The 124,128-nt window shown below is 40.6% G+C and overlaps 2 protein-coding genes across 5 annotated transcripts; both read right to left on the bottom strand.

The window, feature by feature from the left end:
• Positions 1-29,018: 29,018 nt before the first annotated feature.
• LSMEM1 (leucine-rich single-pass membrane protein 1) lies at positions 29,019-39,170 on the bottom strand. Of its 2 annotated transcripts, none has more exons than XM_011955932.1 (4): positions 39,045-39,170; positions 35,089-35,220; positions 33,046-33,174; positions 29,019-30,291 (listed from the first exon to the last, which is right to left on the bottom strand). In XM_011955932.1, exons 1-4 carry the CDS (start codon positions 39,103-39,105, stop codon positions 30,161-30,163), a joined length of 453 nt encoding a protein of 150 aa, XP_011811322.1. In that variant the 5' UTR covers positions 39,106-39,170; the 3' UTR covers positions 29,019-30,160. The 2 variants fall into 2 exon arrangements, with proteins under 2 accessions (XP_011811322.1, XP_011811324.1); XM_011955934.1 differs by lacking the exon at positions 39,045-39,170 and adding an exon at positions 38,689-39,036.
• A 3,644-nt stretch (positions 39,171-42,814) lies between these two features.
• Positions 42,815-98,242, bottom strand: IFRD1 (interferon-related developmental regulator 1). 3 transcript variants are annotated; one of them, XM_011955936.1, is made up of 13 exons: positions 97,498-98,242; positions 69,849-70,123; positions 64,824-64,928; positions 64,604-64,688; positions 63,678-63,802; positions 61,715-61,872; positions 58,866-58,916; positions 58,604-58,782; positions 58,405-58,513; positions 52,474-52,608; positions 47,692-47,820; positions 47,171-47,266; positions 42,815-44,572 (listed from the first exon to the last, which is right to left on the bottom strand). In XM_011955936.1, the coding sequence occupies exons 2-13, from the start codon at positions 69,940-69,942 to the stop codon at positions 44,483-44,485; spliced, it is 1,356 nt and encodes a 451-aa protein (XP_011811326.1). In that variant the 5' UTR covers positions 69,943-70,123; positions 97,498-98,242; the 3' UTR covers positions 42,815-44,482. The 3 variants fall into 3 exon arrangements, with proteins under 3 accessions (XP_011811326.1, XP_011811327.1, XP_011811325.1); XM_011955937.1 differs by lacking the exon at positions 69,849-70,123; XM_011955935.1 differs by lacking the exon at positions 97,498-98,242 and having other exon boundaries at positions 69,849-70,203.
• Between the last annotated feature and the right edge of the window lie 25,886 nt (positions 98,243-124,128).

The following is a 124,128-nucleotide window of genomic DNA, read 5'->3' as shown; positions in this document are numbered from 1 at the left end:
TGACTACTGCTCCAGGGAACAGAACAGCCCCACAGAACAGAATCACGCCCAACACATACATTCTTCTACACTTTTCTTTTCTGTTTTTTTTTTTTGCAGAAATAACACTATTGCTGATGGATTTGATGACAACCCAGATGGTAGGTGGTGATACCATTTCCTGAGTAGGGAAAACCGGGAGAGGAATCAGAGTGGGTCGGAGGAATTATTAACAAGAGTTCAGTTCAGGACTCATTCAGTTTGAGATGAAAATGCTAAGTACACAATGGATGCACTATGTGGGGTTCAGAGGAGAGACTGTAGGAGATGTCAAATGGAGCATCATCAGCATTTAAAGTCATGGCCCCAAATGAGCTCCCTATGAGGAGAGGGTAGATGGAAAACAGAAAGCAGCCTAGAACTGAGCCCATGGAACCCTAGTTTTGTGGCTGGACTGAGGAAGTGGAAGAATGAGGAAACTAAGCTTTATGTTGAATTCAGTTGAATTTCATAGAATTGTGTCTCTCCAATTATGGTCCTTGGTTTACCCTAAGGGAAAGGGTTTTATGATCAAATTATATGGGATATGTCTCATATACCGCTCCCTCTGGGAGTTTCAGAGGACCAGAGCAATACTTAACGATGAAAGATTCTGAGATGTCCTTAAAGGAAAAAGTTAAATTTTAAAAAAGCATTTCTTTAAGTCAGGGGTTCTTGGAATGCAATCCCCAAACCAGCGGTATGAGCATCACCTGAGAACTTGTGAGGAATGTTCATCCTCAGCTCCCCATAGACTTACAGAATCAGAAGCTCTAAAAGTGAGACCCTGAAATCTGTATTATAAGGACCTGCCACAGTGACTCTGATGTGTGATTCAAAGACCACAGTCCCAAACATTTGGCCATTTTTATTTTGCTGACAAATAAGCACTTTCCAAAATGTCCTAGTTGGAAAATATTGTTACTGCAAACCCCAGTTTTAAGATTTTTAGTTTAACAAACTTTAAAGTGCAGAATCACTACTAAGAATTAAGTTCACAGCTGGGCACAGTGGCTCACACCTATAATCCTAGCACTTTAGGAGGCTGAGTTGGGTGGGTCACCTGAGGTCAGGAGGAGTTTGGAACCAGCCTGGCCAACATGATGAAACCCCCATCTCTACTAAAGACATAAAAATTAGCTGGGTGTGGTGGCCCACACCTGCAGTCCCAGCTACTTGGGAGGCTGAGGTGGGAAGATCGCTTGAACCCAGGAGGCAGAGGTTGCAGAGAGCCAAGATTGCACCACTGCACTCAAGCCTGGGCAAAAAAGCAAGACTCCATCTAAAAAACAAACAAAAAAAGAATTAAATTTACTATCTCACCTTTTATATATTTGTTGCTAAATCATCATGCCCCAAAATATTTCTATCCATTAAAAAGTGGCTTTTTGCCAACAAACTACACTTGGTTATGTGCCAGTCTATGATATATTTTAAAATATGTTTTATTTTGTTGTTGTTTTTTTTGAGATGGAGCCTTGCTCTGTCACCCAGGCTAGAGTGCAGAGGTGTAATCTCAGCTAACTGCAACCTCTGCCTCCTGGGTTCAAGTGATTCTCATGCCTTAGCCTCTCCAGTAGTTGGAATTACAGGTGCAAATCACCATACCCAGTTAATTTTTGTATTTTTTAGTAGAGACGGGATTTCACCATGTTGCCCAGGCTGGTCTCAAACTCCTGACCTCTAGTGATCCTCTGGTCTCAGCCTCCCAAAGTGCTGGGATTATAGATGTGAGCCACCATGACCAGCTTCAAATACGTTTTTAAATTTTACAAATATAGTGATCTCTTTTGCCTTCCTAAACAGATCAAATTATCTACACCTGCACTATCTAATAAGTTAGCCCCTGACTATATGTGGCTATTTACATTTAAATTGCCTAAAAAATGTTAACAGTTTCTCAATCACACTATCCACATTTCAAGTGCTTGATAGCCACGTGTAGCTCACAGTTACCACATCAGCAGTGCATATCTAGAACGTTCGTTGAACAGCACTGATTTAGATTATGAAGAGTTCCTCGCTTTTGTTACCAACGAATACCTCATAGCCAGCATTTGTTAGAAGAAAGCAATTGTGATATGTGAGTGTGATCCTTGTTTTTCCAGAGGACATCAGTCTTGATGGAGAAGATTAGGGAAGGGCAATGAAAAACTCAGCTAAGAAAATCAATGGTCGGTTGGGTGTGGTGACTCACGGCTGTAATCCCAGCACTTTAGGAGGCTGAGGTGGGCAGATCACCTGAGGTCAGGAGTTTGAGACCAGCCTGCCAACATGGTAAAACCCCATCTCTACCCAAAATACAAAAATTAGCTGGGCGTGGTGGTGGGTGCCTGCAATCCCAGCTACTTGGGAGGCTGAGGCAGGAGAATCGCCTCAATCCAGAAGACAGAGGTTGCAGTGAACCAAGATTGTGCCACTGCACTCCAGTCTGGGCAACAGAGCAAGACTCCATCTTAAAAAAAAAAAAAAAAAAAGCAGGAAAAGAAAAGAAAGAAAGAAAATCAGTAGTCTGGAACTTTAAGCTCAAATGTCTCCCTTATTTTTCTACAGAGTCTTAGGTATCTCATGCTCCAACCCCATTGAAGATCCCCTCCTGTTGCCCTTGAAATCCGCTCCTCTCACCACGTAACAGCCTGGTCTAGCCATCACCCCTTTACCACCACTGCTGCTGCTGGTGTCAATTCTCACTGCCATTGTCATTCTCACCACATATTCTGGCCATTCAGCATCTTTGAAACCCCCTTTTCTGCACTTGGGCACTCCCACTTTATGAATCCATGCTTTCTTAAACTAGATGCCTTCCCCTTGCTAGTCTCCCTTGCAGTCTATGTAGAAGGCTTTGACCTAGGCTCCACCAGTCAGGTACATCCATGGGAGATTTCAATTTGGGAGAAAGCAATACAATTAAGGCACCACTCAGGCACTATGTGATAGCATGCCGGTGAGGATGGCAGAGGGTGACCACAGAGACATTCTGCTTTCAACAGGAGCAGCAGCAACAGTCTGGAGGTAGTGCCCCAGGCTTAATGTCAGCAAGGCAAATTCCTGTCCTGGCTCAGCATGGCAGGAGGGCTGCCACCAGAACAACCCACTGATGTGACTTGCATCTTATTCCTGGCTATAAAACATCCAAAGCCCCATTCTGTGGCTTCTTGGAAATTCTGTGAGCTATCTTTTAATATGTTCCTTTCAGCTCAAATTAGCAAGAGTGGGTTCTGTTGCTTGTAAATAGCATCCATAGCAGAAATTCCTACCCAAGTTGGAACGAGTTCTCTTTATAGCATTTACCCACACACATTGATTATATGGCTTGTGTCAGACTCTCTGCCAGAGACTGGAGATACAAACATATAGGGGAATTGTTCTCAAGGGGCTTAAAATTCAGGCAAAGAAACAGATCAGGACACCAATAAGGACTTTAAAATACTGTTGGTGGTCGTGACAGAAATACAAATGTGGCATCGTGGAGACCCGAAGGACAGGAAGGAGGAAAGCAAACTGGGGAAGTCTTTAAGGAGAAGATGGCTCTTGAACTGAGTTGTCCAAGATAAACAGGTGTTTGACAGGCAGACAATAGGACAAAGGAAAGGAAAAAGCACGCAACAGGGGGAGCAGGCTGCTTCAGTCTTCCTTATGGAAGCAATGGTCAAAGCGTGTGGTCAGATGGGGACAGATAGGAGTCTGGGCAGCAAACAACAAGGCCAGAGAAACCATGAAAACAATGGTGTCAGTTGAGTGCCTACTGCTTACATTGTTCTAACCATTTTACATTGTATTAACTCATTCATGCCTCATTACAACACTAGGAAGCAGATGACTCTATCAGCCTTACATTATAAAATACTAAGGCAGGCTGGGTGTGGTGGCTCATACCTGTAATCCCAGCACTTTGGGAAACTGAGGCGGGTGGATCACCTGAGGCCAGGAGTTTGAGACCAGCTTGGCCAACATGGTGAAACCCCATCTCTACTAAAAATACAAAAATCAGCCAGGTGTGGTGGCGGGTGCCTGTAGTCCCAGCTACTCTGGAAACTGAGGCAGGAGAATCTCTTGAACCCGGGAGGCAGAGGTTGCAATGAGCCGAGATTGTGCCACTGCACTCCAGTCTGGGCAACAGAGCGAGACTCCATCTCAGAAAACATAAAATAAAAAATAAAACACTAAGGCAGAAAAGAGACTTGACCGGGTTACACACACCTAGGGGGCAGCAAGAAGAAAAGTTTTACCCCACAATACAGCTCTAGAGTCCGTACTTTTAACCTACCCATGCCACTACAGCCAGCTGGGAGCCCGTGCAGGGCATCTTTATATTCCATTCTAAGGAGCTTGGACTTGACCTTCTAGCAGTGCTAAAAGGTTTTTTTGTTTGTTTGCCTGTTTAATTTTTATTTTAAGTTCAGAAATACATGTGCGAGTTTGTTATATAAATTGTATGCCACAGGGTTTTGGTGTGCAGACTATTTTGTCACCCAGGTAATAAGCATAGTACCCAACAGGCAGTTTTTCAATCCTCACCCTCTTCCCATCCTCCACCCTCAAACAGGCCCTGGTATCTGTTGTTCCCTTGTTTGTGTCCACGTGTACTCAATGTTTCGTTCCCACTTATAAGTAAGAACGTGTGGTATTTGGTTTTCTGATCCTGTGTTAGCTTGCTAAGGATAGTGGTCTCCAGCTCTGTCCGTGTTGCTGCAAAGGACATGATCTTGCTCTTTTGTATAGTTTCATAGTATTCCTTGGTGTATATGTACCACCTTTTCTGTGTCCAGTCTACCATTGATGGGCATTTAGGTTAATTCCTTGTCTTTGCTATTATGTATGGTACACTAAAAGCTTTTAAGTAGGTGAGTGGAATGATCAGACTTGTGTTTTAGGAAAAACAACGTATTTACGGAACAAGGCAGCCTGAGTATGGGTAGCTAAGCAAAAAGACCTGACTCCACTTCCCACAATGCACACACACACATCCCTCCTCCTGGAGCCTGCCACACAAACCAGGACAAAAAGGCAAGCTTTTGGGAAAGGGATTCAAAACCAAGGAAGAAACAGCAACTCTTAGCATAATATCTCACAACAGACTTGGGGCACAACCATGGTTCCTGACTTAGCAGCTTTGTGACCCTAGGCAAATTATTAGGTTGGTGCAAAAGTAACTGTGATTTTTGCCATTGAAAGTAATGGCAAAAAAAATGCAATTTTGCACCAACCTAATACTTCACTGATTTAAGCTTCATTTTTTTCTGTGAAAGTGGAGAAACAGAATGAAAATCCCTATTCCAAAACTCTGGGAGGAGGTCAGACGTGTTTTCAGAATTCAGATTTCTGGATGTTAGAACAGTAACATGTTGTATATACCACGTATTATGTAACACACCCAGCGAGCTCTGAAGCACTCCTCTGTAATCAAATTCATTAACATTTCTGCAGCAAAACATACATATTCACAAGTGGGATAAATCAAAACTAGAAAAAGTCTCACATAAGTTCTAGTTAAGTTTTTCTGTCAAAAGATTTCAGGTCAGGCTCATTTCACATTCAAATGAATTAGGAAAAGCTTGAGGCTTTCAAAGACTTTGAGTTTCCAAATTGTGAATAAGGGATTGTGCCCCTCTTTCTATACTATATTGCTTTAGAGCTGTTGTAAGAATTAGGTGAGATAATGCATATAAAGCACTTAGGTTCTGCTATCCCTCCCAACTGTCAACAAATGTGATCCAGGATCCCAGCTACAGAGCCCACGTGCCTCAACTCTGCCACTTTAAAAAGAGTTCAAACTGGAGCCGTTTTCATCCCCTCTTTTCACCGTGGGTTCTAATCTTTACTGCCTGCGAGCCCTACCACCAATCATAATGCTTTCTCCCTCATTTTTCTTGGAAATTCTAGCAAGTTTTCATGCAGTCGGGCCCCTCATGAAGTTCCCAAGTTCCTAAGGTGAGTGCTATAGACCAGCCCACCCCACGTGCCTCGATGCATTGGCCTGTCTGCAGGACCATTCCTGGGAGGTGTGGAGCTGTGGCAAATCACACTGTGAGGGAACTTCCTTGCATCCATGATATTTTTGAAAGAAAATGTTGTTAAAACCAGGAAAAGGGATCATTACTTTTTACTAAATATGGGAAAGACATAGCAGGGGAATCACACAGAACTTCAGCCAGGCAGTGGTCAGCAAGGAAACGTTTATTGACTGTTTCAGGCATGATGCTGCTAGGCCAGGTGTCCCACCCTTAAGGACAGCAAAATTTCTATCCCTTCTTCTCCAACCCTCCACTAGACTCCTTTATCTCTATCAGAGCTTTGCTGAAATCAGTATCACTCTCATCCTCATCATCCTTCCATGAATACAGTGCTTTAAAACTTACTTAGGACTCACACACACATCACCTTGTTCCTGCCTCACAGCTGCATGGGCTGTTATGATTAAACCTGTTTCACAGGTGAAAAAACTGGAGCTTTTGGAGTCTGAAAGTTGTTACCCATGTGTTTATCTTTCTCTTCTATGGGACACTGCCTCCTCAGCAGGCAATTTTCATAAAATGCTGCTTGCTCCAGCAGAGACCCTGGAGACAAAAACATCAAGCAATCCTGAGTAATGCATATCACACCCAGAGACCAAGCCATCAATGCCATTTCATGTGTTTGACTGGACCAGCTCAGGAGGCTTCCCTGGACTGGCCATTAGGCCTAGGGTGTAGAATGATCACAGTTCACCTGTCTGCAAAGAGAAGGAGAGCTCCTGAGTGTTGACATTTCCATCTTCATTACCAAGAACAGCACCTCCCACACCCTGATTGACCATCAGATTTACCCTGGGAAATGTTTTAAACTCATATTTCCAGGCCAGTCCCCAGAGATGCTGAGACCATCAATCTTAGGTAAAGGCTGGGAATGTGTTCTTTCTTATGTGCCCCCAGATGACTCTGTTACAAAGGCAGTGTGGGGAACCACTGACCTAGAAAAATCAAGAGACACATATTACAGACAAACCACTTTAAACATACCAGATCCTAATTTCTGGCCACTTAAAATGTGGCCACACCAGGGACAGAAAGGAAATGACTTGGGAATATTCATGCAAACAGCTGTAATAAATATTCACTTTGGATAACTTTTGTACAAATGACATAGAGATGTTGTGAAGGAAGTATTTAAAAAATTAGGTGGAATGACAAATGAGTATTGGGTATCAATAAGATGCTCTCAGGTAGATTTGTATGAGGGCTTGTTGCTCATTCTTCACCTCATTCTCTTTTTCCCCACTGCCTTCCCTTACCATCCCCAAGTAGCAGCTTATTTCAGTTGCAGGATAACACTTCAGAAATCAAATGGAAACCGAAAAATTACTTCTCTGGTTAGCATCTGTTTGGCAATATGTTTACTGCCTCTATTCAGCCCTGAGCAACTGCCAGGAAAGCCAAAAAGAGGGCAAGAGCTCTATTCATCTAATTATTTCAGCAGATGAAAAATGTGTTAATTAACTGACCTTAATAATTCATATATATTTGAACCAAGGGATCATTAGACTTGCACGCAGGGCCTGGCATCTGAATAAAGGATCACTGGAAAAACCTCACGGGCAGCCTCATTTTGGAGAGCTGATCTATTTTTGTTTTCTCAAGAACAGATCTACTGCCTCCAAAAATGATTGAAGAACTTTTCTGCAAATTACAGGTGTGCAGTAATACCTTGATTCCTCCAATTTCCTTAGCCCCTCAGGGGGATACGAAATATTTTTAGAATCACAACAGCCTAACATATTAATTGGATTTTGTTATGCTGGCTGCTGATTGGAACATTATACAGTAAAGGGGAATGTGACTGTGTGTGTCCTCTATAGACTTCCAAATAAGAATGAAGAGTGACAAGAATGAGGCTTGCTTTGCTGGGGAACTGACAGAATCATTCAAATCACAGTTCCCTACCAAATATGCTACTGTGTAGAAACCAGCCCGGGAAGTAGTGACAGGCCTCAGCTTTTGAAGACAGTCTAAGGAAGAGAAAGGATGGTGATAATTTTATTCTCAAACATAGTGGGACCCCTGGGCAGGTACGCTGTTTACATTTGCCTTCCTGGGGTTTTGGCAGGGGGAGTGCAGGCCCATTTTAAATCCACAGATAGAAAGGCAAAAGTGAATCATGGTGCATTTGCAATGGAAACAAATCATTTTCCAAAAAGCATTTATGAAACAATTACACAGGCATCGTAGATGGAAAAGCACATAGATGGAGGCTGTGAGTCTATTTCACAGAGGACAAACAAAAAATGACAAAGAGTGGCAGGAGGTTCTCCAGAGGGTCAGCAAGACATGGCAGTGATGACAAAGACACAGCTGCCATGGCGGCCGGGCCAGAGCACCTGCCCCCTGGCAATGACTCCAGCCCATCCGGCCAAGGCTGTCACTGCAGTGTGTTCACCACAGCTGAGCCCCAGAGCCAGCTGCAGAGCAGGGGGATGCCTGTCTTTGCCAGAGGCCCCAGAGGAGGTGGGAACAGGCTAGGAGCACTGCCAACATAGGACCCCAGGTGTCCTTGGGTTCCAGGGTGTTACAGGTTGGATTATGTCCCTCCTCGCAAATGCATGTGTTGAAGTCCTAATCCCCAGTGCCTCAGAATGTGAATTTATTTGGAAATAGGGTCGTTGCAGTTAAAATTAGTTAATGAAGTCATCCTGGGGTTGGATATGCCCCTCATCCAAAATTTATCCACTTATAGAAAGAATGCCATGTGAAGAGGCAGACATACACTGGGAGAATGCCATGTGAAGGTTGGAGTTACTGCTACAAGCCAAGAAACTACCAAAAGCTAGGAGAGAGCCCTGGAATAGATCCTTCTCTAGCACCTTCACAGGGAGCTTGGCTCTGCTGACACCTTGATTTCAGACTTCCAACCTCCGCAACTGAGAAACAATAAGTTTCTGTTGTTCCAAGCCATCCTGTTTGTGGTACTTTGATACAGCAGCCCTGTGAAACTAAAACACTGGGCCATCAAGCCTATTTCTCCATCTATAAAATAGGGTTGCTTAAATAGCACCTGTTCATAGGATTGTTATGAGCATGAAATGAGACAATGCTGGTAATGTGGTTAGCTCTATCCTTGGCATATAAAGGGCATTCAATAAAAGTGAGTTAGCTACTGTTTAAGGGGCTACAGAATCAAATTAGCAAAATAGTGGTGATGGTGGACATCCATCTGTAATCTTTACCCTCCTAGGTTTTGTTTGTACATCCCATGAATTGTGATACATATTTTCTATCACAATGGCTAAAATATTTATCTGCATGCCTGATTCACAAACACCGCAACTCTCAAATCCTTCTTTCCATATCACTGCTTCACTAAATCACTCCTGGCTTTCAACTCCTCCACCAGCCCCTCTCTCTGCACCTTCCTCACTCCCTGTATCTCCATCCATCTCCGCCCACATACTTTTCCTCTTTTCCCTTTCTGTTTGCTGTGCCCACCTCCAGCTATAAATCTCCTTTGCTCTCCAGCTGCTCTGCCTGGAGCAATCTCCCATTGTGGGCCCTCTCCTCCTTTCTCTAAGCCCCCTCTTTCATCCTACTGTCTGCTCAAAAAACCCATCCACATCCAATTATAGTGAATGAAAATGGGAGGCAGGTTCCCACTCATACCTAAACATCAACTACCTTCTAACCCTAACCCACTCACAACTGTTAAAAATAAACCTTTAAAACACAGAATGAGTCATATTAATGCAACCTCTCATTGCACCACAAGGAACTGTGTCTCCACATCCTGCACAGAAACGCTGCATGTGCATGGCAGGGAGGTGTGCGTGGATGCCAGTTCAGGAGAGAGAGCTGCTGGGGAGGTGGCCTGAGCCCCCTCACCTTCCCTGCCCTGCACTGGTGTCTACTAGACACCCCAGGGAAAGGCAGAAGTAGAGCACCCAATAATTCATCTGTAAACCCACAGAAAGAAAATCACACCACACAGGCAGTCCCTTCCTCCCTCACTACTCTAATCACCATGAGTCAACCTTTTGGGATTTTCCTCCCACCAATTTTAGAAGCAGCAGCCAAGATATGAGTTGAATCAAGTACAGCAGTGCACAAGTTTGTGGTGAGAGGAGCTCTTCTACTCTTTACCAACATCTTGTTATCAACAAGTAGATAGTAGATGCTTCTCATGTTTGCCTGCCAGCACCTCCCAGTCTCTTTTGAGGAACTGTTTCTTTCCTGTTCCATATGAGTCTCATGATGCAATTAAGCACAAACATGCACACAGACACAACTGACCCAGATTGGGTCAATCATCATACCTCATTGCCCTGACCACAGTGACTGCCTAGCTCAGGGCAATGAGGTATGCCTAGGAATAGGCATGAGCTATTATGACCCAATGGAGCCCTTCTCTATGTAGGCAGAGAGTGAGAGAAGTGCCTTTTCCCACTGGGGCTGGTTGCTAAACTGGAAGGATGTTTCCATGGGATTTTCATTAACTATCTTCCTCATTGCATTAGGAGAGCTTGCCTGCAGGAAGAGGACAACCCAAAGAGGGAGGGCAGAGGAGAGACTGACAGACGCCCACACAAAGCTGTAGCAGCAGCATTGGAGCCTCAGAATCCAGCCAAGCTTAAACCATAGCCACCCCCCATGCACCCTCAGTTCCAGAGTTGCAGGAGTCTTATTTAGCCTGACTGGAATCGGAGTCCTGGTACTTACAACCAGAGCTGATATTTAGCTTATTTACATCCATATGGTGGTAATGATACGGAAGGGCTGGGCTCTCGGCTAAATCTCACCCTTAAGCCTTGAACCACACCCTAAGTGAAAACAGCTGAGCCTGTTTTTCATCCAAATGTTGCCTTTTTGACCTGCCCCACCCCTATCCTGTGTCCATAAAAGACTTCAGCTGGCAGAGCAATACAAGTCGCTGAGTGTCAAGAATACTAAGTGGCTTGCAGTGAGTGGCTAAGCAGTGAGCAGAGAAGCAAGTGAGTGTCAGAGACTAAGACAGATGCAGCTAACCTCAGACAGCGTGGTTCTGGAAAGGGGCCCCAGCCGAAGACGGCCAGGTTTCAGGAACAATCACCTTCCCATCCCCTTTCCAGCCCCACTTTCTGCTGACAGCCACCCACCGCTCAACAAAGGCTTCTGCATTCATAGCCTTTTAAACAGTTCACTTGACCTGATTCTTCCTGGACACCAGACGAGAACCTGGGTGCTGAGAGGGCAGGGGCTACCACCCTGACCCTCCACTGAGCTGGTTGGCACTTGGCCATCCCTAGAGGGCAGAGCTGAAAGAGCGCTGGTTGTAATACACTTGGATGTTGCTGCAGGGCCTGCACAGAGCCTGATCGCGCCAGAGAGGAGCGACCAGCCAGTTTCAGTGTTCATTTGCTCCAGTTCTCACACTCACTCTCGCACGCTCCCGCGTGGAGTGGCCAGCAGCAGGCTGAGTGAAACAAGCCACTCCAGTTCCCACGTGCGAAGGGGGTCACGCGATCTTTCCCGTCTCGCCATCTACGGTTTATGGTCAGCAGCCATTTTGACTGTGTTATTGGTTGTTTAATATTTTGATAATCACCACAGCTTTCAGCAAAAAAGTCCTGACCCATTGGAGTAGGTGGTTAGCAGTGCTACCGGGCTGTGAGTGGGCAGCCTCCATTCCCTGCAGCCTATGGCTGCCTCTTTAGAATTTCTTCCTCCCCAAATCCCACCACAACAGGGGATGAGACCTGAAAACTCTCTTCCCATCCCTGAGATGTGAGGAGGAGTCCTGCAGGGGCAAAACTAAGCTTTTATTCCTTATCTTGACATAGTCCCTGGCTAGAGACATCCCAAAAGACAGGACACAAGACTCCACAGGTATGTTCCATAAGGAGGAGATCAGAGCAAAGTCAAGGAAGATGAAAAATGACTGTTCAGAGAGCAAAAGTTCAGAGAAACAGTGGGTTCTCCTCCTCCTGGGAAGATGGCGCTGCCCATAGAAGGATAAGTACAGTTTTCCCTTTATAGGAAGACTGAGCTATGAGTGGGAGGCTGGTGAGCATTCCACACGCTATGTACTGAATTATGTCCCTGCAAAATTCACATATTGAAGCCCAAACCCCCAATATGATGGTATTTAAAGATGAGGCCTTTGGGAGGTAATTAGGTTTAGATGAAATCTTGACTGTGGGGCCCTCGTGATGGGATTAGTGCCCTAATAAAAGGAGATACCAGAAAGTTCTCTCCCCCGTCTCCCCTGCCCCTCCTCCCCTCTCTTTTTGTCTCCCCACTATGTGAGGACACAGTGAGAGGGTAGACATCTACAAACCAGGAAAGGGGTCCCCACCAGAAACTCACCACACTGGCATCTTGATCTTGGACTTCTGGCCTCCATAACTGTGAGAAAATAAGTTTCTGTTGTTTAAACCACTCAGTCGATGGTATTTTGTCATGTTAACCCAAGCTGACTAAAACATCATGAAACCAAGAACCTGGAGGAGTATATGGCATTCTGAAAGCAATGGAGCAACCCAAAATGTTGAGAAAACAAGCCAAGAAGATGGTTCAGCCCTTCAGCCATGCAGGTGAGAGCAGGGGTACCCTCAGAATTTTGCTGAATGACCCCAGGCTGCCCCAGCTTTTGTCTACAATGATGTCCTGTTAATATTTAAGCTCAGTGTTTGCTGACTCCACCGCATCCTCCCAACCAGGCAGGAATTTCAGCCCCACAAAGATGCTCTACAAAGCCTCAAGAGGAGCCCTCAAAAGCTACCCCACAGGTTCTCACAGATTGGTAGGAGCAGAGCAGCTGTCCCTACACACCTGCCTATATGGCTCCACCTTCCCCATGGCTCCTGCATGGCCTCTCCACTGTCCTGCTGACTTCACTCCCCAAAGGGCCTCAGCAGTTCAGAGGCTGTTTATGTAAAGGACACAGGGCAAGAGTGGCATCTCTGTGTTATGCTCAGTTGTAGAGCCTCACCAGCCCCAAGGTGTGACAGGCCTTGGGCCTGGATTAGGGCCACTTAGGCTGACTCAAAACCAACACAAAACTCTAAATCTTAGGAAGAAGAGATGGGAGTCCCATTCCATGGCTTCTTGTGCAAACTGATCCATCTTCTCCCCAGATTTTAAACACCAATGCCACCATTCACCATAGCAAAAATATGGAATTAACCTAAATATGGAACTAACCTAACCCATTAAGTGTCCATCAATGGATGACTAGATAAAGAAAATGGGGTACACACACACAATGGAAAACGATTCAGCCATTTTTTTTAAAAAGAATGAAATCATGTCTCTTGCAGCAACATGGATGGAACCAGAGGCCATTGTCTTAAGAAAAAAAGTCAGATGCAGAAAGATATCACATGTTCTCACTCATAAGTGGGAGCTAAATAATGTGTACACATGGACATAGAGTGTGGAATGGTAAACACTGGAGACTTGGAAGGGTAGGGGGCTGGGCAGGGGTAGATGATGAGAAATTACTTAGTGAGTACATTAGGTAACATACATATGTATGTTATTTGGGTGATGGATTCCCTAAAAGCTCTGACTTTACCTGTATACAATCTATGCATGTAATAAAATTGCACTTTGGCTCTTCCAAGTCAGACATAAAGTCCCCTTACCTCTTTGCCCAGAGCAGACATGCTGATGCCTTACAGCAACACATTAAAAGGAACAACTCAACTCCTCTAACTCTTCAATTAAAGATCTAGTCCCATGTGACTCTACTTACTAAGCATACAGCTGTCAGTTTCTCTCAAAAGCAAGCAAAAAGGCTCAGGGAAAGTACTCTATCAGGGCACCTTGTTATACAAGTAAAGGCAAATAAATGCAGGAAGGGGAGTTGTCACTGACCCCCGTGGGCCAGATATAGCCACATCTCTGTTCTAGTCCAGGCCTTGTGACACAGGCACACCGTTACCAATTCAGTTACCATTCAGGTGCTTCTCAGAAAAGAGTTGAGGAAAGCCAGTGGTGCTTGGCAGAGCACAGAGCGTGGATGTTAACAGTGGCCAATTGCCTAAAGAGAGCATGCAAGAGAGAGACTGACTAGTGTAACATGGGAAAAAACAGCCAGTCCTGGGGAGGGAATTTGACCAAGCTGCCCGCCAAGATTAACAGCACAGTTCCTCATCACCCATCAGAGGGCTGTGCTTGATTTCCCAATACCCCTTCTCAATATGTTTCTCCCTCCATATAAGACTCTTACAAGGATATGGGAAGTTTCAAGAAACAAGACTTTTAGGGGACTCATCTCCTTTCCCCATTCCAGGAGACACTTGGCCAGCCCAAGCCTGCAAGGAAGGTAGACATTCAACAATGGGAGTAATTTGCCATCTTTCAGGAGAATGAAATACTGGGTGCATTGTTTCCTCCAGGCCCCACGAAGAAGAGGGGAACAGAGGCCCCTTATCTCATGCCTCAGCCCATCATACTACCTCCCTGAGAGTTCATGCATGTTTGTTTTTCTGGATTCTGGAACCTCTACTTGGAGCTTTGCAGAGTTCCATTTGTATCCCTGGCTTTGGCTCTTAATTTACAGTTTTGCTGCCATCATCAGGAAGACTATGGGCAAAAGCAATGGCAATTCACTGACTAGATAGACAAGAGGGCTCAGGGTCTTGGGAAATTTTGCTTGGTGGAGAGAAACACAGAATACAGATGCATACCCTGGAGAGGCATCTTAGCTCTGTTAATACTCAAAGCATCTTTACGAAAATACATTAAAGGTAAATTTAGACTAAAGTAAGGGCTATTACAAACAGAAAATTTTATGGGTCTGCTAGGAAAATGAACATTTGGAAGTTACTGAGAGAAGCCAGTCTGAGATATGTATTCTGTGGATACAGATAAAGACTGAATTGTCTGGCAGATACCACTGAGATAGAAGAGATTATAAATTAAAATAGGGGCAAAAATATCCTGAGTGATGCCAACCTCAATGATGATATTGACTTTATTGCTTAGAAAAGTATTAACACCGGCATGGTAAATAAGACTTTCTTACAGCATGAAGAAATGACCCCAACAGGGTGACACCCTTGTCACCTATGAAAAGTAGGTTTCCCAAAAGTGCCTGGTAGTGGGAGGTGGGCTGTTCAGAGGTTGTTTTCCTAATCCAAGACTTGCCAGGCAGGGTAAGTGGTGGTTCCTGGTGCCCTGCAAACTCCATCCACTGTCTCTTTTCAGGACCTCGTTTAACCCCGGCTGCCCCTCCTGCCTCTTCCACTGGCCTCACCACCTCCCATGCCACCTGTGCAGGTTTGCCTCCTCCACCACCACTGCCATTCTGAGATCAGCAAACATTCGGGATAGTAGATCATCATCTCAAACTCAGAAACTAGATCTATGATCATCCTCCCATCTTCTTGTCCTCCTATCTTTCAACTCAGATCTACCTCTTGGCTTCGTTTCTGACAACAGCACCTCTGTTCTGTTCTCTCAGTCACCCAGACTTTAAACCACCAAGTTACTTTTGACTTTTTCCTTCATTAGCCCTGCCCCTAAACCCACTGTGTAGGGGAGAATTAACCTTACCCAAGGGCTTTAAAATGGCTAATGAAAAGCATCCAGCACTCGCTTCCTCCACAAAGAACAACCAAAATAGCAAGTAGATAATCACACTGCAAATAGAACATCTAAAAGAACACTGAAATTCAACAGAGAAGTGACAGGAAATACCAGAGGCATAAAAGGAGAGAGAAGTGAGGTGGTCATCTGGGAGCCCAGAAAGGCTCCCCAGTGCAGGGAAAGGGTAAGTGAGGCATTCCCAGCAGTCCACATTCCTACCACGAACTCCAGCAATCTTAACTACAGGAGAGCCCCTCAATTCTTGGGTCCCTGAGACTAGCATAGGACGCCCTCTAGAGGCCATATGGCAGCAGTGCTCCAGAAAGGGAGCTCACACTGAATTCCACATGCCCGAGTGCTAAACAGCTGCAGCATGGTACCACTTTGAGAGCCCAGGACCCATCAGACTGAACACTGCCAAGTAGTCCCTGCATCTCCACATCCCTGCAGCCCCACCGACATCCCCTCATGTTGCCCAGGCTGCTCTCAAACTCCTGGCCTCAAGCAATCCTCCTGCCTCAGCCTCCCAAAGTGCTGGGATTGTAAGCGTGAGCCACCATGCCTGGCTAATTTCTTTTTAAGTTAATCAATTAGCCATGTGTCCAGCCAAGACCCCGTGGCAAGTGAAATATATAATTCAAATTTGCTATTTGATCCTAAAACTCAATAGAAGTATGCAAATTAACACTGTGATATTAGAAAATCCGGAAAAGAAAATTTACCACAGTGAAATTTAATAAAGACAGAACTTGGCTGGGTCCATGCTGGCTGGTTGACTTTATACTTTCTCATAATACCAGTTTCATATATGAGCTATCACATCAAGCATGGATTCAAAACATAGATTGGAAACTTTAGACCCATATATTCAACTGCCCACTGGACATCTGCTGTTCCTCTCAGAATTTGGTCAACCTCAGATTGGAATTTATCAGCTTCCTCACCCACAAAGCCTGCTTTTCAATATTCCCCCATCTCCGTGAACAGCACTCTCATCTACCCAGAGGCCCAAGCCAGAAAACTGAGAACCATGTGTGACTCCTCCTTCTCCCTCACCCACTTATCTAATTATCACCAAGCCCAGTTGAGCCTCTAAATATCTTCTCCTTTCCCAGTCCTCCTGCTCCAAGAGGTCATCACTATCTGACAACTGGCTTACACATTTCTGCTGGCTGATCTTCTGGCTTTCAACCTCCTGCCTGCTGATCTTACTGCCTCACCTCTTAGTCCTTCTAATTCTCCACGGTGCAGCCAGAGTGATTTTTTAAAAGCACAAGTATTACTTTATTATTCTCCCTTAAAGACTTTTAATAATTTCCCACTGTCCTGTGGGACCCGACTCCCACACACCATCAACACCTGGCTGTCTAGCCTGATCAGGCACCACTTCCTCCTCCTACTTGATGCCCCAATTATTCTGAACTTCATCCAGTTCCTCAAATGCACTACACTTTATTTCTTAACTCCACGTTCTTATTCTATTCCTTCTACCTGAAACACTGTTCCCTCCTCTTTGCCCAGCTAATTTCTGCACATTCATTAGGTCTGCTGACTGTTCGATTCTTCTGGGAAATATTCTGTACATATTGGGTTTTCCAAAGATGGCCATATCAATATCTCTCATTCCACATGCTCTTTGGAGCTCTGAGCTTCCCATGTAAGGAATCCAACCATTCCAAGGCTGTCATGTTGTGAGGAAATCCAGGTTTCATGAAGAGGTCATGTGTGGGTCCTACTCAGGGGCCAGATATGCAAATGAAGACGCCTCCCATGATGCTAGCTCCCAGTCATTCAAGTCTTCCTGGATGAGGTCCCAGGTGGTATAGAAGAGAAGAACTGCCCCACTATCCCCGTCCCAAATTCCTGACCCACAAATGCTGTAAGTGTAATCAATTGGTGGTATTATGCCACTAAGCTCTGGGGAAATTTGTTGCCTAGCACTAGTAACTGATATGCTTTCTCTTACCACCCAGGCCTGGATTAGACTCCCTTTCTCTGGATTCCCAGAGCATCCTGTACTTTTCCCATCCTAAATTTCCACACTGAATTATCATTGCTGCCTTGCTCATCTCTACCCCACACTAGATATGAAGCCTGTAAAGGCAGAGACCACATTTACCTTATGTACCTATATATCCCCAGCACTCTGCACAGGGCCTGGCACAAAATAGGCAATCAATAATAGTTGTCTAGCAAATTATCAGTAAGGGAGTGCCACAGGAGCATTAGAAGGATTGCCAAAAGCATTGCCACAACAGGAGAAAGCAGCCCAGAACATGCACCCTGTAGAATGGGTGTGTCATCTTCATGTAGGAAAGCACCCCAGGTCAGTGTGAGGGTTAACAAGAGCCTGAGCCCAGTTCCACTACAAAATCAGGTTTCAATTTGTGAAATTTTCATGAAAGGAAGACAAGCTGTGTACTGGAAGAAAGACCGAGATAGCAGAAAGGTTACAAGGTCAGGGCTATGGCTCTACATGGCAAAGTACACTGTGAGTTTAGACACAAAGGGACAGAGAGAGAAACAACGTCTGGCCGACCTTTATCTAAGGCCTGAAATTAAATATTAATCATAGAGCCTGACCCAAATCTATTGAGGCTACAGCTGAATCCTCTTTTCAACAGAGGCCTTTGTGGAGCTCAAAGGATGTAGGGAAAAGGGTCAGGGTGTCACATAGGGGAATGATAAAAGGATCAGGAAGATTCATTTATTGGATAAGGAAAAATTAAAGGAGGTTAGCATAGGAGTCAAGGTTTTATTCAGAGAAACTAGATGGAAATGTAAACACTTTAATTTCATAGTCAAAGTAAAAACCTAAAGAACAAGGAATATTTTCTAATCTTATTTCCTGGTTAGAACTATGGCAAATGAATTGAAGCATGTTTTATTATATGTAAAATAAGTATTACTAGCAACACAATCACGCTTAAATCAGCAAGGAAGGCTGAGCATTGGAATAAAAATGTCCTTAGAAGCAACTAGAAATTCAATAAATTGTTTTGACAATAAGGAAGACCTTTTGAGATTTTCCTCTTTTCAGTTCCAAGATTTTTTTTCCACAAAGGTACTAACATAAAAAAGAAGCTGTTAATTTAAAAAAAAAAAAAAAAAAAAAATGGCTGCATACAGTGGCTTACACCTATAATCCCAGCACTTTGGGAGGCCGAGGTAGGTGGATCATGAGATCAAGAGATCGAGATCATCTGGCCAACGTGGGGAAATTCCATCTCTACTAAATATACAAAAAGTAGCTGGGTGCAGTGGTGCATACCTGTAGTCCCAGCTACTCGGGAGGCTGAGGCAGGAGAATTGCTTGAACCCAGGAGGCAGAGGTTGCAGTGAGCCAAGATCGCACCACTGCACTCCAGCCTGGAGACAGAGCAAGACTCCATCTCAAAAAAAAAAAAAATTCTGAGAAATGCAGACATGATGTACTTGCTAGAAGCTACATTCTATAAGCAGAGAGAACTGGGGTCTCACAGAGGTTTCCAACTGATTTTTTGAATTTGCAAAGCTTGTATATGATAAAAAAGAAATCCAACAAGTATAAACGGATATAAAATACGAACTAAGTCTCTAAAAGTGTTCTTTTAATACCCAGTTTTTTCCGAAAATTAAAAATCCTTGAACTTATTTTGGGCCTACTTCAAGATACATTAGGAGTAAATTGCTGCATTTGTGCCAAGAAAAAAAATCTATTTGATCAATGTGTGGTGTTATTACAGTCACTTTCTATCTTAATTTTACTCTTATTAAGTTACTTTTCCTCCTCTCAACATTTTGAGACATGACCATGGCAAAATCCTACCACCTAGTGGAAAAACTCTCCACTCTTTACTCTAAATCCACTTTAGAATTTAGAATACATTAGCTATTAGCCATTAACTACATATGTAGATCACTTTTAAAACTTACTTTTAAGAGAATGAGCTGTTCAAACATCTTTAATCAATGAAAAAAAAAGTGTAAATTTCAGTACCAAAAACTTCAGCAATGTTACCATTTCCAGAAAGACAGTATACTTGAACTGCAGATCGTTATTAGGACTTTTTCCATTTTTATGTTCACTTAGTGTTGAGAACATTAAGATCTAGACACAAGTGGGTGACATCAGGCACAGTTTTAATTGTCCTGTTCATATTAAGCATGATAAACTAATATCCACACCTGTCTATGGCAGTCATTCAAACTGAGAAAAGATGTCTTTTCCAACAGGTCTGTGAAACAAGTCCCATTCTTTTAGTAGATTTTGAGGTTGCATTTTTTTTTTTTACAAGGAATAAACAACAATTCTGTTTCTTCATAGATACAGATTTTCCAATGCTTTGTTTAGTTTGATTACCCCATCCTACGCAATAGTCTTGAAGGCACAAAACCTGCTTTAGAAATTATGGACTGAGGCAGTAGAGAAGAGAAAGAGAGGGAAGTCAGAAAGTCAAAAATTAAAATACATAAACAGCTATGAGGAAGAATTTAATATCATATGCTGTAGATCCATAATGTGTTTTTAATTTCTAATCACTCAGAGGAACTATGGAAAACCACCATATTCACCCATAAAATATCCTTGACTGCCAAAAGAAGAATCCTGGGTTAAATATCTGACCCAATATGGGTGGACTTTCTTTTCTTAGGTCAAAAATTAAGACCAAAGAATAAGTTGATATGGAGTCAAAGAAAATCAAGAAATAGTCAAAAATCAATCAAGATTCAACTAAAGGTGAGTGCTAAAATAATTGGTAGTAAAAACTACACCTAGGAAACTGATACAACATGGATGTAGGAACAGCTTGAAAAAGGAAATGCCAAGTATACTGGGTCAGAAGGCAACCATGAGAAAAGAGTGGGTCTAATTTAGAGCATAACAGTTGCTGGGGGGTTAGCGAACCATCCACTTATAAGCTGGGTCTCCTAAGATCAATGCAGCCTAAGCTCTGCCTTCACATCCATGGCTCCTAGATCACCATACTCCATTTTAAACACTTTATTTGCTGAGGAAAAAATGAAAATTGGAAAGCATCCAAAGAAAACTAAAATGACCATAGAAGGACAGTTTTTTAACAAAGACAATCTAAATGAGTTAAAGATGGAAAATCTGGTTAAAGGACAACAAATGCAAAGAAGAAAGAATGTAGGAATCAAAGAATGTAGTGCACATTCAAATTTCTAACAGAAAGGATGAGAGCAGGCAGACAAAAGAACTAAACCCGGAGTGGTGGCACAGCCCGGTGGCGCAGTGGCTCACACCTGTAATCCCAGCACTTTAGGACGCTGAGGCAGGAGGATCACTTGAGCCCAGGAGTTCAAGACCAGCCTGGGCAACAAAAGCAAGACCCCATTCCTACAAAAAAATTTTTTTAAAATTAGCCGGGCATGGTGTCACACACCTGTAGTCTCAGCTACTTGGGAGATTGAGGCAGAAGTATTACTTGAGCCCAGGAGGTCAAGGTTGCAGTGAACTATGATAGCACCATTTCACTCCAGCCTGGGTGACAGGTTGAGACCCTATTTCAAAAAAACAAACAACAAGAAAAGAATTAAACCTGGAGAAACCATAATGTGAAGACGTTCAGGGTCTTGGGCAAAACAAACCAAAAAGACCAAGACAGTGTAAATTATAGGGAACATAGCAGAGCTTTATGAAGAAGTGAGGACTTACTGGCTGGGTATTTCTTTTTCTAAACTTCGTAAGTCAGGAATTGAGCTGAACACTGCAGAAAATGTCAGGAACACACAGACTTTCTTGTCTGCCAGTATTATTATAATCTGTAAACTAGAGCAGTTTCTTAGGTTGCCAACCTGTGCAGTTGCTGAGGACACTGTGCTTGGTTTAGTACTCTGCTACTGCCATCTTGAAGTTATTAAGAATTTATAAACATGGGGCCTGTACTGCATTTTCAGTTTGTACTGGGCTCCACAAATCACATAGCTGATCCTGCACTAAATTCAGACTGTAAAGAATTCCACCACAGGCCAGGCGCGGTGGTTCATGCCTGTAATTCCAGCACTTTGGGAGGCCGAGACGGGTAGATCACTTGAGGTTAGGAGTTCAAGGACCAGCCTGGCCAATGTGGTGAAACCCTGTCTCTACTAAAAATACAAAAAATTAGCCAGGCGTGGTGGCAGGTGTCTGTAATCCCAGCTACTGGGGAGGCTGAGGCAGAAGAATAGCTTGAACCCAGTAGAGAGATGTTCCCGTGAGCTGAGATCACACTACTGCACTCCAGCCTAGGCAAAAAAAAAAGAATTGCACCACTACCAGCAAAATGTCTCTTTTCTCCTACATCTGAAAACAAAACAAAATGCACAAAAACTAGACAAATATGAGTAGAGAGTAAAGCAAGAAAAAGGACAATCTATTCACCCCCTTTTCCTGCAAGACTCCTTTTCTGTTTCACCTGCTGACTGAGCTCCCCCTCATCATCCTTCTCCAGGACAGCAGCTGCAAGGTCAAGGAGAGTGGACCTTGACTGGATGAGCTGCATCATCAGAGTTCACTAAGCAATGGATTCCTCCATAAAGGTCACTACAAGTTAAGAAAAACTTTCCCTGGTCAACTTTCATCTCTAATCTTTCCAGGTTAAATCACTCTTCATGAAGAATCCACAATCCACCTTTGAGGATTAAAGAGATGCATTTGCAAGTAAGAGGGAGCCTAGGAAAATTAAAGGTTTCTTATTCCCAAGCAATTTTAATAAGGAGGAAACTGTAGGAAATACCTATGTATATAAATACATTCCTAAAAGCTACTGTTTCCTTATTCATTTATTCAACAAGCCTTCTGTCTGCCAGACCTGCTAGGCACTAAGGTTTCAAGGATGAAAAAGGGAGACATGGTCTCTTCCCTCGTGGTGGTTACAGCCCAGTGGAAGGCTATCTATAAACCAGGAGTACGCTAAGTGTTTCACAAACACGTGATCTCCTTTCAAACACTATAGAGTCAATGTTATCACCCTCATTTTCAGAGAGGAAGGAACTGAGAGAGAGGTTAAGTTTCCTTCCCAGGCCACAGAGCTTTTAAGAATCAGAACTAAGATTCTAATCCAGTTCACCTGACTCCAAAGTCCATCTGGTGCCTGAGAATATTGGGGTAGGACTCCTTGAGGAAGCAAAACCAAAAACATTTTAGAGGGTCTGTTTGAGAAGACTGGATACATACAGGAGGGATGTTGAAATGAAGGGATTAGAAAGAATATCCCAAACAGAAGGGACACTATGAACAAAGACATCGTGGAAATAGCATGCTATAAAGAACCTACAAAGCAGGATTTGAGAACTATTAAAGATTTTTGACTAGGGAGGGTATAGATTTACATTTTTAAGAAGATTATTCTAATGGCCTTGTGCAATAGGACTTGAAAGAGACAAACCCAGAGTCTACGAGACCAGTGGGAAGGCTGTTGTGATCATTTGGACAAAACGCAATTGTGGGCTTAAGTAGAGCACAGATGGTACGGATAGGGAGGAAGAGATGGATTTGAGAAATATTTTACAAGTTGGAAAGGGACAAATTGACTAGATAGAACATGGTCCCGGGTTAGGAATAGGACATTGAACTAAGGACAGAGGTCAGTTCTTAAAACAAGCAGTTTACCTCGATCTGAGTCTTGAGGAAAAGCTAAAAGTTAGGGTGAAGTTGTGGGCGGTTCTGTAGAGACATCCAGAGAAACTCCCGGGATGGCTCTGTTATTCTCTCTAAAGGCAGGATGACCAGCTGTCCCAGTCTGCATGGGGCTGAGGGCTTTCCTGGGATAGCAGTTAGCTTATTGTCTGCTCAAGGAGATGTCTGCCCTCCCCTGAACCATTCCAGCTCTTATTTTCTGGATCATACATTTGGGCGCTTAACCATGTCTTCTTTCTTATTTTGCCATTGTGTGGTAACCTTGCTTCCCCACTTAGAGATAAGATCCATGAGGGATGCACATCTACATGATGAAAGCATCAGGAGCTTAATAAATTCCTAGTGCTTCACGGGAAGATTCTTCCCAGAGGAGACCTGAAGATAAGATTACCTTGTGCAGACCTTCCTAAAAGGGGGATCAGAGAGCTCCCTTCTGAGAAAAATTCCTCAAATCCAAAAGAAACATCAGCCCCTTGCTAGAGCCAGCAGAAGGTCTTGTCTGGGCCTCAGACCCTGCTTTCCCCCTTCTTTCTGCAAATAAAAACATTAGCCCCTCTCATAAATCCAGTGCTTACCAAGTGCTAGATATCATTTTGTTCAATTGTCACAGCAAGTCTGTGCGATATTATTCCCATTTTATCGAGGAGCTGATCAAGGCCCAGGAAAGGTAAATAACTTAGCCAAAGTCACACCACTTGTGAGCAGCAGAGCCAGATTCAAAGGCAGGTCCTTCAATTCCAAAGTCCACAGTTTTCACCGCTGTCTACGCGGCCCTCTTAGCTTGCTCGTGGCCATTTCCTCCAGCTGCAGCTCCCAGTTGTTCTAGGTCAGTTGCCACCATTTGCTCTCCCTCCAATATCCCACACACACTCTATCCTCTCACTTGCCTTCTTTCTTTCAAATGGACCTCCTTCGCTTCAAGTACCCAACTGCCACCAGGTGTCCCTCCTCTCCTATTAGTGAACACCACTTTGCTCTAATTGCAAATCAGAGGCAAAGCAGGCAGCCTGGAAACTCCTCCTAGCTTAATCCATTTAAACAAATTCATGATAGTGAGCAATGTACTAACATGCTGGGGACGCCCAGACCAGAATCAAACAAAGGGTACAACACAAATACATAATTACAAGGCAAAATCTAAGAGGTTTGAATGAAGTTCTAGGCTCAAAAGAAGAGTGAATTGCATCAAGTTGGCGGGAAAACAATTATAAAAGATTCCTTTGTGACTTCTATCAAGTAATATGGCAAGAACCTGGGTTTTCTAGCATCTCCACGGAAGGTTTTCTTTAAAAGGTCCCAGACTGAATGTCAAAGGCTGCCTCATGTCTTTCATCAGTGTTTTTCTGAGTCTATTAAAAAACTGTTTTTGAGCCTCTATATAAGTTTACAGTAATTCAGAAGCTGACCCTGACTTATGAATATTAAAGAAATTTGCTAGGTTTGGGAAGGGGACACAGAGTAGAGTTCTAATTTAGTCTGATTCTGGCAATATTGAAATCATTTTAGGGAATAACAAATCAGACATTTTTAGCAGTGGAGAAGCCATAATTGAATTATTAACTGGTTTTCAATTGTTTGGTCTGCTCCATTTGTTCATTAAACAATAAATGCTCTGTGGCAGCAGCACTCCACATTCAGAAAGAATGTTTCTAATGAAATAAGCCTGTTACAACTCATTTCTTTAGGGATTCATGCATGAAAAATGAATCAAGTTTCAAAATTTAAAAGGGAACAGATAAGGCCAAGAAGTGAAGAATTAGGATCATGACTCTCTAAATTCAGGACTGCATTTTTCACAGATCATTCGTTCTTTATCCACTTGGGAAGACGTGAAATATCTCATGCCTGCCTCCATCTGAGAAGACTTCAAACACTGCCACCTTGCAGGTGGGCTCTATATTTCATGCCATGGCTGCTTTCTCTGTTCTTATCCACCTTCACATCCTACTCCCCACATTGCTAGCCAAAAAGCAAATGTCTACAGAAGAATTCCCAGTTATGTTAATGTTAATACTAATCTTGAAGGGAAAAAAAAAAGAGAGAAAACGAAGAAATGAAACAGAAGTAAATGTTTCCGTGAATTTCTTTCTGACCGATTATGTGACTTCTTTTGATTTCCCTGAAGTGGTGAGGGAAATTCAAGGGCAACACAAGTTTTGTCCAAATTGACTCTTTTGCAAAGACAGAAAACTCAGCTAAATTTAAGACAAATTTTATTCTTTGCCGTTTTAGGAGTTGCACTGTACTACATAACAGCCTATCACTGCTCACTTTAACATTTGGTTTTGCTCCTCAGCTCCTGAGGAATAAATCAATCACTTATCTCAGTTCACGGCACATGACTGTCATTGGTTCCAACTGATTATTGAATATTTTAATATTGGTTGATTACATTTTTAATCCCACTAAATCTGAAGAGTAGAGTTGTTTCTAAGTCACTTATACGGCTAGATCAAATAAGGGACATCTGCCCATCCCCAGAACGGAATGTCAATCTTCTCCTATCACAGGGTCTAGAAAATGTCTTCTGAAGAAGACTCAAGAGTGGAAGTTCCCACTCAAAATGATGGGACTTGGTGGATCCTGATGTAATTGATGTGGGTGGGATCAGGCGGGGGTGAGTCTAATGTGTAGCTACTCCCTTAGGCAGAGAGCCGAGCAGCACTACTTTTCTCAACCAGATCTTCCCAGGCTCTCTTGGGGCAGTATGTAGAGCAAGCCCCTTGCCTGGACTCTCCTCTGGTCCCTCACCCTTTAGGGTTCCCAGGTGCTTGCTCACACCAGCTATCAAAATAGCCTTCAACAGCCCCATAAACTGGAACCTAAGCTCTGTGCAGTTGAGGAGGTCAAGGCAAGTGGGACCGGAGGTACAGGAATGGGATGGAAATAAAGAGAAAATAAAAATGAGTGAGGGAGGAAATGACACAGGCATGTTCTTCTGAACACATTTGGGGGTTCTTGGACAAGAGAATACTAGTGTTGCCTAAACATTGAAAATAATATCTACAGAATGGATCCCCTCTTTAATATACAATTTAAGTTCACTTAATTTTTTAGTGACTTATAAACAACACAGAGACTGAAGGGCTTTGTGCCAACTCCCTTATTCTCACCAATAGCAACACCCTCCCATGATACAGAAGAAAATGCTGAAAGTCAGGGGAATTCAGGAATATGATCAAGGCCACACTGTTACTCCTGCATAGAACCAGAATCAGAACCCAAGCTTACTCTGAATCCATTATCAGTCCAGCCACCCAAACTGAGCACCAGAATCATCACAGCAGCATTTCATAACAGGAATTCCTAGTCCCACCCCACACCTGCTAAGTCAGAATAGCCGAGGTCACGGTCCAAGAATCAGGGTTTTTCCAGCCTCTCAAGTGATACTTGGATGGGCACACTGAGGAACTGCTATTTCTGATTCATGATTACAGATCATTACTGGTTGCCTGTACATGGCTTATTTGCACGACCAGATCAGAAACCTCTTTGAAGGGTCCATGCCTTCACCGCCTCTGAGACCCCTTGTAGTATCCAGCACAGGACAGCACAGCACGGCCCCACTGCTGGGCACAGTGTACATGCCTAGTACCCATTTATTAAATGGATTTTTGTTCTGTGTTGTTTTTTCATTGCTTTTTAAAAAATCATTTTCATCCTCATAAAAAGTAGAATTACATTTCAGTAATGTTTTCCCTATGTAAAAAAAAAAAATTACTGAGAAGTCTTCATCTTCACCAAATACATGGCTGCACGGATTCCAATAAGAACATTTTTATTTTTCCTTAAAAGAAAATACACTGCCTGACCACAGTTCTAAGGCTCTCTCTTTTCACAGCTTCTTGGGGGCAAACTCATTCACAGAGGGGATAGATTACCAGTCTTCTCTGATGATTGATCTCTTTTGTTTATCCTTCTCTCCTGAATATAAATAGGGTCATTATGTTAAGCTGGAATAAAATTATTTTTATGCCCTGACTCAAGGAGAACTTGTTTCCATCAATTTTTTTTCTAAGCAATAAAAATTTGTTATAAGATGATGGTTTGCACAATATATTACAAGATACCTCAGTTAGTCCAAATGACATGCGCATCAAGATTCTTCCCTTTTCCCCAGGCTATTTTTACCAAGAACAAAACAGTTGTTTTGTGTTATTTTCATATCTCCTTGTTGCTTTGTTCTTGCTTTGGGATTGGTGCTCATTGACAGAGTCCTGGCCAGATGATCCTGGTCTATTCCTGAGTGATAAGTACCCTGTATCCCTTAGGTTGCCGCTCAGTGGCCTTACTAGAAGCCAGGGCCTCCTAGTTCCAGGTAGCTCCAAGACCCAGCAGCCTCCATGTGTCACAGTAGTGCGTGGTATGTGGTATGCAGAGCTGGGCCAGCACCTATAGGTGGTTACCAAGACAGAAAAGTTTGTGGGGCTATAAGAAGATTCTTCCAGGGTCCTCATGGCAGAATACAAAGTACACAGCTTGGACCTAGAGTCAAAAGATATGTGTGATCCTCCCATAATGGCTAGCAACATCAGGAAGGGCGTGCAGATAAAATCTGTTAGTAGAACAATCATCTCTCTCTCAGCCTTTTGTGAACACAGCCAAAGTCCAAAGAATAGTGCAAAACTCTGTTATCTTTTCCTATCAGGACATGTCTTGGTTCAGCTGTCCCTTCTATTCCTTTTGCTTCTCCTGGGCCTTACCTTTAGTGTCCCAGTGCACCCTGTGGGTCCAGCCCTTAGCCTAGGGCAGACAGACAGGTTCCTGGCTCCAGCGCAGGTAGGTGAATGTGAATCCTTATGTTCTTCAGACTAGATCATTTGGAAAACAACAAACCCTCCTGCTTATACTGATCACCTGTTATACTGTAACTTAACAAGTGATTTTGCTAAAAGACTCTCACACCATCATCCGTGGTCAGAAGAGATCAGGGTGGCTATCATCTTAAACCATGCCACAAAAACAATTTTTGGTCCTTAGTCTCACCAATAGAGGTTTAAATGTAGCCGGTTATTTCCACTATGCCACACCTACTACTTTTAACAATATCATTATAATAACAACTAACATTTATTGAGTTAGTCCTTTATATTTTTAAGTCCTTTATATGTATAACCTTTTTAAAGCCTCATAATACTATGAAATCGATTATCTAATTATTCTATTTTACTGAAAACAAAATATTAAGTTAATTTCCCCAAAGTCACAATAAGTGGTGGCACCAGGATTCAAACCAGGATGTTGGATCCCCAAACCCATGTTCTTAACTGCTGTATTTAACTACCATAAGATTATCTGTAGCCAGCCAATACTTTTTAAACATGTTCAGTGGACACTGTTAATTTGTGAATCCAATACCCAATACCGGGAGTTGTGGTGACTGAAGTCTTCCAGACTGTGAGGGTCAGAGGCATCACCACACCTCTGTCTGTGTAATACAGGCAGGAGAGTACAGAAAAAAAAACATTGGCTCCAAAAAGAGGAATACAATGACTTATCTGACGCTATTTTATGTTGTAAAAACCATAAATTTCTCGGACTAAAGGTTATCACTGAGGATGAAATATATCCACTGTTTAGACAGAAAAGGGAGAAAAGTATAATAAGAGCATACAGAAAGGAAAGAAATAAGTGATTTTTTCAAAGAACTGTTGCATCAGATCATCAGTTTCTGAAACAACTTTACGACAAATCGTGATAACAATGATTTTTGCCATACTCCATCAATAGGTCAAAAAAGATTTTCCAGTAATTGCAAATTTCTCATTTTAACAATGTTCTGCATGATAGCTATCAATTTTAAGAAAAAGAGTATCAATACAAATGGTTTTTGAGTGCAAAACTGGATAAGCAAAATGTGTTGTGTTTATTTCATTAACTATTTAGTGTTGTAAAGTGAATGTTTAATATCCTAGTAAACCCAAATGTTTTTGATCAACCCAAAATGATAAAATCATAATACATTCTTCAATTGACTGGTAGAATATTTTTATATTAAATAAAAGATTTTCTAAGACTCATGCTTTTTAAGCTCATTTATTTCACACTGTATCTTCTGTCATATGCTGTGTGTCTTACTTTCGTTACTGGAACTAATGCAGGTTCCAAATATTCTAACTACATAATTTCCTAGTGTAATTTAGCAAAGGCCACAAACCTGCCAGATTTCTTCCAAATCAGTCAGCAGGGTACCAAAGGGGTTTTTTCAGGAGAAACAAAGTAAACGAAGCTTATATAATTACATATAACTGTCCATCTCCTTTCTTTATCCTGCACTCTTATGGAAGCTCCTCTAGAGTAGAGTGATTTGCACAGAGTAGGAGCTTACTAAACATTAGCTGAATTAATTAGGCTTTCCCTTTCAACCTCCAACCCCACATAACCAGGTCCAATGCCATAACTACTGCTCATGTTTTCACCAGCAAACACTAGATAGCAACTAGCTCTGGGGCCCACCCATTGCTGTCCCTGGGGAAATAGAGTTAAATTCTAATCACCTGAGCAGAATCCGTCTTATTGAAAAGAGTAATCACCTGGTTCCCTTCAACACATAAAACTCAATGAATTTCTCAGGCTTTCCCAGGCATCTGTAAAGGTGCAGGAGGTGTCATGAACTTCACTGACACAGTGAACTTGTTCTGGTAGCAAAGCTCCTTCGGTAAGAACCTGTATGTACATAGTCAAGTTCTCTTGCGTTGTTGATTTTCCTCCCTGCTAGCCACCCACCCTTAACCCCATTAAAGATGAAGTGTCCTACTATAAAAGGGGGCTGAGACAAGTTCACCCCTTTTTAGTTCCTATTCCCATACCCACTTGCCTTGGAGTTGATCCCATCTTGCTGCAGAAAGTGGGCCCCAGGGATGGGTTCCCTGACCAGATCATCTGTTGCCTGAAGAAGTGCAGTTTCTCAGTTCCTAACCCTGTACACTCCCAGGAAAGTAAGAAGCTCAAGGTGTTAGCAGTTGCTCTCAGAAAAATAATTTCTTTAGTTTTGTTCAGAGTCCAGTTGGTTGAGTCGCTTTACAATCATGTTGTTTATTCTCTTAAGATCATCTATGTCTTTTCCTTCAGCTGTTAGTCTTCTTGACACATCATCCATCTTGTTTCCAGTTTGAACTTCAAAACAGAAAACAGACTGTGTTACATTGGTTTCCACTGTGTTCCACTGAAATTCATCAGAGCCCCGCGCTGGTGCTCAGCTGATGCTGAAAGACACTCTTGGCAAATCCCCTGTTCCCGTATCCATGCATGCCAGAAGCCCAGGAGAGAAACCGGTGAAGACTGAAGTTGCCTAGCCAGTGAATTGTTTTTACAACCTCTTGGTGCTAGCCTAGGCTACCTTTGGCAACTTCACACCAATTATGGCTAAAAAGACCTTGCTGTGAGCAACCAAAGGAAACTGTCAGCATGTTTGATTGTCCTCCTAGACGTGATTGCTATGCTGCTTTATTTTGAGACCCATTCTCAGAAAAAGGTTTTCACTCCTTATTTGAGAAATTACATTCTTTGGGTTCCAGCCTATTTTGACCTAAGTCTGCTTGTTCTGAATTACCAGCCCAAAATGAATGTGTAATCATTCCCCCTCAGACCACCCATTAGCATGGAAAAACAATATTTTCCAAATACACAAGACCTTTGGCAATAAGATACAGAATGGAACACTTTGAGGTTGCTTATCAGAATTAAATTTTCTAAGATGGCTAGAGGAAGGATTTAAGATAATAAACTTAATGTATCTAACACAGGGCAATTGTCCAATAAAAAGACACTCTTCTTTATTCACCTGATCTTTCTGTTTCTCATTTAATATGACTTTGTCTTCAATAAAAAACACTCAAGGCAAATATAAAATAAACGTTATTCATACAAGTGGAACATAGTGATGTTGATAAAGTACATAGTCTCTGATGTCAAGTGGAGTGTCCTTGAGCCCCAATTTGCCACTTATTAGCAACATGACCTTGGGCACATTAATAGATCTCGCTAAACCTCAGTTTCAGCATTCATAAAACCAAAATAATAATGGAATTGGCCGGGTGTGGTGGCTCACACCTGTAATCCCAGCACTTTGGGAGGCCAAGGCGGTAGGATCACCTGAAGTCAGGAGTTTGAAACCAGCCTGGCCAACATGGTGAAACCCCATCTCTACTAAAAGTACAAAAATTAGCTGGGCATGGTGGCTCACACCTGTAGTCCCAGCTACTTGGGAGGCTGAGGCAGGAGAATCACTTGAACCTGGGAGGTGACATTGCAGTGAGCTGAGATCACACCACTGCACTCCAGCCTGGGCAACAGAGTAAGATTTCATCTTAAAATAATAATAATAATAATGGATTCTACACTACAGAGTTGTTACAAGGTTGTAAACAAAGAGGTATCAAGGGCTTAGCACAGTGTCTGGGACAGAGTAATGACTCAATATATAGCATTTGGTATTATTTCCCTCAATCTTGCTACTTATCTCACAGAAAAAAAGAATTTGGTGGGGGGAGGGGGGAGGTGTTTACATGTCTGTAGACATACCTAAAATTTCCTAACAGTTTAACTTGGTTATTACCCCCAGGCAGGTGTGGTAGAATAACATGCCCAGCATTAATTTATGTTGGAGTAACAGTTCAGAATACTAGCCCATGTGCTCTTTCTGGCATTGCTGGTTCAGTAGCCAAGCCTCCCCTAACTGATCATCAGATGCAAGTTTGCAACTATTTTAAAAACAGTTCACATGTTAGCTTCTAAATGCAAAAGGGCATCAGCGAGGTGCAAGAGAAGCAATTAAACATGACCCCTCCCTCCCAGTCCCTTTTTCTCCAGAGGCTAAAGACCTTCAAGCTGCAAGGAGGGAGGAATTTTCGGGGGAGGAAATGGGATTGGAAGTGGTGAAAGGGTCATCATGAACTCTGCCCACCTGTCTCCTCTCATCGTCATCACCACCTCTGCCTCCTCTAATCCTGAATAAGATTAAATTAGAGCCCTTCCAAAAGCTATAAAGCACTCAGGGGTGAAAGAAATGACAGTGCAGTACACCCAGGCAAAAAGGTATCAAAGATGACACCTTCCCTTAGGCTCCATCTACTCTTAAGTCATCTGGAAGAGAATCAAAATAATTCCAGATGAGAGGGGAAACTTGTGGGCTCCATGGGAAGAGGCAATGCTCAGAACGGGGCAACAGCACCACAGGTGGACAGCACCCCTCCCACATCCAAGGCAGAGAGGGTGGCGGCGCTGGAGGCTTGAAGGATCCTTGACTGAGAAGCTGAGGTGGGGAAGTCTGAGTCACCACTCAAGGTCACAACATGCATGGCCCAGGCTAGGAGCAGACAAAGCAGGTTATATTAGGAGCAGGTTGCCTGAACACGATCAAATTGGAAAGAAGCCACATTTATACATCTCCAACACTGTCTCTGGGGCCTTAAACAAGCCCTCAAGTGCTTCTCATTGATGTCTAGGATGATATGCAAGTGAGAAAACCTGGGAGCGAGTTTAGTTCAAAGCCTCAATGTGACTATGTGTTATAGATCTGAATTTAGTAGAGAAATCTAGGCATTGGATAAAGTAAAGCTAGAATCAACCAGAATAAGTTGCCTTCCATTGGGCAGCTAGAGGCTCCAAGTGAGAAATTAAAGTGCTATAGAATTATTCAACATACACATTCATGGACTTCTGGCACTGTGGGCTTCTGCAGTGGGTTTGTGCCCAAGGGACCCTGTCCTCAGCCAGCAGGGTTCACTCGAGGCATTCCTTCTTCTTTCAATGTAAGCATTGACCACCAGGAAGCATTGACTGGAGGGTGCAAACTCTGCAGGAGCAAAGTCAACCAGCTATGAATAAATGCATACAAGTAATAAAAAAGAAACCTGTGGTGGTACTTACCTATTAGAAATATCACGAAAAAAACCAGTGCCAGGCTGACGATCAGCACAATTAGCAGCCCCACAAAAAACAGACTCCGGCTTCCATTTCCTGAGTTTGTGCCAAGGACTGGGATTTTGTCCTCTAGAGCTAATACAAAACAAACAAAAAACAAGGACAAAAACTGCTCAGCATACAACTTGTCACAGAACTGAACAGTACCCCACTGTTAGACCATGAGTAATGGATACACCCAGTTTCTCTCTGACAAGCCTGGAAAGTGACTTCTGTTTTAGCAATGTCTTTGGGCAGAGAGAAATCTGTGAATTATTTACCTTCTTCTCTTGGTATTCAAGGAATAAGCAGGGTTAAGCTATCTCCTTAGATCTGTTTGGAAAGTTCTTTGAAGACTGTCTTAACACTGAAATAGCAGAACATGAATTTTTGTGTGTGGGGGGAGGGAATATAGAAGTTAAAGGCTAAGAGTGATAGAAGTTCTATTACCCTTTCCCAAAGTAACCCAGGAGTAAAACAGAACTGGGTGTGGGACACCTATGCCGGGTGGAAGACTCAGTTGAATGCTCTGGGATATCTCCCTAGAAACTTCTTTTATTATAGGAATAATCAGTTAAGCCTACATCCATTTAAACAAAAACGGCCCTGACCTATTTTAGTTTCTTTTTTTTAAATTTTATTTATTTGTTTATTTATTTTTATTATACTTTAAGTTCTAGGGTACATGTGCACAACGTGCAGGTTTGTTACGTATGTATACATGTGCCATGTTGGTCTGCTGCCCCCATTACGTTGTCGTTTACATTAGGTATATCTCCTAATGCTATCCCTCCCCTCTCCCTCCCCACAATAGGACCCGGTGTGTGATGTTCCCCTTCCTGTGTCCAAGTGATCTCATTGTTCTCTTAAAGCTGTCTTCTGGATGGATATGCTCTGGAAGCAAGGTTCTTTTAAATGCTTTGCAGTTGAACTAAGAATGCAGTTACATTTTATCAACAGCTTGGTTCACTCAAAGCAAGAATTGTCTGCATTTAATCACCATTTTTGCAAGGTCTACTTGCCTAATAACACCCAGATTAAATTGAATAAGCAACACAGAAACCTGGGGTAGTGGAGATCATTGGATTACTTTTTGCATACTCTCCTATGCTGAATTGGTTCCACTCACTGTGCCACGTGATTATGGACAGATGGGTGGCTAATGTCCCATGCCTTATAAGTACATCCTATGCCATACCCTTCAGTCACTTTTGCTTCCTAATCAAAGCAACAGTGTAGGCTGATACCCAAACTTCTACTTCTATTGAGACCGAATGCAATAAAAACAGTTGAAAATTTGAACTTATTAAAATGAAGAAAAAAGGAGGAACTTAGAAAGGATTTAGACAGAAAATGATAGGTATAACATTGGGACAATAAGTTTAGAGTGTATATGAAACAAATGGCAAGTGAGCAATTAACACTGGTGTTTGAATGTCAGCGTTTAAGCTAGAAAAAATGGCGCTCAGAGTGATCTGACAGAGCTCATTTATAATATTTAGGAGGCAAGATACACATTTAATATTTAGCAGATGTTATTTTGCTTCCCCTACCCCCTTTTTCCAACCCTTAATTGTGCAATTTGTAACTTGTAAGTAGAAAATGCTCTGGATTGCGCATTCTCTTGGCAAATATGCTATAAAACAACACTCTTGTGGGAAGCGGTCCCCATCAGTAACCGAGCCATGGTCACTGGGAGAGGGATGAGCGAGCCTCCAGGAGTCCAGCTTTGCAGGCTCCACCCCTTTCCAGAGATCTGAGGCCCCAGGATCTCAGAATATTTGAAGTCAAGAGTTCAAATCTTGTGTTGGAGCCAAGAAAGCCCATAATCCTGTCAAGTATTCAGAAAACAAAAGCAAAAATTCCCTGACAACAAATAACATTTCGAGTGCCAACCTCTTCCTAATGCCCATTCCACCCCCATCACATCCACACATCCAGTCAGCAGTGGCTATTTTTAGGTAGCCTAAAAGCTAAGAAGGATCGCTCTGCCTTCCCCAGCACACATACGGAACAGATGCTGCGATCCGGCTGGACAGAGGTTCAATTTGTTTAAGTCATTTATGGAATCCACCACATAAAGCTTTCCATCTTCCTGAATGCCACAGGTACCAGTGTCCTGGGAAGAATGAGTCATTGTCCCTGGAAGAAAACACTGATGTTAAAAACAAGAGGTTGGGCTTGTGAACTCAACTTCACAAGAAGCACAGCCATCAGGAAGCCAGACGGGCCTATGAAGAACCACCCACAAATACTATTTTCAGCTAAGGGTCTAGAGAACTTGGCTTATCCAGAAACAAAAATTTCCTTCTGTGGACCACTTTGTAATTGTTCTTTTTGCTTTGCTTGCCTGGAAGCTCACAGTCAAATGGGTGGCCCAATTTTAAGAATTGTACATCCGTGTACACCCTGCTTCTCTGCAAATGCTCTTTTCTCCTCCTCAGATTTCTCAGTTCTGCCTATACTTTCCCTGGATCTGTTTTTTGTTTTGTAACTGATTTTTAAATTTTTCTCTTTTATTACATTGTTCATATTCTGGTGAGATGCCTCAAATCCTTTATGCAAGAAGACTAGGTACATAAAATTAAGCTAGTCAGCAGTGGCCATAAAACATTCTGAAAGAAGAGAATATTACCATGAACCATTCTAATTGCAGGAGGCTTTAATAGAAAATTGCAATTTTTATAGCCTCCTTCCATATGGCATATAAGTCCTTCCCTTCACACATTTCCTTTAGCCATAAGATGCTGACTGTGAGTCCCCAGGACAACAATCTTAGCAAACTTAGATGCTATAGAGAGAAATCCTGCTAGACTTCAGGACCTCCAAGATCTCTTCCACCTGGGTTTCCCTTAGATTGAGGTCACTTATGTAACAAATAGTTTGAGGTTTATTAAATATTAAAACTAATGACAGCACAACTGCAAGCAACACTGAAAAGCCTGGTGAGTTTAAAAGGTTTACGTGGAGATGTATCTCTAGCACAACAGAGAACTTGTGGCCATTTAATTATGTGAAAAGAAGGCTCTAGGAAGACAAATTTCAATTACTATAAAAGCTTTTCCTTTCATGGTTATCGAGTCTAATCATGCTAGAGGACTTTTCGATCTAGAAATGGTGTTAGATGTGCTTTAGCCCCCATCCTTTCCGCAAATGAGGAAATGGAAGCTCAGCGAGGTAAATGCCCAGGATCACACGTTTACCTGGTAGCAGAGCTGGAATCAGGCCTTTTGTTCAGCATTCACTGAGTCTTGCTTTGTGCTACTTGTCTTGTCTATATCCCTTCCTAATCCTGCCTCAAGACTCAGCACAAACATCACTTCCCCTAAGAAGACAGAACAAACCTGTCTTTCCTTTTGCCTTTGTTGGATTCTTTACATTCTTCTATCAGAACATCTATAGTATTTTATTGCACTTATTTGCTTACATCTTTGATTTCCCCCGATAGACAGAAAACTCCTTAGAGTAGGGACCAATCCTATTCTTCAAATTCCCAGTGCCAGGTTTAGAAGTTGGTGACTTACGTTAAGAGAGAACACCTGAAATGTTTATTTAGGATTTAAATCTCACCATTTTCAAAAGAATTGGAGGCAGTGAATAAAAAGTACATGAACAGAAATAAGATTGAGGATAAAAATCCTCATGTAATGTCTATCTGGACTCTATAAAGTCAATGCGATAAATATGGTGCCTGTGCATATTTGACAACACACTGTACTTCCTGTTATTGCAAAAATTTCCTTTAAAACTCAACTACAGAATGAAGAGAAATATAGAGTTGGGAGAAACCAAATTCAGAAAAAAAAAAAAAGTATACACCTAAAGAAGATATGGGGGAAAAAGTACCAGACATTTACTAAGCAACTTAAACTATAGTCTAAAATATTAAACAAACAAACAAACAAAAAAAAAAACAGCAGTTTCCCAGTAATACCTAAAACTACTGGTACTTGTGAAAAATATGCTACCAGAACCCTAGCTAAGAAAGTGAGCTCAAAAAGTTGTGGACTAAAATATTTTTTAGAATTAAAGCTAAAAAATTATGTTTCACTTATCCTGAAATTTTAATTAATAAGAACAAACAATTCCCTGAGTTTTCAGATAAGATACTACCGTAGCACTTTATTGATATTACTGAATTCCAAATATACTTCATAGAGCATTCCTATGACTTGATATGACAATTTTAAAAAATTAAAAAGCAGCAGCAAATAGAGTAAAAGGGCCTTAGAATCTTATCCGTTTGCAGATAAATCCAAGGCCCCAAAATATTCACTCACGCATAGTCACAGATTTTAAAACAATTCTTTTAGACGTGTTTTATATTTTATCATTTATTTATACTAATATTTGATGAAACAGTAATATTTGACCAGGAAAAACAGTTTTATGTGCCACATCACAGGACCATTGTTCCACACACAGCTTCTATTTTAGGTGTGGTAACTGAAGCATGGTTCATTTTTGGATCTCTGACTTAATAGCCTTGAGCCTTAGCTTCCCCTTCAGGAATGTATCTGCTGTTGCTTAAGTTTCATACTGAGGCTTAATTAATGTTTACAAAATAGAGACCTAGCTAAAAAAATCACAGCCACAAAAACTGACTTTAAGAGTACAGCTAATAAAATCTCCAAATTACTGGCCTTGCTATCTACTCAAAAGGTGACTCCAAAAAAACTAAGACAGCAACCTAGTGAGCCATGATGTGCTCTGAAAGAAAATGTCTTCTTTAGAGTGAAGTCACAATGTAAATAAATATATGCTATTCCAATATTTTTTTTAATGAACCGCAACATGCAAGTGGAAAAATAAAGAACTAGCACAGAAAACTGAGCTGGGTGCTGTTCCAGGGCTCCAAGAGCCTGCAAATGACTTGCAAATGACTCATGAGTCTGCTAGTAAATGGATACAAGGTCACATGGCCCTAAAACCAGGCCCCACAGCTGTTTGACACCCAGTAGTTGCTATCTTTGGCATCTCCAAATGAGGGCATCTAGGAACAACCAGCAAGCCTGGAGAAGCCAGTGTTACTAGCTATTCTTCATCACACTAACTTGACCCTCCTTTTCAACTCCAGTGTGTAAATTTCTTATTCACCAAGATTGGCTAAAGCAGAATCCCTTTAACAGAACCCTTTCTTATACCTTGACTGGAAACATGTAAGTAATTTCATTTTCCTCTGGTTTAGATCACTGCTAACAGTTGATTTTTTTTGTCATTTAAGAATTATTTTGCTATTTACAAATAAATATTTCAACAAATAAAGATAATTGTCCATGAAAAATTGCCTTGTGCTTTATTTTTTAACCACAGGTGCTTGGTATCAAACCATAGAAATAACTCACACCAGTATTGCTTGCCACAAAATCAGAATAGTTATAATAGGGCATAATTCAAAGCTAATAAGCAGTTTTATTGAATAAGTCATGGTAATTTGTTCTTTAATTTCATTTCCGAGTCAATGCCTCTTCACGTTCAGGAAGTAATTTTTAAAATCAAGTCTAAATCATTTCTATCAAAATTGAAAAACACAGCACATGCAACAAAAACTTCCCAGACTCAATAATACTAATTCAGTCTCAGTAGAGTAATAGCATGCAAGTTACTTACAAAAATGTGAGCTTTGACTGCTAGGTTACCAGAAAAACAAAACAAACAAACAAAAACTAATTGTTCAGAAGCAACTACAACAAAACGTTTCTACAAATTCTGTAGTTCTCTCTTTGCCTTTCTTCAGCATACAGGTGCTCCTATGAGGCCCATAAGCCCCAGCATGAAACTGTTGGTCTATATTTAGTCTTAATTTAGCCAAGCAGTGTAAGATTCCAAATCCTGACTTTTTTCATAATGTCTAAGGTTTTTAGTAAACATATTACTAAAACTATGCTTTAAAAAGAAAACAACAAAAAAACACCATGCTCTGATTTAGTTGGTAACTGATGAGGTTTTTATTGAACTGAAGTTACCGTCCTTATTTGGCTGAAGCAACCGTGTAAGCTGACACCACCTTTCCAGCACTCCTGCCATGGTATGTTTCCATATATAAATATCCTGTAGCAGGCAGAAGCTGCCATTATGATGACTGACTTGCAAACACTCCAGACAAACCAGAGAACTGCAATAAACAGGGACAGAATATGATTATGACATCAATAACAAGGATGATGGCAGGTCAGAGGCCTAGTGCTTCCAGTAGCTACAAAAAGCAATTGTGAGTGGGCAATTTCATGGCTACAGACCCACCGCAGGTGAAGGAAGCACTCCATCTCATCAGCTGCCTTTCCTTTACAAAGGCTTTATTCTGTGAGTGTTTGCACATCCTCCTTTCTCAGGAATATCAGACTTCCATTTATGTGGTTCCCTCACATACATGCCAAGGAGCTTCTGCCCTCTGCTGTACCTAAAAGATGCTACAGTGATGAGGAGACCAACTATCCCAGGATACTAACAGTGAGGTTGTACACAGCTGTGCAATCCTTTATCATCCTCACTTTCATTGCCATGGCTTGACGGACATTATTCATCTTTGAAACACTTTTCATGTCAGTGAGAAAACGTGTTCCACACAATTTTCTTTGAGTTGGAGTCTTGCTCTGTCACCCAGGCGGAGTGCAGGGGCATGATCCCAGCTTACTGCGACCTCTGCCTCTGGATTCTCCTGCCTCAGCCTCCCGAGTAGCTGGGATTACAGGCATGTGTCACCATGCCCGGCTAATTTTTTTATTTTTAGTAGAGATGGGGTTTCACCATGTTGGTCAGGCTAGTCTTGAACTCCTGACTTCAAGTGATCCACCCACCTCAGCGTCCCAAAGTGCTGGGATTACAAGCATGAGCCACCACGCCCAGCCCAAAATTTTCTTTACACCTATATCCCATACGGACCTCACTCTGCTTTGGGGGAAGAGGAATGTCATTTTTTCCCCCCCCTTCACGCTACCTAGTCTAAGAGGGAATGTCATTTTCTCAAGCCTCATCTGTACCCAAAGACCAATTCTTGGAGGAAGACAATATAACTAGTAACTTTTCTCAGAAACATATTATACGTTAAAAAGCTATGTCGTATTTCTCTGAATAATCAAAATGTTCATGTTAGCTCTTATCATACTGATTTTAAGAAATCTCCCAACTACCTGATCTGCCTTAAGCCATGTATCCTTCGAAGATATAATAGAAGTAACTGCCTCATTTTGGGGCATTTACTACTTTTCCTTTCTCCTGTAATCTTCTAACTTTGTAGAATATTAACCTCCTCTGAAGGGGGAAGAAAATGGAGACTAAGGAATTGAACTGTTGAGGGATACACTGATTGTAAGTGGCAGAGATGAGATGTAAACTCAAAACTCACATTCAAGTTTGAATTCAACTATACACCAGTGAGGGGGATAAGGCTGCCTCTAGACCAGTTAGACTTCTGGAGAGCCACTTAAGAACAAAGCAAGACAACCTACTTCACTTTAACTATAATGTACCTGCAAGGCCACCTTTAAGAAGAGTTTTGGGGCCAAGCGCAGTGGCTCACGCCTGTAATCCCCGAACTTTGGGAGGCTGAGACAGGCAGATTACCTGAGGTCGGGAGTTAGAGACCAGCCTGAGCAACATGGAGAAACCCCGTCTCTACTAAAAATACAAAATTAGCTGGGTTTGGTGGCACTTGCCTGTAATCCCAGCTACTCAGGAGGCTGAGGCAGGAGATTATACCATTGGACTCCAGCTTGGGCAACAAGAATGAAACTTCATCTCAAAAAAAAAGTTTTGGGTCACAAAAAGAAATATTCTCACGTGAAGTGTCTAATCTAGGGACATTCTCAAGCATTTGCTTTTTCTTTCATATATTACATCTCAGGTATCTAAATTCACTCCCAGGAAATTTAGTACCCATCAAAGATGAGTCACAGACAATGAGTACTTCAAAATGCTTGAGCCTCAAAATAATGAAAGTAGGCAAAATTAATCAAGAATCAAGCAATGAACTAGTCTATTACACAGCATTTTTCTACTTTCAAAAAAACACAAGCATTCTTACACACTGAACACCCAGCCACCCTTGTTTAGCAGTTACCACAAGTTTCATAAAGTGACCTGCATATAAATTCAACATGCAGATTAACACTCTATACCTTCTTCCTCCCAAAAGCCCAGTAAAAAAGCAGGAGTACAAATTACAAAACCAGAAAAATTAAAATAGGATGAAACAATACGGAAGAGCTCAACAAATGTATTGAACATGGTAAGAAGAGTGGTATCTGCCTTAGCAGGGCTATCACAGATGAGTGGCAGTGGGACTGACTCTGCAGAATTCACGGAGGCCTAGGATTTAGAGGCAAGAGTGAAGTGTGGAGCTACAGAGACAAGTAATTTAATGCTAGCCAAAAATAAAATGCAGTACAAATTGGAAAATTGCCTTAGAGAAATATCCCAGACAGAAAAAAAAAAAAAAAAATACAGCCCAAGATTCAATTTGGGAGCTCCACTATGTCATTGTGTTCCAGAACAAAGAAAATGAGGAGGAAGGGGAGAGATCAAGAACTTAATATTTTCCAGGTTGCCAAGCCCATCAAAGAACAGTATCATGCAATTTTAGAACGCTAGATACAAAGACATTCTGAGAAAACAAAGAAACAAAAATAAAAACTGCATCAGATGTCCCAAGATTTTGCAAATTAGAATAGAGCAATGCCTTCAAAATTCTGGATTTGATTACACTTGTCAAAACTTCCAAAAATTCCAAATTTGATTTTCCACCTAGAATTTCTTATACCATGCAAACCATCTTTCAGAAATATGAAGTCACTAAATGACTGACTGATCTCTCACGCACTCATTCCCAAGTAACTACTGAAAGAAGTGTTCCATGTTAACAAAGAAGTAAATTAAGACATGGGATCCAGAAAATGAGGGATCCAGCTCAAGAGAAAGAAAAACAAATCCTCACCATAGTGCTGTCTCTGGAAAACTGCTGTACAACTGGATGAGAGAAATTAGTCTAGATTGAAACAAGTACAGAATCAAGAAAAGTTGTAACAAATTTATTTGGGACTGTTTGGGAAGAATCAAAGATGTGCATAAAAAGCCAAAAAATAAGACAATTAACTCCAAGACAAAATGTTGTATGAGAATGAAAATGTAAGCACATTAAACTAGTTCATGAGTGAACATACAAGTATGAGCACAGTTATGCAAACAAGTACATGATCTAATCAAAATAATATTAGAAGGATGTGAAAGGATAAAAGAAATTTTCACCTGTCTTAATAGTAAGTTGACAAATGCCTAAAAAATAAATGGCTGTATAATCATATTATTTAGAAAACTAAAACCAAAAACTGAAGGCTGAAAAAACCGAGCCAGAAAAAACTGAAGGCTGAATATCTCCTGGGATGGGACTGAGGAATGGGAAAGGATGGAGCAAGGGGCTTTCCGTATTAGCCTTGAAGTACCATTAAACTATGTTCAGGCTGGGTATGGTGGCTCATGCCTGTAATCCCAACACTTTGGGAGACCAAGACAGGTGGATCACTTGAGGTCAGGAGTTCGAGACTAGCCTGGCCAACATGGTGAAACCCCATCACGACTAAAAATATATTAGCCAGGTGTGGGGGAACACACCTGTAATCCCAGCAGCTCAGGAGGCAGAGGTTACAGTGAGCCAAGATTGCGCTACTGCACTCCAGCCTGGGCAACAGAGCGAGATTCTGTCTCAAAAACCAACAAAAACCTATGTTCATGTAACAGTTCGATAAAAATTCATTTTTATTTATAATTACATATACATACATATATGCAATTGAATATTTAGAAGAAACTATACCATTTGCAATCTCTTTTCCATGGTTCTAACCTACTTGGAATATAACCAAGTGACAGCATACAAACAAGTTCTAGATTCTAAACCTGTTTTCCACTGTACTGTAAATGGGGAATGGAACTCAGTAACAGTGACTCCATACGACAGCAAATGATTTTCACCTAGAGGGAGCACCAGACTTCCAAGAGTTGTTGGATGTTGGAGAGGAACATTAGTTTGGAAAAAAGACCTTAAATGATTTTGATACTTCTCCCTACAGTGTATATGCTTCCCTACCCCTCACTGTGACCTACAGCAAGAGTATCAAAGAAACAAGTCTATGGATTTGAAACGGCACGTTGCTCGCATTATGTATTTCAATCTAAAGTTTGTTAAATGTGAACGTGCTGTCAAAAACGCTTTTCACAAAATGAAAGAAATATACCTCATGGGCAAACAAGCAGCAATATTCTTTTACTGTCTTGCTTTTGAGACAAGGTCTCACTCTTGTCACCCGGGCTGGAGCGCAGTGGCACAATCGCAGCTCACTGCAGCTTTGACCTCCTGGGCTCAAGTTACCCTCTTGCCTCAGCACCCAAGTAGATAAAGAGTACAGGCACACACCACCACACTCATTTTTCAAATTTCTGGTAGAGACAAGGTCTCGCTGTTGCCCAGGCTGGTCTCAAACTGGACTCACGCCATCCTCCCGCCTCAGCCTCCGAGTGCTGATTACAGGCATGAGCCACTGCACGTTGCCAAGCAGCAAGATTCTCGAAAGTCAGAAACCTTAATCCCAATTACGTATTGCTACATTCTTTTCATCTACTTTAATGTTTGCAAATATATACATAAAGTTTTGTCTCCCTGCCCACCTGGCCTAGTCATTTTGGACTCTGTACCTCAAAGCCATAAATAATGTTTCTTCTATTAGAAGAGAAGCACTTTCGGTGTGAAAAAAATCTTTATTTCAAAGTAAAATGCACAAAGTCTCATACAGCAGATAAACTCAGTGTTACTGCTCTCAGACATTAAGGTTAGCAACCTTTCTGGCATATGCTAATTCATCGTGAACTCCCAATAGCTGAACTGAATGGCTTTTAAGTACAACTGTAAGGTCTCATGGCATAATTCCTTTTGTTGATGCCAGTGACAGGATTTGAAAAGCTACATTCCATTAAAAATTAAAAATACAGCAGCTTTTCCAGGGAACTAGATCCCAAAATTGTATCCAGAACTCTTGTCTTAAGACATTAATTTAAATATCTTGTATGTACATATCATTATAGTAAATCAGTATTTTTGACAACCACAGTGTAAGAAATTAAACTTTGGCTAATAGTTTTCCCCATCATGAAATCAAAGTTTTTTGCTGTCTTCGTAAATAAATTATGACCAATTATGACATTACAAACACTTTATACATGTTTACTGATTTACAGAGAATATTTAATAATCAGAACTCACCAGTTTCAATACTGTACATTAAATTATAAGCAATATAACTCCTACTACAAAAGTTATCTAAGTTAATCCAAGATAAAAACCGTCTCTAGAGTTTAAATACATTGAAATAGAAAAAAAATAGAAATTAGAAAATAGGCTTCAAGTTCTGAAAATCTAGAAGAATTCTCCAACATCCGCTCTCTTATCACGACATTTGCTTCTAGCTTTGGTTCGAGCTTTGAAGGCTGCAGAGTTATATAAATGCTGAAATGAAGAAAAAAAAAAAAACAGGCATCAGTAAGACTTAAGATATTTTTATAAAACTGAAAAAGGGTAAAAGTCACAAAGAAAAGAAATGAACTAATTTGAACCTATAAACCTTTAAATGTTTATAAAATACACACAAAGAATGAAGGAGAAAAACAAAGAGTTAATGGGGGCCAGGTGAGGTGGCTCACACCTGTAATCCCAGCACTCTGGGAGGCCAAGGTGGGTGGATCACGAGGTCAGGAGATCAAGACCATCCTGGCTAACATGGTGAATCCCCGTTTCTACTAAAAATACAAAAAATTAGCCGGGCGTGGTGGCACAAGCCTGTAGTCCCAACTACTCAGGAATCTGAGGCAGGAGAATTGTTTGAACCCAGGAGGCAAAGGTGGCAGTGAGCTGAGATCACACCACTGCACTCCAGCCTGGGCGACAGAACTACAGTTCGTCTCAAAAAAAAAAAAAAAAAGAGTTAATGGCTATTCCATATTCAGAAAAGCACTAATCAACTTGCAAAACACCAAGAAAATAAGACAATTTCAAAAAACAACAGTGAAATAAGCACATCAACATTTAGTTTCATCCAAGAAAAGACAAATCATGACTAATGGGGAAAATAGTCCTACTTGGCTGTCAATTAAAAAAAACAAGGAAAAAAAGTGATGAGGTGCCATTTTAATACCAATTAAATTTTTTAAATTATAAAACCTGAAGGTGTCAAATCTTTGTGTAACAACCACGTGCCTTCATTCATTGCTAGAGACAATTTAAATATTGTCTCCAATATTAGAGTAACTTTGGAAGGTAATTTGGCAATACATTATGCAGGGGATTTCTTCAAAAAAAATTATTCAAATGAGAAAAGTATGTAAAAATATAAATGTTTCTTACAAAACTTAAAATGCCATACAAGAAACAACTATGTGGATATAAAGCTGATAAAATATGCAGGTTCTATAAAATGTAATTAAATACTTCACACCCACCAGAATGGCTATAATTAAAATAACTATTAGGGAGGATGTGGAGAAACTGGCATCTTTCTCCACTGCTGATGGAAATGTAAACTGGTGTAGCAGCTATGGAAAAGACTTTGGTGGTTTCTGAGAAAGTTAAATGTAAAACTATCATCTGACCCAGCAGCACAATTCCACTCCTAGGTAATACCTCCCAAAATTGCAAACAGCCTTTCAAAAAAAAATTTTGTATGTGAATGTTCAGAGCAACACTATTCACAATGGCCAAAAGATGCAAACAGCCCAAATGTCCATCAACTGTTACAATGGATAAACAAAATGTGATATATATCCATACAATGGAATATTATTCTGCCACAAAAAAGAATAAAGCTCTGATTCATGCTACGACATGAACTTCCAAAGCATTATGATAAATGAAAAAAGTCAGACACAAAAGGTTGCATGCTATACAATTCCATTTATATGAAATCTCCAGAAAAAAGTAAATCCACAGAGACAGAGAGCAGATTAGTGGTTGCCAGTTGCGGCAGGTAGCAGAAAGGAAGTGACTGCTAATGAAGAGAGGGTTTTCTTTTGAGGTGATAATGTTTTGGAACTAGAGTTGCACAACATCATGAATGTAGTAAGTACCACTGAACTGTATACTTTAAAATAGTCTGTTATGTGAATTTCACCTCAACACAAAATAATATATACAAATTAAGGATTTCTGAAATGTAGGTTCGTCGTGGTGGCTCATGCCTGTAATCCCAGCACTTTGGGAGGCCAAAGTGGGTGGATCACCTGAGGTCAGGAGTTCGAGACTAGCCTAGCCAACATGGCAAAATCCTGTCTCTACGAAAAATACAAAAATTAGCTGGGTGTGGTAGTGCACACCTGTAATCCCAGCTATTCAGGAGGCTGAGGCAGGAGAATCGCTTGAACATAGGAGGCAGAGGTTGCAGTGAGCTGAGATTGCGACAAAGCAAGATTCTGTCTCAAAAAAAAAAAAAAAAACAAGAAATGTTAAGTAAAAATGATACTAATTACTATTTAATGCTACAAACCCTCTTAAGTTTCCTCATTTGTAAAATGAGTCTGGTACTTCACTTAGTAGGCTATTATCTGATATAAAAGGACTATGTAAATCCTTCTTCTTGAACATAAAAACTCCATAGAATAAAAAGAAACAAAATATGAACATCATTCCTATATTAAGATAGGATTATACGTAAAATATATATGTACATATTACATTTTAATGTGTTGTCAAAATATGTTTCATAAAATGAAAGAAATATACCTCACGGGCAAACAAGCTGCAATATTATTTTCTCTGTTTTCCTTTTGAGACAAGGTTTCACTCCTGTCACCCAGACTGACATATATATATGTGTGTGTACATACACAAGTGTATTATGTGTGTGTATATATTTATACACGTGTGTGTGCGTATATATATATATGCGCCCCCCCACTCTAAATGCTTTCTATATTTTTAGTACAGCTGTTCTATATGAAACATCACGAAAAACTAAGACTCCCAAGTATAGGCAGACACAGGTAACTTGGTGAAACCAGACAGAATCAAAGCTCTGGTGCACTTAGTTTTATTAAAAATAAAAACAAAACCTACCCTTTCAAAACGAGAAATCTTCATCGTTTTAAGTGTTGCAGCATCAAGCATCACTGGGGGTCCAAGTTCAAATACATTTCGAAGGAATTCATTTGACTTATGTGAAAGAAAAAGGTAGTACAGCTCAGTATTAAACATTATAGCTCTTTTTCACCAGACAGAGTGACTTTGATTCAAACAGAAGTTATGTGGAACCTACAGATATAAATTTAGATCACTCATTTTCTGTTTCTCAATATGAGAGCAAATTGTTTTCAATGCCTTGAATCCAAGAAAGCTATGTCAAGCTATTTGCTTTCATACAGACATCGGTAACAGTCCACCCAACTTTAACAATACAAAGAAAAAAAAAAAGGAACAGCTTCAGATTTATTCAAGTCTACTTTCAAAAATAAGTTTACTGTTTTCTAACATGTGGAAGCACTCTGGATACCTAATTCATTTCAAAAGCCAATTAAGTGAGCTACATTCAAGACTGCTCCCTACTTTAAAAGCAAATATGTAGAAAGGATGAGACTTACCTGTAAGTGGTACTGCATCCCTGATCCAAGAACCTCCTTAAAGGTGTCATAGGTGTGTTTTTTTACCCAGCAATCAATATACATGCGTTCAGGACCAAATTTAATGGTTTCTGTTGGAAAATCCCGTTCCTAACCAATGGAAGAACCAAAATTACCACAGGCACTAAAAAGGCCCAAAGGGATCTTATATAAACACAATTTCTAGGCCGGGCGCAGTGGCTCAAGCCTGTAATCCCAGCACTTTGGGAGGCCGAGGCGGGTGGATCACGAGGTCAGGAGATCAAGACCATCCTGGCTAACATGGTGAAACCCCGTCTCTACTAAAAATACAAAAAACTAGCCGGGCGTGGTGGTGGGCGCCTGTAGTCCCAGCTACTCGGAGGCTGAGGCGGGAGAATGGCTTGAACCCGGGAGGCGGAGCTTGCAGTGAGCCGAGATCGCACCACTGCACTCCAGCCTGGGCAACACAGCAAGACTCCATCTCAAAAAAAAAAACACACACAATTTCTAAACAGTCATATATGCTGAGATAAATGAACAATATGGCTTAAACTGATACTGTCATACCTGAGATGTGGACAAACTATTGCTATCCTGTATGTAAGGGTACAGAATTGGTCTAATTTTGATAAACTTGAAGGCTCAACTGAGTTTCAATAACTATTAAGGCAAAAAACCACATTGTTGAGAACACCTTTAAATTTCAACATGTCTCAATAAACTTAAAAAAAGGTCAGGTGTTTTTAATGGCCTAGGATGGGAGAGGGAAGAAAGTTGCAAACAGTCAGGAAAACACAATGGCACCACAAACAGGGGGTGGTGAAATGATGAGCAGCAGGGATCCAGGGAAGAAAGTGAGGGTAAATAGGGTTAACTGACCAAGCAAAAAGGAAAGGTCCAGCAACCAGAGGGCTCCAAGAGGTTCAGGCTAGGTTTATAAGAAAATAAGAGGTAACACTAGAATCTAAGATTTAGTAATGGAACAATTCTGTCAGAAGACCATTTCAAAGATATAACCAAGGGAGTGCAGCCCAAATGACACGGAAATAAAAGTTAGATGGATAAAGAAAAGTCAGCTGGAATAGTGGCAGAACTTGTTAAGAAAACTGGTTACTTAATTCTTTGGTAAATCATGACTATGTCAGAGCAACCAAGAAGAAGAAGCTGACTGCCACAGGGAGAGGAGAAAGGAGACAGAACTTGAAGGACAAAACCACTCCACCTGCCTTCCAGACATCTACCTCAGCCCCTTCTCACTCAGCAAAGTATATAATGTAATAGAAAAGACCATCAACTCTAGACAACACAGACAGGCAATTTGCGGGCTTGTGATTTCATCAAGTAACTTAACCTTGTTGAGTCTGTTCCCTTGCCCATAAAATGGGGCCATCTTTACCTACACTGCATGAGGGTTATTACAGGTGTAAAAGAGGACATGCCTGTGAGGCAAACACAGTGACCATCTGGTGCATAACATCAGCTCAAAAATAAATAAGTAACAGCAGAGTTATCTTATTTTAACCTTGTTTATTTCAGAAAACATTAAGGCACCAGGAAAGAACTATTTCCCACCAACCCTCTATAAAGTCATCAGCATCCTTACCTATTATCGTCTCTCCTGGTGGTAACAGAGATAGACTTCTGTCCCTCCACAATTCAAGGTTAATCCTAATCTTTTACATATATAGTCAATCCTCCATATCTGGTTGGTTCTGCATCATGGATTCAACCAACCATGGATTGAAAATATTCAGGGCCGGGCGCGGTGGCTCAAGCCTGTAATCCCAGCACTTTGGGAGGTCGAGACGGGCGGATCACGAGGTCAGGAGATCGAGGCCATCCTGGCTAACACAGTGAAACCCCATCTCTACTAAAAAATACAAAAAACTAGCCGGGCGGGGCGCCTGTAGGCCCAGCTACTCGGGAGGCTGAGGCAGGAGAATGGCGTGAACCCGGGAGGCGGAGCTTGCAGTGAGCTGAGATCCGGCCACTGCACTCCAGCCCAGGCAACAGAGCGAGACTCCATCTCAAAAAAAAAAGAAAATATTCAGAAAAAAATTGCAACTACACTGAACATGTACAGACTATTCTTTCTTTTCACTATTCCCTAAACAATAAAGTATAAGAACTATTTACACAGCACCTACATTGTATTAAGTATTATAAGTAATCTACAGATGATTTAAAGTATACTTGCATAGGTTATATGCAAATACTATACCATTTTATATCAGGGACTTGAATACTCAAATTTTGGTATCTGAGGGGGATCCTGGCACCAATGCCTCATGGATACTAAGAAACAGACTACATTTTCAGATGCTCCTTTCTCCACTGGTTCCTTCTCCATAAATTGTCTCTATTATCTAAAACAAAACAAAACAACAAACCTTCCCGCAATCCGCCACTACATTCCAACTATCAACTCTCTTCCCCTTCCCATTACAGCCCAAGGTTTTCAAAATAGCCAAGGCATACCATCTTCACTTAATCACTTCTCACTTTTCAATCCACTTCAATCTGGCTTTTCCCTCATCAGTCCACTGAAGCTGCTCTTATAAAGGTCACTAAGGACCTAATCGACAGACCTAAGTGAAACTGGTTACTCTCTCACTTGACCTATCTGTATACAGGATTGGGCCACGCTCAAAGAGCACAGAACAGTGGGTTCAAATTTCAGCTCTGCTACTTAACTATTCTTTATTCCTTTGGTTCCCATTTCTCCTTTAAAAGGAGACAATTCTATTGCTTAAGAGGTATAATGAAATGAAATAAGAAATCTATGGCAAAACACCTAAAATATTAAGTGCTCACTGATTTGAGGAATGCATGAGCCTCAAGAAAGGTTTTAAATGAAAAGAAATGGTGTGGCAGCCACTACGACACCTAAGATGTTTACTTCTCCTTTGTGGCAGTTGAGCAACTTTCATTTAAATGACCCATCTGAGAAGCTGGGTACTCCAGAAAAAGTTAAGTTCCAGAGAAAAGAAAAAGAGAAACAACCCTTAGCAAGGTTCTGAGGACAGGACTTTCTCAGGCAGGTGCATCGAAGCAGAGGCTGGAGAGACAAGGGAGATCCTGAGATGAAGAAAAGAAGGTGGGCAGGTAGATCACTATGGGATAGGAATGGCTTCCATTTAACAGTGTCTGAGGAATACGCAACAAGGGGCTGTTAATACTGGTGTAGGCTGAAATGTCACTTGTGTCTTCCTATGAATAATCAGTACTGAGTGCTACGGTTGGCCCAGTTTGAGGGCCAGTAGACTCTTACAATCTACTACTCAAAGGTGATGCATCAGGGCAGAAAACTTGAAATCTGGTCCATCCAGAAAATCTAGGACATGTCATCATATTTTTGAAGACTATAGTATCTCAAAAAAAAAAATCTAAATATAGGAATAGTTTGTAGTTACTTAAAGAAAATGGCTTACTTTAGAGATACTGCCACACTAACTATAAGACTAATTTTAATTCTTAATATGGATACTTGCTCTAGTTAGGTTTTTTGTTTTTTAGACTATAATATCCAGAGTAAATACAAAATACTACTATAATGTGATAAGTCAGCATTAACCAAAGTATTTAAATCCCAAAGGATCTAATTTGTATCCTAGATTTTACTTTTCTAAAAATAGATTAAAATTAAGAAAGTAGGGTACATGTAAGAATTCATTGGAACATATTAAAACTGGATCTGTTGTGGGGTCTCACTATCTCCAGTTTAAATTCTCATTTTAAATTTTCACACACACATCAAGTTGAATCACATTTTGAAGATACTCTTAAAATAACTGCTATATCAGATAGCAATAATCTAAGAAACACACCCTTTAAATCCAAAAAATATTTACCTGGGTTACCAAAAACAATTATTAAAGTTTTCAGTTTTCTCCAGTGAGACTATCTTTTGTCCTATAGTTCATTTTAGCCATGCATTCTAAACCAATTTATTTGCCATATAGATTGAAACAGGTTTGAGAATTATAAAAGAAATTCAAGCATCAGATAATGATTTTAAGTGGCCTTGTTAAAATGCTGGGTTTTGTTATTTCGGTTTTTAGCCTCCAGCTTTCCTAGAAAGATCATGAAGACCTCTGGCACGGTGGCTCACACCTGTAATCCCAGCAGTTCAGAAGGCCAAAGCGGGTGGATCACGAGGTCAGGAGTTCGAGACCAGCCTGGCCAAGATGGTGAAACCCTGTGTCTACTAAAAATACAAAAAATTAGCCGGGCGTGGTGGTGGGCACCTGTAATCCCAGCTACTCAGAAGGCTGAGGCAAAGAATTACTTGAACCTGGGAGGCGGAGGGTGCAGTGAGCCGAGATCGTGCCACTGCACTCTAGCCTGGGCAACAGAGCGAGACTCCATCTCAAATAAATAAATAAATAAACAAACAAAAGACAATGAAGCTGGGTTGGAGTCTAAGGGGTAGGCAATAACTTACTAAATTCACAAATAATACTGTACACTAAGAATGTATATGCTAAGCACTACTGTTTAAATGACAAATACACCAAGGTCAAATACATTTCTATCCCTACGAGTCTTCTGATTTAAAAGAAAAAAAAAAAACTAAAATAAAGTATCTTTACACATCAGCATTAATTTTCCTTTGAAAAAAACAAAAGTCTTCACTTACATTGTTAAAAATCTGCTAGGCTGTAAAATGAGATATTATTTTCAAAGGTGAAATTCAATCAACAAAACGGCCCAATTGTCAAGCTTAGCCTGAAACAATCCAATTTCAAAATGAGAAGCTATTACAGCAATTAAGAAGCCTACCTCCACTGCCCTCAGGACATCTCTGAAAACTGACCGCTGCTTTCTCTTGTCCACTTTGGCCCGATGTTTATTTCCATCTGTTGCCAAGGCCCTAAGCATCTGCGTCAAGGACTCCATGTCTTCATAAAAAAAGTCCTGGTCAAGAAAAGCAATTTTGTTTCCTTTATTGTTTTTCTTTTCTGACCTCATATAGAGCTAACAAAGAACAGTCTACCTTTGGAAAATATCCAGTTGCATAGGGCAATGTAAATCTTCATGGTGTTTAGGGACTAGGCACACATAAACACATATTTTCATGAAATAATCAAACCCAGAAATGCTGACTACAAGATGATGTACTGCAGCAAAACAATTAACATTTCCCTTCCAAGTACACGCATCCAACAAATACTTCTTGTGTTCCCACCATATATGAGACATTACTGGGATTTCGAAATCCAGTGAGAGACAGATATACCAATATAGCTTCCACCCTTGGCTTCCCAATCCCCAAACCAAACATTCACAGAATTCCAATTATTCTTATCCCAAAGGCATAAAGCTACTAGTAGTGCTTTTAAAGCACCTACTTTCTAATTTACTACCATATTTCAAATAAGCAATAAAGCACATAATTCAGGTGATTAAATTATTTAAGGCAAGAACAAGTTTTAATCCCTTTCTGGGGCACAGCTGAAAAATATATTGAAATTTGCTGTGACCTCAAGCAGATTACGGGCTTCCTTGTCACAGTTAACGTGGCTATGCATTGAAGAAGTCTCTTTTATTTGTGGTGTTTTTATTCCCTAACTCCATTTTACAACCACACTAAAAACTAAAAAATGAGTCAAACTTATTTAGCTGATCAAAACTAAACAGATACTTCTTACTAAGAAGCCAGGAGATGGGCAATCTCCAGTTCTAGTTTATTCATACATGTTTAACATTTATTGCATTAGAGGTTAAGAATCATTTAACTTATTCAATTAAAATAACAGCTCTTCTGGACCTTCTTGGTTTCTTTTAATGTCTAAAATGAAAAGGATTATTACACTGGTGAAAAATAAGCTTGAAATTAATGTGACAGATATTCTAGCTTTTAAGTACATAAATATCTTCTTGTCATATTTCCAATTACATATTCTTAACTATTCCAACAAATGTTTTCCTCTAATGTTCCAATTCAACCTCCTATATCTAAGTTAGAAACAATACCCATTAATAAGATGCAAAGTGGGTATTAAAATAGACCAAACTGTGTTTAAATTCCAAAGAATCAGCTTGCATCATAACAAGATGGGAATAATTTTATTTATAAAAAACAAGTACATTTCAGGGACTAGCAGTCTCCTACTCATTTTATTGGCTACTTGTTCTTTTACAGTATTCTAAATATATATGTGTGTGTATATCTGTATATGTAAAGGGTTTTTTAATTTGTATAGAATAAATCAAAATTTAAGAAAATTCTATACATTATTTTAATTTGTTCTAAGAAGTGAGAATCACTGCCAGTGATTATCAACTGGGGATGTTCTTATTTGCCACTGGACATTTGACTACATCCGAGACATTTTTGGTTGTCACAACTAGGAGAGGCGGGTGCTATCGGCACCTAGTGGGAGAGAGGCCAAGGATGCTGCAAAGTATCTTTCAACGCACAAGACAGCCCCCACCCCAACAACAACAAAATATAATCCAGCCCAAAATATCAATAGTGCATGCTGTGGCTGAAAAACTCCACTGTAATATAATCTTAGCAATGGATAAAACCCAATCAAGTTTAGTTTGTGAATCACCAAGTTCCATATCCTATTAAAACTTGAAAAATTAAATGCTAAGTATTTTAGAAAAAAGGCTCTAGAGAGTACTTGGGCATTAAAAAGAAAAAAAAAGGAAGGAAGGAAATAAAATGTAACATGTAGCTAAGAACAGGCCATAAACAGCTTTCAAAAGCCTATTAATTGGAGTTTAGGATAATTATATAATAGAGCTATACCACTCTGGGGCAAATAAAAAATGAGCTCCCAGAGAAATAAATAAATTATCTTAATATACTCTTATCAATAATAAAAAGAAAATAGCAGTCATTACTACACAACAGGGTCAAAAATCCTAGATTAGAATCTCAAATCTACTACTCTCCACACTAAGTTTTATAAACTATAAATCTATCTTATCATCTGAAAAAAAGATAATATCCACCCTCTCCAACAATGGTTGTAAGCATTAAAAAGACATAAAAATAAAATCCCCAATAAATTCTGAAGCATTAATCAATCTATTATATCAATATTCTAGATTTGGAGGCATATAGAACTCACATTTAAAAAAAATCTGTGTAGCAATCACAACTATATGCGGCAGTTTAATATCATACCTAAGACACAGGTTTTGCAGTCAGAACATCTAGGTTTGAATCACAAGCATCCGCCACGTAGATCTATACAACCTGACAGAACTACATTAACAATCTGTCTCAGGCTCCTCTTATGTAACAGTTATTACCACCCACATCTCATAGGTTTATTATAAGGAACTATTAGAAATATATAAAACATAGGACATAAACATCTATTAAGTTATAGATCTTACTGTTATAAATAGCCTGTTTGAATCTAACACAATATAAATACAACAAACTGGTCAGCTGAAGATAATTATTTCAAAGCAAAATAAGTTACCAATTAAATGGTTTCAAAAGTTGAATGGAATTAGGATGAAATGAAATCAAAGAAAATTTCTGGAAAAGTTCAGGCAGACAGGGTGAGATGCTTAAGGTCACAAAAACTAACCATTCCCCAAACTATTATTTCTATACACAAGTCACTGGAACACTCATTATAAACAAAATAAGCTGGGTCTTGGATAGCTAAGTATTAAGAAATCAAAATCATACAAAAGCCTAATATTAAAATAATACTTGAGGCCAGATAGTGGCTCTATATCTATAATCCCAACACTTTGGAAGGAGGAGGGAGGATTGCTTGAGGCCAGAAGTCTGAGGCTGCAGTGAGGTATGATCCTGCCACTGCACTCCAGCCTGGGCAACAGAGTGAGACCCTGTCTTTAAAGACTTATTTATTTCAATTCCTACTCATCAAGGCAGAATATCTTTGTCAAGGTATGGGGATATTTTTACACAGGGTCAGTTATTATACAAACAAGGGCAAAAAACAAGAAGAATGCTAAGTTGCTGCTTCCAAAGTATAAAATCTAGGTGATTTCAGATTTGGCTCCCAGGAGTATATTTGGTCTTTTATTATCTTTTTTTCTCTCTATGCTGTCGCACTTCCTCTGTCCGCCCAGCTGGGGAATGGAATGGGTGAGACTTGGAAAAGGTCTAACTAGATTTTGTTAAATTTTCCCAAGTTGGGATTGCACCAGCAATGGCTCCCAAGATCTTAATTCTGCCCACCAAATAATGTCTCTCTTATATTAAGTTACTCTAGAGTTCCCAAAAGGCCACTAGCAGACTACTGCCAAACGCAATACTCAATTCAACCAACATTCCAAGTAACAGCTACCACTTATACTGTACCTATCATGTGTTCTCAACAACTCTATGAGGTTGTGACTAATAATTTTTCCATTTAATGATAAGGACACTGAGGCATAGAGAAGTTGCCCAATATTATCCAACTAGTAAGAGAGAAAGAGATCTGAAGGTAGGCAGAACAGCTCCAGAGTCTACTATTATCTAATTGGTTATATGGCAAACATCCATTAACCTAGAACTCTCACAAAGGAGTAATAATTACTAATTTCAACTTTGAACAGTTTATTATTATTATTTAACTAACTCATTCATTAAAATCCAACCTAAAAGTTAGCTCTTCGGAAGTTTTTTTCTAAGTCTCTCAGGCAGAATTCGTCACATCACTAGATTTCAAAGTTAATAACATCAGAAAGTAAGTTAGCAAAAGGACTTGAATAATTCAAAACTCATTTGCTGTATGAACCCTATTTCAAATCTGTCCATGTTTTTCACTAACACCCTAGATTTCGTTTTTGAACACCCTATAACTATCCCCCAACCAGCACCCACATATAAAAAGCTTATTTAAAAAAAAAAAAAAGAGGGCCGGGCGCGGTGGCTCAAGCCTGTAATCCCAGCACTTTGGGAGGCTGAGACGGGCGGATCACGAGGTCAGGAGATCCAGACCATCCAGGCTAACACGGTGAAACCCCGTCTCTACTAAAAAATACAAAAAACTAGCTGGGCGAGGTGGCAGGCGCCTGTAGTCCCAGCTACTCGGGAGGCTGAGGCAGGAGAATGGCGTAAACTCGGGAGGCGGAGCTTGCAGTGAGCTGAGATCCGGCCACTGCACTCCAGCCTGGGCCACAGAGCAAGACTCCGTCTCAAAAAAAAAAAAGCAAATAAAAACACTAGGTTCTATTTTGTAACCCAGTTCATTTTTGCCCTTGGGCAAAAATTCAAGTCAAATGAAGTATGTCTGGATGAGTTCTCCTGGTTATCTTGTGCAATTTATTAAGTTAGAGAAAAGATATGTGGGTTTGTACGTGTGTGTATATACTTATGTATATGTCTATACATATAATGTTTATACAAACTTAAATTCAACACGTATAATTAAAACTGCATTATGAATTCATTTTAAAAATGCATTTCCAAGGAAACTGCCATTTCTGGCCAGTAGAAGAACGTAAGTTTAAAAATTGGGACATCTGGTTTCCATGCCTTGAGGTTAAGAAGGTATTAACTAGCTCAGTAAAATTAAATTGCTAAATTTGAGTCCAATTTCTCACATAAGGAGAATTATTACCTATTGACAACATTAACTTACTTTCCATTCCTACCTACTATCCCTCCAACAAAAGGAGTGTAGGGGAGAAGAGTCCCTTCACACACAAAAATTTTAAGACTGTAAACTTTCTTCAATACAGGCCTAGAATGGAATGTGAATGACTATACACGGCAGAACTGTATTAATCCTGTTTGGGACTGTTTACTGTTAAATAACTTCTTTAAATGCAAAAAAGTTTCATTCTGAAAATATACTCTTTCTCCTTAAATTAAAAAGCAGCTAGTAATTAATTCAAGGTTGGCAATAATATCTACTATTTAGTTACCCATTTCCCAAATGTTTAGTTTTCTTATTGGATCCTTCACAGATTCAGTGTGAAGGCAGTCAAACCTGCTCCTCATTTCTAAATATCAGCACAGTATCTGAATCACATACCTTAAGAATAAATTCTCCCTTCCAATGGTAAGATTTGAGGCATTCCTTTATCTTAGCAATCCTTAAAATAGAGATGACAAACTAGGGCTACCAAATGACCCAGTTTGCCCAAATTAAAGGATTTCCTGGAACATAAGATGGTAAGCACTAAACCAAAAATAGGTACAAATCAAACTGGGTCGGCTGATCAAACTATCACAAACTCAAATCCCTTTGAGAGCCAAGCCATGGTAACTAACATCCGTGAGTGAACAAGTGAATGGGTAACTGCAAAGCACATGTCCCAGTCTAATGAGCAGTGTTTCTTTCCATCTTTGGCTTAGAGAAGTTACTGAACCCATCTCATCCCAAACCTATGATGACTTAATATTTTATTCATTTGTTTGATATTAATTATTAAGTATCACACGCCTTCACTAGCTTGATATATCGGGTACCTGAGAAATCCAAGCATTTCCATACAGATTACACTAGAAAAAACTCTCTCCATGAGCATCCCTAAACTGCAGTTCTACAGACAGCAAAAATTAAGTATAATGAACCACAGTCAAACACTGCTCTACCAACCCCTACTGGTTTCCGCTCTCTAAAGTATTATACCACCACTGCCAAGAAGCAGGGAAATAAATCACTGGGTTCTCAAGCTGGCCACGTTCCAAAGTTATTGTCCAATTCTCAATTGCAAGGTAATGATGGAACAATGGGCCTTGTGACACAAGCTTTTTCCTCTGGCCAGTTAGATACTTACACTCTCTATTCCTCTGGCCAATTCAAACAGAAGTGCCAAAGATTCACCAGCAGCTATTCTCATGTTTACATCATCACAAGAGAGGAGGCTTGGAAGCTTATGGAAATGCCTAAAAAACAGTTAGTCATTACTATGTGAATACAACCAATTATGTCCACTAAATGTTGCTTTTATAAAACATGAAACTAAAAATACATACATCTCAAGCTTTTTCTTCACTTCATTGATGGGGCATATGGTCAGCAGTAGTGTCCATGCAAGAAGCGAGCTGATATGAAGCACTGTATTAGGGGTGCTGCAAATAACAGTAGTGTCTTTCTCTTTGAGATAGGACTTAGTGAAGACATTTTCAAAACATTCCAGAGTTGAGTATAGTTCCTAATGCATAATAATATGAAGTAAGATAACCACCTTAAATTAGAAATAACCACAGATAACTAGAATCAAAGGTTTTTACTTACAGTAATGTCATCTGTGGCAATAAAACAGCAAACACCAAAGCAAGTTGCACACTAAAAAAAATATATATATATAGACATTAATGATTTTATTTCTTATTAATTCTACATCTTCCTGCTTTTATAATTCAACGTGAAAATGTTCTCAGCAACGTGATATATTAGGTCCCAAGCATTATATATAAAAGAGGTGAGGAGAGAAAGAATACTGAACTAAGATCAAAGGAAGTGCATTTCAATTCAAGCTCTGCTACCAAATGCACAGCATGACTTTAACAAAGTGATTCTGTTCTTCTTCGGTCTTCTTTTATTGATCCATAAAATCAAAAGCATGCAAAAGAATTACATAATTTCTAAAACAATTGCAGCTCCATAATCTATGATTTAAATTACTGAATTAATTTTATGAGTCTATGTCAGTAAAGCATTCTGAAAGGGTGAACTATCCCCTCGTTTCCTTTCTGTATGCTTTACAGGTGCTTACTGGATCATTTCAAACTTCAACTATAATTCAAAGATAGAAAGCTCAGACATATGAGATAAAGAAGCCTGCCCTCTCTATTAAAAAGCCTTTAAAACACATTACAATTCCACTGGTTTTTTAGCTGTTAAAACTATCTATATTCTTTTGTTCTTATGAAGACTCTACTATGAAAACTTCTAAAAGAAATCAGCTTCCAAGAAATAAGCACACAGGAGCAAAAATTTCATGAAACGTAATTAATTACGTTTTTTATTACGTAATTAATTAATTAATCCCATTAATTCAAATTTCACTTATTCTGGATTACGCTGAAAAGAGGCTGGGAATCATATAATTGCCTTTTGTTTGTGGAGGGGAAGGGCTAAACAAAAGTGAGTACACTATATGATTAGAAAGGTAAAGCTTATCGAATAAAACACTTAGAACACAACACTTACACAAGCCATCTACCTGCAACATAAACAGAAGCCCTCAATTCTCAGAAAATTTGTTTTAACAAATTAATCCGTATAAAAACAGAATTTGTAATCTGAGATTTTATTATTCTCCATTTCCCCTTTCTCCACATTTTGTTACTAAAATTCCCACATGTTGTTCCAAGTATTATTAAAGCTTTAAGTCTTTAAAGTCACCATTGGCATCAGTTCTGTTCCGGTACTATGAGGATATCTGTGATATTAATCTGCTTGGTGTCACTATTTTATTTTCATTATATCATCCTGGTAAAAACTGAACACTGTTAAAATTTAAAAGTAGCCGAAGCATTAAAGGAAATTTTCAATCCATAATCCCTTCTGCTTAGTAAGCAGCAGAAGCAAGGCTACATGGTTCCTTTTGATGACTCTAAGAAAAACAGCCAATTAAAAATTAGAACTGGCTGGGTGCGGTGGCTCACACCCATAATCTCAACACTTTTGAGAGACTAAGGCAGGGGGATCATTCAAGCCCAGGAGCTCAAGGCCAGCCTGGGCAATACAGCAAGACCCATCTCTACAAAAAATTTAAAGTGAGCCAGACATGGTGGCACATGCCTATAGTCCCAGCTGCTCAGGAGGCTGAGGCAGGAGGATAACCTGAGCCCAGCAGGTGGAGGCTGCAGTGAGCCATGATTGTGCTACTGCACTCCAACCTGGGTAGGAGAGTGAGACCCTGTCAAAAAAACAAAACAAAACAAAAAAAACCCTAGGATTGCCTCAATTTAATAAGGATTCCATCTGCTAAACAGGGAGACTAACGTTTTTTAAAAATTCACAGCAACTCGGAAGTGTGAAAAAGAAAATGCCTTTAAATGAACAAAAAACTCGCATACAATCAAAATTAAGTGACTGCTCCAAAAATCTACCCAGCAAAGTGTCTTCTGTCATTCTAGTACGAAATTATACCCATAGTTCCACATGATTTAAAAGTTGCACATATTCACCCAAAAAGAAGAAAAGAAAAAGTTAAGTAGCAAAAGCTAATTAAATATTTCAGGATTACTAACTACTGGAGGGCATGGAGATTACTATGAAGTTGCCAAACTCCAATTTCTTTGCCTCCAGGGCAAACAGCTAGACTATTCCCAGCTTCCATATGGCTGGTAAGCCAAGGAACTAGATGCAAAAGTGACATGCTCTGTCTGAGTCTGTCACCTAGCTAACGTGGCTGCCATATGGAGAGAACCTAGAGGTGGGTAGAGCTGCAATGGAGGCCTGGGGTTCCAGCCAATTTGCATTGGGTGGTGATGATAAGAAGAAATACATTTTTACCAAGCTACTTAGACAAAGATTAATGTCACTTAAGTAATACTAATAAGGAAGCTGATTCGGATAATCAATATTAAAAGTATTAAAATGTTTCAAGCTTAACCTGATTCACTTGTTTAAAAAAACAGTTTAGGATCACATGTTATTTTTCCAAATCCACTAAGACCACATCAGATGTTTCTGTGACAAAGTAAAACATGTCCATATGATCATTTGTATCACTCATTGCCACACTAAAAACAAAATATAAAACCCCCAAAACCCAAAATCTAAAGTCAAGTGTTACAAGAGGTAAACATCCAACAATCAGAGAATGAAAGCTTTCTCAAACCCCAAAACTGGAAGACTATTTCGCAAGTCAGAATTTCAGAGTTTCCTATGTCTACCCAAATCCAGAAATATAAAATTAATTATTATTATTTTTTTAAGATGCAGTGTCTGGCTTTGTCTCCTAGGCTACAGTTCAGTGGCATGATCATAGCTCACTGCTGCCTCAAACTCCTGGACTTACAAGATCCTCTCTCTTGCCTCAGTCTCCTGAGTAGCTGGTATGGTACTATAGGCGCACCATGTCTGGTTATCATGAATAGACAGATCTATAAATGTAAATATCTTATACTTACAGTTTGCCTAGCCTGGATACTAGCCGACCCATCACAAATGATTTTCTTTAGGATTGGTCCAAGAGTTTTCAAAATCTCTTCACTTTCAATGCCAGGGCCCAGCTGAATACAAAGAACAGATGCTAACGCTGCAGCTGCGCGTTGCTCATCACTCTTACCTATAAAAGCAGCCAAGATGCAATCACGATAGTCTTTTCAGCAGACTCACTTACTAAGACAGTGATTTCCCAAATTTGATCAATGACAAAATAGCATTTACCATTTTTGAAACCCCATGCTCCAGGCTTTGATGCAAGTTACAAACTTAGGCTAAAGAGCTCAAACTATAGAGACAGACAGACCTCAGTCAAATCCTAGATTCCACTTACTAGCCAAACGATCATCGATTAATTACTCTTATTCTCTAGGGTTCCTCATCTGTAAAATGGAGATTAATATCTATCTTTAGGGAGTATTTTAACAGTTCAACTAAATGTGTTTCAAGCCAATTTCTGTCTTCAAACTCCTTAATGTACTCATATAAACAGTGCTCAAACTGCCCTTGAATTAATCTCCTAAGCATTTCAGGTGTACACAGTCCATCAGGTAAACCTTCAGGGTTTCCCCACCAACATTTTTTTAAATAAATACGGGATTAAAAATAACTCTTTAAGACCATAAAAAATACATTTATTAACTTTTTTTTTTTTTGAGACAGGGTCTCACTCTGTCACTCAAGCTGGAATGCAGTGGTGCAAAAAATACATTTATATAAAGGTAAATATAAATTAACTCTTGAGAACTGTATATACCACAGGTGAGGTGTGGGGCAAATACTAACCTTAAACTATTACCTGATAAATTAAAAATGTAAAAAATATGCAAGCTAAAATGGAATTTTTAAAGGTCATCTAGTCCAACAACCATTATAGCTACAGTTTGAATGTAAAACACCTTTAACAGAGCCATTGTGTAATCTTTAAAAAGTTGGGTCTGCTATCAACTACACCAATAACAAGATATATTATAAGCTTAGATCCATCTCAGTTTTCCTAGGCCTTTCTTTATTCTATTCAATGGAAGAGGTGAATTTGATCAAAGGTTTCACTTACAACAAAATTTTTTACTCTCAGGTAAAATGAGAAAAATAAGAATATAAAGCTTAGTTCATTCAATTTTTTAAAAGTGCATTTCTACATTTTTGGTGCTAGAATATTTTGCTAATAAAATAATGATAGTGGAAGAGAATTATTTTCATAATGTTCTTACTTGGCTAAGTTGGCAGACACCAAATCTTGTTTTGTTTTGTTTGTTATAATAGAAACCAAGTATTGCTTTGTTGCCCAGGTGGTCTCCAACTCCTGGCTTCCAGCGACCCTCCCACCTCCGTCTCCCAAAGTGCCAGAATTGCAGATGTGAACCACCATGCCTGGTCACAAGTCTTTTTAAATTTGGTGGTCCTAAATCTGATAAGTCTGGTAACACTGGACTTTAAGGTCTGACAACATTATCTTTAAGATCTCTCTTTGGTCTTAAAAGTTCTATCACTGTAACAACTTGAATTCCAGAATTTCTATTACAAAGTTCTAGAATTCAAGTATTCCAAGGGATATCCTGAAAATGATGTAATTTACAGGTATAATCAATGTTTTATATAAGTGCAAGGAAAAATGAGCTAGATGTCTGACATACACTTTCAAGTTTTTCTGGTAACAAGAGAATGACCATCACTTCTACTGATACAAAAAAGGATGATGACAATCTACCCCAATCCTTCTTAGTTTCAAGCTTTTTTTTTTTTTTTTAACGTAAAACAAAAAGTTCTAACTAGTCTCATTTTGAACTATAACAAGATGGTGTACTCGACTATTAGAAAATTTTAAGAGTAGACCAGTGTTACAGTGCTATTACTGAATGTTACCAAAAAGAAGATAACATACTTCTTATTAGTTCTATGTCTGTGACTCAAAAATAAGGGCATTACCTTTTTTCAGGCAGCGTTCAATGCTATCAGTTAAAGTCATTCTTCTTTCCAGAATAAATTCATACAGCATTTTTGAAGCCAGTGCATTTTTAATACCTTCAAGAGCTGCTTGCCTTGTCTTCGCACTATTTAACACCCAATGTAAGAGAAAGAAGATCCAGATGGAGTATATAATAAGTAACTTTTTAAAATCTTATTTCCTTCTAAACTTTATCTATGTATAGATTTTTTAAATCTAATTCTCATCAAGTTCTAACCATTTGTCAATAATATAATTTAATTTCCATCTATGACTCACCTTATTACACAAAACACTTAAGGCCGCTTTATATCATGGCATTTTTTTTAGTTTGATAGCCACAACTTTAAATGCCTACATAATATTTTATCGTTTCAATGTATGAGTATATATTTTCCTATATTACATATTTAAGTAAATTTACACTTTTTAAAAAACTATAAACGTCTAGAATTGCATCTTCAGGGCTTTTTAATTCTATTAAGGTCAGTTCTGAAGCTATAGTGAAGAAAAACAATCTAGCTTTGACATTTTTTCATATCATAACAACATTAGTGGACAAGCCACTTAAAGCAAGTTTTCATTATGTTTTAATTCAACAAATTCATTTATTTTATAATCAAATAGAGTTATGTATGTGCTGTTATGCTAGAACAATTACTAATCTGACTCAATCTAAACTCTAATGGCATGTTACCACACACATTAAAGTCCAATGGAACAAGAAACATGATCCAAAGTAAACAAATTAACCTTCTGGAAAAATAGATTGCTATTATCTGAGAGCTGCACAAATTATATATATGTAAGGTAGCTGATTAGAATCACACAGAATAATCATTTCTCTTAGCTTTTGACTAAGATCAAGTGTAGAATCACACAAAATGGAGTTTCCAGTATTGCCTACCTCTTATCCAGGGTCAGGTCAATTAATCCTTTCAACTTGTACTCTAGGTCTTCTTGAGTTCCTTCCTCATCAAGGACTTCTGGTCCTAAAAAATAATATAAACCAGCCATCATAATGTAAAAGAAAAAAAGACAGGGAACAATAGTATACCTTAGCTACAAGAATTCCTCCACCTGAAACATTTTACCTAAAGTCGCAAATTTAAATTTAAAACTCATACCATCTTCAGCAAAACTGGAAGGATCACTATAACCACTGCAATGGCTCATTGTTTCAATTGATGCATCTTCATCACTAAAAGGTTGAACATTTCGATGCTGGCCACCTATTAGGTAAAAGAGAAAAGAGATAAGTTATTTTATTTGCATATATCTAAATATTTAACTTTGGAATTTTTAAGTTTACTTAAGAGAAATCCAGTAATAAAACCACAGACTCATATAAAAAGAGATAATTTTATCACAAGTGAACATACTTAAATATTCTTAAACTAAGTCAGTTCACCTATTACGTATTTCAAAGCACCAATGATGTATCAACTATACGCATCAGTCCTCTAACAAGAGGCATTCTTTTTTTTTTTTCTGTCCCTGTAGCCCAGGCTGGAGTGCAGTGGCGCGATCTTGGTTCACTGCAACCTCCACCTCCCGGGTTCAGGCAATTCTCCTGCCCCAGCCTCCTAAGCAGCTGGGATTACAGGCAAATTTTTTGTGTATTTTTAGTAGAGACAGGGTTTCACCATGTTGGTCAGGCTGGTCTCGAACTCCTGACCTCGTGAACCACCCACGTGATCCACCCACCTCGGCCTCCAAAATGCTGAGATTACAGGTGTGAGTCACTGCGCCCCCACAGCTGAGGCACTCATTTTTTTATGACACCAAAACTGATAGGAAGGTGGGTGGTGGCTCCCGCCTGCAATCCTAGCACTTTGGGAGGCCTAGGAAGGTGGATCACCCGAGGTCAGGAATTTGAGACCTGCCTGGCCAACATGGTGAAACCCCGTCTCTACTAAGAATACAAAAATTAGCCCGGCGTGGTGGTGCACGCCTATAGTCCCAGCAACTCGAGAGGCTGAGGCAGAAGAATCGCTTGAGCCCGGGAGGCAGACGCTGCAGTAAGCCGAGATGGTGCCACTGCACTCCAGCCTGGGCAACAGGCCAAGACCTTGTCTCAAAAAAAACTGATATGAAGATGAAAAAATTATTTCCAGACCATGATTTCAAATCATGAAAACAATGAAAACAGATCCAGAAATAGAATGTTGTATCATAGATAATCATAAGAGTAAGACAAATACATTTTCCAATGAGAATGGCCGGGCTTAGCAAACATGAACTGGTGAATAGGTTTTTAGGTTACACATGTCTTATGTTAAGGGGAATTAAGGAGTTAAGACAGGGTAGTTTTAAAGACAACTTAAAGTGAGAGAAGAAAAAAAGGCTTAAAATAGAAGTTTTGGTATTTGATATAGTATAAAAGCCTATCAGATAAACTACCTTTAAGGGAAAGGTTCTATACAACGTGCAAGAGTTTAAAAGTACCAATGCTGACTGGGCGAGGTGGCTCACACATATAATCCCAGCACTTTGGGAGGCTTAGGCTGGCAGATCACCTGAGGTCAGGAGTTCGAGACCAGCCTGGCCAACATGGCAAAACCCAGTCTCTACTAAAAATACAAAAATTAGCTGAGCCTGGTAGCAGGCGCCTGTAATCCCAGCTATTTGGGAGGCTGAGGCAGGAGAATCGCTTGAATCCAGGCGGCACAGATTGCAGTGAGCCAAGATAGCACCATTGTACTCCCTGCCTGGGCAACAAGAGTGAAACTCTGTCTCAAAAAAAAAGAAAAAAAAAAAAAAAAAGTACCAATGCTGTTACTAAAAAAAATAAAATCTTTTTAAAAACTAGAATCTTTCTTTCAACTTCATTAACTTCAGGAATAAATACACAGTCGCTTAGGGATTTTGCATTAATAAAAGGCCTGCCAAGTCATGCACTACAATCAGCACTGAGTTAAGTCCCAAATTCTGCCCTAAAAGTGACAGTGAGTCACCTGATTAACCTCTGAACCTAATTCCCTTTCAGTAAAATCAAAGTTCCTATGTTCAAACGTCTCCACCCTAAGGGTTTTGTTTTTTTTTTTAATGCTCCAAATTTAAGCCTGTTACTGTTGGGCTGGATTTTTTTTTTAAAGGAGTTATCTTTTTTTAAAATCAAAACAGAGAATTTAGCAGATTTTTAAATTAACACAGCAAGCAAGTGGCCTTCAGATTTGCTTGCGTGGTGCCAAAGTAGTAAACCATAAAGATTAAGTAATGAAGCCAAAATCTCAAAATTTCTTAGAGTGCTTAGGACAGGAATAAACAAAGACCTATGACATCATACTCTATTTCTGGATCTATCTTCCTCGTGTTTATGACTGAAGTCATGGCAATAGATGAGTGTCATCTGATTAATTTTATTAACATTTATTCACAAGTCAATTCACAGTTTTTCTTTTTTATAGCCTATTTCTGAGAGTATTCCTCCTATGCAGCTCTTACTCTGGTCCCTTAACTCATCAGTATTAATGATTTCTAAGATTTGAGGGAAAGAAAAAAAATACACATATACAAATATCAAGAAAAAAAAACCCTGTATGAATGTCTGATATCTAGGTCAAACTCACCCACGCTGTGAGCCTAAGTACCGTGAAAGAGACAGCACTCTAGGTACATAAATTATTTCTAGAGGGCTTACTAACAAGGTTTTGTTCTTTCTTGAAAACATTCTCTTTAAATTAAGTGCTATGACATACCTGTATAAAAGAAGTCAATTTTATTACCTTCCTAAAACTCTCCACTAACATAAAAAATAGTTTAAATGGAAAAGTCATTAAAGTAATAATGACAATTTGGTTATATAGTGGAGACCTCATTTGAATCCCATTTCTTCTAGATGTCATTTAAAAATACCAATTAGGTAAGTGGCTTGTAAGTAAGCAAAAGTTTGTGTAATTTTCCATCTCTTCTACTCAACTATTATTTATTAATTGTTTATTAAAGACATAAAACATTCACATGGGACCAAGTTAAAGTTTCAAAAAGTAAATCTCACCCCATCCCTTTCCCCAGTTCCACTTCTGAGAGGCAACCACAGTTAACAAGTTCTAGCACATACTTCCAAAGATATTCAAAGCATGTATTGTGTTATAAATTAATTAAAGAATAATTTTCCATTTGTTTACATATGCTAAAATTCAGTGGTGAAACGGATCTTTTCTACTAAAATAGTGAAAAGGTAGCAGCAATAAAGTTGATGAAAGGTCACAAAAGAGCCCTGAGGCAAAATTTAAAAGGCAATCCCCGCACAGCCACCAGAGGCCTGTATAGGTACTGTAAGCACAAAAACGGAAGGAGGCTTGCCCAGAAACTTTAGACGGGAATAAAGGTTTGTGCGTGATCTAGGCCATTACTAATATCATTACAACTTTAGCTTTCAAACTTTTCCATTTCATCAACAAAAGGGTAAAAGAATAAAATAAATATCTTCCAGAAATGTTTGATTCAGATGAGGAAAAGCTGAAACACAGTGGTAAGAAATGTCCTCAGACCAGGCACTGTCCCAGCATCGTGGGAGGCTGAGGCAGGAGGATCCCTGGGGACGAGGGACTTGTGACCAGCCTGGCCAACACAGACCTTGTCTCTACAAAAAATATAAAAAATAGCCAGGAATGGTGTCACATGCCCATAGTCCTAGCTACAGAAGGCTGAGGTGGGAGAATTGCTTGAGACCAGGAGTTAAGACGTTGCAGTGAGCTATGATCACACCACACTGCACTCCAGTCTAGGCGACAAAGACAGACTCCCTTCCCCCTAAAAAAAAAAAAAAAGTATCCTCAATTCACGTAAAGCAATCAGAGGCCACAATAAACTAATTACATATTTTACATCTTGATAAAGAATGAATTTCATCAACATGGAGAGTATTCAAAATAAAGAGGCACCTAAAAAAATGGAAAAGATTACTGTTTTAAGAATCCCTCCCTATGGTCAAGTATTAAATGTTTAATACATGATCACGAGTTTTTGAGCTTTCCAAATGCCATTTTCCAATAACCTTTAACAACATAACCCGCATATTTACTTTTCTTGTGAACAAAGGCACATCGTTCTGAGTGGCAGCCGTGGCAGAGTGACAACTGTGTTCAAAAATACCTAATGGCTAATAGCTCCAGTGCGATAACGTCGGAGAATACTCCAATATTTAACTCCTGTTTAAATTTCTAAATAAAATATTACCCAGGTTATTTAATATTCGATTTGAGTTTATTGGGGTCTCTCCTAGAAGGGCCTTCCAATTCCAATTGGAATCCTTTTTCTTAACCATATGGTAAGTAGAAAACCATAAATTCAGTTAAGCACCTACCCATCCCACCCAGGAAAAACTTCAACTTCGTAGCGAGGGCCCAATAACCTCAACTTTTAGCCAACTGTAACCTAAGCTCCCCAACACCCTGCCTCTCTGGGGCTCACTGCAGAGAACATATAGAATGCAGCACAAAGGAGAACGCATTTCTTTCCCCCGTGAGCAGGACGTCGCCTCGGGTGACCGCAGAGGTGCTAGAGGTTCGAGGCTTCTGCAGGTGCCAGTTAGGGGCAGGAGCACAGCCTAGGGGGGAGAAAGTGGTCCCCCCGCCTCCGAGGCCTCCGCCTGGCCAGGTGGACAGGCGGGACGGAAAACTTCCCCGAAGCCTCTGCGTCACCCCGGGCCCACAGCGCAAGGCCCAGGCCGCGTGACGCAAGAGCCCGTCCAAACCCGCCGGACGTTTGGCATCCCAGGAGCTCCATACTGGAGCCGGGGGCTCAAAGGCGGCCAGTGACGGCATGGACCCAACTCCCTGTTCTTCCCCACCCGTGGTCAGGGAGAGATCGGGAGAGATCGCCGCAGAGAAAGGAACTCTGAGAATAGTTCCTTTCCCGCTCAGCTCCCGGTCAGCCCCTGTTCCCACACACTCTCAGGCCCATGGACCCCTTCCTCCCCGCCCCCACAGCCGGTGCCAAGAGTCCGGTTCGCACGCCAGATCTACATCGCGCGAGGAGCGGCGCCCAGGGCACGCTGGGAATTGTAGTTCAGTGGCCAAACCACGCACCCTGGAAACGCAAACGTGTAGAGCAGAGAAAGAACTACAACTCCCACCGTGCCCAAGAATGGGAGACTCGCCAGCCTGGCCGGCAACCGGGATGCCGGCGGCGGGGATACCCCTTACCTGCTGTCGCCGCCGTCGCTGCAGCTGCTCCTGAGCCGCCGCCGCCAGCACTGCCACCGCGGTGGGGAGTGTTCCGCTTCTTGTTCTTCGGCATCGTGGGACGCCCGGTGCCGCCTAGAGTCGGAGCTTAGCGAGGATCAGCCGATGGAGCTGCACTTTTTACTCGTGCGTCTGTGCGGCGGGCGGCTGAGAGGCGAGTCTTCGGCTAACAACAGAGGCGAGAAACGGCGGGGGTAAGAGTGGGCGGTGGCGGCAGCAGAAATCCCCGTGAAGAGCTGTGATCGGAAACGACACATGTTTCTCTCTAGCGCGGGAGCTAAGGCGGGGCAGGCGAGGCCTCGACGCCTTAAGTAGCAAGACCGCCGCCTGACGTCACCATGTGGGCGGGACTTGAGCTCTCCCCAGCCAATCCCTGCACACCTCCCCGCTGGAATCCTCCTTCGGGCGGGGCGCGGATCCTGCCTACAAATCCCATGCGGTCGGTCTTCCGTCCGCGCCCAGGGAGCCTGTCTTCGTGGCCTCACTGAATTCTGGGAAACGTAGTAAGGCTGGGGCCGGGGCCTCCTTCCAGCCCTTTCTTCCCTACGGGCTTTTCTGCCTACTTCTTTTTCTCCTGGTGACCCCACCCCTGCCTCCGCTCGGCCCCCGCCTTGGAACTGGGTGAGGTAGTCACCGGCGATGCGCAAGGGGGGCGAGTACGCCCGATGACCGGAGTCGACTTCTAGCTGGCAGCTATGCAATCACCTTTGCTTCTCTTTCTCCGGAGGCTGGTGTTCTCCTTCACCTTTCCCCTACTTCCCTGCGGCACCTGCCAGGCACACAGCCCTACCTCTCCTGGGGAACATTTCCATGGTTTTAGTTTTAACTAGTTCCATGAACTAGTTACGCCATCATCAGTACTGTACCTGTAATTGGACCATGGTTCAGGGTTATGTGCCCCCACCAACCCCCCAAAAAAGGGATGCTTTCGTCTACTTAGTTGTGGAGTTCGTGTATATCTCAGATTCTAGACTAGGAATATATGGCAATTCAGCGTTGTGAGTTTCTATACAAGAATGTGTCCCTTGACAATACTACCTGCCAGTTGGGAGGTCAATTGAGGATAAGAGTTTCTGCGAGCTTCACAGCTGGTAAAACAAACATAAGTTATGCATATCAATAATCGCAGTTTTGGTTTTTTTCTCAAGACTCTCCTAGATCTCTGACTTCCTTGTTAGGACATTTGTCAAGTATTTAGAGCCTGTTATTAGGTTCATATACTATGCTTATGACAGATCAAAGTCCCTGACTCACCTCAATGTAGGTGAGTCATCTGCCACTCCACCGCTCAGCTGAGCTGTATTCTTCTATTTTCAATTGCCTGTAGCACATTTCCACCAGAATGTTCCACTTGTACCTCAACCCCACATCTCTGAAACAAATACTGTATTTCCTTCTTCCTGTCTTCCCTTTGTTCACTGTACTATTTATTATCCTCCCGTGTGTTAAATTACAAAACTCAAATTCACAGTCTTTTTTCTCTTTGATACACCCCCCCCACACACACACAAAGCAATTAGTTTTAAAGTAACACTCTTAAATTCCTGTCCTATTCTGTGATCACATGTGACCTCAGTTCATGCCTGGGCATTTTAAGCGACCTCCCAGTCTTTTCTTCCATGTTTCATGCACAGTAATGCTGCCAGATTTATTTGTGTGTCCTCTGTTTTACTAATCCACCTGCTTTAATAGTTGCTCAAAAACATTCCATGGTTCCCGTGACTAATTTTTAAATGCCAACCCTCTTAGCCTGGCCCTGACTCCCTTTCTAGCCTCATCTTTCACTGCTTCCTCATACAGTCCTTATTCTTCAGCCAAACGGGATGCTTTTCATTTCCAATACACAGCTCTGTTCTCCTACCTCCATTTCCTCATTCATATTCTTTCCTCTTCTTGAAATGCCTTTCCTCCCATCTTCACCTTAAGAAATTTTATCCGTCTTTCAAGAGGTAGCTCATGCTGCCACCTTCCTGAAGCCTCCAGCCAGAATTGTTTCTTCCTCCTCACAACTCTTTAACACTCATCCTAATAATGCCCTAATGGCACTTACTACCTCCCCACACGGCCTACTCAAAGATGCTAAAATGGGCAACATTTCAGGGTTGCTTTTACGTTTTTTAATCCTGAAGCAGCCAGTAAACTGCACAGAGCACAGAAACCAGATACAGAGGCAGGTTGTCGGGGAGGAAGCAGCTCGCACTGACTCGTTGTATCTAGAGGCACGCTGCAACTCAGTGACGGGGTCTAGACAGAATGAGATGTCTCATAGAATTGTAGACTCAATAACTTTAATAACCCTAGGCTCTTCACCATCCAGAAACGACTTGTACTATACATAAGGCAACAGTTTTACCACTCTGGAGGCACATCACCTAGGCCTAAGGTCCAGGTTCGAGCCCTGGAAATGTGTGCTTTGCATTTGGGGCAGGGGCTTTTTTTCCAAATCCTTTCACATCCACTTAGTTTTTCTTGGGCAGGCCTGGCCATGGCCCACCACATCATATACATACTTGTTTTACATGTATTTGTGAACACATGTGTCATCTCATGAAATTATCAGCTTTCCAAGAACAAAAATCTTTTTTTATTTTAATTTGTTTTTTTTCTTTTTTCTTACTTTTCTTTCTTTTTTTTTTTAAATCTGTAGACCCAAGAACTTGAAAAAATCTTGGTTTCATCATTTCTGTATCCCTCATGGCACAAAAAGAAGTGTTACATTTAAAATTGAAATTATAGTCAGTGTATATATAGTTAAATGAACATTTAAGAAATAATTGTTGACTAGATTTTTCGGGATCAAGGAAAGGCAGAAATGTATCACTACATACATACATTCTGGATCAAGGAAAGGGAGAAACTACTTGTCACTACATACGTGAAGTATAGCCTTCAGTATAATGAATTCTGAGAGATATTGTACTTTTGATAAAATTACCTTACTATAGTTTTACTTCTACAGTTTAGCTCCAGACCAATGCAAATATCACAAAGATTTAGCCCAACTCCTCATGGGACAGTGGTCTTCAGCTCCACATACTGTTTTGCATCATGTTTAAAGAAATTAGGAGACTCCAAACATCAAGTCACTAAATGATTACAAATACCAGAAAGGAAGGGGAAGCACGAAAGGGAACAGGAAAAGGGGCTTTCTCCAGATTTTGCCTTTTTCTTCAGGAAAGATCATGCTCCCTAGAAACTTCCACCTACATGTTGACCAGAACTGTGTCACAAGATGATCCCTAGCTGCAAAGAAGTTTAAAACACAAGTCTTTTTGGTTGGGCTCATTGGCAAACAAAATTGAGGTTCTATTGTTAAGAATGAAGGAGAAACCATGGATATAAGGTAGACAAATAACAATGTCTGCCTCATGTACCAGTAGGCAAAATTCTCTCCTGCTCTAGTAAAAAAATATCACGTATTTGTTACCAGCATGACAACATGTGCTACCTCAACATTTAAGTCATTGTAAAATATATTCTCTTATAAAACAACTTAGTTTAACATTTCATCGAACAGAAATCACCATCACGGTAAGTATACTCAAATATTGCAAAAATAAATTTTACATTAATCAGAATTTAGGGGCACACTAGAGAAAAGTTCTAAGTTCTCATGGAGTCTGTGCGTTGATGACTTTGATTCAAGAACAAGTAATAGAGATAAGATTCATATTCATACCTTCCTTGAAGGCATAAACATGAAAGGTTTTCTTTGAATGACTTTAGTCATGGCCTCCTTGGGATTCTCTGCATGGCACTGAGCAGAAATAATGCCTCCCAGATCCTCCATGTAGGGCTTGTCAGAATCCATTTCTTGCCTATATCTCCCAAATCACTTCTCTCATCACCTAACAGTCCCTTTCCTAATGCCATATCAAACTCTTAGCAGGGCTCTGAGCTCACCACTCTCAAGCTTCCAGACCTCACCTAGGTTTGGCACCTGCCTCTCTCCATATTGCATCTCCTGCCCCTCTTTTCACCCACTGCACTTCAGCCACGCTGGTCTTTCCCAACTCAAAAACACAAAGTTCATTCCCTGCTTAAGACTTTTGCAACAGCTCCTCCCACTGCCTGAATGATCAACCGGAGCTTCCCACAGTTGCCATTCAGATCTGACCTTAAATGACACCTACCTGAAGAGGCCTTCCTACTCTCCCACTCTTCCACTCTCCATTCTAAGGTCACATCCTCACCCTACCTACCACCAGCACCTCCACCCTGCTTATATTCTCCCAAAGTACATCTCACTACTTAATATTTTTTTGGCCCAATCATTTTTGTCTCTCCTACTAGAATGTTAGAATTACAAGGAAGGAGATCCTGTCTGTTTTATTCACTGTTGTATCTTCAGTACTGGAACCGTACATGGCACTTAGATATTCAATTAGTATTTACTGAACGTTTATACCACTCCTGAGAAGGATAAGTGTAAGCAACAGAAGGCGAAGCTGGCCGTCCTGAAATACTGTAAGGTGGATGAGAATGGCAAAATAAGTCACCTTCATCTAGAGTGCTCTTCAGATGAATGTCGTGCTGGAGTGTTTATGGCCAGCCACTTTGGCAGACATTATTGTGACAAATGTCTCACTTATTGCTTCAGCAAACCGGAAGACAGTTACTTGTATATGAGTTAATAAAAGACATGAACTAACAAAACACATTTACTGAATGGATAAATGTATTAATAATTAAATGTCCCTCCTCTGCCTAGAACATCCTTCTCTACGATCTCCCCGTCATCCTTTAAGTGACTGATCCTGGGCGGCTAATCCTGGGCCCCCCAACTTGTCTGATTTAAATGTCTTTCTTTTTTGTGCCTGTAGTGCCTTCTTTAGACTAGCGTTAATTATATGTATTGTAGTGTTTTCTTTTACTTCTTTTTTTTCAATATGTATTGTAGTTCTTGATTACTTGTCTGTTTTCCCCTCAGACACAAGCTGCAAGCTACATGTGGCCAAAGCCCAGTTTTGTCACTTCTGAAACACACATGTAGCACCTTTGTGCAAATTAGAAGCAGAACACCAAGCCTGATGAGTGTTTATGGGCTGGAATCCAGTCACCAGTCTCCCTTCAGCAAGGAACAACCTATACATCTGTACATAGTGGCCCAGTAGACAATAAGTGTATATGTTTAATTGAATGAGAGAGTCAATTTCCTCTGTATTTTAGCAGTTTTCTTAAAAGCAAAGGAACTAATGTGGGGAAAAGGATGAGGCTAACATTTATTGGAAGTCCACACTGCCACTGTTCTAGACTGTTTTCACACCTCTCATGTAATTCTTACAGCAACCCTATACAGAAAAGATTAGTTTTACCATTTTGTGAATGAAGAAATGAGCTCAGAGAGGTTTTGCAACTTCCCCAAGGTCGTACCATTGGTAAACAGTGAGTCTGTGATGAAAACCTACTAACTGATTCCAAGTTTGCCCGTGGCTTGCTTTGGCCATATGGGAACCTGACTGCTTGTTCCCAGGAGTCATGGGTTTTCTTGTTTGCTTTTTTATAATTTCAACTTTTATCTTAGATTCAGGGTATACATGTATAGGTTTGTTACGTGGTTATATTGCATGATGTTGAGGTTTGGGATATGAATGATCCCGTCACCTAGGTAGTGAGCATAGTACCCAGTAGTTTCTCAACTCTTTCCCCCTCCATCCCTCCTGCCTCTGGTAGTCCCCAGTGTCACTGTTGCCATTTTAATGTCCAGAGTCATGGGTTTTATTTGCAATCCTGCGAAAAAGGCCCGTTGAAGCTAAATCTTGCCTTCTTCCCCCTTTTCTTAGAGTCTCTTCACCCCTAGTATCAGTATACTGGGGACATTCAATTGTTGACTGCCTGGTGATTATTTGCCAGTGTAAGTTTTTTCTGATATTTATAAAGCTTTAGCAGAACTTTATTATTAAATAGTAATGTTATTCCATCAAATAATTTTTTACATGGATTATCACTTGTTATGTTTTAGATTGCATTGTTTTCTTAATATGTTTGCAATTTTTGTGTTATTGCCAAGAATGGTGATAATACAGCATGCTAAATTTGAGATCCCTGTTTGCTAAGAAATGATACAGTGGGCAAATTTAGTTAGAACTCTTCAAGGCTGCAGATATATTTTGTTTGCTTTTTTCTTTTTGTTGTGTAGAAGACACTTCTACGTGGTTTTCAGTTTTGAAATTACATACACTTTCTCTAATGAAATTTCTGACAAAAGACAGTAAATGTTTAATTGTCTTCTAAAACAGGGATGTTGCTTATCTCACAATACTGCAGTATTATCAATAATAAAATATGAGACTGTGTTAGCAGGGTGCTGTGAGCCATAAGTACCATGATACACACAGCCAAACTAGGATAGTTATGACGCATTGTGTTGGAAGAACTTTTTATGGCAACAGCGTAAGTAGGAATTATCTTTTTGTTGAACATAAAGATATCATTGGACTTTTCCATTTGGATATCCTGACTCTTCATACCAAACATAACTAAAATCAACTTGTTCTTTACCAAACCTCTCTACATTCTACAGCCAGTTTTGTTTTTTTGTTTTTGTTTTTGTTTTTTTGTTGGAGAAGGTGTTCGCTTTGGGGGGTTCTTTTTTGAGACAGTTTTGCTCTTGCCGCCCAAGCTAGAGTGCCATGGTGCAATCTCGGTTCACTGCAACCTCCACCTCCCAGGTTCAAGCAATTCTCCTGCCAAAGCCTCCCGAGGGATTACAGGCATTCACCACCATGCCCAGCTAATTCATGTATTTTTAGTAAAGACGGGGTTCACCATGTTGGCCAGGCTGCTCTCGAACTCCTGACCTCAAGTCATCCACCCACCTCAACTCCCAAAGTGCTGGGATTACAGGCATGAGCCACCACACCCAGCCGTTTTGTGGGGGGGCTTTTTTTGAGATGGGTCTCCCTCTGTCATCCAGGCTGGAGTACAGTGGTGCCATCACAGCTCACTGCAGCCTTGACCTCCTGGGCTCAAGCAATCCTCCCATCTCAGCCTCCTGAGTAGCTGAGATACAGATGCATGCCACCACGCCTACCTAATTTACTTATTTATTTTTGTAGAAATGGGGTCTTGCTGTGTTGTGTTGCCTAGGCTGGTCTCGAACTCCTGTGCTCAAGCAGTCCTCCCACCTCAGCCTCCCAAAGTGCTGGGATTACAGGCATGAACCACCACACCCAGTCTACAACCAGTTCTTGTTCCCAGCTTTCTCTGTGTGGTAGTACTAATCTTATGGCCAACAACCAGAGAATCTTACGTAGTTGAAAATTTCTGAAGGGATGACCTACTTCAGACTCCTGCCTCATCTAGGAAACCGTTGACAACATGATTAAGATCCAAGGCTCTAACTCAGTATTACAGGGTTCAAATCCTGGCCATACTATTTGCAATGGATTCTTGAGCAAGTAACTTCACTCTTCCATGCCTTGGTTTCAATGTGGTTAATGATAGAACCTATTTCACATGGCTGGAATGAGGAATACATGAAACAATACGTGTAAAGCATTTAGCCCAGTACTCAGCACACAGTAAACAATTAGTGTTAGCCATGAATATTAGTAAGCAGATATTTATCCATTTTTTCTTAAACTCTGCCAGTGCTAGAACTCACACAACTCTTCAGGGCAGCTCATTCCAACAGTGGATATTTGTCATTTTTTGAAAAGTCTCAATTCCTTCAACAGACATTCCTCAGGTGTTCACTATATACCAAGCATGTTCTAGAGCATGAGAACAAAGGGATGACTGAAAATAGTGTTTGTCCTCAGAAAGTCCCTAGTCTAGCAACAGAACTCAGTGCCAGGTGGCCTGTGGCTGTCCGTCCCTCTCAGCCCATTTGGAGGTGACTCTTGCTTCTCTCATGACAGATCAGCTTTCACTACCCACCCCCAGGGACATGACCAAGGAGGTTTCTCCTCTCTACCCCTAAGCAGCGAGTCCATCGGCTCCCTAGAGAGTTCAGTCATCTCTTCTGGGGCAAGTCACCTAGCTGCAGTGAACCTCCATTTCCTTATCTCGAAATGGGAGTCAATAATCCCTGCCCTATTGATGTCACTGGATTGTCATAAAAATGACATCATTATGTAAAGGTCTTTGTAACCTCCCAAGTACTCTATAATGATGAGATACTCCTTATATTAAACCAAAGAAAGAAATGACTCTCCTAAAGATGGAATTTTAGACATCAGTAAGCAAGGGAAGATCTTTTGGTTGGGAGCTGATAAAGTGGTTAAGAGGAGAAATTTACTAAGCCCCAGATCAGACTTATAAGGACAAGACTAGACTAGACTGAGTCAACCATGCCTCCAGCATTGCTCCTAAAAATCTTATTGGAGGCCATATATTGTGCTGGAGGATCACCAAGGTTTAGGTCCAGACAGACAGAACTAGAGTCAAAATGCCTTATCAACCACTTACTAGTTTGATGACTGTGTGCAAGTTCCTTAATCTAAGCTATATGAATGAGGAGTATATGAAACAGTACATGTTAGCCATTAATATTAGTAAACAGATATTTATCCTTTTTTTTCTTAAACTCTGTGAGTGCTAGGAATCACACAACTCTTCAGGGCTGCTAGTTTCAACACTGGATAGTCATAATTTTTGGAAAAGTCTCAGTTCCTTCAACAAACATTTCTCAGGTGTCCCCTATATACCAAGCATGTTCTAGAGCATGAGAACAAAGGAATGCCTGAAAATAGAGTATTTGGCCTCATAAAGTTCCTAGTCTAGCACAGGAGCTCAGCATCATTTGTAAATCAGATTCTCTCTCCTTGGAATTCAGAATTAGAACTGAGAGACACTCGAAGGGTCTGGACTGTCTTCTGAGCAGAGAATAAAAAGTAGCTATCATCTGCCCACCACAGACATGAAAAAACAAGAAAGAAAGTTTGCAGAGAGGAGAGAATGAAACAGGAATATAGAGAGAAGCAGAGAAAGAAATGGATCTTCCCATCTCGTCATGAGCTTCCACTTCCAGGTAGGCAGAACTGCCAGAGACTCAACTGAATTCCTGCCTTAGGCTTCCAGGGGACACCCTGAACTTTTTTGTTTTGTTTTGGTTTGGTTTTTTTGAGATGGTGTCTTGCCTCTCACCTAGACTGGAGTATAGTGGTGCGATCACAGCTCACTGCAGTCAGGTGACCCTCCCACCACAGCCTCCAAACCCGCTGGGACTACAGGTGTGCATCACCATGCCTGGCTAATTTTTGTTTTGGTTTTTGTTTTTTGAGACAGGATCTCACTCTATTGCCCAGGCTGGAGTGCAGTGGCACGGTCTTGGCTCACTGCAACCTCTGTCCCCCAGGTTTAAGCAATTCTCCTACCTCAGCCTCCCAAGTAGCTGGGATTACAGGCATGCACCACCATGCCCAGCTAATTTTTGTATTTTTCGTGGAGACAGGGTTTCACCATGTTGGCCAGGATGGTCTCAGATCTCTTGACCTCGTGATCCGCCTCGGCCTCCCAAAGTGTCGGGATTACAGGCGTGAGCCACCCCACCTGGCCTAATTTTTGTATTTTTTGTAGAGTCGGGGTTTTGCCATGTTTCCAAGGCTGGTCTGGAACTCCTGGACTCACACAGTCTGCCCACCTTGGCCTCCCAAAGTACTAGGATTACAGGGGTGAGCCATTGCACCCAGCCTGAACTTTTAAAAAAAACTTTTAAAATAAACCGTTTCTTATGCTTAAGTTAGGTCCAGTCAGTTTTTATTTCTTGCAAGCTGGGACAGTTCACAGTTTCTCCTTAGCACCCCTCTGTTTTCTTGATTAGTGTCTCTTGGAGTTCCAGAAAACTGTCCAGGCATTTGCAAGTGGGACTTTAAAAGCCTATCTTTTACACTCAGATGAAAGGCAGTAGGAAGTAGGAACAGATTCTCCAACACTTTGGAGGCATGTTAGCACCTTTCTAAATTATGGAGGAGTGAACTGCCAAATTTCATTCATCATTACTGATAATTATTGTGAACCAATCCAGCCAAAAGAATTCTGAACAGACACTTTAAAAACCTATGCCAAATTAAATTGACTGTACCAGGCTTATCACATTGAAATATTTATTTTAAATAGTCTTAAAATTATAATTATGTTAATTGTTTTATTAAAATCAAGAGAGAAAACTAACCATTTATCAAACTGCTGAGACTGCTAAAAGATTATATAAATAAGACACACTTAGTAAATATTTTCATTCCATTCAAGAAAGGCTTTTGTGGCCGAATGCCTTGGCTCACACCTGTAATCCCAGCATTTTGGGAGGCCGAGGCAGACAGATCACTTGACGTCAGGAGTTCGAGACTAGCCTAGCCAACACCATGAAACCCCATCTCTACTAAAAACACAAAATGAGCTTGGTGTGGTGGTGAACGCCTGTAGTCCCAGCTACTCTGGAGGCTGAGGAAGGAGAATTGTTTGAACCCAGGAGGCAGAGGTTGCAGTGAGCCGAGATTGCACCACTGCACTGTAGCCTAAGCAACAGAGCAAGACTCCATCTCAAAAAAAAAAAAAAAGAAAGAAAGTCTTTTGAAATTAATTTGTTGCAGACATCATTGATTTCCTGCTGCAGATCCATCTTACTCTCTTCGTTATTCTCAGAACCCCAATTTTGTTCAGATATCCAACCTCCTTCAAGTGGCCATGTGCTTCAGGGGAAGGCTAGACCTACCCCAGCTCCAGAGGTTGGGTCATAATTGATTCCTCTTATAAATGGTTTATTCTTGGGCACAGAACACAGCTCTAGCCAGTGAGGTGTAAGAGTTGAGGGCTTGAGGGAAAGATTTCGCCTTCCCAAGAGAAATACAAATGAACAGATGGTCTTGTCTTTTTCTGGGTGTTGTCATTTGTGACCATAAAGGCAAACAAAGCTAACACCAAGAATAGCAAAAGAGAAAGGTAAAAGAACATACATGAGGTTTTTGAGTCACCGAATTAACCAACAGGCACCACCTACTATCCCCTACCCCATACCACTTATGTGATCATAATAAATGCCTTTAATATTTAAAACAATTTAAACTTGAGATTTCTGTGGCTTGGGGCTGAAAAGCATCTTAACTGGTACTGTTATATCTAACAATCTCTTTAAAATGATGGTACCATTTGGCAATTTCTAACAGTCTTATATGCATTCAGAAATAAGTAAAAATAATCGTGCAACTATCCCCCTACTTCCCTTAAAAGTCCCATATGTTCCAAGAAAGAAAATGTCTTTGAAATCTTCACTCTTGTCACCTGCTGTTTTGTACATACAATGTACCAACATAGGGCCCTGCCCACTTCATTCCGCCTCCACAGAATTCTGTCCAGGGACACTCTGTTAAAACTGTATTTGGAGAATTTCCTTCCTTCTATGCCCACTATTATTGTGTATGACTGCTTTTTTGGGCTTTTTTCACTCTCTTGTTCTTTCCCCATCTTTGGCTTCTGAATTAAGAGTTTTCATTTCCCTTAGTGGTCCTTAATAGGGTTGTTTGTTACTGTTCTTGTTGTTGTTGTTGTTAATTGGCATCAGAACTTGTTTTAACCGAAACATCTTTCAACAGGAGGAATCCATTTTTCTGTCAATGTATCCCAGGTGGCTAACTTTCATTATGCTCAGGTCGATGATTCATGAATGGTAGTTTTCCTTCTAAACAAGCGTTGCCATGATGGGTGAGTAATGGTACGTTTGCTATATTCCAAAGACTGAGGGAATAAAACAGATTCCACCCACGTGATAATAGGGTTAATTTGACTTGACATATATAGATTGAAGGTTATTTATTTGTTGGCTTGATTTCCATAGCCTAGTCTTTTTTGGCTAAGGAGGTATGTTCTAGTCCCAAGTTATTTCTATTCATGCATCCATTCAAACAAATTTGCCTTTGTCTCCAAGTTCTGTTTCTTATGATAAATTTTTAGAAACCCCAGGCTGATCAAGAAACTCTCAAAATAGGAAGTGAACCAACAACATTTATACTTATAGCTGTTTATGTGCTTGAGGCAACATTCAGGAATATTCTTTCCCTACCCTTGTTCTCTCAAACTCTACCTCTTTACCTTAATCTACCTCTCCCCTCACCCTCTGTATTTTTCTCCTCAAAGGTACGCATAGTGCTTCCGTGCCATTTTCACAGCCCTATGCGCTAGAAAACCTGCCTACACGTTTGCTTTTAAATGAGGTAGTACACTTTGCCAGCTTCACTATTTTCTTTCTTGTGCTATTATTCCTTTTTTACCCAAAAATTTGGCCCCATTTTTTATGAAATCAGTAGTTATGATTTGACACTTAGAGAGATACAAGCAATTAAGTAGTGTATTCTTTTGAAGTTCTTCAAAGATGACATTCATTCAATAAAATCCCTAGCTGTGATATGTATCCCAAACTCCAGAACCGCATATCCAATTACTGTCTTCTTCATTTTCTATCCCACAGACTGGTCAAATTTAACAAATGAAACATGTATCCACTCTACTACCCCACTCTTACCTGTTTCTTCTTTGGCATTATGCATCATGGTTAATGGCTCTACTATCCATCTCAATATGCAAACCAGAAACCTAACCTCATTCAGCATGCTAAACCATTTCACATCTAAAATATGTCTACACCCTGTCCTTTCCTCTCCTTCCCACTGATATTACCAAGTATTACTTAGCCTCTTAGTTCACTGTCCCACCTCTAGTTATGCCCTGCTCTAAGCTAACAGAATGATCTTCCTTATCCCATCCCTCATCCCATTACCATCTCCATGAAGACATTCCAGCCCCCACTTTCATCCCTGCAGAATGGATTGCCTTATCTAGTGTGGCCCCTAGTGCTCTGGAGGGATTTCCATTATGGGGAAGTACCATAGCCCTTAGTGGTTACAAGGTACGTTTTCTGAAGACAGAACATTAGAATTTGAATCCTGGCTTTACCACTTACCAGCTGCAAGTTACCAGTTCTCTGTTCCTCAGTTTCCTCTTCTATAAAATAGCACTAATCAATAGTACTTCTTGGGGTCAATGGGAGAATTAAGTAAGATGATACATGCCGGCACTTAGCGCATGCCTGGCACATGGTATTGATATACACCCAATAAGTTATCATCATCATCGTTATGAAACTAGTAGGCCTTACAAAACCTAAAAAGTTAGCACCAGGTGGCCCTAGATAGGGTCCCACCCTGCCTCGATAGTGTCCCACCCTGATAGGGTCCCACCCTGCCAATTCCGGGAAACAACCTCATGAGGTCCCACCCTGCCAATTCCAGGGGTCTCACCCTGCCTCGAAGTTCCCGGAATCATCAACTCCAGGAAAGAACCTCATAAGGTCCTGCTCTAACCAATTAAACCAAGACCCCTTGCTCAGGCTATAGCTAGACCCAATCATTTTACGCCTTAAGCTTTGTTTGAATTTCGCGCCATAAGCTGTGTTTGAACTTGTGTTAGCCTATATAAACAGCCTGTAACAAGCAGTCGGGGTCCCAGGACCAACTTAGAGCTTGGGACTCTAGCGCGCTAGTAATAAATAACTCTCTGCTGTGAACCTCGTGTCGGTGATCCTTCGCGACGACCCCTGCCCAGGAGGGAATCGAGAGTTCGGTTCCAACAGTTATTATAGAAAATCTACAACTTTCACTGCACTAACTTGTTTATATTTTTCTTTACTAGGCTTTGAGTTCCTTGTACCTAATTCATCTTTGTAACCCAGCACCTAGCACTGGCCTGAAAAGTAGGAGACACCCCATACATATTTTTTGATTGAATCATCAGGTTACTGCTTGGCTCGTAACTCCTCACTGGCTCCTGATTGCCTGCGGAATAAGATTCATACTTTTTCAGCTTGGGCAACATAGTGAGACTCCATCTCTACAAAAACATTACAAAATTAGCTGGGCATTAGCTGGGTCACACACCTGTTGTCCCAACTACTTGGGAGGCTGTGGTGAGAGGATTGTTTCGGCTCTAGAGGTTGAGAGAGACCCTGTCTCAAAACAAAACAAAACAAAACACTGTACTCTTTAGCCTGATTTATGCACCTATTCAGCTTAATCTTCTCCTATACTCTAAGCAAGATCACTTGCAGTTGCCTGAACATTTCCTTCAATCAGGAATGTCTTTCCAAGCCCTTTCCCCAAACTTGGTGAACATTTTTTTATATATAAGACCTTAATCAAGTATCTTTTCCTTTAAAATCATTCCTGACCCTTTTATAGGTGGCCAGCAAGTCTAGAAACATAGACACATACATAATAAATGGTTTGTTGGTTTTATACTATAATACACAATGAAATAATATATTTGCATTGCCTGATTTCATGGCCACCCTGTAGCTAGAACTGATCCCTCCTCCTCCTTCACGCCATTAGCCCCTTTTATGAAACACTGATTAGCTGGGACAGAATATAGCATACAGAGGTTCTGCTTTATTCATCTTTGTATCTCAATCACCCAGCCCCATGATTGGCACAGACAGGCACTCAACAAATATTTGTTGAATTAATAAAATGTAAGTAAATATTTATGGATCATCGTTGTATAGGCCAAGAAAAACTGCCACCCATTTGATCATTGATAGTGAATATCCCTAATCCCCCTACATTCATTTTCATCACTGCTGCTCTGGGTATTCAATGAAGCAAAATACTTGGCATGTGCCTTGGTGACCTCATTTTGCATTTGTTGCATTCAGCTTTCATTCATGGTTAAAACATGTTTCTTGAACAAATATTTTCATTTTTAAAAAAGGAAAATTTTAAGGAAAAATACCTGCTTTAATCAGTCAACATTATTTGAAATTCTTTTTCTTTAAGAAGAAAAATATTCAGCCCAGCACGGTGGCTCACGCCTGTAATCGTAGCACTTTGAGAGGCCAAGGTGGGCAGATACCTGAGGTCAGGAGTTCAAGACCAGCCTGGCCAACATGGTGAAACCCCATGGTGGCGCATGCCTGTAATCCCAGCTACTCGGGAGGCTGAGGCAAGAGAATCACTTGAAACCAGGAGGCAGAAGTTGCAGTGAGCTGAGATCATGCCATTGCACTCCAGTCTGGGAAACAGAGAAAGACTCCATCTCAAAAAACAAAAAACAAACAAACAAAATATCGATAGAGTAATAGGCATATAAAATATTTCAAAATTAATGATATAATGAAGTATGAATGTTGAATGTTCATTTCAGTAAGAGCCAATTAAAACCTGACCAGATAAAAATATTTCTGTTAAGGTCAACTTGAATTTATACTGGCTGTTAGAGCTCATGTATGTGGTTGCAGTCAGACCATGTGGTGTTTTCTACAAGCACACGTGCGCACACACACACTCACACACACACCTGTAGCAGATTCCTCTGGCTCAGTTTTGGACTGGCAAAATCCAAGTCAGTCTCTTCTTAGCAAATTCTCCAGTGAAATAATATTCCTTAAAGATGACATTCAGCTAGAAAAATAAATGTTTAACATGACGGTTTCATGACATAGTCTGTGAAATTGAAGACAGCCCCTGGCTAATGATGATACCCACGTTGTCAGATCCATGTTTTGCAGTCAAACACTCACTGATCTAATAAGGGAACCATTTAGAGGTTCTCTCTGCTTTAATAATGACTCATTGTCCTGGGAATCTTCACTCTCTATGAGAATAAGCCCTGGAGTGGCTCACAATTTGATGGTCACTATGACAACTCTGAAGCTTTCAGAGATGCTCTGGTTCTGTCGGCGGGTGGTTATGTGTCGATCTGATTTTGAAGGAGTGTTGCAGTGGAGAGGTAATACCGCCATCACTTATTGAAATCTAAAGTAAAATTATTGCCATCCAATAAAATATTACTCTGTTCACCATTAATCCAACCTATAAAAGGCATCTTGCAATATGAGCCATAATATTTAGTCATGACACAATAGTATCCAGGCTAGGAGTGCCGAGTTGGCATTTGAAACCTCTCAGAAGAAGTTGTTAAATGATATAGGGTGATCAAAAAAATAATTGAACACTTCCAAAATATATTTATCAGTAACCAGGTAATTCAGAATCATGTATGAGCCAAAGTATGAGTGACCTTTTCAATGTCTATGGAAAGTGTTAGGTTGTGATCATGTTTATATTAATATTTGTACGTGTTCAATTCTTTTTTAATCTTTCTGTACAATAGTATGAGTGTGATATTAGTATATAATCTGAGATCCAAACATCCCACAAAATGGGATTTAGTTGGTCTTTGAAACCCCTGAAGTTATGTGCAAAAATATTGTGTAGTTGAAAGTTAAAATTACTTAATTTTATCCCATATTATAATTTGTCTTTATGTAATAACATGGAATCGATAAAAATTTTCATTAACAAATTTTATGATGATGTAATTACTTAATTGCTAAGTTAATCTTAAATTTAATTTAGAGTTTAATAAACTTCTACAGTTTTTAAAGTACATAGTAGACATATTAAAAATGTGTTATCATATTAAGTACAGTATATAACCTTGGCTGTTGTGGCACCATTATCTTCATTCCTGCTGTGGGACCCAGGGCAATTCCTAGCCCATAGAAAAATCTTTCTAATTCATACAGATTTTAAGAAGTCTCCTAAATGCCCTTCTTTTGGTGGGAATGAGTCAGTCCTGCAGTGAGAAGCATTGTTTAGTATGTAGACTTGATTTCAAACTCTTTTCATGCTCTCAGCTTGGTACCTATGTTCAGTGCACAAAATAAGCAACTATACGCAGCAGCCCCACTGGGACCTCAATGAAAATGAGAATAGACTATGACTCTTCAATACTTTTACTAATTAAAATACCTCAAACAGAGAGCAAGACATGCTCATCAATTAAAAAAATAAGATACTCAGCCAGGCACAGTAGCTTACACCTGTAATCCTAGCACTTTGGGAGGCCAAAGCAGGCTAATCACTTTGAGCTCAGGAGTTCAAGACCAGCCTGGGCAACATGGTGAAACCCTGTCTCTAAAAAAAGAAATACAAAAATTACCCAGGCATGGTGGCTCATGCCTGTGGTGCCAGCTACTCCGGAGGCTGAAGTGGGAGGATAGCTTGAGCTGGGAAGTGGATGTTGCAGTGAGCCAAGATCACGCCACTGCACTCCAGCCTGGGTGGCCGAGCGAGACTCTGTCTCAAAAAAAGAAACTATGTTTAGTTGTGAAACTGCTTTTACAAAAATTATAACAGAAAATTACAACAGCGAAAGATCTCACCTAACTGACTCCATCTTGCTTCTAACTTCCAAGCTGTCCTAGTTAATTCCTGGGGGTATGCAAAACTAACTTTGAGAGGAACTTAGCTTATAGTTTAACTTTGAAACAAAGGATGATAACAGCCCTTTCCCAAAACAAACCCCCTTTCTGCCTGGGGACTAGATTGCCCTTGCAGGATTAACACATTAGCCCCAAGATTAGAAATTATGGTTTAGGAGTATGCAGCTGGAGGCTGCAAGATTCTGAACCTCCCCAAATTGCTCCTGGAGATAACAACACTGTTGTAAAACCTAAAAGCAGTGCTTGAGGGATTTTGCAGACCCTCAGTGGATCAGTACTCAGTGGATTAGCTGGCACCACCCAGATGGATAAACTGGCTCATCTGGTCTTCTGGCCCCACCCAGGAAATGATTCAGCACAAGAGGACAGCTTCGACTCCCTGTGATTTCATCTGTGACGCAACCAATCAGCAAACCCCACTTTCCAACCCACTACCCACCAAACTGTCCTTAAAAAACGCTGATGCCTGAGTTTCTGGGGAGGCTGATTTGAGTAATAATAAAACTCCAGTCTCCTGTATGCTGGCTCTGCATGAATTAAACTCTTTCTCTATTCCAATTCCCCTGTCTTGATAAATCGGCTCTGTCTGGATGGCAGGCAAGGAGAACCCATTTGGAGGTTACAGTTGATTCTATGATCCACATGTTTTAACAGTTTAATATCTCTGAAATTGAAAGGTCTTACAGTGCCATATCCATTCTGACAATCAGTAAATTGTATATAATGAATATATTCATTGAGAAAAAAAGATTAAAGAAATGAAATAATCCTAACTTCTGTTTATATTGTGTTTTCCTCAGAATAATAGGTCATTTCCTACTTGAAAGATGATACGGTATAGGTCTACCAGAGTATTTTCCCTTGTCCTCTGTTTTCAAAGACTCCTTAGACTAAAATAATCCCTCTTCAACCCCAAAGCAGTTTGCTTACACTCTTGTGACCTTATATTCTGCTTTGCACTGTAAGTGTATTTTACTTTTCTCACCTGCTAAACCATAAGCTCCTACAGTGCTTGGCCTTTCGACTTTTCTCTTCATTACGCCATTGGCCAGCAGTGTGACCACATGGAAGCATCACGGACTCTGAAGCCAGGGTGATGTGTGTCCAGATCTAAACCTTGCTGTCTACTAGCTTAGTGATCTTAGGCAAGTTATTTAATCTCTGAGAGTCCCAGTTCCTCATTTGTAAAATGGGAATAGTCATACTTAATCCATGGAATTGGTTCAAAGGTTTAAAAATGAGCCAAGCTGTAAAGGATTGGCACTTGGCAGGTTCTTTGTAACTGATTATCACTTTTTCAGAGACAGCATAAATTTTGGAATCAGATTCAAATCCTGGCTTGGTCACTTGATATGTCTCTAACTACAAGTTACTTCTCTAAGTCTCAGCTCTAAGTGCCATGAAGGTCAAGATCTTGTCTGTGGTGTTTACTGTTGTCTCCTTAGTATCTAACACAGATCCTGACATGGTTGTTGAATGAACCAATACATGAATGAAAAATGAAGATAATTTCTTACCACACTATTGTGAGAATTCTAAAAAATGTACACTCTCTACCACTTACAGTTAAAATGCCCACTACACAGTAGGCCACAATAACTGATTTTTGATGCTCAAAACAAATGAATATAAGAAAATAGGATACATAAGGTCCCTGGGCATTCATGCCTTTATATTTATCATGTAATTATAGGAGTAGGCAATAAGAGGACGTGGCTAAATGGCTGGCCTGATGACTAATATCTTCTAGTATTTATTGTGTTCATACCGCCAACACAACACTATTAAAGGCAGCAAGAATCACTTGTTTGTTTAGTAAATATGTATTGAGCACATAGGATGTGGAGGATGCCAAAATGGATGAAATATTTATGAACAAGTACATCTATGTCAAGGACAGTATGTGGAGATGCTTGCTTTCTAAGAATTGAGGCCTCAGATGACTGGAGTTTCCATATAAAGAAGATTCCAAAAAGATCATAATGAATAGACAGAATGCTTTGTAGCCCCTTTCTTTAATTCAAATACTACTTTCATAACGGTGACATTTCTGCTTCCACTCGTTTAGGCAGAAAGAGTAATCCCAATGACCTTTGGTCATCAATGTAGATAGTAGAGAAACAGATTATGGAGGTTAGGACAAGGGAGTTTCCTACTGCCCTGGATATTTCCCTCCCAGTATTGCAATAGGATGGGAAGGAGGACTGCATAGGTGTGAGGAATAGGTGGCGGGATGGTGAACTGCAGCTGTGAGTCTAAAGATAAATGATCACACCACACCTCATCCAGAACCTGGCTTCTAGGTGAGTTCACCTAAAATATTCCAAACTGATGCATGTTATGCTTGTTCTCCAACATAGATAAGAGAGTAGACGCTGTGGGTAGTAGTACAGTCCTATTTCTCAAGAGGAGAAAAAGTCCTGAACCGTTACGCTGAATGATCAAATTTGAATTTTGTTACCACATATTTATATATTGAGACCAATCAATCTTAATTCAATATATATAATATGACATATAGTTAAAACAATAGTATATGTCTTCATGTAATAATTTCTAGCCAAAAGAGCTAGACAGTAACCTCCTAGCCTAGCCTTAAGCTTCCTTAGCTCCCTTTGTGCCCTGTAAAGCACTAATGGTATAAGTAGCTTTCTGGACACAACAGGAAACACAGGATACTGGTAGTAACAGCAATACAGCTTGAAAAATAATAAGCAGAAAACGTTCTAGGATCAAGGACACATGAAGAAAAGAAGGTGAGAGGGAGGGGAGGAGAAGGATGAGGCAAGAAAGAAGAAGAAAGGAAATAAATAAAGTAATAAGTTCCGTTCATCTCAAGGAGTAATTATGTAAAACCTTGAGCCAGAGGAGCTCTGAGGAATAGTCCTTCCACCCTCACTGGCCTTTGGGGAGCCTCTGTATCAATTAGCTGGGGAACATGGTGCTGACCTGTATGAAACTCGACGCTGGGAGAATCTTCTACATCGGGCCCCAGGCTGTATGAGTACCCCAGGCCACTTCTGGTAGAGTAGCAAGCTGCAATAGGTGATCCTTCTGGCTCCCTAAAAGGAGGACTAAAGTCTAGTCCACCCACTTGGTCAACCCCAAAATGAACAGAACAGAAAGGGGATGCAAAGTAGTTAGGAATAAACATGTGTGTGGAAGGGAAGCAGGGAATTAGCCCCATTCCTGGACATGGGCTCATGAAGGTTTATTTTGGGTAGGCCAGATGTGAAAGACTTCTCTATTTTCTAGTGTTCCCAAGGCAACAAAAATCAGGGCTCATGTCATTTGTGATGAAAAGGAAGTTTAGACTTTTACCAGGTTCTCCTTCCTAGGTACTTCTGAAAATCCCCAAGGAATGCTCACCTGTTCCACACATCTGCCCTCGCTACTGCTTGTCCCCTCAGCTAGGAGCAAAGAGCTAGACTGCTGCTCCAGTCTTCAGCAGGCCACCTCTGGCCATCTCAGAACCACCTTCCAGGTTGCTGCCAGGCTTCCCTGTCTGCTGTATTCCCAGCACTGACACACACCCATCCCTGAATCCCCGAAGTACCACAACAATCAGGAGGCTTGGGATAACAGAAAGGAATTATGATATAGAAAACAGCATTTTCCTAAAAAAGAATTGGGCTCCCAAATCCTTCACTTGCCTCAGGTTGCATCTTTTCTATGTTGCTGATTACAGTTTTTTGCTATGATTGGCTCCTAACTCCCTCTGTGGAATAATAGTGGGCAGCTCCAAGTCCTTTTATCCAAAAGAAGCCCTTGGGGCTCTGCAGGTGCTGTAAACCCCACCACACCTCTGATTTGTATCTGCCAACATGGAACAGATGTGGAGAGGATGAAGAAGTAGGAAGAAGCTGAGAAGGGAGATGAGAAAGATCTGACTGAAACATCCGCACTATGCTCTATGGCTCAGAAGTGTCTTCTAATAGCAACATTCTATATTTTATTTATATAACAACTTTTCTCAAGAGTTATCCTCTTATAAGAAAAACTGAAGGACTATCAATAGAAAACTTCACCAAGCTGCAATTTTTGTAACATGACGTTGCAGAGTATGTTCTTTTTTTAGGAAGATGCTAGGCCTGCCTTATCCCAAAAGAAAAAAGAACATGGTAAGACCGCCTTGTTTATTGAGATTACTAAAATATTAAATTGATATCATGAGTCCAATTTTAGTGTGTCTGAGTGAGAATCTGTTGAAGCAGACGGGACCTTATGGGAAGAAATCTTAGAAAGTAAAAATTAGATTTTTCATACACAGAGTAGCAGCTGCTTAGATAGCAGGAAAATCCTTAGAAGTGAACAACAATGAAGACAACTCTTCTTTCAGATGAGAGAATGGTCCAACACACCTCTGTGACTGCAGATGACAGCATGCTGTGTTCCAGATATTGGAACTATCAAATAACTGATGTTCAAGGGTTTATACTTCTGAATGAACATTCTAGACTGCAAATTGCCTTTGACTTAACGTGAGCAAAAGCAGAATTCTGAAGTGTAATCACATGCTGGATGTGCCCAATGACTACGATACAGAGTGATGTGTGCATATGCCAGTGGTTTCTATAGGTACAAGACATGCCAAACACAACTGAATAGACAGGTCTGAGATTAGGCAAGTTCTTTAAAGTAGAAAAAGCCACAATTGGGATAAAAACAATGCAAGAATATGGGTGATAAACAAGAAAGTACAATGGAGTAATTGCAACTAAGGCAACTCAGTTGGTAGATAGGTGTAAGAACCAAAGAGTTCAAACATTTGTAAATGATTTCCCTGCTTTTGGACAGACAGGTCAAAGTTACTTTTCTGAACTATAAAGATATGTTGGGAGATGAATTTTAGAGGAAGTAAAGGGTCACCCCAAAGTAAAACTGTCAAGTTGATAAAGTCTGTTGTCATGATGACAATAGCTTTTGAGAAGAGGATTGACATGATGTCAATGTTTTGTTTTTAGGAAGATTAATCTACTGGTAATAAGATTACTTGAAAGGGGATGGGCAGGGTGGATTCAGGTTTTGTGTGTCTGAAGCTAATACCAGCTTTAAAAGGGTAGGGGCTCTGTTTAAGGAAAATAATACAGATTCAAGTATACAAAGTTGCTAGGGCCCTTCCCAGAACCTTTGAAGGGAGTCTGAAGGTTAAGTTTCCTTTCCTTCAATATAAACCACCTCATAAGCAGATGATAACTAAGTCACTAACACTCTTACCCTCATCTTGCCAGCCACGCAAGTGAGAACCCCAGGAGTCATCTTTTATCCTTCATCTTATTTCCTCTTCAGTCACCAAGCCATGCCCATTTAATTTCCTAAATATTTCTCAAGTTCATTTATTTCTTCATTCTTAATGCCTGTACCTTAGATCTATCTGTTACTGCCTCTTAACTACTCCATTGCAAATAGCTTTTCCAAACTGGTTCCCTGTGTCCACCCTGCTTACCTCCTAGAGACCTATCCTTCACCCAGCCACCCAGAATACTCTACCTGTGGGTAGATCTGATAATCTCACACTTCTGGTTAATACTCTTCATTAAAGCTTCATCAGGAGAAGGTCCAAGCCTCCACAGCATTATAAGCAAAGCGTGTGTGATCTCGAACCCTTTTGTCAGCTCAGCTCTCGCTTTGCACTTCTCACATGTCAACACAATACTGCATTTCCGGCAAATGCCTTGAAAGTTTTTACATCTGGACTTTTGGTTCCTGACTGATCTCTTGGCTGAGAATTATCTCCCTTTTCCCTCATCCCTCTTCCTTCCAAACTCTCTTTACCGGGCTCACCTTTTCCTGGGGATCTTCATAGAGACCCACCCCTCTGCTCCAATCAAGCTAGTGACGTGTCCTCCTCTGTAATGCCACATACAGTGCTCCATCAAGGCACTCAGCACCCTGTGTTAAAAGGACCTGTTTATAGCTGCCTTTCCCTCTCCTCTCCAGACTGTGATCTCCTTGGGAATAGGAGCCACATCTGATGCATTTTTGTATCCCCAGCACTTCGCAGAATGTGGTCTCACTAGATATTTTTGAATAAGTGAACAAATTAATGATGAGATCAAGCACTACATGAGTTATTCTCTGTGATAGAGTATAGAAAGATAAGAGATAGTTCTGGGGTATGTCTAAGCTTGTGAGTAGGAGAAAGAAAAGAAATCAATTAAACACAGGAGACAGAATAATTAGTAAAAGGGATCAATAGCTATTGTTTATGTTGTTTTTCTATTTATCATCAAGTTAAGTTTATACAATGAATGCATATTACTTTTTAAAAATGAAATAAAGGAGTTTATTAGGGTAATTTAATTGCTAAGCTACTGAGACAAAAGGACCACAAAATAGAAGGATGAAAATGTAGTGTAAATGTAATTCTCTCACATGTAAAAGTCCAGTGGTGATCAGTTTAGGACTGGCAGAGGAGCATTGCTGTCCTCAACATGCTAGCCCTGCCACCTTAACAGCAACTGCTTCTACTATGGTTCGAATGAGTCCCCCAAAGTTCATGTGTTGGAAACTTAATCCCCAATGCAACAGGATTGTGGGGTGTGGCCTAATTGGAGGTGTTCAGGTCATGAGGGCTCTGCCCTAATAAATGGATTTATGTTATTATCTTGAGAGTCAGTTTGTTACGAAAGTAAATTCAACCCCCTCTTGCCTTCTCTTGCACACTCTTTTGCCTTGTGATGCCTTCTGTCATGTTTTGATTGCAAACCAAAAGTATCTGAGACAGGTCTCGTTCAATTTGGAAAGCTTATTTTGCCAAGGTTAAGGACACACCTGTGTCACAGCCTCAGGAGGTTCTGACAACATGTACCCAAAGTGATTGGGGTACAGCTTGGTTTTATACATTTTAGGGAGACATGAGACATAAATCAGTGCATGTAAGATATACATTGGTTCAGTCCAGAAAGGCATGACAACTCAGAGAGGGGGCCTCCAGGTCATTGGTAAATTTAAAGGTTTTAAGGCAGTGGGTTGGAGGAGTTATTATCAATAGAAAGAAATGACTGCGTTACAATAAGAAGTTGTGGAGACTAAGGTTTTATCATGCAGATGATGCCTCCAGGTAGCAGGCTTCAGGAAGAATAGATTGTAAATAGATTGCAAATTCTTATCAGACTCAAAGAGTCTGTTCTATCATTAATTACAAAAAGGATGAGGGCATAATGTGACATGTCTGGATCCCACTTCCCATCATGGCCTGAACTAATTTTTCAGGTTAACTTTGGAATCCCCTTGGCCAAGAGGAGGGGTCCATTCAGATGGTTGGCAGGACTTATAATTGTATTTTTGGTTTACATGATGCGGCAAGAAGGCCCTCACAAGATGCGGCCCCTCATTCTTGGATTTACCAGTCTCTGGAACTATAAGCCAAATAAACTTCTAATGTTTATAAGTTACTACCCATTCTGTGCTATTCTGTTATAGCAGCACAAAACAGACTAAAAGCTTCCAACCAGTGGTGAGAACAAAAGACGAGTGACAGGACAAGTAGTCAGCTTAAGGGAAGGCATAAGTTGCCCCCACTCCTGGCCAAGTGCCCATTCTCAACTGCAAGGGAGACTGGGGAATGTAGTTTCTAGCTAAGTCTCCACAGCTAAAATATGAGACAAGTTCATTTTTATTTTTATTTTTTTAAGGACAGGTTTCACCCTGTCACCCATGCTGGAGGGCAGTGGTGTAATCATAACACACTGTAGCCTTGAACTCCAGGCTCAAGTGTCCTCCCACCTCAGTCTCCCAAGTAGCTGGGATTACAGGAGTGAACCACCACACCTGGCTGAAAGTTTTATGCATGAAAGGAAGGAGAGAGGAATACCAAAGACAAGTGGCCTGCTGTAAAGTCTTTTGTTTCTACAAAATGAGAAAGAAAGAGAATGTTTTAGCAAAAGCCAGATTTCATGGGATTAAGAGTTTTGGGGCAGCGAACAAATGAAGATGAAAAAGTGCAGATATTTATTCAGATTTAACAGTAAACAGAGAAAATAGGATGATGGCAAGAAAGAACTAGAGTAATAGGTGGTGGTGTTTTTGTTTGTTTTGTTTTTCTTGAAGGTGTAGTGCCCGAGTGTATTAGTCAGGGTTCTCCAGAGAGACAGAACTAATAGGATATATGAAAGGGGATATATTAGGGGGATTTGACTCATACGATCACAGAGGTAGAGAAGTCCCACAATAGGCCGCCTGTCAGCTGGAGAACCAGAGAGCTGGTAGTGTGACTCAGTCCAAATCCAGAACCCTTAAAACCAGGGAAGCCAACAGTGCAACCCTTAGTCCAAGGTCAAAGGTCCAACAGCCCCTGAGAAGCCTCTGATGCAAATTGTAGAGTCCAAAAGCCAAAGAACCTAGAATTGGATGTCCAAGGGCAGGAGGAGAAAAGGTGTCCTGCTCCAGAAGGGAGAGAGAGAGAATCTCCCCTCCTTCTACCTGTTTGTGCTAGCTAGGACCCCAGCCCACACTGGATGATGCCCACCCGCATTGAGGGCAGATCTTCCTCATTCAGTCCAGTGACTCCCAAATCAATCATCTCTGGAAAACCTCACAATCTCAGAAGCGATGCCTTACCAGCCATCTACACATGCCTCCATTCGGTCAAGTTGGCACCTAAAATTCACCATCACACTGAGTATGTTTGAAGATGTCAGTGAAGAGAAAGATAAAAAACTGACATTTGGCTGGGCATGGTGCCACAGCTATAATCCCAGCTACTTGGGAGGCTGAGGCAGGAAGATTGCCTGAGCCCAGGAGTTTGAGGCTGCAGTGAGCTAAAATCATGCCAACACTGCAGTCCAGCCTGGGCAACAGAGTGAGATGCTCTCTCAAAAAAACAAAACAAAACCTGACAATCACCCAAGTACTGTAGAATACATATTCTTTTCATCAGTACATGGAGCATTCTCCAGAATCGACCACATCTTAGACCACAGGACAAATGTCAATACATTCAAAAAGGTAGAAGTCATATCTCATATCTTTTCTGACCACAAAGGAATAAAACGAGAAATCAATAAAACAAGAGGAACCTCAGAAAATACAGAAGGACATGAATATTAAACAACATGCTCGTGAACTACCAATGGGTCAATGAAGAATTAAGAATTAAAAATTTTTTTTAAACAGGCCGAGCATGGTGGCTCAGGCCTGCAATCCCAGCACTTTAGGAGGCTGAGGTGGGTGGATCACCTGAGGTCAGGAGTTCGAGACCAGCCTGGCCAACATGGTGAAACCCCATCTCTACTAAAAATACAAAAATTAGCTGGCGTGGTGGCAGGCGCTTGTAGTCCCAGCTACTTGGGAGGCTGAGGCAGAAGAATCGCTTGCACCTGGGAGGTGGAGGTTGCAGTGAGCCAAGATCACACCATTGCACTCCAGCCTGGGCAACAAGAGCGAAACTCCATCTCAAAAAAAAAAAGAACAAAATACTATCATAATCTTTACCTTCCCTTCACCAGACACTCCCTACACAGCAAGCTGACTCTGTGCTGACTTAGAAGCTCCAGAGCACCAGATACCTTAAGACAGCACAGTCAATCTGCAATTTACAAGTATGCCTGCAACAGAACTCTCTCCACCTGGAGAGCATCTCCAGACAATGGCCACTTTACAACCTAGCTCTGCCTGCAATGGTGCCAGCTCGACCGCGGGGTAGATAAGACACCATAAGTGAGTCAAGTAGACCCCCACCTGCTGGCTCCCTCCCCTGCATGCTGTTTATGTCAAGTCCCCCTTTAAAAGCCCCTGCTGTCTGCCCCCAAAGCAAAGCAGTATCATTAAAGGGAAGAACCTGTATTTCTTCTCATAAGCTAAGCTTTGGAATAAATCACTTTCTTTATACCAGATCCGCTCTTGTTAATTGGACTCTGCAAGCAGCGAGCAACTGAACCTGCGTTTCAGTCACAGTATGGCAGATGCCTCTTCAGTCACACTGAATTCACACTTGTCCCCTGGTGGCTGGAAGAATCCAGATATACATGATAAATCCATAGAACACATACATGAAAAATGGAGTTAACAAAGCATGTCGATCTTGAAAAGATGTTAGGTGAGCAATCCTGTAGGTGGGACCCTACATGGCCACAAAGGGCCAGAGGTTTTAACTACTTTGATTTTCTACCAAGAGCTCATGCTTCCCTCCCTTTATCCTTCCCTCCTCATCACCTTCCCGACCCACTGTTTGCTTTTAATTTTCTCCATGTCCTCCTGCATATGATCCCCTTCTGGTTTTTGTTTAATCTCAAAGAGACATTTCTAATCTCTGCCAAGGTACCCACCACTTACCGGGTTAAGAGCATGGACTCTTAACTCAAAAGGCTTGAGTAGCATCTTAGTCTTTGAGCAATGTAACATCTTTACGCCTCCGTTTTCTCATATGCAAATGGAGATGATAATACCTACCTTGTGATCAGCTTCTGAGAATTAAATGGGAGGTCCGTGTAAAGTTCTTCGCATAATGTTGGCACCTAGTGATCACCAATAAATGTTAACTTTATGTAACAGTGCTACCAGATAAAGCAGCTGACATCAGCCCAAAGCCTGACCAGTTCAGGCTATTGGCTCAAGTAAAATAACAAAGGAACATCAAATACTGGGATGAATTACACACATCCCTCTGGAACAACCTTTAACTATGTAGACCTTGAATGAACCAGGAGCCAGAAGGAGTGCAGTCTGGTTTTAACAGCAGTCAGCCTTGGTAGGGCCTCCTGGGGTTGGCCTTCACAACAATAGGAAGTGCTGAGTCATCCTGCCCCCGGGGTAGGGTGGGGAAGCAGGCAGAAATCCTTCATGGCAGGCCTCCGAGCAAGCATTCCAGGGCCTACTCTGTCCACTCTGGTCTCCTGACCCATTTACAGCTGACCTTCTCTTTGTCACAACCCTATTTATTCTCCCATCTCTCGCCCACTGATCCAACTGGTTTTTTTCCTTCTCTGGACTCAGACCTCCTGATCCCAGTTCTTGAGGTGCAGCCAAATGGTCAGGTGTTCTTATAAACACCTGAAAATTTTCTCCTTTGAATCAGGGGATGCCCTGAGCAGAAAAAGTACTAACTTTCTTGCTGGGAACATTGCTCCCGTTCTTCTTTTAAGAGTTAAATAAGAGGGAGGAAAAAGCAAGTAGAAGATCTGCACAAAGTGGAAACATAAAAATGAAGCTAAGGGGAAAAATTAGATGTGTTTTCTAGAAGATAGATGGAGCACAACTCTGTTATTAATTTCCTAATCTTGTCTGTGCAATCCAAGGGCATTGCCAGAGTTGTACAGATGGCTTGCCATCTATTCTGTTATAAATTTTCCTCATAATAAGTATCAATTTTGGTAACTAATTGACCCTAGCTTTCTGCTATAGGACTGTGAGATGAATGGTTTGTTCTGATTGTCAGGATGCAGAGCTCTGCAGCAGACTGCAGGTGTCATTAGTTACAGAGCTGGTCAACACAGAAAAGGAGCAACACAGGAAACACATTTCAACATCTTCGGTCACTGGGGAACCTGAATTGGCAAAAACACTTGCCCTTTGAAGTCTTGAATATACCATCCCCCACCCCATGTTTCCATCTAAGCCCCCCACTTCCTGTTTCCTCCCTTGTCAAATGTGGAGTTGTTAGAAGTCTCATGCAGGAGGACTGAGTGGTCATACTCAGTCCCCACTGATCCTCTTGCACCCTTGACCACAGCCCCTGCAAGCAATAGGAGGTGGGAGGGGCTGGGCAGCTCACAGAGCAGAAACCACCATCTCTGCATTTCCTTCCCCCTTAGGTACTAATCTCTGAGATTGCATTCTCCCAGCCAGTGGTCACTTTCCACCCCTCAGGTGATGCAAGCAATAGTCATCCCATTGTGGAGGCACCCACAACCTGACTATGAATCTTTCTCCACACTGATCCCTGAAAGTGGCTGTGGCATGGCTGAGGTCCCTCCAGAAGTGCCTTTGAAGAGGATGCTTTCCCAGCAGACAATGAGGGCTGCTCTCTGGTTCACAGAGGGCACACTATTGGCCCATTTCCTGATCTCGAGATTGTTCTTCTTGGCCAACATTATTCAAAGCTTGCCTTCTGTTCACCAGGTCCTGAAAGTTCCCACTTCAACATTTGTGCTGAAGATCAGGCCCCTAGTTTAAATTCTTACTCATATTTGTTTGCAGACTGATTTCTTGTTTTAGACCCTGGGTCTGTGTACTCATATTAATTCTTCTGGTTGCTAATGAAATGAACTGACATAACTTATTTTATTTAGTTAGATTTGTGTTCTTATTGAGAATCAGGACAGAATTGTGGAAGGATAATTGAGAATTTTTAAGCTACTAAGGGTTATTTAAGTTATTATTTTATTAACGTTTCTGATGATAAACTTACTGCAAAGTCATTTTACAAGATATAAAAAGCTGGGGAAAATTTAAATCACCAAGATAAAAGCACAATAATCTCACCACCCAATGGCAATGATTATTCATTTTGATGTATTTGCTTCCAATCTTTTTCCCCTACAATTTTTAGTAGGAATAGTAAGTCTATTTTTGTTCATAGCTCATTCTTCATCGAAGAATGGACACTGTACAAGGGGTATAGCATACATATTTGCTAGTATTTCCAACAACTCAGAAAAATAGGTGTTGCTAAAATTGTGGAAACGGAGTCCCAGGATAATGAATTAGTAAATTGTTCAAGCTAGGATTTAATCCACATTTGTTTTACTCCTGGGGCTAAATGCTTTAAGAAGTGAACTCTAAACCAAAGCCTTTCGGTGGATATTATGGAAACAATGAAATGCTAAGACAGGGCTGTGGAGAGGTTGATGCCATTCTTAGTGATAGTCAGATAGTCAGATCTCTCCAGTTTATTGTTTTGTTGTTGTTGTTGTTGTTGTTGTTGTTGTTTTGAGACGGAGTCTCGCTCTGCCGCCTCAGCCTCCCGAGTAGCTGGGACTACAGGCGCCCGCCACCTCGCCCGGCTAATTTTTTGTATTTTTTTAGTAGAGACGGGGTTTCACCGTGTTAGCCAGGATGGTCTCGATCTCCTGACCTCGTGATCCGCCCGTCTCGGCCTCCCAAAGTGCTGGGATTACAGGCTTGAGCCACCGCGCCCGGCCCCAGTTTATTGTTAAACCAGATCTACTGAAAGAAATTTCTTCATCTATATGTAGCCATTTTTTAAAAGAGATTTATTTCTCCATGAATCCAAACTATCATTGTAAGACGACTAGAAAGGAATGGAGAAACTCCTCTGAAACATCCACAAAGCAGCCCAGCGGGAAGTACACTAAAAGGGAGAGGAGAGTAAATCTTTGGCAGTTTGGGCCACTTTCAACACAGCACGAGCCTGGGCAATATCATGGCTGCCGGAGACTGCCAGCTACAGATGAAGCCAGGACAGCAGGGTCCAGGGCTATTGCCCAGATATAAATAGAAGTCAGTGAAGACAGGCATGTAGTTGCAGTTCTGCTAAAAACATCTGGGCTCAGATAAAAACATGTATCAGGCAATTCCTTTGCTAGTCCTGTGCTAGCTTTGGGGCATTAAAATAAGTACGCACAAAGAATGACTTCGCTTCCTTGCCCACAGGGTGTTTCATTCATTCAACAAATATTTATTGAACACCTACGGTGTGCCAGACATGTTCAGGCTATATGTATACATCCGTGAACAAAGCAGACAGAGATCCCTGCTGCGTGTAGCTGACTATTGAGTGGGAAAAGACAGACAATAGACAGTAAACACAATTGAAGCAAATTGTGCAAATTCCACAGCCTGCTGTGGTTGCAGTATAAAGAGCAGGCTTTACTGGGGAAGCTCGCAAGTCCAGGATCAACAAGAAGAGGCACATGGTCTCTCCATCTGATAATCATTTTAAGTTCATTTGTTTCCAATGTCTGTGTGTGCTCTCATTTTCTTTTTAATTTTATTATTTTTTTAATTTGTAAAATCTCTACATTGCTCAATATATTTAGAGCAGTATCACCACCTCTACACAAAATATACAATTCTATATATGTGTTTTATCTATCTATTCATCCAGTCTTTTGTGCCTAATCTTGGTTTTTGTTTTTGTTTTTGTTTTTTTTGAGACAGGGTCTCACTCTGTTGCCTACACTGGAGTGCAGTGGCACAATCAGGGCTTACTGCAACCTTGACTCAAGCGATCCTCCCACCTCAGCCCACTCAAATAGCTGGGACTACAGGCATGCACCACCATGCTGGGCTAATAGACAAGGCTTCACTATGTTGCCCAGGCTGGTCTCAAACTCCTGGACTCAAATAATCCACCCACCTCAGCCTCCCAAAATGTTGGGATTACAGACATGAGCCACTGCACCCAGCTGAGAACTTTTCTTTTTCATAGCTGTTTTGTTCTCTATTTTTGTGGAGGCATCATAATTGATTTAACAAGACCCCTGTTGATGGATATTTGTTACTGTTTTTCTCTCTTTTTTTTTCTTTTCAATTTGTATGGGTACATAGTAGGTTTATATATTTATGGGTTATGTGAGATATGTTGATACAGGCATATAAAGCCGAATAATCACTTCAGGATAAATGAAATGTTCATCACCTCAAGCGTTTCTTTGTGTTAGGAACATTCCAATTATACTCTTTTAGTTATTTTTAAATGTACAATAAGTTTTTGTTGACTAGTCACCCTGTTGAGCTATCAAATACTAGATCTTATTCATTCTAACTATATTTTTGTAACCATTAACCATCCTAATTTTCCTCCCCACCCCCACTACCCTTCCCAGCCACCAATAACCATTATTCTATTTTTTATCATCATCAGTTCAATTGTTTTAATTTTTAGCCCCCACAAATGAGTGAGAACATGTGAAATTTATCCTTCTATGCCTGGCTTATTCTATTCAACATAATATCCTCCATTTCCATTCAGTTGTTGCAAATGATAAGATCTCATTTTTTATGGCTGAATAGTACTTCACTGTGTATGTACCACATTTTCTTTTTTTAATTTTACTTTAAGTTTCAGAATACATGTGCAGAACATGCAGGTTTGTTACACAGGTATACATGTGCCGTGGTGGTTTGCTGTACCTATCAACCCGTCATCTAGGTTTTAAGCCCCACATGCATTAGGTATTTGTCCTAATGCTCTCCTTCCCCTTGCCCTCCACTCCACAACAGGCCCTGGTGTGTGTTGTTCCCCTCCCTGTGTCCATGTGTTCTCATTGTTCAATTTCCACTTATGAGTGAGAACATGCGGTGTTTGGTTTTCTGTTCCTGTGTTAGTTTGCTGAGGATAATGGCTTCCAACTTTGTCCATGTCCCTGCAAAGGACATGATCTCATTGTTTTTTATGGCTGTATACCATAGTATACCATGGTATATATGTACCACATTTTCTTTACCCAGTCTATCATTGATGGGTATTTGGGTAGGCTCCATGTCTTTGCTATCATAAATAGTGTCGCAATAAACATACATGTTCATGTATCTTTATAGTAGAATGATTTATATTCTTTTGCATATGGGATTGCTGGGTCAAATGATATTTCTAGTTCTAGATCCCTGAGGAATCGCCACACTGTCTTCCGCAATGGTTATACCAATCTACATTCCCACCAATAGTATAAAAACATTCCTATTTCTCCACAGCATCAACAGCATCTATTGTTTCTTGACTTTTTAATAATTGCCATTCTGACTAGCATGAGATGGTATCTCATTGTGGTTTTGATTTGTATTTCTCTAATGCTCAGTGATGATGAGCTTTTTTCCATATGTTTGTTGGCTGCATAAATGTCTTTTGAGAAGTGTCTATTCATGTCCTTTCCTCACTTTTTGATGTGCTTGTCTTTTTCTTGTAAATTTGTTTAAGTTTCTTGTACATTCTGGATATTAGACCTTTGTCAAGTCGGTAGATTGAAAAAATTTTCTCCCATTCTGTAGGTTATCTGTTCACTCTGATGATAGTTTCTGTTTGCAGAAGCTCTTTAGTTTAATTAGATCCCATTTATCAATTTTGGCTTTTGTTGCAATTGCTTTTGGTATTTTCATCATGAAATCTTTGCTTATGCTTATGTCCTGAGTAGTATTGTCTAGGTTTTCTTCTAGAGTTTTTATGATTGTGGGTTTTACATTTAAGTCCTTAATCCATCTTGAGTTAATTTTTGTATAAGGTGTAAGGAACGGGTCCAGTTTCAGTTTTCTGCATATGGCTAGCCAGTTTTCCCAGCACCATGTATTAAATAGGAAATCCTTTCCCCATTGCTTGTTTTTGGCAGGTTTGTCACAGATCTGATGGTTGTAGATCTGTGGTGTTATTTCTGATCAGGGTCTCAGTTCTGTTCCATTGGTCTATATGTCTCTTTTGATACTAGTACCATGCTGTTTTGGTTACTGTAGCCTTGTAGTATACTTTGAAGTCAGGTAGCATGATGCCTCCAGCTTTGTTCTTTTTGCTTAGGATTGTCTTGGCTATACAGGCTCTTTTTTGGTTCTGTATGAATTCTAAAGCATCCAGCTTTGTTCTTTTTGCTTAGGATTGTCTTGGCTATACAGGCTCTTTTTTGGTTCCACATGAAATTTAAAGTAGTTTTTTCTAGTTCTGTAAAGAAAGTCAAGGGTAGCTTGATGGGAATAGTATTGAATCCCAGTGTTTTCTTTAGTAGTTTCATAGTTTGCAGTCTTAGATTTAAGTCTTTAATCCATTTTTATTTGATTTTTATCTATAGCAAGAGATAGGGGTCCAGTTTTATCCTTCTGCATATGGACATCCAGTTTTCCCAGCACCATTTATTAAAGAGACTGTCCTTTCCCCAGTGTATATTCTTGGCACCTTTGTCAAAAATGAGTTCACTGTCGAGTGTGTATTTATTTATTGGTTCTGTGTTCTGCTCCATTGGTCTATGTGTCTGCTTTTATGACAGTACCATGCTGTTTTGGTTACTATAGTTCTGCAGTGTAATTTCAAGTCATGTAATGTGATGGCTCCAGTTTTGTTCTTATTATTCAAGGTAGCTTGTGCTATTCTGTGTATTTTGTGGTTCCGTATAAATTTTAGTTTTTTTTTAAATTTCTGTGAATAATGTCAGTGTTATTTTTATAGGGATTGCATTGAATCTGTAGATTGCTTTGTGTAGAATGCACATTTTAATAATATTGATTCTTCCAATCAATTAACATGGAGATGGATATTTGGATTGTTTATAATCACTTGCTACTATACATAATGTCTCTCAATAAATAACTTTCTTCATATATCATTTTGAATTTGTAGAGATTCTTAAAATTAGAATTGCTCAATCAACAGGTAAATGCAAATGTAGTTTTATTAGTTAATTCCAAATTATTCCCCATAGGGCCTAAACCATAATGATGATAGTATCTATTTTTCCACAGCCCCACCAACAAAGTATATTAGCAACTTTTTTGAACTTGCCAAATAGATGAGCAGTAAGATTTTTAAATGCTTTTAATTCACTTTTTTCTTAATATAAGCTAGATTGAGTAGCTTTTCACATATTTTAGGGTCATTTTGTTTTTAAAATTTCTTTCGGCTTTAAATACCCAGTTCATTCCTTTTGTTTATAGTGCCTCTTTTTAGGAGTTTTCCTGAATATTCTGCTTGTTAATTTTTCTTATGTAGTTTAGAATCAACTTCTCTCACTCCAGAAAAAAAATAAATGGTACTTTTAATGTAATGACAATAAGCGTATATATTAACCTGGGAGAACTGGCATCCTCATGATGCTTCATTGTCTAACCCAAGAATATGACATGTCTTTCTACTTTTGTGTTTCACAGGAGTGTTTTAAGGTTTTTCTCATATCTGCTTAGCACATTTCTTTGTACTCATTTGGCAAAACCACAACAGGATGCAGCTGAACGTTGCTGGAGAAAAGCCCACAATCATGCTGACTGGTCTTACTTTAAAATTTACTACTGCTAACTGCAAGCAGTGCCTTCTTGCCGCTAGGCTGTCACACTGCCTTGTCCTTCCATCTCCAGCTCCTTCAGACAATCATTCACACCTTCTCCCCCGACCCTTCTCCCATCATCATTTAGCTGATTGTCTTGTTTTCTACCTCACTGACAAAACGAAACAATGCAAAACATCAGAAGAGAACTTCTGCCATTTCCCATATGATAATAACGCCAGCCACCCAAATTCAAATCTCTCCATATACCCTCTCTCTGCACAAAAAAAGTACAGCTCAACAAAGAGAGCCAATAAATAAATAAATAAATAAATAAATAACATGTACCTTCAGAATAACTGGGAGACAAAATAATTGAAAAAACTTTCAATTTAGATGTGAATGGAGGAGACATTGAATAGCAGGAGTTGCTCCAGAGCCTACCCTAGAACAACACCAGTCTTGTGAGTATTACACAGGAGAGAGGAGAGAGCAGTGGGAGAACCTCAAGGATATCAGCTGGGGTTCACATCTCCAGGAGAGGGGAGAACACAGGTCTCGGATCATGTGTTGTTTCACCCTCTTCTGCATGGCCCACTGGGGAAGGGCTGATTTTTCCCAAGCATGTGTGCTCTGCTTTGGCCACTGCAGAGGGACTAGGGGATGCCTGGGAATGTCAGGGTTCCACCAGGCACCGGGGTCCCTTCAGCAGCCCATGAAGGTCTGGGAGAGGTGTAGGGGCCTAGTTTCCATGGCCGAGGGCTCTTTGGGATCCAGTTGATGGGGTTGAATGAAAGCCTAGAGAGATGACAGTCACACTGGGGAAACAAGGCAAACAACAAGCAATTAATAAGCAAGACAGATTGTTACATCTTATGTTTACTCACTGGCATGATAATTTACTTAATTATGTAGTAGAGACAATTCAGGAATGCTATAAGATATAATAAGTTGCTAATCATAGGATGCAGGGGGTAAATACAAAAGATGCTTGAGAACAGACAAATGTTATAAAGTAGAGTCACCAGGTCATGGATATCTTGATGAGAAGCAGGGAATCTAAAGCTAGATTTTTATCTCTGGCATAAAAGTTGTTGAGGAGGCGTTTGCCAAATGGACCCAAAAACGAGAGGGATGGAGGATGTATATCTGTGACCCACAGGGTTTGTCTGATTGGCATGTTCTAAGAAAGGTCTCAATTTAGCCAGCAGAGGGCAAGAAAACACAGAAACCATTCCAAGATTTATGACCTGAAGATTGTTTGGAATAGAAGGATTGTGTAGGTGTCTAAGCAAAAACAAATCACGAAAACAGTTACAAATCTGGCTCTTTTGAAATAACATATTTTAAAACTACATATCTAAAGAAGAGATTGACTACTGTTGGTATTGCAATAAATTCATGCTGTTTTATAAAAAGTGAGAATTTCTTTAAACAGTGCATGCCTTTATTTATAGATCCGTAAGTGCTTGACAAAATATGGGAATCTCTTTGGAATATTTAACCTAATATTTTAAGAAGCATTTGTATTTCAGGATCCCAGGTACACTGAAACATCTATTTGTAAACATACATAGCAGTGATTTATTTTTTAAACCTCAGAAATAGGCTTTTTTAAAGAATGAGAGTCTATCATAAAGGTAGCATGTTATGACATTTGTTAAATAGATGAATTATTCAAAACAAACATGTATGTAGTCTATCAAGTAAGAAAGAGTGAGAGAGAAGCACCTGCACTTTCCCATAGATACAGGGCAAATGCAGGGTTAGATGTCAGCAAAACCCAGAGGCCAGTGGCCATGTGTCTGCTCCCTCCGATGTCCATCAGCTCCTCCTTTTATGCCATGCCCTACACCCCAACCTCCATTGCTAAAAGTATACCAACCATTCAAATAAAGTTTCAAGCCCACAGACTCCAGACCCAGGTAGAGAAATGGCAGCAGGCTTCTATAAGGCATTCTAAATGTGCTGTTCATACACTTAATCTGGGGTGACAAGAAGATAAAAAAATCCCCTGGACTGGAAGCCTGGAAACCTGGATTATTGACATCATCTGGTAAACTAGTGAAACTCTCTGGTCCACAGTTTTTGGCTTTTCTTTTAAATATACAAAATAAAGATGTGAAGTTAGATGATCTCAAAGATTTCTACAAACTCATAGGTCCTAAAATTCTATTCATTTTATTCCCAGCTTGCAGTTCTCCATCTCAGCTAAAGTGGGAACTGATAAGAGTGTAGGATGCTGGTCTCCATTCAAGAAAATACATAATTTAAGAAAGAAGTCTTGAAGACTCTAGGAATAAGCTTCACAAATAGAATTTCAGACTGAAAGCAGATAATAAATTTATTTTATTTATTTTATACGCTAGATGAGAACGGCAATGTCCTTCAAACCACGCATTTAAAGGCCAACTTCAGTTGTGAATACAGGCTGCTTTTACACACCGCCGGGCTTTACTGAACTATACTCCTTAGGGCTGTTAGGGCACTGTGCAGCCAAAGTGGCAATCAAGAAGGCAGCAATTAATAGAAGGTAGGATGGCCAAATTCTAATACTCCTCCAGGCAGCAGCGTGGAGATGTGTTACCTCCTACTCAGACTTACGACCATCTGTAGCAGCTGAAACACATTCAGCTCTAACTAACAGAACATTCAAGTGCAGAGGCTTAAACCTTAAGAAACAAGAAGTTCAGAGCTAGGCTCTTCCAGGTGTGGTCAGCTCTCAGGGGTCTCATCCACAGAATTAACACCTCATGGTTACAAGATGCCTGCAGCCTCACATAACAGCTCCATAAAGCAGGAAGGGATGAGAGTGGGCAAATGTAACTTTCTTCTCATGCAACTCTTGCTTTATCAGGAGGAAATTCTTTCCCCCAGCACACTTGCTCTTATATTTCATGAGCCAGAACTAGGTCACAGGCCTTCTCCACGGCAAGGGCACAAGACTCCTTTTCCTGGCTTAAATCAGTCCTGGGTTCATACCCTACGGCTGCAAAAGTGTATTTATTATTGCTACTATTGGGCCCAAGAAGAAAGAATCCTGCTTCCAAAAGTGAAATGGAGGAAGGATGCTTATTCAGTGGCCAATTAATCTTTTCTTCCAAATGATTTCACAAAAAGCCTAAGGACAGTGTTTCTCTGCTAGATTACAATAATGGCCAGATTTAAGCCCAACCGTGGCACTGAGAGATTGGAAATAAGAAATAGCTGTTGGTGGAGTAGATGATCAATGCTATTTTTGTCTCATTGAATTGAAGTCAACTAACCTGAGGTAGCTGGCATTCTTTGCACACCAGGTTTCATAGATTTCTCCAGTGCTTTTTCTGATCTTTTATGAGATAGGAATTCATAGGCTGGTAATTGATTCATTACCAACTCACTGCTGTGATTACAGGAGGGAAGAGCCTAATGATTTTCAGTGAACAAGATCCAGAGAATAAGACTCAATGTGAAATAGTTGAGTTGGGGGAAGCCATAAATTATAATCCAGGACACATGATTTTCAACACTAAAATTAGGGAATCAAGCAAGCACATTGCTAAGACCCTTTCTTCAGTACTTTTCTATAGTCTAGGAATCTTTGGAACTGAGAGAAAATTAGCATTTAAGAGTAATTTATAATGACTTTAGTAGAGAATGGAGGTAATAAGGCCAAGGTCAAGGACATGAGTCTCATTTAGACCAAATTTTGTTAAAATCAGACATCCATCACAGTCCCATCTAACCAGCAGTGGCATACTCTTGATCACATGAAATCTGAGAAAAAAAGTAAGACCATATCAGCAAAACTCCCAAATGGAGGGGAAAAAGCCAATTCTAATGTATGTACCAATGATAATATCTAAAAACCATACTGTCAGTATATATCTAAATAAATTAAATGAATTTATGTCTTTTTAACATTTAAATGTTTTCTCTCCTATTTTGCACATTTCCCTGCTTTGATGAAGTCCTAGAAGATTAAAGTGCACATTAATGCCACATCCCAAAAGAACCTCTGGCATTCAAGCTTTCAAGTGCTGCCAGTCTAGTCACACAGAACCATTGTTTGTCTCATTTTGTGTTCTAATGAAGAGCAAACATTGGCTTGTAAAGCTCTTTTTCATTATGGGAAACCAGAGAAGTCAATGGGGGAAACACACCATTGTGCTTTCCTTTTTATATCCATGCCATTGCAATACACACCCAAACTCCAAGTTAGGGCATTTGCCTATAATTGCCTGGATTTTTCTACTTGAACAAATCCAAGTTAGTTTTTGATTGTGTGAGCAACACCAACTTGCTTTTCCTGTTGTTTTCCTTTTTCTCACTTCACTTCATCTTCACTTCACTTAAACACCTTTGTCTTAGTCAATTGGGGCTACTATAACAATATGCCATAGACTGGGTGACTTAAACAACAAACATTTATTTCTCACAGTTCTGGAAGCTGAGAAGTCCAAGATCAAGGTGCCAGCTGCTTGGGTTCTGGTGAGGGCCCTCTTTTGGGCTTACAGATGGCCGCCTTCTTGCAGCATCCTCATAGTGAAGAGAGAAAGAAGGCCCTGGTCTCTTCTTCCTCTTATAAAGGCACTAATCCCATTCATGAGGCTTCACCCTCATTACTTCCCAAGGGCCCCACCCACTAATACCATCACATTGGGGGTTAGGGCTTCAAGATATGAATTTTGCAGGAGACATAAACTTTCAGTCTACAGCACCCACCAGAGGAGTTTTAACGTATTTAATTTCTACTTTTCCCCTCTATTGCTTCATTTATTGTATTTGTTTTTTCCTTCTGTTGAAAGAAGAATCTATGTTGAGTAGGCTTCCAGATTATTCCGGAGAATTGATTGAAGATATTTCCTCGGGAAGATTTTCTTGGCAGACAAAATGCATCCTGTATGTTTCTGCAGCAGCCCATAGAGTGCAGCACCGCACTACTCGGTCCCTCCCAGGATGAAACTCTATGAGTTGTCAAATTAATTTCTTCTTTCTAAAATACATAACACAGTTCATTCTGGGCTTCTATCTGTTCAAGAATTTAGAACCAGAACTTTAGACAAAGGGATTTTAATTGCATGCTGATAAAATGTCAAAACTATTGCATAAAATAACTGTGCCTTATTTTTTTTTTTTTTTTGTACAATGCCTCAAGGATTATGAGAGAGATTTGCCCCTGTGAGTGAAATCCATTTTGTAACTCATCAGAAAATCTTTAACCTATGAGCTAATTCTTATAATCTCCTCTATAAGCCATTAGACTGTGTCTTTCCACCTTCTGGACCGCACAGTTACACAATAAGCTAAAATGAGTGGTCTGCAAATTTGGTTAACCCATTGCTAACTTTAAGTGGTGATTTTTACCTCCCTGTGAAAATCTGAATGATGAATAAGGACTCTTGCTTGTTTGGAGAAGATGCTTATTTCACAGGACACAGCTGTTATGCCTCATATTAAACTCTGAAGAGCTGCATCAGAAGGTCACCTTCCAGATAGGTCCTTCCCACTTTAAAAAGAAAATACCCAGAGAGGACAACAAGGATGTGGCTTGACTTTCAAGGCCATCCAGTGAGATAAAAGAGTTTCTCCAGGTGATGGTGGGAGTTTTCAATCAATGCATAGGTATTACCATTGGTACCCAGAATAGTTGGGGGGTAGGGGGGGCCAATGCTACTGGGTTTACAGAACAATTGCTAAGGCACCAGCAGGATACCAAGAAATACACAATCATCTTCCCAAAGACAAGTTTTTACTTCTATCACAGACACAATCTCTGAGGCAGTGATTACTGAGAAGTAGAATACAAAAAAACTAAGGCATTTTTCACTATCTTTAGTATTTAAGAAAAAGGGTCCCCAAATATTTCCATTTGAGATGATAAAGTGCTCTTCAGTCACTTAGCTTACTCTTCAGTTCAGATGACTCATCATTTTGATTTCAAACAGAGTTCATATATGTCTGTTTTTAAAAACTAGCTCAAAATGTCTGAAGTTAAAAAACTAAACCAAATACTTATTATTCTCATGTCAAATTACAAGACTCTTGGTGACTGGTTTTTTTTTTTCACATGTAGCCTGGAGCCCTTGAAAACCTCCAACTGCCCTGTTAGGTTCTCCAGGATACACAGACGTTGCCTCATTATTTTAGTTAATAGTGATTGCAAATAAGCCCCCCAAGTCATTTAACTATGTGCTTATTACTGCGTTGAAAGAACCCCAAGTTAGGTCCTCATGTAGGTAAAGGAGCTCCCTTAACATATATGTGTTCCTAAACTTGTCAAAGATTATAGCAAAGCAATTTAAAGCTAAGGTAAGGGTAACTCTCAATACAAGATTAATTTGAAAATGCTTAAACAAGCATTTTTATTGACGTCTAGCATACATACAGAAAAGTATAAAAATATTAAGAGTATAGTTCAATGAAGAAACACTATGAAGGAAATGGATCAAAGACTTTACTGAAGGAACTGTCAGCCTACAATGAAATGTTTTAGGGGGAAAAGGAGGCTGGTGAAGGGACTGCCATGAGACCAAAGTAAGAAACTTGTCACATGTCCCCCAGAGTTTGAAGAACACAGAGATTGTTACCTAATTCTCACCCAAAAGGGTGTGAACCAAGAGACTGTATGGAGCTGCCAGAGGAAGAACTGAGAACTGTGGCTGAGCCAGCAGCACTCCTTCCAATGGTGGAAAGGATGTTTGCTTTCCATGGACCAAATTGACATCACAGAGGGCCATCAGACCAGAACCATCTTCAGAGGACCCTGCTCAAGAGGATGCCTACAGGGAAGAGGAGACCCCAGGTGAGGACTCTGGAATAGGACCAGAGGGGAAGTCATAAGAAATCAGACACAAGGACTGTACCTGGGTCAGAAAATAGTGTAATGAGAAGATCCTTGGTGGGTGGTGGCAGGGGGAGGGCTATCCTCAGAAATGCCCCAGGAGAGAAAAGAAAGCCTGGCATTTGGACATCCCTATAACAAGTGCATTTCTTTTTTGTTTGTTTGTTTTTAGAGACAAGGTCTTGCTCAGTCACCCAGACTGGAGTGCAGTGGCACAATCATGGCTCACTGTAACCTCAAACTCCTGGGCTCAAGTGATCTCCCACCTCAGCCTCCAGAGTAGCTAGGTCTACAGGCATACACTACCATGCTTGGCTAATTTTTTTTTTTTTTTTTTTTTAGTGATTAAGTCTTTCTATGTTGCCCAGGCTGGTCTCAAATTCCTGTCCCCAAGTGATCCTCCTACTGTGGCCTCCCAAAGTGCTGAGATTACAGGTGTGAGCCAGCATGCCCAGCCCACAAAGGGCATTTGATCTCTGCGAGACAACTATAAAGAGCATGAGCTAAATTAAAAGGCAGGAGCTTCTTGTCCTGCCATCCTCTTCCACAGTCAAATCCTAGAGGAGACAGAGGCAGGGAGTGAGGAAGGGAAAATTAGACCCCTATGTCCCTCCCCACTGCTGCTCTGGGCAACTGCAGGTCAGACCTGCAAAGGGTACGGGTGGGGATATGAGGTGAAGTTTTCATCTGAACTAGACTTTCAATACCTGAAAAACAAGACTGTTCTAATACCTGAAAGAGACCAGAAACAGAGGGCATGTGCCCAAGATGTCCACAGGGCAATAAAAGGAAATCCAACACAGTCTGTTTGAGAGCAGCTCATTCCATAATGTTAGTTTGAACATCCACAGGCAATCATTGAAAAAAGCCTATTGGCCATCACAAAGTTGATCTGCCACTTACGAATGTTTGGATTCTTAGGCAGAATTTGGGGTGAGATGGAGAAGCTTTTAATTAGTCAAAAGATAAGTGCAGTGTGACATCAAGTTCTTCCTGCAACTTCAAAGCAGGAAAGGTTAAAATGACAGCTTGGACATCTTAACCATCCTAAGAGTAGCCAAAAGTATTTATTAAGTGTAGTCTAGGTTCTCTCTAGGAGCTTCTTAAGTAGGAATCATTTGCTTCACAGGTTATCCCTTACCTACCTGGCCCTGTCTCACCACACCATATTCACTCCAGGGGCCTCACTTTCAGAAGCATGTAGCCCAAGAGTAATATAAAAATTATAAACAGAAGGAGAATCAAAGCCTTGAGAAATGAGCCAGTGGAAGGAACCTGGGATGTTGAAGTCCATTTTGTGAGCTGTGCCCCTGTCTCAAGAAAGCAGTCATTGTGTGCCTTCAGGTGGCACGCCCAGGTACAGAGCGAATTTTGGCAAGTAGGTGTGTGTTTTGTCTTTGGAGCTTTTGTATGGAAATGACTTCTAGCTGTCTTTTGGGAGACATTATCGTAAGGCTTAACAGGCTGTCATTCCAGCCTGGGAGCTCCCTCTGCTTTGAAATGTCCAGTGTCAACAAGTGCATGATTCCTCAGACATTAAATTAGAACTCAAAGGTGAGCTAAGAAGCAGGCAAGAAGCTAGGGCCTTGTTCTCCTAGGTCTGCCTTTCAAGGAAGAAAAATGTTCAGAATTGGCATATGGGAGTGAATGGGATTGTGGCTTCCAATGCATAGTAAGATTGGTCAGAGCCAGAGAAATGAATCTTGGTAAATCTAAACAGATCAAATAGAGTTTAACTTAATCATTTCAAGATTTTTTTTTAAGGTCCTGAATTCCCATATTTCAGTTGACATCACCAACTTGGAATTCTACAAAAATATAGGGGTTTCGGCCGGGCGCGGTGGCTCAAGCCTGTAATCCCAGCACTTTGAGAGGCAGAGACGGGCGGATCACGAGGCCAGGAGATCGAGACCATCCTGGCTAATACGGTGAAACCCCGTCTCTACTAAAAAATACAAAAAACTAGCCGGGCGAGGTGGCGGGCGCCTGTAGTCCCAGCTACTTGGGAGGCTGAGGCAGGAGAATGGCGTAAACCCAGGGGGTGGAGCTTGCAGTGAGCTGAGATCCGGCCATTGCACTCCAGCCTGGGCGACAGAGCGAGACTCTGTCTCAAAAAAAAAAAAAAAAAAAAATGTATATATATATAGGGGTTTCTGGTCCCATGGCTTCTTGGCCTTTGCAGGGAGAATTGTCAACAGTATCAAAGCAAGGCCACTGGATTCCCAGACAGAACCATTAGCTTTTTCTCATTAGCCATTCAGCCATCTTCAGGATGTCACAATTGAGACCTGTGGGGCACAATTATGAAATGTAGGAAAACAAGACTAAAAACTCTTTGGCAATGTTTTTGTGAAGTAATATCTTAAATCTCACATTCATCTAAGAACTTTGCCTCCCACTTCTTGTTCTTATTTTTCATAGCATCTGTAGCATTTCAAGAATAGGCATGAAAAATAAACTCCTTTTATGCCCTTTAGAAGAATCATTTCAAAGCCAGCTTGGTAGAGATACAGCAGTGATTTAAAATGGAATATCCACCCTAACTAGTATTCTGTCTTTTTGTGCAGGGGTGATCCACCACCATTATTAGAGGATTTTTGAGCTGACTTATTTTCCACTGGTAGTGGTGATACGTTTAGACTCATCCACTCAAGACTCCCATAATGAGCACATTTCTCAAGGCAGCCAGTTAAGCTTAGAAGTATAATAAAGCCCTGAAGAAGAGAAAATCCACATAAAGAAATAATAATTATTAATAATATTTATTGAATTATTGGTATGTGCCAGGACCTGTTCTAGTGGTTTATTTACATGCATAATTGCAGTGAATCATCACAGTAGTTTAATGAGGTAGGAACTATATATCCCTCCTTGCTATGGATGAGGAACCAAAGGTACAGAGAGGTTACATGACTATTCCAAAGCCAAACAGCTTGTAAGTTTTGCCATCTGGAGGCTACCCAGCGGGGACTGTTATTTTGTATTTATTAGCACTGTGTTCCCAGTAAGAGTACTTTCTGGACACAATCAATTTGCTCAGATACGTGCAATTCTAAAATTTCCCCAAATGCCTACCCCTGCTGCCAAGCATTTAACCTTCTGAAAACAGTGTCACAGAGCCAGGTGGGTCTAAGTTAATGAAAATCTTGAGAGTGAGTTCAAGTTTTGCAGTTAATATTTCTGAATGTGCACTATCCTGTTGGACATCTTCAAGTAATAGCTAAAACTGTGTCTTAAGAGCAGGTCAGTTGTGTGATTTTCCTCTTTTAGACAACTGAAAAATTTAAATGCGTCAATTATGGGCTGATTACAGTTCACTATTCAGTTTCCTCTAAGTATGATGTGCTTTCCTACCTTATTACACCCACTCTTCCTTCATTGCTGGCTTCATTATTGGCAACATTCACACCAAGTACTATCCCATTCTCCTCCCGCTGCCCACCTGAGACTTCATTCCTTCCCTTGACACCTTCCTCTGCTCATTTCACCCAACATGGGCCAGGGTACAGGATCCTAACACTGTTTAAATCAATTTGGATAAAAATTGTAGGTTTGCCCTTTTTTTTTTTTTTTTTTTGAGACAGGATCTTGCTCTGTCACCCAACCTGGAGTGCAGTGGCACGAACATGGCTCCCTAGCTGGGACTATAAGTGTGCACCACCATGCCCAACTAATTTTTGTAATTGTTTGTAGAGACAGCTTCTCCCTACGTTTCCCAGGCTGGTCTTGAACTCCTTAGCTCAAGTGATCCACCTGCCTCAGCCTCCCGGAGTGCTGGGATTACAGGCATGAGCCACCATGCTTGACCTACAAGTTATAATTTTGAATCAAGCCTATTAAAATCAGATTTCTGAAACAAGATGGCCATAAAAAGCAGGCTGTTGGGGTCAGGTTGCTATACCTTGGGCAGGGTGGTCCAGGTCTGAGAGAAACAGAAGCTCCACAGGCCTTAATATTTGTGGGGCTTAGGGCCAGAGTAAAAATTGTTCTTTATGCTTGTTTCAAGATATTTTATTAAAATTCAAACGAAAATACTAATTATAATGAATGATTATAAAAATGTTTATTGTGGTAAAAACATAATGTGAGATTTACATCTTAACCATTTTGAAGTGTACTTATACAGTAGTGTTAACTGTATGCATCTTGTTGTCCAACAGCTCCCTGGAACTTCTTCATCTTGCAAAACCAAAACTCTATATCCATTGAACAACAACTACCCTTTTCCCCCTCCTTCCAGCCCCCTGGCAACCACCATTCTACTTCCTATTTCTAATAGTCTGCCTACTTTAAATGCCTCATATCAGTGGAATCATGCAGTATTTGTCTTTTTGTGACTGGCTTATTTCATTTAGCATAATTTTCTCAAGGTTCATCTATGTTGTAGCATGATTATCCAAATTTTAAATCAAACTTGTGAAATCAACTTGATGTTTTAATTTAGTTTTTTGAAAATATTATGAAACCTCATTAAATATATTTATAAAAGTAAAGTTACTCACAATTTTTACAAGCCATGAAAGTGGGCCCCTCAGAGCCCCCTTCAAAGAGAAAAATGGCCATGAAGTGTGCAGCTATCTACAGTCTTGAGCTACAGAGACTTTAGGATTTACCTGCGTGTTCAAGCTGAGGGTACACTCTTCCAGGGAGCTATTGGAGGCTGCAAGGCAGGGGTAAGAGAACCAAACCATTTCTGCTCAATACAGGACTCTTCTACTGGCAGTCTTTGTGCCTGAGTTCCCTGCGGGGCTGGCCAATACTTTTTCGGAGATGTATTGCAGTCTGAGGGTCCTCCTACCCCAATTCCCCTCCTTCCCTCTCTCCATTCACAAGTATCAGACACTTGTGGTCTGAAGGCTTCTCATGCCCACTCCTCTTCCCTCCTCCTTTTATCTTTCATGAGCATTTCCCAGATAAATCTCTTATAGTTCTGACTCTGTCTTGCCATGTGCATTCTGGAAAACTCAAACTGGTACAATGTTCTAGCATTCTGTTTCCATTTAGTTGACAATGTGAAGAATTCATATTGCACTTTGCTCATGTTACAACAGGCCTACGTATCTACAAATTTTTTAAGTAATATGAATTAATATTACAAAATATTCCTTGGCCACCATATACAACTTTTGTGAATACTGTGCTCTGGAACCACAGATTGGAACATGAGGAAAAGTAAGAACATGGACACTTGGCTTTACTGAAAAATATTTTATTGTGCAATAATGTATTGCATTTAGGTTATCTGAGAGGAAGCATTCAACATATTAATTGATTTTATCTTCTCTTTTCTAAGCATTTCTGCTACACAATTCTCACATCAAAGGTTCTTAAAAGTACAATTCTATATTTATTTTGGTTTCATCATAAAAAGTCCACTACCAGCCAAGATGGAGTAATAGAAACCATATTTACCCTCTCACCTTAAACAACTAGGAAAAAATGGACAAAATAAATGAAACTACTTTCCATACTGGAGAACAGGCAGCAGGGCCTTGCTCTCTGAGAGAAAAAAAAAAACTAAAAAGGGAGGCCTACAGTTGTACCAGTTTACTCACTGGAGGCAGTTTCTAGGCTGCAGTACAAAAAGGGGAAACCCAAACAGACCCCAAAAGTCTTTCTGGGTTGCAAAGCAGGTATTGTCCAAGGCAAGTAGAATTTTTAAGACAAATTACCAAAAAAGAGGGAGCTTCTGAAAGAGAACAAGCAAGCTCCAGAGATCTACAGAGGAGTGTGCTCAAGTATTTGTCTGAGTACTATTCTATGTGTGTGAAAGGAAACTACCCAAGGCCAGCAAAGGAACCACTGGAAATGAGAAGGCCTAATGATTCCAAGAGCTCACACAGGGCTGAGAATGGTTTGTGTTGCACAGGCCTGAGTGGAAAAGTCCTGCATGACATGGGCATTGGATAGAGTCCTCAAAAGTATGCCACTTTAGTTGGAGGGCTAAATTATTCTAGACTGAATACAGCTATGGACCTGCCCTAACAAAGATTATAAGAAAGATTTGAAAGACTCCAACTGATTCCAAGTAACTGTGTGCCAGAAGAAAATGTTACACTATTTAAAGGAATACAGCAAAATCAGATCTTCAAAAATGTTCAATACCCTGTCATAAATTATTAGCATGCAAAGAAGCAGGAAAATATTATCAATAACCAGAAGAAAAACTATCCATGAAGCAAAGAAAGAAAAAAGACTAAGAAATACACACAGCATCAGTGACTGTAAGCAATATTAGGGATTATAACAGGTGTAACTGGGGCTTATATTACACATGTTAGAAAAAGTGTGGGGATATTTGATGACATCATGATCAAATTTTTTCCGAATTTGATGAAAACTATAAACTCACAGAATCTCCACAAACCCCAAGCAAAACATGCATTCAGAAAACAATGCCAAGACAAATTATGGAACATTATGTACGGAGAACAAAGATAAGAATGACAGCGAACTTCTAATCAGAAATCATGTAAGCTGGAAGAGGCTGGAACAGTATCTTCAGAGTACTGACAGAATAAACTTTCAAGCTAGAATCATTTACCCCACGAGAATATCAGATAATCAAAAGCTGAGATAATTAATTGCCAGTGAATTTATAAAAGAAATATTGGCCGGGCGCGGTGGCTCAAGCCTGTAATCCCAGCACTTTGGGAGGCCGAGACGGGTGGATCACGAGGTCAGGAGATCGAGACCATCCTGGCTAACACGGTGAAACCCCGTCTCTACTAAAAAATACAAAAAACTAACCGGGCGAGGTGGCGGGCGCCTGTAGTCCCAGCTACTCGGGAGGCTGAGGCAGGAGAATGGTGTGAACCTGGGGAGGCAGAGCTTTCAGTGAGCTGAGATCCGGCCACTGCCCTCCAGCCTGGGCGACAGAGCCAGACTCCGTGTCAAAAAAAAAAAAAAAAAAATTAAGAGAAACTTTACAGGCATAAAGAAAATAATATTCATTGGTTTTATCAAAGCATATCTTCTATGAATTGAGGTAAACTCCTAGAGATTAAAGTCATACACACATATGTCTTACATTTTAGAAAGTATGTATAACACTTAGCCCGATTTTGCCAAATAAACAAAAAACTCAATTCTCACCTGTAAAATTTACTTTCTGTTCATTAGTTTAAAGAATTGGGAGAAGAAGAAATTAGTTTACTATTTAATTCACTGAAAGAGAGTTTACTAGATGAAATACATTGAACCTATGAAAATAGTATGTAGATTTTATAGGCTGAGTATCTGCAAGTAGATCATAAAACCTGACCTGATATTAAGCATTTTCTAGGATATTATCACCAAATTTCTAAACTCACAGGGTCTCACTTTGTTAACAATCTGATATTAGCTGCTATGTAAAAACAAAATAATTTATTATAACCAAGACCATCTGCCAAACGATCATTTCCAAAATATAAAACTCCAATACCATTGTTGTAGGAAGTCTTTATAATAACCCCTAATGATCCTTGCTGCCTGATATTCATGCCCTTCTGTAATACCTCCTTTGAGTGTGGGCTGGACTTAATGGCTCACTTTTAATAAATAGAATATGGCAGAAGCCAGGCACAGTGGCTCAAGCCTGTAATCCCAGCACTTTGGAAGGCTGAGGCAGGTGGATTATCTGAGGGCAGGAGTTTGAGACCAGCCTGGCCAACATGGTGAAACCCCATCTCTACTAAAAATGCAAAAATTAGCCAGGCGTGGTGGCATGTGCCTGTAATCATGGCTACTCAGAGGCTGAAGCAGGAGAATCGCTTGAAATCTGGAGGCAGAGGCTGCAGTGAGCTGAGATCATGCCACTGCACTCCAGCCTGGGTGACAGAGTGAGACTGTCTCAAAAAAATAAAAAATAAAAATAAATAAATAAATAAATAGAATATGGCAGAAATCATAATGTCACTTTTGAGATTAAGTCATAAAAAAGACTGGCTTCTATTTGACTCCTCTCCCCTCCTTCTCCTCTCTCTCTTTTTCTCTCTCTGTCTTTTCCTCTCTTATCACTGGGTGTATGGAAAGTCAGCTGCCATGTCATGGGGCAGCCCTATAGAAAAACCCAACTGGCAAGAAATTGAGGGCTGCAAACAACCACATGAATGATCTTCAGAGCAGACCCCATATCACTACCAGTTGAGTTGTTAGATAAGACTACAGCCCTAGTTGACAGCTTGATCGTAACCTTGAGAGACACCTTGAGCCAGAGGCACTCAACTGAGCTGTGCTTGGATTCCTGATTCATAGGAATTATTTTAAGCCTCTAAGGGTTAGGATAGCTTATTACACAGCAATATATAACTGATATAGCTATTATTCAGTAGTTTAAATACTTATTCATGAAGAAATATTGATGACCCTTTCCACATAATATAGGGGAAAATAATTCTACTTGCTACTTGGTGCACTACGTATTTTTATGGATCAGCCAACAGACCAACATGTGACAAGCTATTACGTGGAGATTGAAAATCTGGCACCATGAATTATTCAACCATTGTCTCCAATGAACGGTCTGACACAGAGGTTAGATTTACCAGGAACCAAAGTAACACCTGCACTATCCAATTCTTGTTACCATTTTGTAATCTTGGAGAATTATTAGGTTGTTTGAAAAGTGTTCCAGAGTATCATCTTTAATTGTGGATGCCAGGTTCAAGTTAAACAACTTTCTGCCCACACAAATGGTAGAATTACATGATGACTTACTAATTCTCCCACTAAACAGAGCTGTACACAACCCTTTGACTATCTGGCTAAGATAGCTGTTTGGGGACTAATAACCTAGGGCTCCCTGGGACCTAATAATTGTATCAGACTAATATATATATATAAAACTCTAAATAACATCTATGCTGAAGCCATGAGACAAAGAAGATGGTGATGAAAATAACATTGGTAGACAGTTTAAAGTTTATAATATTATACTATTTGTCATTCATAGTTTCGTTTCTCACCAAAAATCTTGTGTGCTAGACATGATTACTATTATAAGCCCCTTTCACCATGCTACACTCTGCCTTGCACATAGAACAGAGTTTGATAACTCTAGAACAATTTGCCTCAGAGTGGTTGTTAACCTCCTAAACTGTGAAATGCCTGCATAAAAAGTAAATTGTTCCATCATAATGAGAAAAACCCTACTATCCTACTGCTTTCCCAACCTACCCTAGGCTGGAATTTGAGATTGTTTCTATTCAACATTGCTTAAGAAATTTTTTTTAGTTGCTTTACTCTGGCTTAATGAGCCACATTCTCTGAGCCAATGGCTACCTTTCCTACCAACACCATAAACAAAATTGATCATATTTGTTAAGGGAAAAGGCAGTCCAATGATATGGTAATGAGTGCCGACTGTGGAATGTTTATCTCCTGCAGAAATTTATGGCCACATTCACCACAGCATCATACGCCTCCTAGAGAAAGAAGCAGTAGGTAGTTTATTCCTGTCTGGAAATTGATGTGTAGCCAGGGGTGGCATGTGCACATTCACATCTGCCTAAAGCAGGATGTAAAATGTGCCCATGAATCAAACATATTCTAGTATTTTTAAATCACAGAGAGTCCGGACTAGCTGCAAGAGGCAGGCTTTTATAGCTAGGCTGCACTTTGCTGAAATACTAGCCTTGATCTGTTGCTGCCCCATTCCTGGGACTAGATGGTCTTTGTGGGTCCTTTTGGCTCTAATGTTGTAAGATTTGTGGATTAGCTAAATTGGCTTAAAGAATCCTCCTGAACTGTGTTAGCCATGTATTGGATCTTTGATATCATTTGATATTTTTCACTCACTTTGGGTTAGGAAGAATATTACAGATTGACTATGACCAGCAAGGAGTCATCAAAATTAGTTGGGAGAAAAAAAGGAAAATGTTTGTATGAGTAAGAAAACAGATTACAAAATAATGTGTTTGGGGAAAGACCACTAATGGTGTCCCAACTTCCATTCTCTCCTATTTCCTTTGTATTAGAACTCCTGCTTTTAAGCTGGGTACACAACCATCTGAAACAAAACCGTATCTCAGTAGCTCACTAGCAGATATGGTTATATGTCTAAGTTCTGGCCAATGGAAAGTAAGCTAAAGTATTATGTGCAACATCTGGAGAGTGTCCTGCTCGCCAGAATTCAGACAAGATGCCTTGAGCACAAGTAGCCATCCTGAACTATGAGGTAGAACTCATATGTTGAGGATGGCAGAGCAACAAGATAGAGGAGCCTCGATCCCTGCCACCATGAAGTGTCATGGCAGCCAGAACTGCCTCCAAACTTCATTTACCTGACAGAAAAATTAACTGCTCTCTTGTTTAAATCACTACTATTTTGGATTTTCTGTCACTCATAGAGGAATTAACCTTGCTAACAAACCAGAAATATGTGTATCCCATTTTAATAAAATTGTGTAGGTGTGTATGCTACATGTGTGTACATGTGTGCACATGTGAGTATGTGTGTGTGTATTGACTCTCACTCAGCATCCATTCTCCCCTTTTAATATCATTCTAATTTCCTCGTAGAGAAATTGCCTGTCTCCCACTGTGTGATACCATTGTGGGATGGTCAATACACTTGCCTATCCTCTCTCCAGGTATTTCAAGGGGGTCTCTGGAGATCCCTTTCATCAGGTCATTCTTCTCACTGCCCTGTTTCAGTGGGAGGTAAGTTAGAATTTCTTAGACCTTGGTCCTTAATCCTCTCCATTTCTCGGTTGTGCTCCCTCACAAAAGATTTATTATCCACACCAGCTTCTATGACATCTATAAACAGATGATTCTCAAAATGCCTTCCCAGCCAACCTGAGCTTCTCCTCTGAATTCTATACCCATGTATTCGTTAGTATCCTGGCAGAAATGGGTGATACATTCAGACTGAAACAACTGGAGTAAGTGGACGGGAAACAGGGACATGATAAAAGGTCATGCAGTATTCTGGAACAAGCAAGAGCACATCCAGAACCTGGACAGAAAGAGAGGTGGAGAAGTCACCTGACAAGGGCTATGGCCTATGGTTCAGAGATGCAGCCAGCCCACAGCAACCCTGCAGGGAGGCAGTCAGAGAGATAAACATCCCCCACATTCCCTTTCCTTCTCTAATCTGCTGGCATCCCCCACTGAACCAACCCAGTATGAAGCCAGAGGCAAAGGGAGTTTGTTGATGCAGGTCAGCCTCCCAGGGCCCAGAGCAGGGTGGAGGAGGGTGGAGAGTAGGTCTGGAGAGGCAGACAGAGAACGTGCAGCACAACCCACCTATCCACTTGCCTACTAAAGATTTTGTGATGTCTCAAGGCACCTCAAATTCATTGTGCCCCACATCAAGCCATTCATCTAATCCCTCCCTGGATTTAGCCAGCGTAGTCCTCTGTCATTGTTCCCAATCTTAGGAAATGGCACCATTACCAATTTAAGCAAGCCAGAAACCTGGAAATGATTCCTGACCCCTCTCTTTCTCCACCCACTGTCAGTCTATAGCCAAGTTCAGCTGATTTTGTGTAACCTACCTCCAGCAAAACAAAACCAAACCCACTCTCACCGGGTACTTTGATCCTTAAGAAAAGCAGAGCAAGCAAGGCAAAAAGCCGGGGCAGGTTCGCTGAGTGGTCCCTCCTATCTTCTGCAGCTGCCACATCCTTGTTTCTTGCAAGCCCTATTCCTCAGCTTCTCTTCAATCCCAAGACCACACAACATAGCCTTCTTGTAAAGCCTCTTTTTGCTTAATATAGTTAGAGTTAGTTTCTGCTGCTTGAACAAGAGCCTTAATGAGTAAAGTAAAAGATTTAATTAGGAAGCTAACTGAAAAAGTATTTTGCTCCTCAAATGTGTCATCCCTCTTCAGAACCTACAGGACATCTGAAACCATTCTCTATTTTTAAAATAACTTCTCCGAAAAGAAGTCATTAAAGATAATTCTGTTAATTAAAAATGGTAAAGTACCGCTATGTATAATTCAATCATTGCCATGTGCCCATATGTTAACAATGGGCATCCCTCTGAGGGGGAATTAGAGGTGATTTGCACTTTCCTCTTTGGGTCTCTGATCCCCATGTTTTCAACTGTGGGTAACTGGATTTTACAAAGTAAGTAAACATTATCTTAAAAGGTAAAGTGTAGTGTATCAATGCTGGAATAATAGTAAGGAAGCTTTGATACTGTATACTAAGGTAAGTAGCAAGAAAGCAGCTATTATGGAATTGCTTTTAAGTACAAAACAGGCCGGGCGTGGTGGCTCAAGCCTGTAATCCCAGCACTTTGGGAGGCCGAGATGGGTGGATCATGAGGTCAGGAGATCGAGACCATCCTGGCTAACACGATGAAACCCGGTCTCTACTAAAAAAATACAAAAAAGTAGCCGGGCGT

This window comes from Colobus angolensis, unplaced genomic scaffold (genome assembly GCF_000951035.1).
Source record: "Colobus angolensis palliatus isolate OR3802 unplaced genomic scaffold, Cang.pa_1.0 Scaffold403, whole genome shotgun sequence".
Taxonomy (NCBI): domain Eukaryota; kingdom Metazoa; phylum Chordata; class Mammalia; order Primates; family Cercopithecidae; genus Colobus; species Colobus angolensis.
Note: the sequence above shows the minus strand (reverse complement) of the source record. Positions and strands in the feature narration are given on the sequence as shown.

What these genes read in the sequence shown, in the direction of transcription:
- LSMEM1 (XM_011955932.1), bottom strand. Translation starts at nt 39,105, where the DNA reads ATGGCAGGAGTGCTGGAAAGGTGGTGTCAGCTTACACGGTTGCTTCAG. An exon ending in GCTTCAGCCAAATAAGGACG is followed by an intron (nt 35,221 to 39,044) that starts GTAACTTCAGTT and finishes GTTTTCTTCCAG; the next exon opens with GGACAATGACTCATTCTTCC. An exon ending in TTTCGTGATATTTCTAATAG is followed by an intron (nt 30,292 to 33,045) that starts GTAAGTACCACC and finishes TCTGTTTTGAAG; the next exon opens with TTCAAACTGGAAACAAGATG.
- IFRD1 (XM_011955936.1), bottom strand. Translation starts at nt 69,942, where the DNA reads ATGCCGAAGAACAAGAAGCGGAACACTCCCCACCGCGGTGGCAGTGCT. An exon ending in AGCGACGGCGGCGACAGCAG is followed by an intron (nt 64,929 to 69,848) that starts GTAAGGGGTATC and finishes TTTACCTAATAG; the next exon opens with GTGGCCAGCATCGAAATGTT. An exon ending in ATGTCCTGAGGGCAGTGGAG is followed by an intron (nt 47,821 to 52,473) that starts GTAGGCTTCTTA and finishes TCCATTGGTTAG; the next exon opens with GAACGGGATTTTCCAACAGA.